This window comes from Acanthochromis polyacanthus, chromosome 15 (assembly GCF_021347895.1).
Source record: "Acanthochromis polyacanthus isolate Apoly-LR-REF ecotype Palm Island chromosome 15, KAUST_Apoly_ChrSc, whole genome shotgun sequence".
Taxonomy (NCBI): domain Eukaryota; kingdom Metazoa; phylum Chordata; class Actinopteri; family Pomacentridae; genus Acanthochromis; species Acanthochromis polyacanthus.
The window spans coordinates 14,696,007-14,806,927 of record NC_067127.1 but is presented as its reverse complement, the minus strand read 5'-3'; the positions used below and the strand labels follow the sequence as shown (position 1 = coordinate 14,806,927).

At 41.0% G+C, this 110,921-nt stretch overlaps 3 protein-coding genes and 1 pseudogene across 3 annotated transcripts; all 4 read right to left on the bottom strand.

The window, feature by feature from the left end:
* Positions 1-6,380: 6,380 nt before the first annotated feature.
* itga9 (integrin, alpha 9) lies at positions 6,381-62,128 on the bottom strand. Its single transcript, XM_022192334.2, has 28 exons — positions 61,675-62,128; positions 61,296-61,423; positions 59,048-59,154; positions 56,838-56,961; positions 55,138-55,205; positions 52,047-52,176; positions 51,873-51,958; positions 51,723-51,785; positions 51,133-51,270; positions 50,636-50,741; positions 47,977-48,071; positions 46,415-46,505; positions 46,037-46,082; positions 45,784-45,938; positions 43,113-43,273; positions 25,023-25,175; positions 23,606-23,682; positions 23,051-23,198; positions 19,140-19,226; positions 18,855-18,934; positions 18,646-18,729; positions 17,997-18,105; positions 17,776-17,883; positions 15,340-15,465; positions 15,059-15,178; positions 14,874-14,969; positions 11,224-11,343; positions 6,381-8,809 (listed from the first exon to the last, which is right to left on the bottom strand). Exons 1-28 carry the CDS (start codon positions 61,863-61,865, stop codon positions 8,711-8,713), a joined length of 3,096 nt encoding a protein of 1,031 aa, XP_022048026.1. The 5' UTR covers positions 61,866-62,128; the 3' UTR covers positions 6,381-8,710.
* Positions 62,129-63,987: 1,859 nt separating this feature from the next.
* Positions 63,988-73,578, bottom strand: LOC110949982 (golgin subfamily A member 4; the record flags this gene model as incomplete). Its single annotated transcript, XM_051960117.1, is given in 12 exon segments — positions 63,988-64,659; positions 64,778-64,864; positions 65,768-65,865; positions 67,850-67,925; positions 68,298-68,366; positions 68,504-68,530; positions 70,726-70,812; positions 71,949-72,079; positions 72,471-72,504; positions 72,506-72,552; positions 72,555-72,592; positions 73,403-73,578. Coding segments are annotated over 12 exon segments (894 nt in total), but the record flags the coding sequence as incomplete, so codon positions are not given.
* A 1,340-nt stretch (positions 73,579-74,918) lies between these two features.
* LOC127537541 (golgin subfamily A member 4-like) lies at positions 74,919-76,515 on the bottom strand (annotated as a pseudogene).
* LOC110961853 (golgin subfamily A member 4-like) lies at positions 76,471-90,745 on the bottom strand. Its single transcript, XM_051959816.1, has 16 exons — positions 90,512-90,745; positions 89,278-89,355; positions 87,589-87,690; positions 83,461-83,529; positions 83,037-83,363; positions 82,878-82,925; positions 82,688-82,744; positions 82,487-82,585; positions 81,581-81,731; positions 81,246-81,436; positions 79,091-79,174; positions 78,609-78,756; positions 78,341-78,519; positions 77,894-77,992; positions 77,627-77,782; positions 76,471-77,167 (listed from the first exon to the last, which is right to left on the bottom strand). Exons 1-16 carry the CDS (start codon positions 90,587-90,589, stop codon positions 76,640-76,642), a joined length of 2,394 nt encoding a protein of 797 aa, XP_051815776.1. The 5' UTR covers positions 90,590-90,745; the 3' UTR covers positions 76,471-76,639.
* Between the last annotated feature and the right edge of the window lie 20,176 nt (positions 90,746-110,921).

Genomic DNA, 110,921 nt, shown 5'->3' with positions numbered 1-110,921 from the left:
GTTTTGGTTTATAAAATGTCAAACCCAAATATATTCAGTTTACTGTCATAAAAAAAATCCCCAAAAAGATTTACATTCATGATGCAGGAATCAGGCAGTTTTTCACTTTTTATCTTAGTTTAGTCAGAAAGATAGTTGATAATGTGTGAATTATTGCAGCTTGTGAGGTGTAAAAGGTTTTAATCTTTGGGGCTGAGTGTCAGAAAACATTTAGAAACCAACATCAACAAAACACTCAAAGATTTGAACATCATTAAAGGGAAATCCAACTTTTGCATAACAATGTCTAATTAAAGGTAATTTATTTCCAACGTAAATGTGTGATATTCATCCTCTGGAGCTTCTCTTCACATCGTCTTCCACCTGGACGGGAGCATGTGCAACAAACATTTGAAAAACTGCACTTTAACATCAATAAATGACACTGAAGTTTAATCTCTACATAAATGAGACTGAGTCTGGATATGCTGCTCTGTCATTAACTCCTAAGTTTAGGGAAAGTTCAAACAAAAGAGGACAGTTCAGATAAGACTTGAGAATGAGCTTATGTTGAAGAAACATCTCAGACTTTCTGAGCTCCAGCACCTCTAGCAAGATATTTTAACAACAAGCAACTCAAGAGATCCAGAAGTAGGAGAGGGTTAAAGGGGACTTTCGTTTTTTTTCAACCTGGGGTCTGTTTTCATATGTCATTTCATACATGTGAGTCATGGAGAAATGAATTTTCGACATAGCTCCAGTATTTAGCCAGGCAGGCAGCTTAGCAGCTCAGCTAGCAGCTCAGCTAGCGAAAAGTATGGGGCAACTTGCCCCCCGCGTCAAAGTCCGCCCCAACTTGCTTTTTCCCCCACACTGACCGGCTTGGATAGTCTCAACGAGTGTCCCACAACATACTAGAGATGAGAAGTGAACGAAAACCTCCACATTACCTGGCAATCGCTATTTGTTGTGGTCTGTATCCAAAGCTCAGGACGCTAGAAATCAAATCTTGTTCCGAAATCGCACGAGAGCTCACGTCAAAACACCGGTTTTGGTGCATTCAGGTGCAGTCGGACAATGAAGTTGCTTTCAGGAGCGTCGGAAATTGGACTAGCAGTAATATAAATTTCAAACGAAAATTTTGGGGGGGCACACGGGGTGGCCAATCAATGTAGCCGCAAAGGGACACAAGCCACTGTCTTATTGTGCTGGTCCCAAGCCCGGATAAATACAGAGGGTTGTGTCAGGAAGGGCAAACGACGTAAAACTTTGGCCAAATCAAACATGCGAATCAAATGTATGACTTCTATACCGGATCGGTCGAGGCCCGGGTTAACAACAAACGTCATAGGTGCTGTCGACCTACAGGGTTCCTGTGGAAAATGGACGACTGTTGGTCAAAAAAGGAGCGGAGGAAGGTGTGTTCGTAGGAAGAGAGAGAGAAGAGGAACACCAAGAGTCTAGGACTGAGAGTAGGGACTTTGAATGTTGGAACTATGACAGGAAAAGGTAGAGAGCTGGTTGACATGATGCAGAGGAGGAAGGTGGACATACTGTGTGTCCAGGAGACCAGGTGGAAAGGTAGTAAAGCTAGAAGTTTAGGAGCAGGGTTCAAGTTGTTCTATCATGGTGTAGATAGGAAGAGCAATGGAGTAGGAGCTATCTTGAAGGAGGAGTTTGTTAGGAATGTCCTGGAGGTAAAAAGAGTGTCAGATTGAGTGATGAGCCTGAAGCTAGAAATCGAAGGTGTGATGTTTAATGTTGTTAGTGGGTATGCTCCTCAGGTAGGATGTGAGCTGGAGGAGAAGGAGAAATTCTGGTCGGACCTTGATGAAGTGATGCAGAGCATCCCTAGAAGTGAGAGAGTTGTCATTGATGCAGACTTCAATGGGAATGTTGGTGCAGGAAACAGAGATGATGAGGAGGTCATGGGCAGGTTTGGTATCCAGGAGAGGAATGCAGAAGGACAGATGGTGGTTGACTTTGCAAAAAGGCTGGAAATGGCTGTAGTGAATACTTTCTTCCAGAAGAGGCAGGAACATAGGGTGACCTATAAGAGTGGAGATAGGAGCACACAGGTAGACTACATCTTGTGTAGACGGTGTAATCTGAAGGAGATCAGTGACTGCAAAGTAGTGGTAGGTGAGAGTGTTGCTAGACAGCATAGGATGGTGGTGTGTAGAATGACCCTGGTGGTGAAGAAGATGAAGAGGGCAAAGGCAGAGCAGAGGACCAAATGGTGGAAGCTGAAAAAGGAAGAGTGTTGTATGACTTTCAGGAAAGAGTTGAGACAGGCTTTGGGTGGTCAGGAGGTGCTTCCAGATGACTGGACAACTACAGCAAATGTGATCAGGGAGACATGTCGGAGAGTACTTGGTGTGTCATCTGGAAGGAAAGGAGATAAGGAGACTTGGTGGTGGAATGAGGAGGTGCAGGAGTGGATCCAGAGAAAGAGGTTAGCTAAGAAGAAGTGGGACACTGAGAGGACTGAAGAGAGTAGACAGGAGTACAGGGAGATGCAGCGTAAGGTGAAAGTAGAGGTGGCAAAGGCCAAACAAGGGGCTTACGATGACTTGTATGCTAGGTTGGACAGTAAGGAGGGAGAGACTGACCTGTATAGGTTGGCAAGGCAGAGAGACAGAGATGGGAAAGACGTGCAGCAGGTTAGGGTGATAAAGGATAAGGATGGAAGTGTGTTGACAGGTGCCAATAGTGTGATGGGAAGATGGAAAGAGTACTTTGAAGAGTTGATGAATGAGGAAAATGAGAGAGAACAAAGAGTAGAAGAGGTGACTGTTGTGGACCAGGAAGTAGCAAAGATTAGAATGGATGAAGGGAGGAGGGCATTGAAGAGGATGAAGAGTGGAAAGACACTTGGTCCTGATGATATACCTGTGGAGGTATGGAAGTGTCTCGGAGAGGTAGCAGTAGAGTTTCTGACTGGGTTGTTCAACAGGATCTTAGATAGTGAGAAGATGCCCGAGGAATGGAGGAGAAGTGTGCTGGTGCCCATCTTTAAGAACAAGGGAGATGTGCAGAGTTGTGGCAACTACAGAGGAATAAAGCTGATGAGCCACACGATGAAGCTATGGGAAAGAGTAGTTGAAGCTAGACTAAGGGCAGAGGTGAACATCTGTGAGCAGCAGTATGGTTTTATGCCAAGAAAGAGTACAACAGATGCAATATTTGCTTTGAGGATGTTGATAGAGAAGTATAGAGAAGGTCAGAAGGAGCTACATTGTGTCTTTGTAGATCTGGAGAAAGCTTATGACAGGGTGCCCAGAGAGGAACTGTGGTTTTGTATGAGGAAGTCTGGAGTGGCAGAGAAGTATGTTAGAGTGGTGCAGGACATGTATGAGGACTATAAGACAGTGGTGAGGTGTGCTGTAGGAGTAACAGAGGAGTTCAAGGTGGAGGTGGGACTACATCAGGGATCAGCTCTGAGCCCCTTCTTTTTTGCTTTGGTGATGGACAGGAGGACAGTCGAGGTTAGACAGGAGTCTCCATGGACTATGATGTTTGCAGATGACATTGTGATATGTAGTGAGAGCAGGGAACAGGTGGAGGAGAAGCTGGGGGTGTGGAGGTTTGCCCTGGAAAGGAGAGGAATGAAGGTTAGCCGCAGCAAGACGGAGTATCTGTGTGTGAATGAGAGGGACCCAAGTGGAAGAGTGAGGTTACAGGGAGAAGAGATCAAGAAGGTGGAGGATTTTAAGTACTTAGGGTCAACAGTACAGAGCAATGGAGAGTGTGGAAAAGAGGTGAAGAAGCGTGCACAGGCAGGCTGGAATGGCTGGAGAAAAGTGTCAGGTGTGATGTGTGATAGAAGAGTTTCAGCTAAAATGAAAGGTTTACACAACTGTGGTGAGGCCAGCCATGTTGTTTGGTCTGGAGACAGTGTCCCTGAGGAAAAGACAGGAGGCAGAGCTGGAGGTAGCAGAACTGAAGATGCTGAGGTTCTCTTTGGGAGTGACCAGGATGGACAGGATCAGGAATGAGTACATCAGAGGGATAGCACATGTTAGAGGCTTTGGAGATAAAGTCAGAGAGGCCAGACTGAGATGGTTCGGACATGTCCAGAGGAGAGAGAGTGAATATATTGGTAGAAGGATGCTGAGTTTCCCACTGCCAGGCAGGAGGCCTACAGGAAGACCAAAGAGGAGGTTTATGGATGTGGTTAAAGAGGACATGAAGGTAGTTGGTGTGCGAGAAGAGGATGCAGAAGACAGGGTTAGATGGTGGCAATTGATTTGCTGTGGCGACCCCTGAAGGGAAAACCCGAAAGGAAAAGAAGACACGGGGTGGCCAATCAGATCACCCTCCGTGCCCCACGGAAGATCCCCACTGGCTTACAATGATATAACAATGAGATAAACAGTAACATATTCTCATGTTTGATAAACTGGAACTGAGGACTGTTTGAAATTTTTGCTTGATAAATGACAAACTACTCAATCATAAATGTCACACATTAATTTTCTGTGCATTGGTTAATGGTTTCAGCTCTAGGACTTACACACGTGGACAAAATTGTTGGTACCCCTCAGTTAAAGAAGGAAAAACCCACAATTCTCACTGAAATCACTTGAAACTCACTAAAGTAACAATAAATAAAAATTTATTGAAAATTAAATAATCAAAATCAGCCATCACTTTTGAATTGTTGATTAACATAATTATTTAAAAAAACAAACTAATGAAATAGGGCTGGACAAAAATGATGGTACCCATAACTTAATATTTTGTTGCACAACCTTTTGAGGCAATCACTGCAATTAAACGATTTCTGTATTTGTCAATGAGCGTTCTGCAGCTGTCAACAGGTATTTTGGCCCACTCCTCATGAGCAAACAGCTCCAGTTGTCTCAGGTTTGATGGGTGTCTTCTCCAAATGGCATGTTTCAGCTCCTTCCACATATGTTCAATGGGATTCAGATCTGGGCTCATAGAAGGCCACTTTAGAATAGTCCAACGCTTTTCTCTCAGCCATTCTTGGGTGTTTTTGGCTGTGTGTTTTGGATCGTTGTCCTGTTGGAAGACCCATGACCTGCGACTGAGACCAAGCTTTCTGACACTAGGCAGCACATTTCTCTCCAGAATGCCTTGATAGTCTTCAGATTTCATCGTACCTTGCACACTTTCAAGACACCCTGTGCCAGATGCAGCAAAGCAGCCCCAAAACATTACTGAGCCTCCTCCATGTTTCACCGTAGGGACAGTGTTCTTTTCTTCGTATGCTTGGTTTTTGAGTCTATGAACATAGAGTTGATGTGCCTTACCAAAAAGCTCCAGTTTGGTCTCATCTGTCCAAAGGACATTCTCCCAGAAGCTTTGTGGCTTGTCAACATGCATTTTTGCAAATTCCAGTCTCGCTTTTTTATGAGTTTTTTTCAGCAGTGGTGTCCTCCTTGGTCGTCTCCCATGAAGTCCACTTTGGCTCAAACAACGACGAATGGTGCGATCTGACACTGATGTACCTTGGCCTTGGAATTCACCTTTAATTTCTTTGGAGGTTGCTCTGGGCTCTTTGGATACAATTCGAACAATCCGTCTCTTCAATTTGTCATCAATTTTCCTCTTGCGGCCACGTTCAGGGAGGTTGGCTACTGTCCCGTGGGTCTTGAACTTCTGAATAATATGAGCCACTGTTGTCACAGGAACTTCAAGCTGTTTAGAGATGGTCTTATAGCCTTTACCTTTAAGATGTTTGTCTATAATTTTTTTTCGGATGTCCTGGGACAATTCTCTCCTTCGCTTTCTGTTGTCCATGTTCAGTGTGGTACACACCTTTTCACCAAACAGCAGGGTGACTACTTGTCTCCCTTTAAATAGGCAGACTGACTGATTATGAGTTTGGAAACACCTGTGATGTCAATTAAATGACACACCTGAGTTAATCATGTCACTCTGGTCAAATAGTTTTCAATCTTTTATAGAGGTACCATCATTTTTGTCCAGGCCTGTTTCATTAGTTTGTTTTTTTAAATAATTATGTTAATCAACAATTCAAAAGTAATGGCTGTTTTTGATTATTTAATTTTCAATAAATTTTTATTTATTGTTACTTTTGTGAGTTTCAAGTGATTTCAGTGAGAATTGTGGGTTTTTCCTTCTTTAACTGAGGGGTACCAACAATTTTGTCCACGTGTGTATATGCATACTTAGTGTTTATATATGTGTGGATAATATGTATTCTCAATAAAACTTGACATTTACTGAAATGTTACTACCAATACATCCTAGAGGATTTGTAAAGATCTTAAATGTGTAGTTTTCAGTTTTTTCCCCATTCTTGAGGATTTGTTGCTGCCAGCAGAGAGCACCACACACCATCAAATAGCAGCAAACCGACCAACAACCACACTGGACTGATGTAGACCAAAAAACAGCACACAGAACTCTGAAATTTCACTCTAAAATTTATCAACAGATAAATATACAGCTTGAACATGACTTTAAACATCAAACATACAGCACACTATAATGGAAATGATACTCAGTGACAGTAGTATACTCAGAACAAAACCCCACATAACGGTGTGATTAACGGTGACAACAAACAGAATCAAAATATAATCATCACAGTTAAACTTTACCAAAAAAAAAAAAAAAACGTCAAGTGTCGGTTTCTCTGCATACATGTATAGCATCAAATTAACAGATGCAGAGGGAAAACGTGGATGTGTACAGTATACGCTGTAATGCCAGTGGAATTAAATGGTATCAAAAGAATCATACAGCACAATAAAAAGCGAAGCAACCATAGTGATCCATAAAGTGACTTAGCACTGAAGTCTTTCTTACATATTAATATAAAGCTTTTGTTCTTTGGCATTGCACGTTTAAATCTGACTTGCTGAAAAATATTCCAAAGGATTTCATTCTAGCATATTATATTTTAATAAACTCAATGAACACCCAATAGTCATTGATAAATTTTTCAAAATTGACAAAAAAATTGGATCATATATTTTTTATGTTATTTTGCAACAAAGCTCTTCAAATGTATAAAATAGCAAATATCTTACTTCTTTCGGGGCCATTAATATAAAATGTAATTCACCGTTTTCATTCACAAACAAGCCCCGCATTTAAAAGACTCGTAAGAACATGCTGGAGGAAAACATTGAAGCACAGAGGAGATGTGGATTTGAATGGTGGCAGATTTTCAGGGCGCTGACATTCCTCCGCACTGACTTAAAATGAGCTTTTCCCGTGAGCCCCAAAGAGCTCGTTTCTGTGTAGTCATTGAGTGCAGCATATTCCCACCTATTTTTAGGGCATTACTCATACCATGGGCCCCTGTAAACGACTGTAGGTAGACTCCCAGTGCAGACTTTCATCTGGCCGTGGAGAGTAATGTGGCTCATATTTCACTCTAAAACCCAATGCCTAATAACATAATAGTAAAATCAAATATGGTCTGCTTAGGTGAAGTCTGGAAGGGTTTTGCAAATAAATCACCATCAGCTCTCAAGTCACGACAGACAGTGAAATACTGGTTACTGTGTGAGATCCGTTCACTTTCAGGGGTCTATCTGAAAAACCTGCTGCATACCTGAGCAATTAGTTCTTGCAAAAGCAGCACCAGATTATTTGCTCTACTACGCATTGCACTTTTAAAACATTTCAAGAATTAAGATTAAAATGTAATTCTATCAAAATATGTAAGGTATGTATATCATCACCTCGAAACAACTTGGTTAAAAGTCAGACCAGAACAATTGGAATGCTTATGGAAACTCACAAAGCTTAAAATGTGAACGTCGGCCTTTACGACATAATTTACAACCCTTTTCATTTTGCATTTTAGGCATGGACAATAAAGGAAACACGGCAAATAAAGTGTTAACAGAGAACTCCATAGTTGTGTTGATTACCACATCCTGAACACGATCCTAAAGACTTCAGAGTGCTCTTACACTGAGTCTTCAGAGCTTCTGAGTCAGCTTTAACAACACTGGTGGATGACACGGGGACAGTGCATTTTAGTCACTGTGTGTCTGAGCATTACAGCACAGAATTAGCTCTGGCTGATAATCTGCAGGAGAAGTCATATGTGTAAAGAAAAGATACTCATAAGGCAGAAATAGTACAGAAAAGATACAATCTTTGATTCCCAGCAACTGGGATGGACTGACTATACAAATGACTTCAATCATGTACTATTCGGGACATATCTTTGGCACAAAAAGTAAAGCTATAGAGCCAAGGCATTCATTCTTATCAAACATCAGTGCTTTTAAGAAAACATACTGTAGGTACAGTATGTTTATAATGGCCTTCAAAACCCCAACTCTTCTAGAAGCTCAGTTTTATACAATATGGCTTAAAGTGTATGTATAAAAATAAATTTGCTATGTAACACAGCCCTGAGGGTTTTGTTGTCCACCAGTATTCATGCCGTCTCCACATCCCCGTACGGATGTGGGTCTCCATCAACAGCTCCGCTCCGCTGGCTGGGAGTTACGTCCTTTGAGATTAGCTGAATTCCACAGCAAGTGTCCTCTGGCAAGCCACACTGTCACCTCAGAAGCCTGTTTCCTGGACCCCCCACCCACAAAAAAAAAAGTCTCCAAAAAATATGGAGAATATTCCTCTCTTCCACATATGGAAGACTTGAAGGGCCTGGTGCCACTGGGGCGGCTGGGCTGAGAGACCCCGTGCTATTGGATCCTTCTCGACCCAATCCCTAATCTCATTGGCTCCTCCGGGACCTCCACTGCAAGTCTCAGTGGTTCTTTTCCATCCAGTCCCAGCTTTCATCACTGTCCTTCCTGTTCTTCTCAGCCTCGATGATCTCTCTATAGCGCCGACGGAAGAATCCCATCTGTCAAAGGGTGAGAGGAACAACATTTTGTGCAGTTAATAAGGTGTATCTGTGGTCACATCTGACTGCAGGAGTGTAGTTTCCCAATCTCAGCTCATTAACTACAAATAAAATATACTTTACATCACTGCTGACCATTTTCCAAAGCATATCATTACTTTTTAGGTTAGACTTTCCCTCTGTGGAGTTGGTAATTTTTCAAGCAAAACCTATGATATAGGTAATGCATAGTTGTGACCTAGAGCTGATATTATCACCCCATATTAGCTTTTCAAAGATGTATTGGTATTGGCCAATATGTCTCCTGTTAAAGAAATAGTTTGACATTTTTGTAAATACCCTCATTTTCTCTTTGCAGAAAGTTAGATGGAAAGATAGACAAAGTTTTCATGTGTGCACTCTAAATATAAAGCTGGACAGCAGGTGGTTTGCTGGTTGTAGCACCTATGGGTGTTGTGTTCCAAGCTGCTTGGTGCAGTAAATTCCTGCCAAACAAATCTCCTGCACATAACTCCCTCTAAAACTGCAACGTGTTGTTTTTACACTTCAGTTTTGCACTTTAGACTATTTCTTTTGAATCTGCACATTTTATGAGATAGATACAGTGAAACCAGTGGTATTGGCTCAAACCATTCGACTGTCAGATTGTCCCATGCTAACCTAAGCTAACTGGCTGTAGCTTCACATTTTCTGCGCTGACATGAGAATAGCACCCATTTTCTAATTCTTGAAATAGCATATTTCCCAAGATGTTTATTTCTAACTTTTAAATATTGTCATTCTCAAAACTCCTGTATCCAATGGACTGTGGAATCACAATTTTTTCAGCTCTGACAAACGAGACGTGAAATTCAGCCACAGAACAGCAACATTTTTAATGCAATAAAAAGCTGGCCTTACAGAACAACATTGTCTTGCTTGTCTTGTGGATTTGATTTTACGTAGCTCGTAAACTGCATTGTTGTTCAGCAGATCGTCAAGAGGGCAATTAAATGCACCACCAAATAAAGAATTTATTTCTCAGTCCCTCCGTTCAATTGCAGTATTACAGAAATAACAAAAATACCGACTCAGAGCTTGAGTTCACTGTGATAGATTATATCTTAAAGTTAAATATCTGAAATTGGAACACTGCAGTGAAAGAGATGAAAAATGGGAATTTATGGGAACCTCATCAAGTTGCAGTTTACGTCCATATCTGGCCAGATTTGACAATAGAATGTAAAAATGTCGTCACTTTATTTTGTTCTATCAGACATTTGTGTGCATTTTTGTCACAGTTTACGATGAATTCTTGACTGATGGCCAAAAACTTGTTTATTGAGACCACTGTGACCTTTGACCACCAATTTTTTAATCAGTTCATCCTGAAGCCAAAGTGAACTTTTGTGACAAATTTAAGTAACTTCCCTCCATGTGATAGGAGATCCTTCATTCATGAGATGAAAAATGGAAAACATAATACCTCCAGCTCCAGCTGTCGCTGTCACAGAGGCATGACAATGGATGAACGGGAGGTATGAAATCAATTTAACACATCATAGCATGGAATCTTTTAAACATGGCCGTCAGTAACATAAATAGTTTGAAGTTAATAGGCTAAACCGCACACAGCCAGCGGCATGGATAGAAGCAAATCAAGCATTTCCCTTGCAGAATAAGTTGTTTTTGTAGGAATGTAATATTGTGAACCCATTTATAATTCACTGAGCTATAACCTGCATTTACAAAGTGTAATATAAAGAAAATATGACAGGACGGCGAGAGCTGTAGAATCTCGGTGTGTACTTAAACAAAGCAGCTGCACTGGGATGCTGCCTCTCTCACTATGACTCCGTTCATTTATCTGCGTTTGGCTACTAAAGTTTATTGATACAGACCTGTGCGCTCCTCAGGCATTTCCTGAAAAGAGCAATACAGGACATGTGCCGCTCTTGTAAGTGGAGTTTATTTTGGCAAGATCTGAAGCCTTGGGGTTCGGAGGGGGGGAAACGTATCCCCGGACCAACATTCCAAGGTTCAGTTGTGGTATTCCCGGCGGAAGGTGAAGCAGTGAAAAAGAAAAGGAGTTTTGTGCTAACGGGGCCTCTGGATATCAGTGTAATTGCCTTTTCCCTTTTGCGTTCGTCTTTCATGTGAGTGGGATGGTGTGAATTATTGTCCAATCTGTGATTTGTCCTTTTCATGCTTGTTGAAGGCCCAAAGCGAGCTGTCACCCCCACCTCTTTTCCTGAACTCCAGCTGTCTCTGCACAACTGGATACTGTGCTGACACTTAACCAGAGTTAAACGCTGTGCCTCTGGTCGTGACACACAAGCTCGTGACAACTCCCTCATACTTACAATTAAAACTTCAGAAAAACAAGCACTTTTGTGAGTTTCCGTGTGAGTATCTGTGTTCAAGTGTTGGTTTACCTTCCAGAGTAGCACAGCTAACAGCAAAAAGATGAGGATTCCCACCAGCAGACTGATGGCAATGATCCAGCCAACGATGTAACCCCTCGGCTCTTGACTGTGGAGCGCCTCGAACACCAGCTGAAACACAACAACGCCTCGGTGAGTCACACTCGAATGCAGCACACACACACACAGACACACAAAAATGAGCATTAAGTCATGTGCTGCTAATGATGCAATGCAGTGCAAAGTAACAACCGAGGCACATCTTATTTCGGTGTGCTTTAGCAGAGACAGAAAGCTACATGTAAACCAAAAACAGCAGGAAACTGGATACCAAAGGAATTTATTTTGGAACACTCTCGTCAGTCATACACCCAGGGAACAAAAAAGAGTCAAAATCAATGCAGGTTCAAAATTAAATGACACAGTAAAGGTGTCGTTTTTTCAACCAACATCCACTGAAACACAATTTTATATTTCAAAGTACATACTTGAGTTTTGAACGCCCCAAAGAACAGCATGGTGACCTTTGCTCCACGTGTAACTAATAGCAGAACAAACTGCTGTGAAACATATTTTCTTTCACATAATAAGTGAACGCACTTCTGGACGTATCAAGAATTATTTAAACAACTATAAGATGGAGTGCAATGAAATTTGTTGCAGACATTCATGGGTCTCCAGAGGATGAAGCCGAATGACTCTGATGTCTTTTCTCCTGCGTCTAACTTCAGTTTCTGACTAGAAACTTACAAAACTGATGACGTCCCATCTGTGTAAGCTTTGTGGGCTCCTTAGCAACATTAGCATAATAACAATCTAAATGAAGACGGTGAATATGGTAAATGTTTTAACAGCTAAAAGTGAATAACCAGTGTGTTAGCAGGGATGCTAACACTGAACTCAAAGCATTCAGTATAAAATCACAGAGCTGCTGCAGGAGCATGGCTGTACGTAGATTCTTGGTATTCATCACTGCCTCCAACTGACTTACAAGATACCGCCTTTAATGTTAGTGTTTTTTGTTAATCACTAGTCATCATAGAATTAGGATTAAGCATCACTATTTCATAATATGCTGTTTAAATTTCTGTTTAATTGAAACTATTCATCTTATTTGGTCAAAGAAGTTAAAAATCCACCACTTCCTTTCCAATCTGGAGTGCAGTACTTTAGAAATGCGTCCTTGAAGCCCAGAAGGAGGCTAATTTAGAGTTTTCTCCATTTTGGGAGGCTTAGCAACTGTTTCCACAATAAATTAAAGTTATCTGGGCTGTTTCCCATGACATGAGTGTACACTGACCTATTGGATAATCTGTCACTGACAGCAAATTTAGTTCAGTTCTCTGGGTAAAGACTTTACTACAATGGCAGAAGTTGGCACTAAAAACAAATTTTGTATTTATTGTAATTAAGTAAGCAAACATAACTATGTCAAATCACTTTAGAGCAGCAGCATTGCTTTAATGTTTACTATAATGTCAAACAATGGTAAAATTATCATATTAAAAGTTAAAAAATTTAAGTTAACTGAAAGTTATCGGAGTCTCACAATACGATTACTTTAATGCTTAAATTGTAAAGTCATTTATCACAGCCAAATCAACCGTATGAAGAAGGAAAGTAAGTCAGATATTATTTTCAGATAATTTCAGGCTGTTAGGAAATCTGCAGTTTAAAAAGTTTTAATTGAAGCAGTGTTTTGACTGGGGTGAAATATTCCATTCCTGGGCTCTACAGTTTGCTTCAAAGTCAGCATTCAGGCCTTAAATGGAAAACAACACATTCTCCAGGCTCATGAAGCTGATGTGTTTATTAACTAATGACCTGAAGTAAAGGCAAATACTGTGTGTTCTCTCAAATGTCAGATCACCCTGCACATGTTGCTTCAAACAATGGTGGGTCAATTTCAGAGCTGGCTGTGGAACTTCATTGCTTCATTGTGCAGAGCTGCACAGGCTTTGAACGTAAATGTGGCATGAGACGCCAACTGTAAGCACAGACCAAACCAAGTGGACAAGTGAAGCTTAATCTCTCTGTTGAATACTTTCCCACATTAACACCTCCCTCTTACTCCAAGCTCTGGAATCTAACTGTTGTTATGCATGCCAAGGCATTTGCGTCTACAATAAAGCTCTGAGGGTCGATGCTCCCTGACTCTGACTTTCCAAATTTAACCTTTGTAATCATCTTAATGTGAAGTATGTTCAATTATGGTCTGCATTTTAAAATGCATATCTTGCATGCTCACAGCAAAAACGTGGATTTATGTGGGTTTGTTTACATGTCAAGGGTGATAAAAATCCAAGCTTGTTGCTCTGCTGGAAACCAGTATTCTCGCTGTGAACAGTGCAACCAGGACCCACAAATTATATTTGCAGTGTGCACTCTAGCTAGCAGGGATTCTGAGGGAAGAGGTAACAGCGTTTAGAGAAGCCTAAGGGAGGGTAACCGTCGCTGGAATGAGCACACTCTCGAAGTGCTGAGAGAACGGCATGGCACAGACGTATTCATAGCAGGTCTGAATTTTCCCTGCACAAATGGAGCTCAGGGTCAGCAGAGCTGCAACCCAGCCACAACCCTAATCTCTAAGAGATCCCACTGCGAGCGTGCTGGGTGCACAATATAATCATCAAATCTGATCTGGGGGGCCATTCAATCACTCAGCGGAGGAGGGTGGGGAGGGTATGTCCTTGTGCTCAGCTGAGGACCCTGAAAGCAGCCAACAGAAGTGCCACCACACAATACACCAACAGCCCCCAGCTGTTCCCTGCTTTCACATCATTTATATGATCCACACTGGAGCACGAGTGGTTAAAGGAATGTCTCATCACGGCATGATGGACTATCCGTCTAAATATAAAACATAAACACTTGTGTATTGATATATTTGTGCCAGCAGAGGCATGCAATAAGTACCCTGTCCTTCACCCAGAACGGGTGGATCCAAGCCCCATGCATCTGCATCCTACCACGTTGCTTTTTAGCAAGACATAGCAACTACACTAACTGTAGCAGCTCTGCTCAGCAAATAAAACTCTGAATTTTGCCAAGATCAAATCTGTCAAGGTTTTTAATCCAAACGGAGCTAGCATAAACAAGGTTTCAATGGTAAGTTTGTAGAAATTCACTCCAAAATGGACCTAATTTCTAACTTATGTCACATGGTGGTAATTATGGCTTTATTCTAGGGATTGTTTTAGATTTGCATAATTGGAATGTCCACAGTTTAGGATTTAGGTTAAAATATATGAAATTCTATTCACTTACAGCAAGGCAGACATCTAAAAACCTCACCAATAAAGCTAAAAACTATATAAAAACTGGATATCATGACATTTTTTGGGGTTATTTGGGTGAAATGACTATAAAGCTGCACTAAATGCTTCTTTTAAACATGTCCTGTAAGCACAACATGGACATATTATCTATTTTTTTTTTAAACTGACACATTGAACAGTTTACTCTCCAAGTTGCTTATTTATACATCCAGCAGATAGGGAGCAGAATTTATACTCATTTGAAACTGTCTCTCTGAGGAGATGGTGATTTCAAAATTCAATGTCATTTTAGTTTTATTTTGGTCTCCACCAACTCCAGAGAAAAATATGTCTTCTTAGCAATTAATATACAGTAAGCGGATTGTAAATTCATGATTTACTCACAGAAATGTCCTCCGGCAGGCCATTTGGCACCTCTACTGCCCTGTCATTTACTTGCACGCTTCCCCTCGTCACAAACTGGATGACAGAGGAACTATCCTGTGGTCGGAGAGAAGGTGGGTTGCTTTTACTTTGAGAATCACAATATCCTGTAATTTTATTTATAGAACTTCTGGCAAATGTTTTACCCTCTTCAGGATTTCAGTGTTCAGCAGAAGTTTTACATCTATGCTCAAAGCTTCTTCCTTTAGCTGCGGTCCCAGACTGCAGGAGATCGTCATACATGCTCTTCCAGGCCGGTCGCAGTCCTGTTAAAATAAGACGGAGTGGTGTTTCAAAAAGGAGTGGGAAAGACCGAGAGGGACGTGTGATAAACAGACTAATGAAAAGAAAAACGAGAATCCCCACAGGGGGTGACTGTCAGTGACCTCCGAAATGTCAAAGTGTGCAATGAAGGCTGCATGTTTACCAAGACTTTGCGCCCTGATTTGGTGAAGAAGGCAAATATGGAGTGGAAGATGCTCTCTCTGTCCTGGGGGATGGTGCACGGTGTCGGGTTCTTGTGAGGGGTGCAGTTCCCTCGACCATCGGCCACCTGAAACAGGACAGTCACGCTGAAAAACTGAGCTGTTCTGACGAGGACTTGAGATAAAATCATACGACTTATGATGTGTGTTCTGAGGAAAGCAGGAGTTTTGTCATGTTTGTGCTGCAGAGGATCAGCTTGGGTTTGGGTCTGACTCCAAAAATGTCAACACAAGTACTTTTGCCACCTAAACTGGCCCAATCCCACTATTGTTAGGACTCTTCAGGGCTAACAGGATGTTCTCCCCAACAAGCTAGTACCCCTCCCATGCAGATTTCCCATATGGAGTGATTTAGAGGTGTCTGGTTTACTGCCCAGCCCCCAGGGAGCACTTCCCCTTTCCCCTCTCCTCGGTCCGACCTGAAGCTCTGGAGGTGGAAATCTCCTCTGGCCTTCCTCATTGTCTGCTCAGTTACCACCCAGCCTGTCTGAGCTTTTATTGCTGCCCTTTCTCATGTTTTCTGTTTCTGCTGCCACTGCTGGTGTGAAGATTCATAGGCTGCACTAACTGCTGCACTAACTTTTACCCGCTGAAATCCCCCATGAGAACAGAATTTCCACAGCAATTATTAAAGTTTGAGGGATTTTGGGCAGAAAAACTAGAACGCACGGAGCAAGAGTCAAGAACTTGTATATTACCTCTGAGCAAATCGAGTTCTGTATAAAATCTAAATGCCTGGCTATAAAATATAAGAGTGCAACTGTCCAGTGTGCCACCGGCTAGATACAGTGTTAACAGCGTTAATGATGTGTGGTTCCAGGCTGGGGATGGTACAGGGTAGTAGCCAGCTCTGCAGGTGTCCCATTTCCATTTCGTGCAAGCTGTCTGATCCCCTGAAAGTGATTCCAGATGGGCTCTAGGAGGGTGGGATACAGTCAACCCTGTCTGCCCATTCACAGTAAATACAATTAACAGCTTGAGCTCCCCCATGATCTCCCTATATGAAAGGAGCAATGCAAGGGTTAAGAAAATATTTAAACCCGGCGGGAGGATTGTGTTTCTTTATCTAAATGCAAAATGTTGTGAAACAAAATGGATGGCTAGCTTCAGTAGCAATGTCAACATTTTAGATTTTCACTAGTCAGGTGGTGCTTCACACCAAGTAAAATGCCTCTGTTCTGACAAAAAGCACCTTTCTATATGCAGAGCTCCTTACAACACCAGCTACTGCAGTTTCCCTGCGAACTGGCCAACTTTTCACTCCCGCAGACAATTACACTGGCTTCTGTAGAACTAGAAAACCCTCATTGGTAAAATACCATCATATCTGCATTCATTACTTCTCATTCATAACTCCACCCGTACTCATCGTTCCAACAGTTTCACTAACCTTCGCATTTCCAAAGTCCATACCACTCTCAGTCGATCCTCATTCCAGTCTTCTGCCAGTAATGACTGGAATTCTTTCCAACTATCCCTAAATCTCACCTTATATGTACCACTTTCAAAAATTCAGTTAGCGTGACACTTCAGGACCACTGAACCTGTTTTTAACCTTTCCATTGTACAAGCCAGTGTGTAATTTGTTTTGTAATATTGTGTGATTTGCTGTACATGTATTTTTATCTATTTTTAATCTTAATTGCACTGCTGCTAATTGTCGTGTTCTTCCACGCAAACTTCTGCAAAATGACAACAAAGTCCATCCATTCTCTATACACCGCTTTATCCTCACTAGGGTCACGGGAGGTGCTGGAGCCTATCCCAGCTGACTCGGGCGAAGGCAGGGGACACCCTGGACAGGTCGCCAGTCTGTCGCAGGGCTACATATATATAGACGAACAATCACACTCGCATTCACACCTACGGGCAATTTAGAGTAGTCAATTAACCTGAGCATGTTTTTGGACTGTGGGAGGAAGTCGGAGTGCCCGGAGGAAACCCATGCATGCACAGGGAGAACATGCAAACTCCATGCAGAAAGATCCCAGGCCCCAGGATTCGAACCGGGGATCTTCTTGCTGCAAGGCGAAAGTGCTAACCACTACGCCGCTGAGCAGCCCACAACAAAGTCTCTTTATCTTTATGCAATCTGTTTTATTGTTTATCTTGTTCATGTGCTGCCTCTTGGCTAGGCCGTTACTGAAAATGAGAATCAGTTCTCGACTAACTTACTTGGTTAAATAAAGGTTAAATAAATAAATTAAAAAACCTATGCTCTGCGATGGACGCCAGCAGCTGTGCCATGAGGACAAGGAAGACCGACAGGCCAAGGCCGGATAAATGAGCTAAAAATGTGGCTGCCTGCAGGTGAATAAACTCATAAATTACGATTTACGCTGGACAAATAATGTGGATAGACTGCTGTTGGCATCCACCTGTGTTTCAATGATGTGGAACATGTCAGCTCCGCTGCCAGCCAGCCGGTTAGGTATCCTGATGTCCACAGTGGAGCCAGGCAGCCTGCTGGGCCCCTTGTTTATGGCCTGGAACCACATCACACAGAGACAGAGAGAAAATGGAGACCAAAGAAAAGAGGAGTGAATATATAGGAAAATGTCCGAAAGTAAAAATCCTATACGATCTGTGCTTGTCCTACCTGGAAAGTGAGATTGAGAAGCTGAAAGTTGCACTCCATGTCTTCTAGCTGGATGAAGCGGGAGGCATCGATGGAGTTTCCGTAGACAAAAGAGCTCGGTGCTACCACACTGCGGATAACAAGCACATTGTTAGGGAGGGAGATGGAACTAAATTCATTAACATAACAAATACATATTTAAATGGAGCAGAAGCAACATTTAAAAAAGCTTCATCAAAATCTCTGGCTTCGATCATGTTCGGCTGAACAGCAGCGCTGTCTTTAGCAGCTAAGATATGTGTCCAGCTTTGCTCCGAAGCCTCCCCTCACATTAAAGACAGCAGCTTTATCAGATGTCAGACCTCTAGGCTGTTTTACATCTCCCTCCCTTCTCTGTGAAGCAGAGCTAAGATAAAGCGTTCAGAGATAAGGCTTTTCAAGTTGACATCCTCCATATTGAGAGAAAGAACTCCCTCTCTGCCTGAGAGCCAACAGATGGACCAGTTCAACTCTTTATTTGAGGCATATAAAATTGAACAGTTTTATTTTGTGCAGAATTTATTGATAAAGCACTTGAAAACCAAGGTATTAAAAAGGGCTATATAAACAAAACTTTACCTACTTAAAACGCCTACATAGCTATGAGTGTTAGTGTTTGTTGTGCTCTTACCCAGTAATAGTGGTGTCTGTCTCATGAATCAGAGGGATGGAAAGATCTAAACTGTTGTCGGAGAGTTTGTGCTCAGGATTGGCGCTGAAACAAAGGAACACCAAAGCATAAATTTGGGCACATTTTAAATAAGCATCTAAATTCACAGGAAATCGCTCATTCCAAAAAATAATTACTCTTAGTTATGCACTAAAATGTGAAACTTTTACCTTTTTGCTTGAACTAAGAACTGCAACGTATCATTTTCCCCAGAGAGCTGACTGGTGTCAAAAATCACTGCAAAATGATACTTGAGAGAAGAAAAAGAGAGAATAAATAAGATAACTGCAACCATGAGAACAGTTTTCCATGTGATAAAGCTCATTTGCTGTCAGACACTGCATTCTTTTCTCTTGTAAAAATGCAGTCAATACTCAATTTTCTGCACACCAATGCACTGTGATTTAAGTATTTTCTCAAAATGCTGCGTGTAGGTTTAAATAATTAGTTCTTACCTTAGTCTGCGCTCTCATGAAGGGAAATCCCACTCTGCATTTGAGGAAGTCCAAATCAACAAGTGCACAGGAAATACCCTTCTCTTCCTGCAAAAAGACAGATAGACGGAGAGTGAGGAGGCGGTGAGGACAGACTGACTGGAGACAGAGTGGGTGAGACATATGGAGACAGAAGATACAGTGAGGAAGAAGCGGCAGACAAGACGCAGACTGTGACAGAACAATCAGTGTTGATAAGTTAAGGAAAGAAGATCAGTAGTGGCTTCGGATGGTAAAATAAATACAAATTTCCGGCACAACGCTGTACATTCTTGGAGACATACCTGCAAACATACAGAGTATACTTTCAGATTATCATTATATATATTTCTGAATGTAAACAAATAGACTCTAGCGTCTCAATGAAGTTCTAAATTGGGTTAAACAAAGAATGTACAAAGTAGTGATGGCACACACATCTTAGCGGGCGGGTAATTGGACAGCCTCCAGGCTGTGTGTTTGGAAGCTTGTCTAAACAATATAGAGCTTCACCGGCTGCGCTGTATAAACACTCAGGCCTTGACCCTACGAGGAGTAAGAATTCTTTTCGAGAGAGTTCACTGAGGGGGCTGTCAGCTGAGCTCATGTGGAGGGAGCATGAAAGAGGACAGAGATAACTCAGGACTTTAATAATACAAAAAAAGGGAGAGTAGAGCTCCTGGAATATTCACAGAGGTGTTTGGGTCAGTCATACAAAACGTCTGCATGCACGGGCTGCTGCGAGTCTGTTTATGAGTCGTTTCCAAATTTGATAAAGGAAAGAGGTGTGATGGTGTCTGCGCTATGCTGACATATTTAAAGGTAGACACCCATCTACACTCCTGTTCTCCATTATTCAGCAGATTCTCGGTGTCGGCTCAGCGTGTGGCTTTGCCCTCCGTCTTCATTAAGTCAGCCTAAATAAGCAGCGTTGCCCTTTGCAGGGAGACTGCAGCGAGTCCTGCAGAGGGGGAGGTGGGACCCATCATAACTGGCAATGATGGAATTTCCTCTGCTTCCTGTATTCCTCTGTGCTGCTGTGCAAACACCGTCTGTCCCATGGGGCTGGGCAGGACTGGGGAAGTGAGCATGTTTACCCATCACCCACCTGGCAGCCCTTGAGACAGAGCAGAGCCCTCGGACATATGGCCCACTGCGTCTCCAGAGACAATGTCTGTTTGTCCAGCACTTCTTCACTTTCTTTCTCTTGCTTACTTTCTCTTGTCTTCTTGTATCTGGAACTAATACAAACTGGGATTTTCACAAATGGCAGGGCTATTAAACATCATCAGGACTGTTTACCCTGCTTCAGTGTCAGCTGAAGAATCTACTGGAGCGGTCAGTGTGGATGACAATACACAGGAGGCTTATTTTCTGCATGTTCTGCGTGTCTCTTTATGTCTCCCACCACTTTGTTATTTGGACATTTGGCTTTACTTTAGTCTGCCTTTTCCAAATCAGTGTCATCACCTACTTTATCCTCTCCACACAGGTATGAAGATGAAGATCATGCACAAAGTTTCACTTCACAGCCAAGAAAATCAGTGATTCATATATTCTTTGGTTTGAAAGCACACTGAAATTCGCACATTTCTCAGTTGCATTCCCAACTTCTGGGCTTTTTACCACAATGCTCATTTGGTCCAACTGTTAAATCACCAGAAAATCCATGGCGGAAGAAGTTTCCAGATCCTTTATTTGGTTTGAACCAGCAGGCCGACTGGGGCCTTTTGGTGTATTTGTGGTTTTTCTGGGTGTTCCGCCTACATCCTACAGTTCAAAGACATGCATGTTTACGATAATTCGTGATTCTAAATTAGCTGTAGGTGTGATTGTGACCATGCATGTTCTGTCTCTTTACATTAAAGCTGTGATGAACTAGCAATCCATCCACTCGCTCAGCACCGGTGACCCTCTACAGCATAAACAGAAGGTAAAACTGATAGATCAATCTAAATTAGAAAGTGTAGATATCGATTTACACTTGTGAAGAGTTTTGTCAAAACAGTAGAGCAGAGGGCATGACATGAAACATGAATTTGATTAATTAACTGTAATTTTGCCTCGATTTACTATATTATGACATACTGTATGTAATTTTTTTTGGACAAATACCAATAAATATAATCTAGTCCAACTGCTGTGTTAATGTTTAAGCAGTAAATAAATATTATAAGTAGTGAAGCTCCCTCTTTATATACTGCTTACTAGCTTAATCAAACAAATTATTATTTATATGAGGCCATTTTGTGTGTGTATGTGTTTATCCGTGTGTGTAATTTTCTTTTAGACCAATGTAGAAATACAATGACACAAAACATCTGCCACAGGTCTGGCTACTAAAAAGAGAAGAAGCTAAAACTGCCCAAACACTGCAGAGATAGCTAAAGAAAACACAGAAGCCAGTGTTGCAGTTTCTGAGTCCCACGGGTGTGAAGGCAGCGCTCCTGAAACCAATTCACCTCCGCAGCTTTCTGACAGCTTGCGTTGCAAGAACAACAGAGAGATAACACATCACCCTCTTAAAAATGCAGGGGTAGTACAAGTTCACGCTTTGCTCACTGGAGAAAAAGCCTCAGGGGAGGGTTAGGAGCTGACCTTAACTTTGCAAAAAAGGGTCAAATCATCACCTCAGACTTCTTCGGTAGTAATTAGAAATGTCTCACAGAGCATACGGTAGTAAATCTGCTCAGCAGCTTCTTTGCCATTAATTCCTGCTGTTCCTTTTGTTGGAGCAGGCCACCTTGACTTACCAGGTTCCTGAACAAAATGAGGCTCTAGGGCTGCTGGTAACCTGACACTTAATGTCAGCCCGGTTCATTAGATTAGCTATGAAACTGAAACGGACTCACTGTTTTTCTAATATTCGCCTGCAGCATGTATTCTATTTAAATTCAATTTCACCTTTGTTGGGAGTTTTAAATCACTAGTTGTGTGCTTTACAGAGATCACGGGGGTTAAAAAACCCAGCTGGAGGATAAACACGAGATCCATTATGAGTGGGGGGAAAAGCCTTCCTGATGGATGCTGTCAGAGCACACCATCTGACGTGGCGTCTCTTTCTCTCAGTCGTGAGCCGACTGTGGGTCTGTTTGCAACAAGTGAGCGAACAGACGTGAGCGGAGGCCGAGGTGTTTACTGTGAAATCCATCTGCACGCAGCGGGGAGAGTCTCAGGTCTAATGTAGGATGGCAGTGGGTAGATATTTCTTTAACAGTGATAGAATGCAGAAATCATTAGAGGTCGGACTATGTGAGGAGCGGGTCTGACCAGTATCTCCATGAAGGTCAGCCGTAATGCTCATTTTACATACCTGCATTTAAAAGATTAAATGGGACCTTATGTAGGGCTTTTCTGGACATGAATAATGGGATTTGAATGGAACATAAGTCAAACTTGTGGGAAAATGAAGTATGTGTGCCTTACTCTAATACATACTGCTCATTTGTGCTGACATGGTGCGTCTGTTTTGAATGAGTCACAGAAGCGTATGACAGCTCAGCCAGAGGAGCTGCCCTCTGAAACAGGGCAGCTGTTGCTGCTCTAGCTGGGGTTCTCCTGCCTTTTATCCTTTTATCTACCTACATGAGCTCAGGCTAAGCTAAAGTCATCATGCAGGTCTGCAAATTTTTCTATTTCTTCACCGTTTACACTACGCTGCAGACATATAATCATATCGTTTTTTAAAATAAACTCTCTTTGAGAAAATGTACATCGCAGCAAAAAATCTAAAGCCATCCATCTGATATGTATGTGTAAAATACGGTTTTGTGTATAATTTCAACTTCAGTTTCACTCACATGTAACTAAAGCAAAACGACACCCAGTCGGATTTCAGGAATAAACATGTGCACCCGAGTAAATAAACAGCAGATACTCCAAGAGCTACAGACCTTCTGCCAGTAGTTGATGTAGAAAACCTCTCTGGAGAAGTTGAAGTAGATGTTGGTGTCGTAGGCGTCATCTCCAGCGTTAGAGATGGTCAGGTTCAAGGAGACGTTCTTCACTCCTCCGAGGGCCAGATGGGGTTTACTATGTAATCTGGGGGTGGCATAAAGTAAACACTGTAGTTCAGGAATAAACTTTATAAAGCTTCACTAAAAGAGAAGCAATTACCAAGAAATCTACATTTCATTTTGAATGCAAGAATTCACAGAGAAGTGGGAGGATTCACTTGTTTTTGTGTAAAACAAACAATATGCATAGGACAAATACTTGTTAGAATGACACACGTAAAGCGTTACTAAATGTACAGACAGCAGGAGATACACAATAAAAAGAAAGGGAACTCCCTAACGATGGAAAAACATATGGATATCCTCCAAGCATGCGTCATGGTTCCACTCCCCACACCCACACGGCCTATGACGTCAGCTTGCTTCCTCAGGACTGGAAGAGAAGGCCAAGAACAGAGAATGAATGTGAACTGTAAAGCTGGATGTTTTTACCCAGAGAGCAGCAGTTTCCCATGAAGCCTGAGGTCTGCAGCACAGTCGTCTGACAGGCAGTTCTTCTCAAACCAAGTCTGAAGAGGAAACGGTAAAGTTCACATGAGCTCATGCAGTCCAAACACACTGACTCCACATTCAGACTAGGGGGCAGTGTTGTGTTGTTGTTGGAGCTACCAAGTAGATTTTTCTATCCAGCAAAGTCACAATCTGCTCTGATCTCTCCTTTAATTAGTCAGACTAGAGCCTTTGGTTTAAGGATAAATCATAAAAGGAAACTTAAGTCAAGCGGTAAAGTTTGATGTCACGTTAATGAGTTTCAGATAAATGGATTCTGTAAATGCTGAAAGACGCAAATCCCTCAGTTCTTCAGGCGGCGCAGACGGTAGGGGAAACACATGTGGGGCAGGTTAGAGGTGGTCGCAAAGAAAATAAATGAATCAGTCTTTTTGGATTCCACTCAAGAAAAGCTAACACTGAAAATAATAAGCTGGTAACTAATACCGAATCATCATAACCCCTATTTGAGCTATTTCCTTCATTCCTTCTGTGGTCCATGGGAAGACGTGATTTTCATTTTATATGAAGTGAGAGGAGAATTTCACTTTCAGGGCAGGCAGCCGAGGAAATGAACAATATCTGAATCATCCTCTTACTATGAGCGCAAGATTAACAGAATAAAAAGACTAGGACTTGCACTTTTGAAGAGTAAGAAAACCAACTACAATATGTATATGAGATACACTGCATTTTTCACAGGTTTTAAAAACCCTTTATGGACTAAATTATTAATTGAGAACATAACTACTAACAATCGTTTGTTGCAGTTCTAAATCCTTACAGCACTCCTGATCCAATGAACACTTTAAAAGTGTGAAGGAATTCATGACAACAGAATAAAAATGAGATTGAAAGAAGCTTCAGCTTGAGAACAACTATGGACAAGTGACACAGAATTTTATTTAAAGAGCGATAAATCCTCCAATGTCTTCCTTCTTCCTCAGAAAAAAAAGATCGATTTAATAATGGGGCTTGACAGTTTTCTTTTTCCCCCCAGAGGTAACAGCTTAAATTATCCTTTTTGTCCCAAGATCCAACTCCAGGAAGATAAATGCCCATTGGAGTGATTTCAATAGATACAATCAATTTGCAAAAAAAACATAATGAAAACATTTTTTTATATTCATGTGCCCCAGAGAGGGTTGCTTTAAATCCAACTGCTGATTATGTCTCTCCATATAATGAGTTTTCAGAGTAAATTTTAAACCCTACCTTCTTGCTACTCAACTTTTCATTATTCTTCATCTTTTTTCATTCCAGTAATGAAAATCTGAAGGTCATCGTCACCGAAATCAGGGAGGGTTTTACTTCAAAAACTCCATATGTGAATAGATACGAATATTACTCATTTTTGTACCTCATTCCTCACTGCAATCTTGTTCCCTTTCCTCCATCGTAGCACTGGAGTGAGCGCTGGCAGGTCTCGGTCCTGGTGTCCCGTCAGCATGTGCCTCCCCAGACTATAGGCCACCTCGAATGTGATGGCTGTGAACACGTCCTTCACATCTTTCTGCAGAGAACACAAACAGCGAGGCTATTGCAAAGAACTTGTCCGACCAAGACACACACAGCCATGAAAGCTAAATGTAGCCTCAAAGAAACAACTGTCATATAACTATCTGGGCAATTATAGTAATTTAACATCTTTCTATGATTATCGCCTGGCCCAGAGACTGATTACGCTGCAGATTATCAGAAGATCATACAGTCTGGATATGACATTATGACAGTAATCACTGTGCCAAAAAGTCACAGCGGAAACACAGATGCAAGTATATAGATAGAACACAAAACCAAGTAAGCTGGTTTTAATTAATGACACATCTCTCAAAACGATGGTCATCTCTTCTTAATTTACTCGATAAAAGTAATACAAGTAATAACCACTGCAAACTCTCAGCAAAGTGGATCTTTTTTTTAACCTGCTGGCACTGCCTCTGAGATATATTGTGGAGCTTCTGGCGGCTCCATCTAAGACCACAAAAGAAGTGTTTGACTTGGCATCGGACTTGGAAACAATGCAGACAGAATGAAAACAGAGCTAAATGTGATCAAATCCTGCATCGTCATTAGATGACAGCGCTGAAAGACATACATGGGAAAAGCAGATACTCATGTTGGTTTTTCATCTCCTTTTGTCTATAACAGCTACAGTCGGCTCTTTGAAAGCTACTTGGTGGGTCTGGCTCTGGTCTCCCTGTCGAAAAGCCGCAGCAAAAACACAGACAAGCTGCAACTTCAACCTGCGTCTCTACGTCCAACATGGAGCCAAGCCCGCAATCTGAAAACAAAGCGCTTCCCTGTGTCTTCCCCTGGTCATTTAGGTGACTCGTTCTTTTGAACTTTCTCATTTTTGTCCTTTTTATCACAGCATTTTCCAGTGTCCACCCACCCATCCTCTTTCCTCATGCAGGCGCAGAGCCAGTCTGGGCTTTGAGTACATTAGACATCATGGCCGAACCCACCCAGCTCATCAGCACTGAGAGAGCTACAGCAGGAAAGAGCAAATGCTGGTGCAGGACATGAATAGACAAAAACAGATGATTTGGGGCTCATTTGGGAAATGGTGCTGCACATAGATAAAGATTCGGCCTTGATGATAATATCGGACAGTTTTTGGTGAATTTCTGTTGGCTGGTTACTCAGCTGACGATCAGCAACGAGTCACATCTATTTTCATTATCTGTTAAATTACCAGCCATTTTTTCTTGATTAAACAATGAATCATTACTTCCGTAGAAATGCACCACCACCCCACCCTGACATATTGAACTTGAACATCGACTGTGACAACTCCCATCCTTTGATTTATCATCCAATAGATCTGAAACCCTGATCAGCCACTTGTACACTTATTTTTCCGTTTGCCTCATGACTTTTCCACTTTGACTCTGATGAAGACAGAGTAGTGTTGTAACATTAGTGGGTTTGCACAATAAAAAGACTGTGATTTAATCAGTATACTTCAGTCCTTCTTTTGTCCTCTTGACGTTTGCTGAGAAGCATCTGATTCGGATGCATTTTGTTGGAAGATATGTGACAAATCAGGTTGAAATTGCTTATTTTATTCCTTTTATTCACATATGAATGGTGGAACCAATGCATTTTGTGCAAGTCTACAAGTCCTCAAGATAACAACTCTGCTTTGTGCCAAACTTCAGCATGTCCACGGTTCCAGAACATTTAACTTTTCCTAATGGACCGACTGACCAGAGAGGCATTGCCTTCCCTAGCTGCCCTGCGACAGACTGGCGACCTGTCCAGGGTGTCCCCCGCCTTCGCCCGAGTCAGCTGGGATAGGTTTCAGCACCCCCCGCGACCCTAGTGACGATAAAGCGGTGTATAGAGAATGGATGGATGGATCAAAATATTTGCAGAATAAATCCTGTCGATCAACTCAGCTGTAATTGAACATGACAGCATTAAAAGCAGACATGAGGTCTTCACCTTACATTCATCACAAAACTGCAATTCACGGCTCATTGGACACATAGAGGCGACATTGTTCAGTTCAGCCATGGGGTTATATGACACAGTCAGCGTAGCACAAATAGTGGTACAGAGTGTGAAGCACTGGCAAAGCCTTCGGCCTCAGTAGCAATTAAAGTAGAACGCTTGAAATGGCCTCTCTCCGCTGGCCTCTGAGTGAACTGACCCCCTGGGAGCTGACTGCTTAGGTCTCCGGTCCCAAACTCCCACTGCTTATCTCACATTTTCACAAGCCACTGGGGAACAAGAGGACATCATTGGTTGAAGCAAAATGAAGTGCTTTTGCATGCTTACAAGAGACTTGTACGTACATAATCATATTATTGGACATGGGAACAGTGGAAGGATTTCTGCATCTTTTTTTAAACAAAGCATCTATTACGGTGCAGATGTAAGAGTACTTTCCCCATAAAACACACACATAAAGACTGCTAATTTACAGGAGAGCTCCCAAGAGTCACAGCATTCCCGCACTAAAAGCACTGGAGTCTGTTTGGAAACACTTGGCCTAAGCTTTTATTATCCCTTGATAAGTATTGCCAATTGCCCCGCCCGGATCTCCACCCTCAGTCAGGTCATTTACTCCCACCTGATCCTGCCTTTAATTCCCGTATTTATGGAACAGAGGAGTTTCTGAGCTCCAGCAGAAAAAGACAGCGGCTAGTGTTAACTACCTGCTACTGATGGTTTTATGGAAAAGAAACCCAACAACTGTTCCTCATATGTTGGTGAAGTTCAGAGGAGAAAGTCTGTGACGGGCAATTCTCTGCTCAACAGGCTCACACTGTGTTAATCCTCATTCAAACACAGAAGCAACAGGGTGCGTCACCCAGATCTCAGATCAGATAGAGGAATGGAATGGATGGAATTTCTGATATGTGAACAGCAGTAATTTTATACCTCTGAATGACTGTTAACATAAGAGATTCAAATAGATCTGGTGTTGTGCTTCTTGATGGCTGTTTCCACCACTTGGAGAAACGGTCGACCATTCTGAGCTTCGTATGCAGCTACGTAGATGGTTATCTTGCAGGATTTGTGAAGAAACAGCAAGAGAGAAATGGTCACAAAAGTGGTAATAAGTTTGACTGACATGCATGCAACTGCTTCTAGCTTCCATGCAGACTTAAACTGACATGGTCTAAAGATTTAATTATCTGGCAGTTTTTATTTCACAATTATAATAATAATTCTAACAATTTTTTTTGGCCATTTTTGTGACTCTATAAGCTCCATCCTGCAGGTTGTTTCCATCTGTCACACTGTCTGTTTTCATACTACCACTGAGAATGCCAGAGTCAAATTTTTAAATCATGCACATGGAGGTTTTTGTTGAAGTCGAAGGATTTTTTCTTGGACTGCATCCCATGAGAGGGAAAGTCTGCCAGTAAATATATCAAATATTCTGCATGGGCAATTAAAAATCTTCTGAAACCTCTCATCATCTCACGGACAACATTACTCATTAAAGGTTCCAGGCAATACGGTAGAGATACAGAGCCAGAAAACTCTGTGAGAACCAGCTGTTTTCCAGCGGTTTCCGCCATAATTGTCCATTTTCAGCCATAGGATGAAAAATCTGCACATTACAGCAGTTCGGTTTTTTAACGACACACTTGATACAAGTGCTTCATCCCTGATTATTCGTGTATTTAATTGACAGGAACCATGTCAGCTTGATATTCAGCATGCTTGGAAAGAAAACAGCTTGAAGTCAAACCTTAAGCTGCCACACTCGCTCGCTCTGGAACAAAGGTTCTGCCAGTATACGAGCTCAGTGTGTATGTTCACACTCAGGACCCATTCACGTGGTACAACAGAGCATAACTTACACATTACCATCCCTTCTCTCCGCTTGACTTCGTACTTTTGACTCTCTCCCACACATTCGTGAAGCAAGCATTCTTGTTTTGAGGAACACGATGCTGCTACTGTATGAATTAATCTGATTTAACTGAACATATTTTATAGATTTTAACGCCAGTTCAACTGTGCTCCAGTTACACTCTGGTGTTGCAAGCTCTGATTTCCACATGTTAATCTGATCAACAAGATGGCAACACACCAAGCTGCCCCCTTGAAGCTCACAGAGCAGCTCCACCGTGGTGGGTGAGGGGAGGATGACGTCAAGCTGAGAAAGGCTCTGATCCTCAGTTTCAAACGCCTCATGCTTTGCTGGAGCTCCTCTCTCGGCCAAACCATTCCCTCAAAAGCGTATAGCTTAAGCCTGGTCATGGGAAGTCTTTATTAACTTGTGAAGGAAACACATTCGCAGGAGTCCTTTTTAGGACAATGGCTTGCAGGTTGAAGCCATTTTATTTAAGGGCTGAACGCCAGGGAATCTTAGTTTAAATGGAAAAAGCTTTTCAGTGAAGTGATGAATGGAGGCTCCTTGTCAGAGGGCAGGGGTGTACACTGAGACACAATGAGACAACTTCAAATTGAAAGTATTTACTGTAATGTCTGCAGCACATGGCAGACGCACACTTAAACAGCTTATCTCAGCTTCCCCTCAAAAAAATCCAGAAGTGAGAGAATTGCTGAAACTTTCGAAGACTGCAGGTCAAACTGCAGCAGCTGCTCTGCTCAGAATAGGTTAGCAGATGTTGGGAAGCCTAGAATGACAAACTGTGCAGGAGGAGATAAGAGGGTTGTCTGACTGTTTTAGCTGGAAATTTTTTATTTTTTTGAAATATCAGCAGCTTCATTCTGTCTCTGAAAATGGTCTTTCTAGTCATGTGTCATGGCAGACAAATGAGAGTCTGTCATCATAGTTCCTTAAAAATGACAGATCTGCAATCTTTATTCTTAAACAAGAAAAGATCTGCTAAGAAATCACGATGCTCACACACGTACCTGACAGAATGCTTCACTCACATTTAACAGTCACTCTTTACATCCTGCTAAACTTTCCTGAGGAGCAGCTTTTCAGTTCAGCGTGCTCTTGCCAATGGCAGGATATTTCTTAAAAATCTCAATAACATCCTCCAAGGACGCTGTCAAGGACTTCTTAGGGAGAAGAAGTGCAGCTGCTTCTAAACCTGCCTGCTGGTTTCTCACTGTTCATCTCTTTATGTGGTTTTCCTCTTGCTGTTGTGGTACTTTAACAGTGCTTTGATTGTTCAGTTTCTGCATCCACCATTGTGCCGTCACTGGCTTGTAATTACAAATGAGGTGTTTTTTTTTAAGTTAAAGTTTTTTTGTTTCCTGTCATTTTAGTAATGACTGACTATTAGCGACAGTGTTGAAATTGTAAGTCCAACACTGGCACATTCTCACTTTGAAAAGCTGATATTATAAACATATTGCCTAATTACACATCCAACAGACACAAAGAAATATTGATTTGGAGGGTTTCTCTTCTATTCATTCTTGTTTTACCTTTATTTCGGTCTCCACCCAAACTGGTTGGTCCAAGCAAAAAACCCTGCAAGCAACATCTGGCTCTTTATCTTCTAAAGGCTCCACTTTGTCTACTAACAACTATCTAACTTTGCCTGTCCGCTGTTTGGTCCGTTGCATGTGGCATACAGTTGCTTTGTTAGAGTTTTTTTCCCCTGTAAACAGCTTTCTGTGGGGGCTGTAAACGACACCACTGAGAGCCGTGAGAAGTTGCCACTAAGCTGCGGGTGGTAAAATCGAAACAATGAGCGGAAAGATGCTAAAATAATAACAGAAATGCATAGAGGTGTGATAATTCTCTGTGGGATCATCGCTATGAGAAACTCCTTTTCGCACAATTTGCTCCTGTCATGGGTTTATACGCCAGTTTATTATGACCTACATACAACTTTATTTTAATTTCTAGATCAAAACTTACTGGTTTCATGAGACATCATTTGGGCATTAGCGTGGATATGGACACGGTCTTTGGTCTGTGACTATGCAACATCTTAAACAAAATAGTTAACTGATGTTGTAGGTTATTTCAAAAAATGATAATTTATTCAACTGTCAAGTATTTCTGGTGTTGACTTGCAAAGGTAGCATTCTACAACTGTTAGCCGACTAATTGTTGGCACAATCGGTGACGTAAATAAATGTTAAATATTTTTAACTGACACGTGTTTTTCTTTTTTAACTTTACTTCATTGCAACAAAAGTTTTTCTTCACCACTATTACATAACTTCTGTGTCATTACATCAGTGTCTTTACTCACTGTTCAGCTGCAGTCACTGCTACAGTTTCGGACAATGACTTGATTCAGTGCAAAAGTTTCTAGAAGACCCAAAGAATCAAACTAATGTAAGTACTTCAAATGAACACAAAGCAAAAAGGTGGACTGTAAAGTATTTGGAGTTCCAGTAGCCTACAAAAGCACCTGAAAACACCTATAGAGAAAACACAGAGGTCCTGTTGACCATTAAGTCACTTTGTATCTGTTTACTTCTCTCCTGCTCTCTGTGCTCACATGAACTGTATTTGAATATAACCAAATTCCCAATAAAGCTGGTCTCATTTACATATTTCTCTGTTTCTGTTGTCAGACGATGGAAGTAGTTTGAAACAGCTACTGAAATTTGAGACAACACGTTAACCGACAGTCATGTCCAAGCTGCTGCTCTGTACTGTGAATTTGGCTATTTTTTCATAGAAATCAAAGACACTCTGAAAGTCAGAGAAAAACTACACAATCAGGAGAATAAGAGTTGCTTTAGCTGATTTGTGCATGTAAAGCATCCAACTTTGTTTCATATAAAGACTGAACTTTTTCCACTTTGTTAAGGGTTTTATTGGAAATAAGGGTTGTTTTAGGAGGTGCACTGTTGACTTATATACTAAACCTTCTTTCTGATTTATTTTTTATCTTGTTGGAGTTACCATTTTAATCCTGCAACTTTTCATTTGTTGCACAGTTTTGTACTGTGCTGTGTTGTGTTGTAGAATGAGACACAGTTTGTCAAAACGAAATAAACTTAAATCAAATAGTCATTTAAATTTTTCTGGAGGAAATATGATCATTTAGACTAATGGACTTTTTGCTAAGCTAGTCGAAAGATCAGTCAAAAGAAAAATACTTGTTATTGGCAGGGCAAAATTGCACACATCTTACTTTTTAAAGCTTTTAAGGTGGAAGAACTTGTGGCCAAAACTGCGATGAGAGCAGTGAGATGGAACCGAAGAAGCAAAGTTGTTGGATGAAGAACTGATTATACAGCTCCATAAAGCTGAGGGAAACTGCATATTCAGGTGAAAATTGTTTTCACATTCTCCCTTGATACACTTTTTATTATAAAAAATATTGATCATAGGAGCATCGAGTAAGAAGTCTTGTCTGAAACAACATGAGTCAGTGGAAATGTTCTTCCAGGCCTGTCTGGTTAACAAACCTTAAGATTCATCCCAAAAAAAGGGATTTTTGGGCTGTAATACTTTTAGTCTGTCCAGAATCAAGTGATTCTGAGTAATCTGACAATGCCAGACGACCAGTCATACCAAATATATGCAGTACACCCTTGAAAAGTGTTCCCATTCAGCATGAGCCATGTTTACTCCGACCACTGGAAAATTGTTCAGTGTGTCTGATGTTCGTAGAAGCAGTGATTCTCAGATGTCTGTCCAGCTTCAAGCACCAACCTGATAAATCACACACTTGGCTGTGTACCACAACACACCGAAACAAATCAAACTGACAAAGTGTTCCAAACAAGAGCAGAGTTCAGAGATCAGAGTTCAGAGTTCTTTGTACGTTGTGTCTGCTGCAAAAAGTAAATATGTGCTGAGAACTAAATTACAGCCACAGCGATTGTTCTGCTTATTGGTTGGAAATGAAAGCAAATGTGTGAATTTACGGGGTTGTACATTCATGGTAATTAGGAGTAAATAGTGCAGTCAGTAAACAGCAGTGGGCCTGTAATGAGTTTTTGCACAAATAAATTGAAATTCCTTCTGGCTGACATTTGTAAACCATTTCACTGTCACTTCGACAACATGGAAAAAAGGGGACACAAGTGTATTTTCACATTTGACTTAAGAACTTAGGCTTCAGAATTAGGGCTACACCTAACGACGCGTCGACGAGTCGTCTGAACTCGATACGTCATCAAAAGCGGAAGTGAGCGCGCAATGCAACAGAAATTCCCTTCCGACCGGAGCGCGGAACACGGACGAACGTCGGCGCTGCATCGTGCATGTATTATGTATGCACGATACAGCACGGATGTCCGCGTTCTATCGTAAACATGGATGTCACCGTTTACTATATAGCTGTATCTAAACGCGGACATCCGCGCTGCAGCGTGCATATATAATACATGCACGATGCCGCGTCGACGTTCGTCCGTGTTCCGCGCTCCGGTCGGAAGGGAATTTCTGTTGCATTGCGCGCTCACTTCCGCTTTTGATGACGTATCATGCTCAGACGACTCGTCGACGCGTCGTTAGGTGTAGCCCTATTCAGAATATTTCACTACTTCCTCCATTTCAAACTTTCAACCTATCCTCTCTGTTCTTTATTTGTTCACTATTCTCCATTCTAAGTGTTTTATTATCAGGCTCACTCTAGACAGATCAGAATTTATCTTCAGCACCACAATAAACATAATAACAAGTGATCAGCTGTACGGCTGCACGTTTCTGAAGACTGAACACAGAATCCAATGAGTACAATTCTGGGCAGCTGTTTTGGAGAAAACATAAATCAACCGAATCCTAACCTTTAGAGAGTCTGAGTGCTGCTAGATATGGGGGTGTGTTGCAATGTCTCCCATGAGCAAACACATATTTCCTCCTGGCTGAAAGTACCATCACCGATGTGACAGGAAACGTATACCATCTGTACTTTCATGCTTCACAAATGCCAACAATAAGTACATTGTTGCTCTTGACACGCTATGCGCACAAAAACATTAATTTGCATACTACATGCTTCTAAAAATCCTCATCTTACAAACTGTCTCTCCTCTGAAGCACAAAAACACACAAATCTCTGCCTCAGTCTTTCACTAAACCCACTCTCCTCAATAAAGATCTCAGGGGTGCAGATAAGGAGATATACATCTCGCCTGGAAGAATCCAAGAGTATTGAATTTATTGCTTTTTAAAACAACGTTCACGTAAACACAAATTGCAGGAAACTTTTACGGTCTCGTACGCATCATGAAGAAGGCATTCAGCATTTGACCCTTAGACAGTTAAAGTCACAGCTGGGATTTATAAAGGAGGAGAGAAAGGTGCCTCACTTCCCCAGTGGAAATTGGCAGATGGAATTGGTTAACTGCTCAAACATACCAAATTCATCAGCGTGTTATTTTTACTACATTCTATCAACAACAACTTGATTTAACGCCAATGCTAACTATAACTGTATTAGTGTAATATCTGGATCTGAAATCCAGCCAGCCACCTAGAAATACACAGATGTGTTCCCTCATATCTCAGTTCCTCCTTGCTCAGCTCCCACATTGTGGTATTCTCAACACATTCTTTGTTTCGTTTCTATTTTCAGTATCACTACTACATCTCATTTGACTCTTGAAATGACCCCAAAGCTGTAAAGTGGAGCGCTGTGGAAATTCAGCAGCAACAGGAGCTAGAGTGAAAGTAAATTAGTCTTAAATGTCCTGTATTATGGCCGCTTCAAATCATTCCTTCAATTCTCCACTCAGAGCTCCCGTCACGACTGTGTCTATCTACCTTTCACCTCTGGCTGATCTTTATTGTGACCTGACAGACGAGTGTGGAGTCACCACAAGGACACGTCCTAAGAAGTAAAACAAACCAAGGGCAAAAAAAAGAAGAGACGAATGCAGAGGAGATCCTTTTAAGGAAGCAGCTTCGAAAACAGGGAATTAAACAGGAACAAGGTGGCTTTGGTCACCTTATAAGTCTGTATTACTTTTTAGGCAATAATGGGAAGAATAATGCTAAGAATAATAATAACAAAAAAGTGCTTGTATCCAGTTGAGACGCCTTTGTTCTGAACATAATAAAGATTGCATAGTTTAATTGTGCATCCTCGCGCAAAACATGTTTTTTTTGTTGGCAGAGGGTAAATATAGTTCACTTTGCAGCACATAGCAAATGATTTCCGACAGTCTATAGAGCTTAACTCATAAACCCATCAAACTAAAAGCGTCTGATTCTATTTCTGTAATTTGTTGCTGTTTAGAAAGAACAACAAGCCTCTGAAGCCTTCCTGTCTCTGAGAGATCGACTTCCTTCAAGATGCTGATAAATACTCTTTTTCCATAAACAGGAAGCTCGTTATCTGCATATTTACACAATTCATCGCATAGAAAAATGCCATTTTGAAAGTAACGAGCATCCCTTAATAAAGCTGCTGACTTCTGCGTCGTGTTCTCACAGTTTAAATGTCACTAAACTCTAAATACAGACATTTATTGAAAATGATTAGTTCAGTCCCAGGGGAAAACGTTCCTCTGATGGATGAGATACCAGCAGGGAGAAGCGGATCAAAATGTGCAGTTCATCGTGTGCTTGTCAGTGTGTTTGAGTCTATTCCATCCTGGTGATAGAGGAGGCCTCCAGATGCTTCCTGCAGCTGATTTCGTCACTGAGCACTAATCTGTGGCACTTTTACTTCACTGTTATTGTTGGAGCCATTGTTTTCAGACAAAGCCCTGATAAAACTGCAGCACACATTTCTCAAATGCACCTGACGAGTTCAGGTTGCAGCCTCCGCCGGACACAAACAAACGTCTCGGGTATATATTTGCTCCGCTTCCTTCATAGCCTCTTTATACAGGAAGCTGTATTTGATGTCGACGCCACCGCATGTACACATGTCAACAAGTCCTGCTGGTCATGTAGTGGGAAATGATAACAGCCAGGTTGTTAAGGAAGCCTCCTCTCACTGCATCACAGGCAGCATTTATGATCCAACTCACTCTGCACACCCGTATACTTACACCGTATGTTTCCTCAGCAGTGGAAGTGGGAAACATGGCAAGAGAAACTCCTTCATTGTGGTCAGACTTGGCCACCCATTATGTTGCCTTGCGGTGGCATCGTGTGGCAGCAGCACGGCCAAAAGACTGCAGAAACATTTTGCCCGGCATTCTTGGCTGCCAAAGTCAACAAATCATCAGATCTGCCCAACCTTTGCTCGCTCTTGATATGAGCAACAACCACGGCTTTACTATGGCAACAACACAGAGCGACTCTAACGAGCAGCCATACCAAAAATAATACCTCGCTTACATCTTGCATACACATGCATGAGAGGAACTGCAGGAGAAATTTGTTTTACTGTAACAAAGAGTGTGTTGGCTGAGCGCTCCCCAAACAGCCCTACAGAAGAAACTGTCTTAATGTTCATGCTGGCACGACCATGTAGGGAAATCCTGACGAAAATGTTACCCTGAGCTAAAATTAACTGGAGTAGCTCTTCTTTAGTATCCGGTAAACGCTATTAACACTAGCACTTGCACCCAAAGCGTCCAGCCGAGTTTATTTATGACAGCATCTATGACGTTTCCACTTGATTTACTATGTCACTGCATTGCTATAGAATTATTTTTAAATTCTATTTTTAATAAATAGCAGCTTGACTTGCTGCCATGTGGAGCAGCTGGAGTTGATTAACTTCCTGCTATATACTTTCATTGTATCAGCTCTCTTGGCTTGAGGTAAATGAACTCGGGGGGGGGGGGGGGGGGGGGGGGGGACACAGCATCGAGGGAACTGCACATTTCTGTAGAACTTTAAAAAGGGCAAACAAAGCCGGCAGTGTAGCTCTGGGTTTCCACGTGTCAGACAGGGCCAAGGCCCTGGGACTTTGTCTTTCTGGAGCCTGTTTGGGACGCAGCGACAGGAACTCCTGCTTTACTTTACTCTCCTGGGCTTCCTGTTTGTCTGTGGAGAGCAGACTTGGGTCAAACAGTAAGCGTAGATGATTTCCCACATTTGTTTTGACTTACTTTGAGGAGCAGGTTAGCTGATTTCAAAGCAGAAAACAGGTCAAATACAATCAGGTAACCTGTCAATCATGAAAAAGTTTAGCAAACCCTCTGTCAGCTACTTTACTTTGATTGTCCAGGTCCTCTGGGAGGCATAATCACATCCTGTGAGCCACACCTTAACATCCAGGATTAGATACAGTCCAGTGACGCATCTTTCTTTTAAGGAGGTGGTCACTGTCAGTAATGGATTTCTGGTGTGTTATCAAGTTTTCAATCTAATAAAACTCCTTATTGAAATCCCCGGTGACCTGAGCTGCACCTAACTATGCATATTTTGAAACTTTGATTGATTGATATTGATATCTGCATCATCACCGGATAGTCGACTGATAAAGGCTTTAAAATTAAACATCTGCACTGGGCTAAATTGAAATTTTCTAGGCAGATAACACCTGTCAGGCTAAATGCTGATAATCTGATTTGAAAGTGTTTCTTTAAAATTATTGTGGCAGGTTTGACATGTAAGTTGAATTGTTTTTTTTATTTTACCGTTGTATATTTTTTCTGCACCTGTCAGTAACCATCATAAGTGTTGGATGATAATATGTTTATTCCACTACAGGAGAGACCTAATCTTCTCCCCAATTAGTTGGAAAAATAATTGTATATATTGTATTGGCAAATGAGATACAGAATATCAGCATATCAGCTTAAAAATCCAATATAATGCATTTCTACAACTGACAATTATTTTCATTATGGATAACACAACAGCTTATTATCTCAATGAATCAATAAATTGTTTGGCCGAACAAGCTGAAAATCCACACATCCAACAGTATTCTGTTCACCATTTAAAACATAGTTTCTTTGTTTTTGAAATGTTCACATGTTAAAAGTCGCTCCTTGCGAATTTCTTTATTTAATTTTTTGGCATTTTTCATAGTAATGATTTAAGAAATTTGTAATTTTGTTATGGGTTAACAACATAACAACAAATTAACTACTCAAGCTCTTACTCTTGACAATTTTGCCAATGTCCAGCATCAGACTTCAGTCATTTGAGAATACAGGCAGCATGTTTGCTTTGTAACAACACATAGCATTTCAATTACTATATTTGTCCACTAAATTTGATTCCAACAAGCAGACCAGCTGGTTGGTTAAAACATTACCTCCTTTCGATTAGATTCACAGAGATAATGATTCGCATAACCTGGTTCTCTCTGTAGCTTCACAGACCATCATCAGTCCATCTACAAGGCCTGAGGAGCTCATGCATAGCATTGCTCAAATTTAATATATCAGTGTGGTCAAGATTTCCATTCAGTAATACGAGACCTGACAGACTGCAGCGCGTTTAGCTTTGGCAGATAGATAATCATCCTGAAGATGCCACAATAACAGCAGCAGCCATCAGAGTAAAGTTTAATGGGCCTGTAAATACTCCAGTGGTGCCATGCAAACGTTAGCAGGACATGAGATATAGGGCGCAGAGTAATATAGGCCAGGGGAAAGGAGAGCGGGTGGAGCGGGGGGGATACTTTACAAGCTAAATTAAACAGACAACTGTTACAGGCATGGCTTTAGCAGCCTATTTTAGCTCCTCCTTGGAGACTGTGATGCATCTCCAGCGCTACACAAAACCACTCATGACCACAAATGGAGCTGGCTTTTGGCACGCTTTCAAGGCTCACGTGCGCTCCGCGGGAATGGGGCTGCACAGGCCAAAACACATATGATGATGGATAAATTGCCAAAGATGTAAGCAGAGAAGAAGTACAGAACATCAAACAAAGGAAAACTTCAAATATATTGACTAAGGCAGCCAATAAATCAAAGCCAAGTGAGTGGAGTTACTCTCCAACCAAACAGTCGGTGACTAATGATTATAGACGTACATAGACATACTGTATATCACCATGTAATGTTGACATCTGTTGTTGCACTCAAATCTGTGGGCACTCATGACCTCCACTCAGCATAGAACATGCATACATGGATAAACAAAGAACAGAACAGGATGTGAATACTTCTCTGACTGAATTTTTATTTTTTTTGCTTGTTTTATTTTGTCTTACCATGCGTGTGTTGCTCTATTAATGGCGATATCAGTCAGTCTATCCACCACATTTGTCCAGATAGAGATTTCATAATGATTCATAAAAGCTATTATCTTTTCAAAGAATTTTACTTTGTTTAATACTGTGGTTTATGACAAAACACCTCACAAAATTAATGACGTTCACATCAACTTTGGATGCTTTCTGTGTGGTGCTAGTTGTTACATTTTAGCATGCCAACACTGCTAATTAAGATAGTAAATATCTGCTAAAAACCTGCATATTGGCATTGTTAGCATTCTCATGTTTACATTCAGCACAAAGAAAGTGAAGTAAAGTAAATTTACTCAAACACATCATGCATCAACTTTTTTGCTCTTTGATACAAAAATAAAACTCCAACAGATCTAATTTTCCAGAAGAAGAAGTCTCTCTGATGGATTTAAGGGTTCTTGGATGCAGTTTCTTAAAAGCTGTTTTTTGCAAGACGCAGAATTTGTTGACATGCAGGATCCACGTGTGCACAGGAAAATCAGTGAGGAACAGGAAAGAAGCACTAAAAATGAAGGTTTGGTTTCAAAAAGAAATGCAACGTCAGCTGTACGGACATATTTTGGCGACAGAAAGGATGACCAGAAACAGGTACTCTGTCGGCAGTGTCTTGCAATTTTTGCCACCACACCAGGCAGCAAGACTAATTTGTCTGATCATTTAAATCAGCACCACAAAGCTCTGCATGATGAGTATTAAACTAGTTCTGAATGTCAGCCAAAGCCATAAAACCATTTTGGATGCTTTTTCCAGTGCTACACCAAGTGAGAAAGCCCAAATTCCAGTATTTTTTAAAAATTTTTTGATGCAGATAGTCTATTACAAAATTACTCCAAACATTGTAAAATGATCCATTCTTTCCAAATAGAGTTTTTCAAGTTATCTAGTGAAAATTGCAGTTTTTTTTCACATCTCACAGCAACAAAATACTGCAAGGTCTGTACTTTACACAGACAATATGGTTGTAAAATCTTAGTCCATTGTGAATCTTTAACTTGTCAATCCCCCAACTGTTTGCTCCTTATCATATCCATCTAACATAAGACAAGTGGTGTGTAGAAATAAAGTATGTCTGCATATTAAAAGTCAGTTACCTGCCTGAAAAATATTTGCGTTGTTCCTTATTATAAAGGATGTTTGCTGAGGCGTCCATCTGCACGTGAATAGCACTACAAGCATTTAAGCTATTTTAATAAATGCATTCTGTTTGGCACGATAAGCAGAGAGTCTGTTCTATAAAACTATGAGATGCCAACTGTACAAAATCACTTACTAGAACACATCAAACTGAAGAATTCCTGCCTCAAGTTATTGGTTCTCTTGTTAAATGAGTCATTTCCATCTCAAGCACAGCATCGCCGGTCATCTGAACTTCCAATCATTCATCAGTCATCACGACTCCTTTCCCTCCCTAAATGTGAGGTACAGCTCGAGTGAAAGCCGGCGAGAAGTTTATTTAGCTAAAAATAACCAAACAAAGACCATCTGGAGGGCTGGTATGCTGTACGTCGGTGCCAAAGAAAACATGTATAAAATGATCAACATGAAAGACTTGCATAATTTCAGAAGGAATTACTCTCCAAAAAGTTGCACACTGAACTATTAGCTTCTGTACTGCGTGCTCTCTGAATAACTCCTGTTATGCTCTTGTGTTCCCAGCAGCTCCATGATTTACTGAGTGGCAGCTCCAGCTTTTTGCTCGACTTCAGATGGGGGAAAATTGAGCGTGTCTGCTGCCTGCGTAGAACGGTGACAACTCTGACAGAGTATCATTAAGTTTGGCTGTAAAATGAGGTCCTTTAAGAGAGTTTCATGTACAACGACAACAAATGGGGTCGACAGATGGTCAGAGGAGTTTCCAAACGTGAGAGAGGCTCAGAATAGCTCGTGGCCTGCTTCCACCGGCCCTCCTGCGTCAGGGCTCAAGCAATCAACCCTGACGTGAGGCTTTTCCATCAGCAGCGCCAACATGCAGCTTCAGTTGACACAACAGCAGCCAGGCACCCTGCTGTGACGCCGGTCTTGGTCTTACTGTATGTTTTAGCCAAGAGAGAGGAGGGTGGAGCGAGGGTGCACAATCCCCCCCACCCTCACCCTTGAGGATGCAGCCGGGCAAACCAGCTGGTTTCCATTAGCATACCTCTTCGGGGGAATGGCTCATGTGGGCAGACACATGAGGAAGATGAACGATGCGATTGGTCAAGCAGACTAGACCCTCTCGCCTAGCGGAGCCAGATCACCTCTGATTATGGTGATTCTTCAGCTCTTCTCGGAACTTTAGGACAAACACGCTCCATAATGACAATTACTTACGGCAGACAGTTTTCTGTATCTGAGGTCGCAATCTTGGGTCACTTTACTCCTCGTGCATATTTAAGGTCATTCAGCTTGTAAACAGTCTCGTAAGGCTGTAATTTGGGCACCACACCTTTATAGTCCTGTGTGGCTTTTTGGTTTTTGCTAACTCTCAGAATTTCCATTCTGGTTTTTGCTGTTGAACAGGTGGAATCTGGTACAGACACTGAAGAAGTCACGCAAAAAAAAAACATTTATCATCTCCAAACTTGAAGGGAATGGTTCGACATTCTCGGAGGATACCCTTATTTGCACTTTTTTCTCAACAGTTACGAGATCAATATCACTCTGTCTACAAGACCTAGAGCCAGAAACCTTTAACATAAACACTGAAGGGGATCAAACAGCAACAGTACCTTTGTCCTATCTGAAGGTCATAAAATCCACCTATCTGCACCCCTAAAGATCGTTACGGCGATTTTCAGACCAACATCAAAGTGTCATTTCATCCGGCAACTTTAGTGCCTGAACTAACCAATGGAGCAGCAATATAACGCTTATCCTGGCCTGATAGATGGCACTTAAAGTACAAGTGTGTTTATCTCCCGGCCAGAGAGATGCCACAGATTCATGGCAGCTACGACTGAATGATAATTCACTCGCCCACCCACAAACCTAAAGATGTTTGGTTGAAGTGCTGAAATGTCCCTGGGCGGTAACTACTTTACATGAGTTACCCTCCTCTTACTGGTACTTGTGTTTCAACTTGGATGGAGAGAAGTGAGCATTAAGTTTGAAATAGTAGATTCGTCCCACGTGCAAAACTGTCCGGGTTTATCAAGGAGCCTGGATAAACACACGGGTGACTTCCCTGAATAAACCTCGATAACTGAGACAGGCGTGTCGTGTTGAATGAAGCAGCTCGCAACTACAATTCTTCCTTGTGCTATGCGCTCATTATAGTCTGAATAGTTGAAGGAAGAGAGGCAGGCGCGGCAATGACAGCCCCCTCCTCGGCTGGCAGCTCTGCCTCCCACAGTGAAAGCGCCTGGAGAGCACCGTTAAGAATGCCAGTGAAATTTACAGGACTGCAGAGGGCCTCCGTATGAGAGGAGGTGAAACATGGATGGTGCCCTCAGGACGAAGACCCTCTCTGTGGCTAAATTCACAGAGGAGCACAATAGAGGGACTATGCGATGACAAAGGAGAGTCTGTTTCCTGTTTCTGTCAGTTTCTGCAGACACACTTGAGCAGTATGGTTTCAGGAACCATCAAGGCCCTGACTGTTACCTTTAACCTGAACCCAGCAGGGCAACACAAATAGCTTCCCAGCAGATGCCTGTTGATCTGCAGCCATTCAGCTACAACAGCCAATTCTTTTACCCCTACGAGTTACGAGATCATCCTTACTTTATCTTGACATTTTAATTATTGCACTTGTTTTTGATCTGTCTAAACATTTTAGCTGGAAATGTCTGGCCTTTAAAGCTTAAACCAAAAAAATAAAAGCTCTGTAAATAAATAAGAAGAAACCACATAAGCAAATAAGTCATATCACAAATCAACACTGCAGGGGGAGAGTGTCATGGGAAAGCAACAGAGGGATCAGCTGAGGACACGAGGAACACATGGACAACCCAACACAAACACAGCCAGCAGCGGTCAGCCGCACAGTTCAAACTTACCTTAACGTAGGCAGTGTAGCGCTGGCACTGCTCTCTGTTGATGTCCAGGCTGAGCTGCTGGCTCATCTGGCTGACCTGAGATCCGCCCTGGGCAAAGTAAATCCGGGAAGGCTGGCTCTTTTCTCGCTTATCCACATCAGCAGTCAAGTTGTACAGCAACTCTGAGAAGAGACACAAACACTGTTACACATAATATCAAGTGACAGTGGTGGCTCTCTGTTCTTGAGAAACACTTGGAGTATGCAGGTTTGGTTTTCTGGTAATTGCCATTAAAGCATGGAACAAATAAATTATCGCTCGTTACAGTCAAATTAACATGAGGGGAGATGGGAACATTTTTTTGGTCACATCATTGGATATTACTTCAACTTGACGAGGACTCTGTGTTCAATGCTGTGCGATAAAAACAAACATAAGTAGATCTTGTGCAATTTAGGTTTGCTGCTGTGATGGACACTGACCTATCAACAGTCATGACTTTCATTCAGACACTAGACAGAGAATTGAGAATTTAAGGAACTTTTTATCCAAAAGCCAGACAAAGATGTGAAGAAGGGATAAACAGTAAAAGATTTTTCATTAATTCTGATCACGCCGGATTGTCTACTGGCAAACTTTGCCTAAGCATAAAAACAGGCTTTTGTGTTGGAATTTCTGTTGCTTAAAGTGAACTGACAAAATGATTAACAAAAAAAACAGATGGATTTTCCAGTTGGAGGGGCAGTACAAGTATTACTATGAAAGAAAGCACTGTTATAACAACACTCGGCTTTAGTGACGTCGAGACAGAACAACATCAGATCTGTTTTGAATTCAGAAATCATAAGCATCAAGTCAAACATTACTAATGTTTCCGTTTCGTTTGGCCATTTCAGATCTATTCCTCTGAATGAATCAGCCTCATTCTGTAGTAATTTCTCCAAGAGGGTGTCATACTGGTAAAACAGTGGGAGGGGTGGTAAACACACCCTAGTCGGACCAAAGCCTACTGTTTCCGCCGTCCAACTGAGCGAACGCCATGAGCTCAATCCAGAGGAGGCACAGGAAGGCTTCATTATGGGAGTCACCAAACACATGGTGCCGCACTTTCCATGGTGTTCGCCAGACGGCTAAACAGAGAGGCTTTATTCCTGCGAGCCAGGGCATAGTCATTATGTAACAACAGGGCTCCTGCTTCCCTGGGGGGCTGCGAGTGACCACACCCAAACACTGGAGCAGCACGCCACCTCGGCCCTAACAACACCAAACAGCTGCACCCCTCAGTGAGAAGTTAGCAGAGGCTGAAGGGTAAACCATCGGCCAGACTGACAGTCAGCCATGGGCCAAAGGCTGCGGTAAGTCAGCTCGATCATGTTTACAAGTTTTCCATATTTAATTGACCACTAGAAGTTGAAGGAGTATGAATTTCACTTTCTCACAACACAACAAGACCAGAATGTATCTGCGGGGGTTTGACAGGGTTGGTGATCAACACCAACGACACATACCTACGAGATTTATAGCTTTTCAGATGCACTTTCGGTGACATCAAGAAATGCTAGTTTCCAAGAAATAGTAATCTCCTTTTAAGACCATAACTTGTTGTTAGCTGATTGTATGAAGCTCTCGTTGTAGACGTGCTGTATTTGTTCCACTTTGGAGAGCGCGAGGCCCCCAAGCCTTCATTCTTCATGCTAAGCTAAGCTTATCACCTCCTGGCTCTAGCGTCAAGCTTCATCCACAGACATGAGAATGCTATTTATCTTCTCTGAAATTCATGGCCAGAGAGAAAAGACGCATATTTATGTCAAACAATTATTATAAATGAATAAAACAATCAATTGTGTATTTTATATCAAGATATATTTCTTCATTCTCTCCTGTACTTAATGGTTGGTTTATTTTCCAGAAACCCAAAACCTACTGGAAGGTTTGAAAAACATGTTATCTTTACAAAATTCTCAAAATTACACAATTTTTCAGAGCAGGAAACTGGGAAAAAAAATGAAAAACAGTTGCTGGATATTTAACTTTCTGACAGTTCTAGGACTATCCAAGTGAAATTTCATGTCAATCAGTGCATTTTATGAGTTTTCTAAAAAGAATTTTGCCAAATATAAAGCCAATACAGACAAGCCCTTGGATATTGCAGAGAATTTTGTAAGAAACAAAGAATTCTGCACCCCACAGTGCAACTAAGACACCATGACTGACATAGCTGAGACCAAGTCTCACATGGCAAAAATTAAGAGATGTTTGCACAGACCAGACAGGCTAGAAGTACAAAATAAAAATGTAAATAGTAAAATATAGCATATTCTACCACATGGATATCTCTTTCTCCCAACATTCCCAACAGACCAAATCTGTGGGCACTTCGTAAAATTCTTGTACATGCTCATTCCAACTTTTCTCCAATCTATGAAATTTAAGTTTGTGTTTTCTTGTTAATCATTTATTGCATATTACTTTCTCTTGAGTTCTCTCTACTTCAAGCCACAGTTGTACTTTTTCCAAAGAGGTACATGATTTCCCTTTGCAGTGAAAAATGAGCTCACAGTGAGTAAAATTTTGACATAAGCAAAAAAAAAATGCCCCGGGACCACTTTAGTTTCAGAATGTTAAATCATGGAGACAGAGGGGTGAGAGTTGTGGAATCTGTATCATATCGGTCACAGGTTTCACTCATCACCTATTTGTCCAGGCAGCTGTCGACCTCGGAAACGCATGCAGACGGTGACGTTGAAGCAGTTCAGGTTCTGGTGGCCCTCATGGCACTGAGGCACGGAGATGTTGATGGAGACGGGAAGAAAGATGGAGATATCCACTGTAATAACAGGCCGGGACCTGAACAGGAACACAAGTGTGGGAGAGACTGAGCATTAAAACGACTCCAAAGTAGAAACACATGCTGCTTTGCAATGGAGAATCATCCCACTACTCACCTCAGCAGCACCACACTATCCGCCATAAAAGCTCCAATGGTGATATCTGCAACAAAAACACCATTGTTTTGGAAATCCATAAAGATAGGATATTAATGCAACATCTGCTGACGGCACTTTTTACACCTGCAAATCCAAGACAATGCACAGAGGTCTTAAAACTGTCATGCTGGCTCAGTCTGACTGTCAGCTGTGGAATGCAGTAAACAAGATGCCTCAATCACGAGGCTGAAACTCTGCTATTGCCTAAGAATAAGATCCAAAAAACCATGAGGGTGAAAAACCCAAATATTTATCAAGTGTTTTTACTTCCTTTTATTTTTATTTTCTTGGTTCGGAAAGTCTTCCCAGGCGTCAGCTAGTCACGTGTGATCATACCTGTGTATCCGTTGCCATCCATGTCCACCATGCCAGAGATGGACTGGCCAAACATCTGCAGACCAGGGTTTACACTGCGTCCAGACAGTTTCTGGAACAGATGATACCAGCCTTTGAATAACACGTGTGAGCCAACACGGAAAAAAAGTCAGTACAGTGTGTGATTTGTTTTTGCCCTGCGTTTGTCTTTAATAGACGGATGATCAAATTAAGGGGCAGTCGGGGTCAGTGCAGACATATCTGTGAGGACAACAGGACAGGGATGAGCAAGTACTTCAATATGTACATGAAGAAAGTTGGAAAAAATAAGAGCGACGGTAAGTTATGAACACTGACGTAAGCAGATGATGTCAATACTTTTACTGCCAAATTTGTAGTTTTGTTCCATGCGAGCTGCAGTTTACAGAACTGTTGTTCGAACAGTCACTCAAAATTTACTTGCATACCTGTCATAGAGCTTAGTGTAATTCAAAGTGCTTTACAAATGACTGACAAGGCAATATCTAGGAAATAAACTTGATAAAAGTAAAGACAAATAATAAAAACTGGACTCTAAACTTGACAAAATAAAATAAATATGGATTACAATGTAACAACATATGAATAAAATGAAGTAAGAAATGTCTGAAAACCATATCAAAAGCCAGAATGGAGAGGTAGGATTTAAGTTTACATTTAAGGATTTCAACACTTGCAGCTGCTCTCAGGCCCTCAGGCAAACTATACCAGCGACTTGGAGCCGAAACGCTAAAAGCTGCCTCTGTTTAACTTTGTTAGGTTTGAGTTTCTTAAGGCAAGTGCTGTAATGGATGGTTTTCTCAAAATACAGAAAGAAATCCCCGAGAACACGCTTTTTTTCCCACATAAGACTGATGACAGAAATGCTACATGAGATTGCATTGAGGCAGTGGAACAGGGGAGAGCCTGAACATGAGATCACTGCTTTGGCTCTGTGTTACAGTGATGGTACCATGAAGTCACCAGCTATGCCAGTAGTCTTCAAAAACCATTCAAATCTTTCTTCCTGAATTTCCTAAACTCTACAAGGAAAAAGCAGTTAGTTGCAGAATGTTTTCAGCCTTTTCAAAGTGGATATTTTACTGTGTGTTTATGTTTTCAGAGTTGTATTTATGGGCCTTGTGCTTTATGTGTGGTGAAGGTATCCATCTAACCAACTGCCCCGATGGGGACAACTAAAGTTGCTTGATTGATTGATTGATCCCAGTGGTAAACATGAACTACCGAGGCTAAAAGTGTGATTATTTTGCTTGAAAATGCTTTGTAGTCTTCTACATTTTTTGATAAAGAAGCCCCAACGAACTTCTTGTACTGTGTTCAAGGCTGCACAGATCTAAAATGTATTCGCAATTCCACTTTACCACCTGTGACTTTACAACACATTACTCAGCTACCTCAGCGGCAACATGCATCTGCACACACTCAAAAGCTGGCCTTCATCAAAATCTGTCACGCATTAATGATGCTATAAAGCAACTAATAAACGTAGAAATGAGAAACAAGCAGATCACATCGGAGTAGGAGACGTTCACATGAGTTCCTACCATGGAGTATTTTCTGGTGATTCCTGCGGCGTCTCCGTGGTAGATGTACACAGCTCCTGCATAGTCATCCTCTTTAGGCGCTCCTATAGCTACATCTGAAGAGAGGAATAAAGCACAAAAAGCACTTCTGTGAAAAGTCGGCACATGAATGAAGGAGTACGTAAGTGAATGAGTGTGTTTGTGAATGCACTGAAAAGCTTCTATTAACCCTCTGTTTACTTTCAGCTGGCCTGTGCCTGGGAAACAAGACTCGTAATAGACAATTAAGTGTTGTTAATGGCTATAAAACTCGTGTGACCTCTGAGAAAGTGGAAACAAGACTATAAAGTGCTGGCGAGAGCCCTGAAACACCCTTGCCTGAGTCCATTTCATCAGAAAGTCCACATATAACCTTCTTTCATAAACCAAAACACTTCCATGCCATGTGGTGCAGCATACCAAAGCAGAATTGGTAAAACAAATTAATTAAGAAGTGTTACACAATAATTATTTCATTATATGGAGATAGAGTTCAAGTCCTTTTGTCAGCGTAGCCACATGCGTATTTCTACAGTAGTACTTTCAAATTAAATGGTAGCAGCTAAGTTGTAAATAATCATGTGTCAGTCAGCGGGTACGTTTGGCTCTTTCCGCAATCCAAGAGTGACGAGTTACAAGATGAGTTATACTCCCCAGCTGCCATCTTTCTCTGCACTCACACATGCTGTGCCAGGCTGCAAGCCTCGAGGCGTATCTCACACGGAGATGAAACCAGGCAGAAGCTTCCAGCCTCGAGTGTGAGATGAACGCCAACTGGAGCCTTCAGAGTCAGGCCGAGCGTTTGCCATGGAAAACAGACAGCATAAATGTATGTCTCGCTGTGTATGTGGATAATTTGGTTTGTGTCTGGATGACTCTGTGCGCACAAGGATAAAAGAGGGCAATATTTTCTGCAGAACCCGTACACCACAGGGTAATCGCTTGCAACAGAATGTCTGTGAAGAGTTTTTTTTGCACCTACTGAGCATCTCAAAACATCGTTTGCTTGTGGGCTGAGGGATATAAAGTGTGTGACTTTATTATTCACCAGATGACAGAAGAAACGGCTTAGTTTCATGAATCCAGAAACAATGCCGCTCTAATTGCTCTGAATGCCGTCGCCGAGTGGTCGCCATTCTTTGGATTGCAGATTCATAGACCACTGGAGGGCCATTAAAAACATGCACACCAGCCCCAGTTCTGTTCTGACCTCTCTCTGGTGGTGAATGGGAGGTCACATACTAGTATAGCGGTGACAAGACCTTGTCCCATTTTAACCTCTCTGGTTGTATTTTTGGAATATTGTTTGAACTCCTTTTGTGGTCCCTGACTAAACCCCTGAAACTTAATTTAACTGTATCAGAGTTATATATTTAAAAGTTTCTTCCATGAAAAAAAATCCTTCCTGCCTTCAAATGTCTTATATTTACTGCTGTACTGTTGTTTTCAGTTATATAGTCTTCAAACTCTAGTCAAACACTGTAAAACTTCTCTACGCTATACAAAGGAAAGTTAGAATATTGTAGCAATTTCATGTTTTTGAGACTGTCATTGGTACACTACAGTTTCAAGGTAGAAACGCTCAAGACTGACTGCTTATTTTGCTCCTAATATACCTTCTACCTTTTATAAAACACCATATGGATATGTCAACAAGGTTAAAAAAATATTCATTTTCACAACAGGCTCTCTTTAAGTATCAAAAAGGTAAAACTATCCAAAATTTAACAAAACAAAGTCAGGAAAAAAGAAAAATATGTCTCATATTTTGATCATGGGCTGCACAGTGCAGTAGTGGTTAGCACTTTCGCCTTGCAGCAAGAAGATCCCTGGTTCGAGTCCCGGCCTGAGCCCAGGATCTTTCTGCATGGAGTTTGCATGTCCTCCTTGTGCATGCGTGGGTTTTCTCCGGGTACTCCGGCTTCCTCCCACAGTCCAAACATATGCTGAGGTTAATTGGTTACTCTAAATTGCCCATAGGTGTGAATGTGAGTGTGATTGTGTGTCTGTATATGTAGCCCTGCGAAAGACTGGCGACCTGTCCAGGGTGTCCCCTGCCTTCGCCCGAGTCAGCTGGGATAGGCTCCAGCACCCCCCGCGACCCTAATGAGGATAAAGCGGTGTATAGAGAATGGATGGATGGATGTTTTGATCATTCTGTTCTACCCCAGTAATCATGTCATGACTCTTGAAGAAATTGGAAACCACTACTTCAAACACTTCTATTTCACCGTCTAGTTATGTATAATGAAAACATAATGGCATAATGTGTGAAAATGCTTATGCCTGGATGATTCCTGTATCAGAACTTCTGAACTCTGTATTTTTCTTACAAATGAGCATACTTTACATGCCGATGAAGACCATGTGATACAGTTTCGACAACACTGTGCCTTCATCAGAGTCAAAGTATTCGACATAGCAGTGTCGAAACGTTCGTCTGTTTTGCACAATTAAAAGCTGTGAATAAATCACTGTACGCCAAGTGTTCTCAAAATATGCTGTCCTGGAGCTGAGAAACACCTGATTTAGCTGCATTTTGCTTGAAAACATGCAGAGAACCCTGCTTTTAATAGTTAAAAGTGTATTTATGATGTGAAGCTGATAGTTCATAATGATAATATAATGTTGCTTTTCTGACCTTGATAACCGTCGTCATCTATGTCTCCAATTGCAGCAATCGACTCCCCGAAGTGCGCATTGAAAGCATTATCACCAGTCAACACAGCGTCTTCTTCCATCACACCCTGAAAACAGAATCAGGCAAGAGAACAGTTTATATAAAGAGCTGGCATAAGAAAAGAGAAATGGCCTGCAGTAAACTGCTGCAGCGTTGGCCTCAGCTGTACATAGCTGCCTTTGATCCAAACGATTTAACAAACACACAGTCACCTTTGCGGCAATAGGTCTTCGATATAAAATGTCCAAACAGAAGCTCTACTTTTAAATAATCTCACTGCTAAATCACACAGCGCTCCATTGTTTTATTCTGGTAACATGATAATAAACATGGTCTGAAATAACTCACTCTAGATATGTACATCAGCGCAGATGAAAGGAGCGAATGGACATACTGTAGTAAAATAAGTCTGCAAGTTATGGTATCGTGTTCCCACTGAGCCCACAGCTCCCACTCACGTTGCCCTTGCTGAGGTACACAGTCACCTGGCCCTCATCCCGGAGCTGGCTGTGCATGGGTGCCCCCACCAGCAGATCCGACAGGCCGTCCTGGTTCAGATCAACTGCACACAATGAGGAGCCAAAGTAAGAGCCCATCTGGAACCAAGTCGAGCCACAGAGCAACGGGTCAGAACACAGACACATCTTCACTTCATACAATTAACACAGGTTTATTTGTGCTTTTTAATAGCTCTGCCAATATTAAGAATATTTACACAATTTATATCAAGTTACCCTGACTGTTCTGTATTTAGTCTGAATGAAAAGCATGAACTGTTTCCCTGGCTTTGGACTCTAGTGTTCTTTCTTTAAATCGCTGTTGCTTTCTTAACATCGAACACAGACATAAACAACGCAGTTCAGACAACAAAGCAATTAGAGCAGTGCGTCTGCAATGTTTCTCAAGAGTCGACTGCGTGATTCCAAAGGCAGATTAGGTTAAACAAATATTTTTGTATGGTTTCCTGATGAAAGAAATGCAAAAATCTGTGCCGTATATTAATGCAAAACAGGACTGCTGGAGACCAAAGCCACATCTGAGCTCTTACCATTTTCCCTGAGGCTTGAAAACTCTTCACCAAAGACGCACCATCAATTTTGAAAATGTAAACCTGCGCAGGAGAAAAATAAAGTCACTGTAGCAAGCAAATACAAATCAGTTCAACAGCTGGAAGCAAGACAAAAGATAAAGTCCCTACTTTTCCACTGCCGCTGTGCTGAGGCGCCCCTGCAGCTATGTCTATTACATTAGGAGAGGAGAAGTGTCCAGCAGTCACAGCGTAGCCTGGAGACACACAGTAATCAGTTTCAGCTCCTCCACACCGACACATTTCAAATTCAATACAACAGCATTCTCATTAACCGCCTCTCACCAAGGTAGCTGTATCTGTGGGAGTCGACATCGTCTTTGTTGGGGCTGTAGAAGGTGTCAGAGGTCAGGTTGTACACCTTGATCGTCCCCGTCCAGTAGTATGACCCCGGTGCACCCATCACCACCAGCTCCTGGAAAGAAAACATTCATTCTGTCACTCACCTACTGTCTGCACTGCAATAGGCTGCAGCAGAGGAAAAAAGGAAAAACGCTGGCGGGTGAACGTCTGGTTAACCAGCAGCCGCAGACTGGTTTGTGCTATCTGCTCTTAAACACACATCCAGATGGCACGCTCACTGAAGCAGCTGTCTTTGATGTGATGGCGAATTCAGAGCTCGAGCAAAACTGAGAGCTGTAAAATTGTTGAGTTGTTCATGGATCTTTGTGGCGCATACAAGAACGGGACAGTTAAAGCTGCACATACCCCTGAAATGGTGCTGTAACCTTGATCATCGGCAACACTGGAGGATGTCTGGGAGATCTCTTCCTCCATAGGAACAAACCAATCAGCACAGTAAGGACCTGACTCAGCAGCATGCATCCCCTGTGCTGTGGTGTCAAACATCTGGGCACCACCAGGCACATTGACCAAGGTTCAGACAAGGATAAAGGTTTAACAGTTGGACCTCGTTTCTTTAAATTCCTCACATTCTGTCAAGAGGGGCCGTCTAAATGCTTTAACAGATCCACTCTGACGTCCTCGATCGGTGGAAAGAAGTGGGTTTTTATGAAGCCTCTTCGCTTTCAAAACAGTGGGTTCATTGTGGAATCCAACACATTCAGAATCTTTTCTTTTCCGGGAGCCAAACGTCTCCTCGTCAGTGTTGTTTACAGCTTTCACATGATGTGGATGAGAACATCTCACAGCTCTTCACCTGAGGAGGTCGTTGCAGTTTATGTTGTGTGGTTTGGGGTTTAAAATAATGAAAAGATTGCTGATGTCAAACTCTGCTGTGTGAGCCTGAGTGATCATAGCAGCTCTTTGACACACATCAAGGCATACGTAGTAAAATACTCAGCAACATTGTGTGAATTTTAGTATCAGCAAAAAGGAAAACCACTACAAAAAGCCATGTGTGATACTTGTACGTGCTGTAAAAATGTGCTTTTTAGTCTGTTGAGCACGTGTCTTTGCAAATGTGGATGAGTGAATGTAGAGTGTGGTGCAGCAACTAACAGTTATTTCCTTCTTCAGTTCATCCACTGATTGTTTTCTCAATTCATCATTTGGTTTGTTACATGTGAGAAAATAGTGCATATTGTAAATCAGGGTTTCCCATAGTCCAAGTTGACATCTTTAAATGTCTGCTATTATATTTCAAACAGTCTGAACAACAACAGATTTTCAGTTTATAGAATGACATAAAACAGAGAAAACCTCAAATTCTTCCAACTGGTGAACCAAAGAATGAGTGGAGCTTAAAGGTGTAGTATGCAGTTCTAATCCAACACACTTTTTGTACATAAAAATCCTGTGTTTATGTACAAATGGGAAAAGCATGAAGTGGCTTGGTCTAATCCATGCAGCACAGTTCCAGGTTCCTGTGTCACATCGAGAAAAGTTTTGTTATCGGCCCGAGCAAGCATCTTGGTCATCAGCCAGAAACAGCTATATGACATACATGGGACCGAACTTGGTTGATCAGCATCATTTTGACTGAAAACTACATAAAACATAGAAATAAGTAGAAATCAGTCCAGAGGCTGTTTTGGTCAACCAAAAAAATGAGGAATTTCTAATATTTAAAATAATGTTTCAATCTGTTTAACATGGGCAATAAAAAAAGCAATGAATACATGTAAACTGCTTCACATTCACATAGTTTAGAACAGCTGCTGATGAAATTTACATTGACTAAACATCAATTAGCTGTCTGTAGTGTTTGTTGAGTTGCTTCAGATTAGCTCCAGAGTAACTAAAAAGGTCAAATAATAATGTCTTCAAAAGTAAAATAAAATAAAAATGAGAAAATGTCTCTACTCTTGTCCCCAGTGAGAATGGCTCCACCCTGACAGCACAGCTGTGCTCCCAGGACACATTTTAAGTCACCTACAGTCTGCTGAACATTACTGTATGCCATAAATTGAGTGTAGCTGTAATCTGAGAAAAGAAAAGAACCTCTGCAGGACACAGACCTCACTGCTAACACGAGGAAAGAATTACGTTACTAATGCGCTGAAAACAAAAATGTCTAAACTGTTCAAATTTACATTTTTCAAATGTGAACATATTTTTCAAATGTATTTTTTTTCCTGCCAAGTTTCATTTCTATCAAAATTCATTTACTAGTTAAATCTCTTTGACCTTCCTCTCACCACGTCAGCTCACTGCAGCGGCGTCACCGGCCTGCAGGCAAACATGTTTGTGAGATCAAATGGGTGTTTGTAAGATTCAAGAAGGTACCGTACATTCAAGGCTGATGTCATGTGTGAACATGAAAAAACAGTGGCACATCTAAGCTATAAAGTAAAGGAAACTCATATTTTCTTAAGCGTTTTATCTTGTGGAACCAGACCAGAGTTCAAGTGAGGCCTTTCCTGCAGTATGCCTATGGAAACATAAGCTAACACTTATCAGCAGTTAGTCAGCAGGGCACTGGTGACTTTAATACAAACACTCGCATATATCAGACTGTAGAATTCAGGTTTTCCACATCATTTGACATCATAAACAATCTGAGCGAAAAAAAATCCCTTTGAGCTCATCGTATATAACGTCTGCTAACTATCCTCAGAATACCAGAGTCAAAGTCAACAAAGAGTGAAGGAAAAGAGATTCTTTGAAGCATTAGGCATGTGGTAGTGTTAAAGGTAATCACACTTTCAAGTGAGGAAATGAGTCTTCTGAGAAGGAAAAACAGACAGTAAGGAAGATAATGATGTCTAATAGTTTCTACTATGTGTAAGGTGAGACTGCAGAGGGAGCAAAAGCTTGAAGATGTGATTAAACACTGGAGTTCAAAGAGTGAAACAAAGCTTCAGCAGCCTCCAGACAATAGAATATGGATGACAGCAAGCAGCTATCACTTCGTTAGATTAACAGAAACAGGGGATTACATGTGTTAGGGAGGTGAACAAGCACTGTTACTGACCTCTGTAAAAACTCCCGCAATCCCAGCTTGGCATGAGCCGTGCTCTTCCCCATACTTCTGCTTATAGTCTGCAAGAAAAAACAAACCACAAATTATTTCACTGTGTGCCTGAGCCAGCATTTACTGGAGTTTTTCCTGCATTCCATATGGAGCTAGTCAAAGTCCCAGTCCCATCCAAGAAGAATCTGGGGGCAGAACGCAGACTGAAAGAAGGGGTGCAACACCGCACTCAACAAAAAGACCTCTCACTCGAGGAGCGGGGGGGGCCACGGTGCTCTCAGGTTACAAAAATATTGAGATTGGATCGGCACAAAATGCGCTGTAAATACGGTCCCATGCAAAGTGTGTCTGGCTGCTCCACAACTGTTGGCAACAAGAGTTACCGAAGGAAGTGAAATCCTGACCTGGGGGCACAATTAATGTGTAAAACAGCCTTTGATAAATAGCTCTGAGTCACATATCAAAACACATGAACAGCACATTTGCCGGAGTCACCTTAAAATGTTATACAGCACATTATTTTTCAGACTGAACTCAGCTTTTATTGTTGTAGAGGGTGCACAAAGGAAAACAACCTACAGGACAAATGGATTCGATTTACTACAATCATAACAAAATCTGATTTCTCGACCTCACAAGCAAATCTTTCCCTAAAAGCACCTGATTTCCAGCAATTTGAGCCGAAATTAAGCCAATTTGCTATTATTACACATTCGTAAAAGTGTTTTTTCTTATATTAAATGGTGCAAACGCTCCACTGGACTCATATAGTTGGAGCTGGCTCTGATAAAGTACTTGTGTTGGACTTGAAGAGAAGGGATCACACTTCAAGGCTTAGCTCCTCAGTGCCAGAACCAAATTACAGACACAGCTCTTCACCCTGGTGGCAGAAGCTACACAGATAACGTGGCGTGATAAAATGCAAAATGGAAAAAGATAAACAGACCAAATCAGTGATTCACAACTTTGGGGGTTTGGACCCCTAAAGGGGGTTACCAGATAAACCAGTGGGGTTGTGAGATGATTAAAGAGATAAGACATAAACAAGACTATTAAGCAGCCCCACCGCTTTAAGCTAAATGCCATAATGTCCACACAAATATGTCTCCTACACTAAATTATGTCAGTTTTTTTTTTTACAGAGAAATTACATCATGATCACACTGAGGTCATAAACTGCATCCGTGTGATTTTAACATGTTACAACTTCAAAGGGTTGATTGAACCACTGCACTCAACCAACAAGACCTCTTTCAAAAGCACACTTCTTGATCTTTTCTAGAAGTCATCTGACATGTTTTCTCCTCAGAGCTGAAACTGACCATTATTAATGAAGAAGACCAATAAGTGACATCTGTAACTGATACAAGTTTGGAGCTAAAATGAAAGTCTTAGTGTCAAAAATTAGAATAACACAAATTGTAACAGAAAAAATTGAACTTTTCAGCATTTCTCCATCAGTGTTGGTCTCTTGCGACTACAGCTCTCTAAGTACTTTACTTTATCAGGAATCGATTTTAAACAATAAGGATCCCAATAATTGGGAAAAATGCTGGATGTTCAATCAGACAATCGACCAGGTCAATAGTCGATTAATAGTCTAAACTTTTCTAACATCTATCTCGGCTTAATTTGAGAAGTTAATACGAGATAAAACGAACTAGAATTACATTTATGCTCTGCTTGTGCCTCTACTGTACCTTCATAACAAGGGATGAGCGGCTTCGTCCTGCCCTGAAGCGTTGGAGGTATGATGGAGCAGTACCCATGTGGAAGGATGTGCTCTGAGTCGTAGTACACGTTTTTCCAGCGGTGAGCACAAGCCTGCGAGACGCAAAAACAAATTCAGACGCATGCTCATTCTGTAAACACCGACACTTCAGATGGCAGGAGTCCCCCCCACCCGCTGCCGATCATTTAAGCCCCTTTCCTCACAGGCCTGGAGTCAGTGCGTCTCTGCGGCTGTCAAATGATCGTCAATGAGAGGGGGAATTAAAGCCTGACCATAACAGCCATGGTCTGTGGTGTGAATTTCTCAGCGGCAGCGTGAGATCTGTGTTTCCCAAGCAGCATTTACTGCTCAGCAAGAAAATCTTCACATCAACATTTGTGTTTTAGAAGTTTTAATTTCAAAACAGCCTTTTCAGCTGGAGAAGCCAGACAAACAGCAGAAAAAAGGTGGATCAAAGGACAAAGAACAAACTCCTACTTTATTAACATGCTGCTGAAACAGGGAGTACATTTCTTAAACTGACAGTGAGTAATTCTCAAAACAATATTTTGCTGCCGTGTTTTTCAAAATCACACATTCCACTGCAAACAGGATAATATAGACTCGATTTTAAACTTGGTGCAAAGCCGTCCACATAAATGTGTAAATGTGGTAATAATTTAGGACGCTGGGGGATTGGCGGCGGGGCTCCTGTGGCTCTGGGGACAGTTCTGGATGCCTCAGTGCAGACAAAGTCCACTTCATTTCCCCCAAAACCCACTTTCACACAACACTCACACACACTCACGCACAGCCAGTCTAAATGAATATAAGCGCTTGGCAGCTTGGGAGCATACAAAGAGCATCAGATGACTGTCTGGGAGCAAGATGCTATGTTGAGAAACACTTGTGTTTCAGAGGACAGCTTGGCCATGAGAAGTAGCAATACCAGCATGAACTCTTCCTCTGGAGTAAGAGCAATTTCTTCGGAGAGAAAAAAAAGATCAATCAGCTGATATAAACATAGCAAAAGCAGCTGAGCAGCAAGTGGGGCTTTTACGGTCGGAGTACTGAGCCTGTGCTGTTGTTGCTGCTCGGTTTTAAGAGCTCCCTGGTCACAAACAAGGCCCTCACTGAAAGCGCAAGATGAAATCACCGCTGTACACATCTGCCAAGCAGCCGTTTCCTTCTGGTTGCACAGAAACATGAGTCCATTCAGATGAGATTTTTAAAAAAAAAAAAGGTACAGCACAGCAGCACGTGGCTCTGGAGAACCACCGCCTCTCTTTTCTTACAACCTTGTCTGAATGGTCAAACAGTGCGCAGCTAAAAGTTTGTTGTTACACAACTCCTCACTCACATTCCCAAATCTGACAACCCCAAGAAGCCTTCAAAATGTGACTGAAGCCAGGGGGACTGGTTTGAACATCATGCCAATGCATTCCATGGAGGTATAAAAAATGGAGCAAAGAAAAACATATTGAAAAGAACAAAAGCTGGACAGATGAGAAGTTATGTGGATGTTTTGGAAAAAGAGCAGGTCAGTCAGCAACAGGTATTCACACCTGTTGAGAGTGTTCATGGTCCACCAGAAGCCTTCAAACCGTCCTGCAGGTTCCCTCACTGCCCTCCACAGGAGACCAGGGTTAATATTTAATGAAAGGCTGCCCTTGAACAGGACCACCGCAGAGGAGCTGAAGCCTAAACAAACTCTACCAGCTGCCCTATGATCTCTGTGCAAACACTTAGCCGAGCACCTCCGGGATTAACACCATTCTGATTTCTCTAAACCACGCTCTCAGTGTTTTCAATAACTTCTTGACAAACCCTCCTTCCACTGACTCTTCCAGCTCCACACACGAGGTAAATGTTTCACAACATTATGTAACCACACAGCACTTTCCAGATCTGCCTGACGTTACTCCAGCTTTTCATACGCAAAAAGTCATTCAGAATCTTTATTTTAATGTCACTTTTTAAACATGTGCCAATCAGCACTTGTAAGAACGGAAGAGAGAATGGAAAGAACAGTCATTTAACTGAAGAAAAAGTTGTAATGTTGGGACCAGCTGTGGATTAACAGTGCGGTTCTTGGAAAGACATGCGTAACAATGATCTTGTTATAATCAGAACAGTTTTATGAGTGTACATGGTTCACATTAAGCTAAACTGACTGTAGCGTTGTGTCCCTAAACTCACCAGTATTTTGCCGTTGGCTCTGTCCTGGCGGGCCAAGCTGACCCCCATCCACTCATCGTCCCTGTCTCCTTGGCAAGTCTTCCCACACGACTCTCTCGGCTTGTTTCCTGAAAGACAATGAGAGCAGTTTGCAGACGTTGAGTCATCAAGATGTCTTGGAGAGAGCAACTTGTTCCTTCTCAGCTATTGTCAGCTTTTTGAGATCTGTGTTTTAGTCTTTATTTCTGCTGAATGTGCAAGAGCTTTTTACACAGTAAACAGTGTGAAGAGATCAAACATTGGGAAAGTTTTATAATAACTCTTTAATAGAGCTGTCACCATCAAAACTGTCAAATTTTAGAAAAAAAATATTGTGACAGTTACAGTAATATAGCGTGACAACACTAGATTTTGGAGATCAATATCAGTGTTAATATTTCAGAGTAAGCCAAGTTTTACTTATAATGTATTGGTGAGTACTGACATTTTACATTAAAAGAAATATTGCTTTTCCTAAAGATTTCCACTAATGACTGTTTGCATAGCTGAGTTAAATGTTGATCATTTTCTCAATCAATCATCCATCCATCAGTTATCTATACCCTGCTGAGTCCTCATTAGGGTCATGGGAGCTGGAGTCTATCCCAGCTGACTTAGGGTGAAGGTAGGGGACACCCTGGACAGGTCATCAGTCTATCACAGGGCTACACACAGAGACAAACAATCACACTCACATTCACACTTACAGACAATTTAGAATTACCGATTAACCTCAGCATGTTTTTGGACTGCGGCAGGAAGCTGGAGAATCTGGAGAAAACCCACGCATGCACAAGGAGAACATGCAAACCCCATGCAGAAAGATCCCAGGCCCAGGCCATGAACCGGGGATCTTCTAGCTGCACATCAACAGTGCAGCCCCATCAATCAATGAAAACATTTAAAAGCAATGAAAAATCTGCAAATAGCACAAAAACTAATTCCTTTAGCCCAAAGAATTTGGAGAAAATGCTATGTTCTGCACTGACAGTTCATAATATACCATTTAACAATAACTCCAAATCCACACATTAGTGATCAGAGCGGCTGATCTATCAAAACTCCTCCAGTATCATTTTCCTGCTCTCATTAAGTGTTGCGGCTCTAGATCCCTTCAATTAGCTGAAATACAGTCCTCTGTAAAGTCTTTCATGCACTTTACATTCTTATCCATCATTCGCTATCATCAGGGAGGCATCTGATTGGTCCCAGATTCATTCTACAGCACGACATCGACCCCAAGCACAACCAGAGCCATAAAGATCTGTCTTCAGCGGCAGAAGCGAACAAGGAGCCCTGCAACAGATGGTTCTCACTGAACTCTGATCTCAACATCGCGGAGTCAGTGTGGGATTATATGGATTTAGGCTGTCATGATGAGACAGAGCAAAGCCATAGAGGAACTGTGGCTGGGTTCTCAAAGACGCTTGGAAAAAAAAATACCTGCCTTAAAAGTATTTGACACAAGTGCACCTGGAAGAACTGATGCTTCACAACAGAAACAGTTTCAAAATCACCTCAAATGCATCTTATAAGAAAAAAAGCAGATGTTTCTTATAGTATGATGTTTCTGTGTTTTTTAATTATGTACCAGCTTTAAAAAAAAATGAGCACAAACCCAGTAGAAGTGACATTACCATTATCTAAAAGACACTATTTTCTAAATTTCATCCTCCGCGTCCATGAAGTCCCTTGATTCAGACTCACATAGTTGCTGAGTGTCTCTCTGTGTCAGTGTGCTGCTGGCATGCATACATAGTTCTTGGTTACACATTGACTGAGCCGGGGGTTAATATAGAAGCCATGCGTGCACCAGGGGGCTTTCTTGACCACAAGAACAGAGCAGGAGAGTGTGGGGGTGCGTTGGGTGGGCGACTTCTTTTTGGCTCACGTGCTCGGAAAATATTAGCAGAAGCATAAATCATATTTATCAAAATATTTATGGACCTCCGTGCACAGACCCCTTCTTGTGTTGTGCGTGTTCCAATAAAGTGGCGTCAGAACTAAAGGAACAACTGTGTACTGTTAAGTGCAGTATAAGGCTGCATTATTCTGATAAAACAAAACAGATGCTTGAGGGAGTTTGTGCAGAGAACGGTCAAGAAATAGCAGCAGGAAAACACAGCATGTGTGTGGAGTTTTTCTGTGACATGAGTGTTCATTTGTGAGCTGCTCAAGGTGTGTGTGTGTGTGTGTGTGGTATTGATGCTGCAGGGCTGTTGTGACTGACCTCTTCCCAGATCCATCTCTGTGCAGCGGCGCTCTGGGTTGCTGTGGACTCTACACTTATATACAGCTCCAGGAGAGTGCACAGAGCTACTGTAGGAAGAGTTTGCCCTCGGTGCCCCAACTATTACCCTGCAGACATGAGGAGAGAGGAGAGGATAGGGCAACATATCTAAACACATCTCTAAAACTCCACTGCAATTAGGGAATTTACATCACAAACAGAACTGGCTTTCCATGAAGAATATTACCAATACTTAAAGTTATTTGGGTGTGGATGCACTAGAGCTCTAGAGACGTTTAAAAGTTTCTAAAGTACAAAATCATTGCATCACTGACAGAAATTAACATCACTTCCAGGAACAGCTCAACATGAGACTCACCAGCGTGTGTTGTCATGATAATGCTCCAGCACAGAGTACCCAAAAAAACTAGAATTTGGTCCGCGGAACACTAAAGGATGTTCTAAGTCTACATTGTAAGAATAAGCCACTGAAATGGAGAGACAGACATAAAAAACACTTTGTACTCCCGTTTTGTGTTTCCGCAGAGAAGCCATCCCTTTGCGCATCATGCGTAATAACGCTGTGAAAGTGTCCAAAAAAAAAATTAGAGAAAAAACGATAAGAACCAACTGCCAGGCTCTTCAGTGGAGAAAGTTTTACAAAGTATCTTTCAGGTCTTTTTTCTTGCTTCAACACAGCATGGAGGCTGCGATGGCATGAGGAAAGGCTGGAGGAGAAGAGTTAACGGTCCGGTAAATAACGGTGCGTCAGCTTCTCTCCATTCTGTGTCAATCTGAGAAAGTTACTGCTCGCAGGCTGCCTTGTCGTGGAGATAAATGCGGTCAGCTGTCAAGGCAGCGAAAATTACATCCTGGAAATAAGAGAAGCTTCCCTTCAAAATAAAAGCACCCCGTTTGACTGAGCTGCTGTTCCAACTATGAAAGGAAGTTGAGGTTTTAGTGTGGAAGGAGAAACAGGAACGTGTGTTTTTCTTTGTGGTGCGCAGACAATGGTAACACGGTCATGGAGAGACGCGGATGGTTTTGAGGCGCAAAGCATCACATTTCACCCGTGGGCTTCAGGGGGCTCAATTCACCAAAACTAGAAGATGGGGGCGCACTGCTGCCACCTAACGTTTTCAAGAGTAACAGCCACATTTTCATACTTATTAAAAGCCTCAGTTTCATTGATATAAACTCATCAAGATCTGAGATTCTAAAGTTTGCACAGAGATGCTTTCTTTATATCAGACGATGATGTCAGTACTGTGCTGTGTGGGAATCAAAGGAGAAAGTAAAAAGAATGAGAGGGGCAAAGATTGAAGAACATTTAGGTAAAATATTCCACATGACGTATTTGCTGCTTTTGTGTTTTATGAATCACTAATCAGTCTCACTTCCTACTACACCACTGTATTTCAGTGCTAAGATCGTGTCATTAACTCTGAATCCTACAGTTCTTCCAGTGTTTTTTGCGCTATCTATCCATGTGACTGAGCTGTGTGCAGTTTGTTTTCCATCTCTTGTCTGTATATGACAGCTTAGCAGCATGTTTGGTGATGACTGGTAGTTTGTTTTCTACATTTTAAAGTCCCCCATCTACTCAATCACTCTGTTTTGCCAAATGATACGTAATTACCAATTCAATTGAAGAATCACTCTCTGGTCTGATATGCAACTTACATACATTCAGAGTTTCTGCTAAATTGATGCAAGTTTTCAGTTTTCTTTGGTGGAGAAACCACATCAGATCAAACTTTAGTTCAAAGCAGAGCATTTTCATACGATTTCCTATATTGCTGCGGGGGATTTCTGTCATGTTTATTTACACAGTTTTTGTTTAAAGCTCCTCTCTGGTCATTGACTAAACCCCTAAAGACTCATCTCTGTGGATCAGGGTTACATATTTAGATGAAAATACCTCTTTGTTGCCTTAAAGTGGCTCAGATGTAACTCGACACTGTTCTTCAGAATGTGCAAATCTATGAAGTTCTAAAAGTTCTTAACACTCATTCTCCATCACTCACTGCAGCTCGAGCACATCAGCTCATGTACAACTCTGTACTACAACACAATAGTAAATGGCAACATTAGAGTAATTCAACCATACATGCTCAGACCAGAAACCGTTGCTAAAGAAGAATAATCTCACAGAAAGCCCCACTCCATGAGCAGACAGGACTGGTTCCTTTGATTTGTTACACACCAAACCCTCAAAATCAGAGTTAATTGTACTTGTTTTGCCTGTTACAGGTTTCCAGCACATAAAAACACACCACATGGACATGTTAAGGTAAAAAACTACATTTTCACTGGAGGAATTGGGTCTTTAATTACACAGTATGCATTTGTATACACATTTAAGTATGCTGACAAGGAGAAAATCAGAATAAAATTTCTAGTATGTGTCCTCATACTGAAGAAATTCTGTTGATTCTCCTTTAATGAGGGGATCTTTGGTCTTGCATTTTGGGTGTGGAGGAAGGAAAAGGTTAAACTTGTCAAGTATGCGACCCTTATCAAACAGGATCTTTAGAACCCAGACATGTTGTGATGTCTGCTCACCATGTGTCTTATTCAACAGGATCTTATCACACCTTGCCCCCGTTAAACAGTCGAAACAGCGTAAAAGCAGCTAATGAGAAAAGCTACCGCATTTAACATCATAAGGATAAACAAGTGACAAAAGGTGTTCTGTAAATAAGATTTAATTTGTTAGTTGAAAACGTGTAGCAAGTCATATAGTGCCTTATAATACAGTTTTAATTACCATAATACAATGTACAGTTTTGTTTTTTGGGGTTTCTGTCAGTGTGAAAATATAAAGCATAGAAAAGCTTGTGATAAACAAACAAGGTCCAGAGGCCAGTAGATCTTAATGTGGTGATGGGTGCACAGTTAAAGGGTCGTCTACAGTTTTACAGAAGAACAGCACAACACAGAAACCTACAAATCAACTGACCGTCAGCGTCAATATGTGATAATGATATCATTTATTGCACAAGCCAACCTGTATAAACACATTCTAAAATAAAAGGAAAATGATTTTGTCTTCATCTAAAACATACATTTAACTTAAACTCAAAGTATAACTGGATTTATGGAAGATTTGTGTTTCTTTTAAATTCCCCTCATACCTTTAGATGGATCCACACATACCGCATCACGCACACAATTATGCCCGACATCGTGCGCACACACAAACACCCGCACGCATACATACACATAAAACGACAAGAAATGCAGAGAGAAGGGCTTGATAAAATCCATGGCAGTCTTCCCCTTCAGCAGCAGTAGCAGCAGCAGATTTTCATCCAGACGGAACTGAACCATTCAGACACTAATCAAGTGACACTAGCCAAGGCTGTGGAGGGATGGAGATGAAATTAATACAAATATTGATGGAGTTACAAATGCAGCGCTGAGAAGATTTAAATAAGTGAGCTTCTGAAAGTATCACCAGGAGGTAAACAGACGCTTACAATTGGTTTTGAGTTTTCTTTGTCCAAAACCTTTTGCGCTTGGTCTGGAGGAAACTTGAGCATGGAGGTAATCACTTTGGCCATCGTCTGCGGATGAAGAGAAAATGAGGCCTTTAAGTTCCACTTGCTGGTCAGTGTCATTAAACATTTCCTTTAAGAGCACGTTTACTAATTTTCAATATGCCTTTTACAAGCGCCGGATACACCGAGCCCAACCTTTGACACCATCATGCAATCAAATTAGGCTTGTTCTGAGATAATTTAAGCCCAACAAGAACAACAACAGCAAAAAAAAAATCATCTGCATAATTAACTCCAGCCCTTTCTGCCAGGGAGCATGAATTTGCCCATAAACACGGGGGATAATCAGAAACAGGGCTGCTGTTCAGGAAACCTAACCGCTCAACTAATGCTAAACAAGGCCAGCATGTCTTTAAATGGCAAATCGGCGTCATACAAGATGTATGTGCTCTCAGGCAGCCTGGGGGACATCCTCCACACAGGGGAGGTCTGCCATGCTGCCATAAAGGCTGGCTGTTTGCTGAGGAGCTGGCAAAGTCCCGCTGACTTTAGGACCATGTCAACAGCACCGTTAATTAGAGAGATCACCGTTAATTACAGCAAACGAGACTGGACACAACATGACGTTTAGATGGCGGCTTAAATGCTCTCGTATTTTGGGGTCGCAGACGGTGGTCAGCTCCTAAACAATGGAGAGGATGTCTCCAATATCATTAGCTACTTTTTCAATTTGGCGGTTTTGAATTGTTTGGCTTGAACTTATTGGCAATATTCTAACATATTCATAAAAAAAAAAAAAAAAACCAATCAGATGGTTATTTATCGACAATGCTGATGTTTCCACAGTCAACCAAACATTTATCAAGATGAATATTACTAGAAAACACAAAGTACACAACTCGCAAACACTCGATAGTTTTTGTGTATAGCTTGGTTAAAAAAAAAAAAAAAAAAGAAGAAGAAGCATACTTTCGTTTCTCGTCCCATCATGTACTCAAACAGCACCTTCCTCAGATACTCCATCTCAATGGGTTCAGAGACGGCATCAGAGGGACTGTATCCAGGATCTGCAACAACAAGCAAAAACACTTGTATTCAAATAATATTTAAAAAAGAATGTGGCTGTTTTTAATAGTCAAACTTTCCTCTCTTAATACCTTAAATCAAATACAGTTTTCCTATGTGGATACATTCTAACTGCTCTCTCTGGTAAAAGAAATATATCTCCAGAGACTTTCTGGTTAAATACAGCAAGCAAATAAAAACTACACCGTTATTGTGAGAGCTAAATAAGATTGAACTTCTCAAAACATTGCAAATTTGGTTTGTGCATGCAGGGTGTTGATTTTCTTTCATCTCTAGTTTTAAAGCAAATTGACAAATGCAGAAAAAAACCCCACAGCATCATGTTTGTGTTAAATACAGAAACAACTTCTGGACAGGTTCATATTAAAGACCAACTACAGTAAAAGTACAGGAAAGAACAGCCAGGCACAGCAGGAGCACTTTAATGCAGCGAGAGTCGAGAAATGAACGTTTTATTTCTCTGCCCAAAGCTATAACACCATTAGGCCTCTAAAATCTATGAATGAGAAAGACTTGTTCCAACTTGGACAAGGCTGGTAACACTTAGGTTACAGCTTCTACCATCTAAATATCTTTGTCTGGTCTATTAATATAAAACAGCACCCACTTGGTTTCTGCTCATCATGCAGATGTTGCCGAGAGCGACCGTGTTATTGGGGTAGCAGATATGTTAACAGAGAAGCACAAACAACTCTTTGATCTCTATCGGGGAGTGATGGGTTACTAATAAATCTCGTAGCCTTTGTCCTCCTGACCCCGTGTTGCCCCAGCTGAGCTTCTCATCCCAGCAGTCGCACAGAAACAGACATGAAACAGCGTTCTGATCAGCCTTCAACCAACACCACAGCTCGAGGCGTCTGAAAACAGCTCAACAGAGTCACTGTTGAGTGGGAAACAGCTTCACTAGAAAGTACTGTAGTCACAGGAAAATGCAGGACACTGTAGGTTGGATGTAGCGTGCGTACTGGATATGAAGGATTCAAGAAGTGTGTGTGCTGCAGGGTCCTGCGTAGGAAAGACCACAATCTGCAAAAGCCATTAAACCCAAGGACGGCTTCTCTGCCGCCCCCCTCCTGACAACAGATTCTCTTTATTACTCCAGCAGGGAAGGTCTAAGAGGACAGTAGAACTCACCCAGTCTCTCGAAATACCATCACAGAGACACACCACGCTAGGGTTATGATGCACTTCAGGATACTGCATTGACTTACATTCAGTCCCTAGAGGTTCACCTCAACCTGAACCACAACGGTTATGTTTGCCCCAAACCCCAAACCTTAACCGAACCATAATTATAACCGCTGCTCTTATCTTAACCAGCAAGCCTAAAATCATGCGTAGTTGGTCAAAATGTACACAAAAACACAGTGAAACCAGATGACACATACTACTTGGATCTGCAGATCAGTGGTGGTGTGTCAAAATACCAGCTATGAGACTGTACAGAGCAACTTTCGATCACATAATATATTCTTTGTATTAAAATTGATATTACAATTAAATAGCAGTCAGGTTATCCATCTTATACTAAAAGGTATGTAATAGGGCTGCAAGTAACAGTTGTTTCATTGTTGATTCATCTGTTTATTTCTCAGTTAATCAATTAGATGTTTGGTCTCAAAAAAGACAGAAAATGATTTTAAAAAATTAAATAAAATCACTATCCTCGAAGAAAATCCAAAGTTAGTCAGTCAGAAAACATTTTAACTGAAGAAGCTAGAATTGCAGGAATTTGACTTCTTTTCTCAAAAATTGCAGAAATTGATTATTCAATTTTCAAGTTAGTTGGTGATTAATTTAAGACTCGACAAAAATCGTTTAATTGTTGCAGCTCTAGTATGTAGTGTACGTTACACACTTTCCCATGATACTGTACTACGTTCCGGCATGTCATCTTTATTGTGCTTACATAAAAGGAAATTGGCTCAAGACGCAGAACTAAGTGGTTCACGGTGTTAACATTACCTCTGAATGTGCTCCCGAGGTGAGTTACGACAGTGTTTCGGTGGAAGCATTTAATCTTGTCCTCAAGCGAGTGAATCTAGCGTGGAGAAACACACAAGGAAGCAGAGATTACGGTATTAAAAAAAAACAACAAAAAAAACTCTTCGACCCTAGTGGGTTAATTCTATGTTTTAGCCTAATTGTTGATTGCCACATAAGCATTTTGTTGGTCATCCTTTAGGGGATGTTTGTGAGACTGACGATGTGTGTGAGAAAACTGTGGGAGGCGCTGCGCTGGTTGTTTATAGGGTTAAACCAAATGTAAACAGATGTGCTGTGTAATTAAGTTGATGTAGCAGGAGAGCAGTCGCCGCTCTTGCTGGGGGCCACAGAATCCTGGGAATACACAGCGATGGATTTGCTGTTCAGTTATTCTCCCTAAAGAGCACACACGGGGCCCGACACTCACTCTCTCGACAAACTCCTGCTCCTTCAGCCGAGCCTCGCTCAACAAAGTGGTCTTTTCAGCAAGTTGAGCCTGAGGTAGAGAGAAACACATGATAAAAGTGATAATATTCTGTGACGGTTTTTGTTTGAAATCAAATAATTGTTGTATGACGACGATTTCTTGACACAACAGTTAAACCAGTAATGGAACCAACAAGCATACAGTACCTGTAGATCTTCTGGGGTCACTGGTGTCTAAAAAGAGGAAAAAAGCAAAGTGGCAGACAGAAGATACTGTTTGTGAGAGCAAAACAGAAAAGATGTGTGTGCAATAAGAGTTAAACACATTTGACAAATAATTGAATGAGCTACTTAATTAATTTTAGGATCGATTATTGACTGATCTGATGAAAAGATCAAAACCAGAAACTGGAAAAACATGAAAAAAAAAAAAGACTTCAACTTTCCGACAGTTCTTGAACTAGTCGTGTGTGAGATGCACTTCTATCAGAAAAAATAACAAAATATACGCTTAGCATTGTAAGATTTAATCAAAGATTCATTCAAAATGTTTCATGTAAAGCTTTGTTGGTACAAACAAAATAATAATAATACACTAACCAGATTCGGTCTAAACAAAAAAAAGTTGCACTTGTGTGACTCGGCGACAACCAATGGTCATTGACAAAAACTTAGGAACTATTGGGTGAACTGGGATGAACTGCAGGCTGTGCTTAGACAGAGCAGACAGGAGGTATTAATGGAAACAAATCTATAATGTAAGAAATGTAACTTTAGTATTTTCTTGTATATGCTTTATGGCATTATAACTTTGTTAAACTGCACAAAAGATGTTGAGTTCTCTCTACTTTTAGCCATGGTTGTGCTGTTTCCATACAAGTGTGGGACTTTTTTATTGTAGTGAAAAACGAGTCCCACAATGAATGAAAATGTAACGGGAGCAAAAAAACCACCCAGAAACTGTGAAGAGTTCAGAGATTTAGTAATAAATTTAGTGTTGCCTGATGTAGCTTGTTCCACTGTGCCAAAAAAGCTCCATTGTCTTCTAAAAACTGTTAAAAATACACCGGTGCACTGGCTGACATCACTGCGGGACCAAAGATCTTTCAGTCTCCTGCTAAAAATAGCTCCAAACCAATAGGAAACTTAGTCCTGTTCAACTCACATTTTTCTAAATCTGCAGTTTCCAGCTGCTACAGGAAATTATCTAGCACTTTACAATCATGAAAGCCTATGTTCAACCCATTTAAACACTTATTTGTTCACTCGGAATGAATGGGCTGAAGACCACAGAGGAGTCAGAAAGTACTGAGAGATGAACCAACACATAGTTGGCTTTTATACGGGACTTTTTTGACAATAGCAAAACATAGAATATCATTTGTCTTATCCCCTAATCGCATGGTACAATTAAAGGACTGTTTAAGCCCACTTTCACTGGAAAACAGTGTTGGTCTGTCTCTGCGGAGAGACGCACTGACACACTGTCTGTCTGAAGAATGGTTTGAGGCCCGCAGTAAGGAAAAGCCTCCCCGAGCATACAGCTATACAGTCCAACCATAAAGTTATTACCTCACCTGGGAAAAATGTAGTACAGAGAGCAGCATAATTCTTGGTGTCCATACAGAAAAGTGTGTAAATGTAGAAGAACCACCGCAGGGGTCTCATGGCACCTCAACACCTGGGTAAAACGTCTCCCTGGAGTACTTTTGAGCTATCTGGCCTCGTTTTAGTTCGCACTTCTTGCCTGCGAGTATTGCTGAAGTATAAATCTTAGACCAAGAGTCACCTCGAATGATGATAATTGAGAACAGGGACTGAGGCCTCGAAATCTCTGCTTTCTGAGGGGAACATTCCTGAGTGATTCAAATGAGCTTCACAGCATCCGGCAAGCTTTGGAAAGCCGCCACACGACTGGAAGGAGAGACTGATCAGAGCAAAGTATGTAAGCAAATTGTCCCTGAGCTCTCAAACGGAATCTTTCAATTACGAAGCAACGCAAAGACAAAGATGAGCGATAGCTGCTAAGTCTGTTAACCTGGACGTGAACTCTCAGATGGGGGCATCTGAAAAGGTTAGTACGGACGAAAAAAAAAAAAACCTGATCTGGATTAGGCTGTCATTCAAAACTAGTAATGCTTCCATCAGACTCCAGCCTTTTCCCAGAAGGGAGCTGAAACAGAGTGATTTCATACTGCCATTGTTATTTCTTTCAGCCAGCGTGAAGTGACTTATGACTTCCAACAGAATCACTATATAAATTTAATCTAAACCCCCATCTCATAAAATGGACTGCAATAGCGACAAGCACGAATTTATACATCTGCGTAACTGTAAAAACCTCCAAAATATATTGTCTGGACTAGACGGCAATCACAGACGTCTGATGACCTGGTTAATAAGCGACAGTGGGTCAGAAGTGTTTGTACCTCTGAAGCACTTTGGCTCCTTGCTTGTAACTCCTCCAGTTGTTTCTGAACCTGCCACACTCTGTCTCCCATCTCCTCCTCTCGACTCTGAAATGAAAAAAGTACGCATAAAACAAAGACAATGAGTCATTTCCTATGCATCACCTCAGCATCACAACTCAAGTATGTCGGTCAAATCATTCAGTGACTGTTTTATTTCAGGCCCCTGTCCTGCATTTTTGATTTAATTATGTCTGGAGACAATTTTAAGTGATGTATTTATATTTCTCAAGAGAAAGAACAGTTGGAATCGATCAAAAGTTTAGTGTTACTGTTCTCCAAATCCAATACTGACCCTCTAAATCATAAAATCCCCCATTTCCTTGCAAGTTTTAAAGGCATACCATCTTTAAAAGAAAAAAAAAATACCAAAATTGAACCATTTATCAGCTAGGCACTGTGGAAACACTGAAAATTGAGCAATGACGATTCTCAAATTTCCTATCTGTGAGGCTTAAATCAATCTGAAATCATGATATTTTATCGAAACAATTTTATTTTACGTGCCAGTTAAATTGTGCCTAAAATAGGAAATTCGTATCTCTCAGACGCTGTAGGAATAAAAAAAAAGAAATTCTGCCCTTCTTCATGCAATCGTGAGGCCTTGAGTGACTTCGCTGCAACCAACAGATGCAAAACAAAAAAATCAGGAACCTTTAGGCTGATCTGCAGGTAGTAAAATGTTTTTAATTTATGTAGAGTCACCATTTTGTTTTCTAGTATTAATAACGTGAGGGCAGATGAGCAAATGTACATTTTGATTCCACGTTTTCACAATTGTCATAAAATAATCAAAGAAAATAATCTTTTATTTTCATTCAACTATGAACTGCAGACAATGCACATCTGAGCCGTGGTTGTGCTGTTCCCTTAGAGGTGCAGGATGTTATGCTGCAGTGAGTAAAGGTTTGAAAATACCAGGAAACGTCCAGAAACTGCTTGGGGTTTAGAGAGTTCAGCTGTATGAACAGATTACATTGAACATCCGCTTCTGTAGCTGCCTTTACATCACTAATAGTCGTCTATGAAGGGGTACTTGAGTTCATCTGCTTTAGAGTAAGCTGCCAACTAGTGAGTAAGTGTTATGCTGGGTGGGGTTTATCTCATTTCCACAGAAAACCCATAAAATGCGGCTTCATTAACAAAAAAAAAATGCATTTAAAGATCAGGCTTTTTAACAGCACCTGAATAACCTGTTCATATTTCTGAACAGTTCTGTGCAAATCATCCTCCTTCTGCGAAATCTCCTTCCTCAGCTGACCGGCCTCCTCCCGATGGCTGCTGATGAGCTCTGCTTCAACGCTCTGGGCCTTCGCTGTGTCGACGAAAAGGGGAGAAGCCAGAGTTGGTGCTTGAAAGAAGACAAACCAAATTCAAATTCCAAACCACTCAGCCCATCTTAATGGATTCAAACAGAGAGGAAGTAAGAAACATGACAATTCAGACACCACTGTTTCCAACAGCAGTAATCCCTTAATTTTGGTCCACCCACTTGCAGGATTAAAAAAAAAAATGTTTCCATGTTGTCATTTTAACCTACTTTTGTGCAAGAATGTCAATCATTCGGTTTGATTTTCTGAAGACGGATATTTTAATGCCTAAAACTTCAGCAGGGTGTGGTGTACTGATTTGACCTCATTAAGATAACTAATTACAAGTGCTTTAATCCTGTCAGTTTCACTTCATGAATTTTTCTTTCGTCTCACCAATGGTCTCCTTCACTGCTGTATCAAGCTCCTTTCTCTTTCAAAGCCATCTGTGTGTTGACCTCCCTCATTAACTGCTTATCGTAGAGTTGTGCTTCATGTTTATGTCTTCTAACTCGAGTCTGAGAAAGACAGCAAAGAAAATATATTAAATTAGTATTAATATCTATATACAGTCAACAATGGGGATGGCTAGTAAACTATGTCATCGTGTCCAAAAACGCCACTTCCATGTCCTACCAAACCAACGATATAATGGTGCTGTGTTGTGCCCCGTGTTGCAACAATAGAAATGATGTAAATAAACAATATCTTTCTACCGCTTTCCTCTGGACGAAAAGGAGAAGAGAAGATCGCTGACACTAAGTCGGATTTCTTATCTTAGAAAATATATTTAGCGCCGTGAGCTAACGTGCGCTAGCTAGCATTAGCCGCTTGAATCATGTTATCTTTTTGTGTTACGAGGAGTGTTTGGGCCACATTACAAAAGAAACTAAAAGTGGTCGAGATTAAAGTCTCTGATAATAAGTTTATACTTTTAATTTATAAGAATAAAGTCTGCCGAGGGAGACTTTTGTCCCAGTTTTGGGGACTTGGACTTGCTTGACCAATCTGCCCAAAATACTCGACTTGACTCGGATATGGGTCTATGTGACTTGGACTGCCAGCACACTAACATTTACAACTCTGTTTGAGTTGTAAGAGTTAAGACCTCGCTTTACCAACTTTGGAAAATCCGCAAAATAAGATGTCACAGTGAAAAGGTGACCGGTTCTTTCGCTACTGCCATTGTGTTTCACTCGGTGCGCCGCGGCGTAGGACACGGAAGTGGTCCGTGACGTCACACTAGGCATTCCCATTACAGCTTCATATCTACAAATTTACAATTTAAATGTTTTATTACAATTTGTTCTGCATCATCGTGAACTTACTTCAGCTTTTTCTCACTCTCCTCTAACAGCTCTTTCTTCATGTATTCTAGGTCATGTTCATGCTCCTTCCTCAGTTGTCGCATGTCTTTCTGTAGCCTGGTGAAGTCCTTTTGGATTTTCCTCCTTCTCCACTTTTCATCTGACTCAGTTTGTTCTTGAGAGACTGCAAAGAATCCTCATCTCCCTTCTTGCATTCGGGCGTGGTTTTCCATCTCGTTTTCCATGACGTTCATGGTTTGCTGCATGCGGCTACTTTCCACCTTCATCTCAGTCTCAGGTTCTGATGGATTCTTGACCTTCTGGGCGTCCCTCTCGCGTATCTCTTCTTTCAGACGATTTATTTCTGCAACAAGGCTTCCATTCTGCTCCTCTGCTTCTTTTAGTTTGGCCTCGATTTCATGTAGTGCTGATTCAGTTTCTTTGTTCTCCCCTTGTTGCACGATCTCTGTCTGAAGCGCGACCAGCTTGTCCTCATACACGGTTTCAATTCCTCTAAACTCTTTTCTTTCTCAAGCCTCTCTTTACTGAGAATCTGTTCAAGTTGTTTCTCCTGCTCTTCCTTTAGCTTGACAAGAGCTTCCTCGAGCATTTTTATTTTCTGTTCTAATGTTTCTGTGTGTTTCTGGCCAGAAGTTTCATTGCTCTTGGTTTCCTCCAGGCTAGTCTCAAGAGTCTTAATCGTTTGCTCTTTTTCCTCGAGCTGTGAGGTTAGCTGTTTTTTAATCTGACTGATTTTCTGCTCAGCTTTCTTCTTCAGTTCTGATACTTTCCGAGCGCTCTCTGCAGACAACCTCTCTTCAGTTGCCTTCAGACTCTCCTCCTTGCTCTTGATAATCTCGTCCTTCAGTCTTTCAAATTCCTCCCTTTGACTTTCAAGATTTTGTCTACACTTCTGGTTGTCTTCCTCGAGAGAGTGTAGTTTTTGTACCATCTCCTGCTCCACATTACCACTCTGCATCTGGGTCTGCTGCAGCTGCTCTACCAACTCCCTCTTCTCAGTCTCCCTGATGCTGTGTTGCTGTTTGAGGTCAGATGTGAGCTGTTCACACTCCTTTGTCCTTTAAGGCTAACTGCTCTTGAAGCTCACCAAGTCGACTGATGCAGCTCTCAAGCTCCAAAGTAAGTCCACTGACTTTCTGCTCTTTCTCACTCAATACCTGGTCCATCTCAGACTTGCTGATGGACTGATTGTCAATACTTGCTGTCAGCCTTTGCAGGGCTTCGTTTTTCTCAGAGATTTCTCGCTCCAGCTCTTCAAGCCTGCTCTGCAGAGACGTAATAGTGTTGTCGTTCTGTTTGAACCTCGTCTCTGCCTTGTTCTCGTACTCAGACAGGCTGCTCCTGAGTGCATCTGCCTGCTCTAAAGCAGATTTCCTCTCCTGCTCTAATCTCTCAACGTTCTCTTCCACTTGAGCAGCAGCCCGTTGTCTCTCCTCTTCATACTGCTGGTTCAGCTGATTTATGGCTTCCTCCTTCTCTTTTATGCTACTTGCTAGCTGATTTTTCAAGTCACTGACGATGCTTTCCAAGTTGGCGATATGCAGCTCGTTTGTTTGCATACTTTCTGATATGATTCTGTTTGCTTCGTTAAGTTCTTCAATTTTCTGCACTTGTTCACTGGTAGACTGAGAATGATTCTCCTTCTCATGTGTTAGGCATTGATCTGCTCCATATGAGCATTTACCTGAGCGGTCATCTGTTCTAATGAAATGCATAGATTCTTATTCTCCTCCGTCTGCTGGTGGAGATTCTCCTCTAAAGTGCAATTCTACCTACTTTAGTAAGGATAAAGGTTTTTAGATGCTCTATCTTTTTCTGACTACAGAGCAGTCTCTCGTTCAGCTCTTTCACCCTGCATTCCACTCTTTGTTGGAGTTCATTAGATCAAACTCCACTTTAGACTGAACCTCCTTACAGCAATGGTCCATTTGGTTGCTGATCAGAATTAATTCCTGCTGGAACTCTGCTTCCTTGGCTTGCAGCTGATTGGAGTTTCCTTAAATTTACTCAGCAAATCCTCACTTTCCTTACATCTGGAACCTTCCAGTGCTTCAAGCTGTTTTCTCCGTTTCATTTAACTTATCCGACAAAGTCTTTAGCGTCTCTCTGCTCTCTTCCTGGTTTGTGTTAAGCGTGTCTTGGAGTGCATTTCTCTCATTCAGAGCCTGGTTAAGGTTCCTCTCCACTGACTCCATTTGTTCTTTTAACAATGCTTCACCCTGAGACGAATTTTTCCAGCTTCACTGCTGCCTCATTAAGCTCTTCTTGCAGCTTCTGCACAGTGGTTTCTCGAAATGGCCAGGTCCTCCTTTAAATTCTTCATTTCACACAACACAATTGCTCGTTCTCTGTTCTGCTCTTTTAAGCTGCTGAGATATTTCCTCCAGTTCCTGACCCCTTCCTGTAGTAGGAGTGAATGTTTCTCCATTAATTCTTCCTCCTGCTGTCCCAAACTTCTCTGCCAGCGATTGCTCCAGCTGCTCAACCTCCTGTTTATGGGTGCATAGAGTTTCTCCAGTTCTTCCTTATGGTTTGTCCTGCAGCTCTGACACTGTGCTGCTGAGGCCTTGGGAACTTTTCTGGGCCATCTCCACAATTTCTCTGAACTTGCTGTTCTTTCTGTTGCAGCTCAGTGTCCTTTTTGCAAGCTCCTTCTTCATGTTTTCTCATTCTGCTGAAGCTTTTTCTTAAAATTATCTTGCATTCTTTGGCTTTTTGTTTGAAACTTTTCCATTTTGTTTCCTGTGTTTCAGCTTTGCTTCCATCTCAGTAACAGTGTTTTTCAATTTCTTCTCATGGGCAGCTTTTTCATCATCCATCTGTTTTTTGAGGTGCATTTCTTCTTCCAGCTTAGTGTTTAGTTTCTGCCGTTGAATGACTTCTCCTTCTCTGAAAGCTCCTTTTTGGTCTTCTTGTAATTGTTGCTCCATTTCTTGAAGCGACTTTTCTTTTTGTTGACAATCATTCTTTGTCGTTTCCAACTGATGCTCCACATCTGTCAGATTCTTCTTACACTGATCAAGATCGTCTGAAATCTTACTTAACTGTGCGTTAGTTTCTTTCAGGCTCCAATTTCAAGCTGGGATTGTGATAAACTCTGCTGGAGCTGCTCCAGTTCCTTAACCTTGACTTTTAGGTCCTGTGGTGGGTGGAATGTGATTCCCCTTGTAGTGTTTTTTCTTTCTGGACGTGTTGGTCAATTTCCTTTTGCTTTTCCTTCAGAACAATTTCACGGCATTAAGCTCCTCCTTCAGTGTTTTTTCTATACTCCCAAGGGACTGCGCATGCTCTTGTTTTAGATTGCAAGCTCTGCATTGTGCTTTGACACCTGATCTTGAAACCTTTTTTTACTTTGCTGTTTGAGCATCTTTCGCTGCCACCAGCTTTCCTCCAGAAGCTGTTACTTTTCAACATCTCTGAAAGTTCAGCAGAAAGTGCCTCGAACTCTGCCTGCTTGGCATCCAGTTTCTCCAAGGTTTTCTGGTTCATGTCTTCAACATGTGCTTGAAACTGCAGCTCTTTCTCTTTCAGAAGAGTTTCCATTTCACCTCTGTGTTTTTCCTTGAGTTCCTCAAGAGCAGCATTATGCTGCTGGATTAGGGTGCCCTTGTGCTTTTCCAGCTGCTCCTGGTGCTTTTCCTCTAATGCAGAGATTTGCTCTTTGTGTTTATTCTTCAGCTCTTCCAGCTGACTGGAAAGTTCATGGGAGAGACTTGATTCATCTTGTGAGATTTTGCCCACAGAGCTCTCCAGCTCCAATATCCTCTGTAATCACACAACATGTAAGTGGTTAGATCATGCAATGAAGTTGCTACTAATACAGAACTCTGACACAGCTACAAAAGCACATTGTTAATTAAGAGATTTTCCTAACAATAGGATTGTGCAAGAACAATGCAGTTATCACCAAATACTGAAAGCTTCATTGGAAAGGAAGATTGGGTGTGTGGGAACAAAAAATCTGACGTCGCAAAATATATTTTATGTATATTTGTAAAAGGTGAAATTACTTAAAAACGCAATTTGACAATTTATTAACCCTTCTTTATTTCTGTAGAGCCTAAGCACCTGCAAAACAAATAAATTCACAAATCATTTAACATGCTATTTTGGTTCATCACTTAATATGGAAATAAACTTTCAAACTAAAAGCATTCAGTCTGTAATTAACATGCCCAATATGATCAAGTAGCTACATTGTTGGAAAATTATTTGTAAACTCACAGTTCTTGTAGTTTCCAGCTCCAGTTGAATCTCTTTAACCTTGTTATCAGCTTCTGCCCTTACAGCTGTCTTCTGTAACTCTGCGTCCTCCAGAGCCAGAGAGGCCTGTTGTTCTCGCTCCTTAGCTAACAGTGCAAACTCCTCTTTGCACTGCTCCTGAGCAGCACAACAATGAAAACATTTAAGAAACAGAAAAATTCTGAGGTCATTTTTTGAAAATTTTGATCATGCTGCAAAATTAAATGAAGAAAAATATTTTGCACCTACCACAGCTTTGTTGACTCTTTCACTTATCTCCTCTTCTTTAGCAGCCAAAGCTTCACTATGGCGCTTTTCCATTTGGGCCACCGTTTCCTCAGATGATTTCTAATGGCATCAAACACGTAACATACATAGGAAATATTAATACAGTACATCAAAAGTACACAAAATAATTTTTCCTTGTACTGTATTTCAATTCAGTAGTGGAATAGATTACACATCAATACTGTTAACAGTTTGCTGTTTCCTGTTTTTCTCCGAATTCACACACTTTGCCAGTGTTGCTACTTAACTTCTGCTAAGTTACTGTAAAATGTTATGATCAAAGAAACAAACCCTAAATCACTCTAGACCATAGATTACTCACAGGGTAAGGTCAGTAACACTAAATCACTAAAGACTCCTTTACAGCAGCACTAAATGTATGAGTGTTTGCAGAAGTCTCATGCTGACCTTCATAATGGTGACAACCTCCTGTTTGACTCGTGTGAGCTCCTGCTGCAGACTCTTCCTCTCTTCCTCACTGGCCCTTTCAACTTCTTTAACTTGCTCCTCCAGCTGAACCTGCAGCTGTTTTTTGGCCTCCTCCGCCCTCTGAGCTACACCCAGAGCCCGTTCAAGTTCCTCAAAAGCTTTGGGACCAAAGAAATGAGACACATCATTAAACCCATCCAGAGAAGACTTTTTATTCTGAACACTTTCAGACATGGATCGCACTCACCTGATTTCTCAGCCTTCTCTTTCTGTTCCTGCAATTCTTCTTTCTGGGCAGTAGCCTGCTGAAACCTGGAGCGCAGCTGTGCAATCTCCTCTTCTTTCATTTCCAGTGTCTCGTGCATCTGGCGCTTGGTCTCAGCAATGACCATTCCCTGAAAAACAGTAACCCATAAAAGAAAATCAGCCTGTCCAATCTGACACTGAAGCTGACATTGGTTCGACAGCTAGCATCTCCGTGTTTTACATCCCATCTCAAGCCCTGTGCCAACAATTGTTTTTGACTTTAAGTGCTCTCAGCATTGCTCACAGACATCTCCTGAGCTGCTGTCCATCCTGCAGAGTTGGGGTCAAAGATTAAGAGAAACAATATGGGACTTCAAGGTGTCTGACTTCTTAGCTCAACAGCAGAGTGAAAAAAACAACTAAATCGGCAGAACCTTCAATCAAGATGTAACTAAAGTCTTAAAAAAAAAAAAAAACCCTCACCTTGTCCTGCTCCAGCTGTTCAATGAGGTTCTTGGCATCACCCAGTTGAGTGATTAACTTAGTTTTTTCTGTTGTGTGCAGTTCCTTTAAACAAACAAACAAAAAAAACATATGACAAATGAAGACATTACGTATGTATAACTGAGATAAATCCCACTTCACACTGGACCACATCTGATTTTCTGACTCATATCCTGTATATATCTATGCTTTGGTCAGATAACATCAAAATGAGATGTTTTCTGCACCACCCAGGATGCCTCACCCGCAAGCCTTGCAACTGAGGAGTGTACACAAGGCCAGCTAAACCAACAAGTCAACCCAAATTACAGTCCAGTTTCACAGCAGCAGCATGTAGGAGCAACATCTCTGTACCACCACAGTTTACCCAGAGGTTACCAAACAGAAATGCTGAGCTTTCTATGTTTCTCAGTTGTTTTATCTGTGTGTACCAAAGGTAAAGAAGCAGCATTGATGGCGTTCATCTCAAGATTCAAAAAGTCATGAAACAAATTTGAAAAAACGTATAATTTAACTATAAATATTTGAAAGAGCAAAAACAGCACATGATACTCTTTCAACCGAACTGTAAACAAAAAATTTTAAAAAAATCCTTGAAGAGAAGGTCTGGAATCGTATACAGATGGTCTGTTTTATGGGATATTTGTCAGAGGCAGGGCAGGGGATGAACACAGCCAGCAGTTCCAGGATGCCGTCATGCTGCTTAAGAGGGCTAAACGCCTGTTAACCCCTGCTTTTCCTGACACAGCCCTATTTCCAAACAGAGCGCAGATTCAACCTAAAAACTGTGTCAACAAATGAAAGCAAGTCAATCAACATACAGTCACAGACAAGCTGTCTATTATTACAGTGTCTTCGTAACAAACATTTGCTATCACACGCTGCAAAACATCACAGCGGCTGTGGACAAGCTGCACAAGCCGATCATACCACTGAAGCAAAATGTTTTGAAATCAGTGAAAACGATGGTTCAGTCGTGTCACCCTGACATGACATGAACCCTCAGTCTGGAGCTCAGCCAGAGAATTTGGATGTTCGGACTGTGAGAACCACAGCAACGCGCTGTGTCACAGAGATAATGGAGGCACATAATCAGTGGACCATAAAGACTCTGGCAGACATTTAGCATCACACATTAATTACCCTAAACACACTGCAGAGTAATTTGCAGCATCTCAGCCCAGTCCCGTTCTAATCAAACCGCTTCATAATTACAGCTTACTGCCACATCAATTTATAGAAAAGTGTCTGCCTCCGGGACATATCTTTCTACTTTTGAAAACACATTGTTAAAGTGATAAACTATCTACAATTTATAGACAAGCTGACTGAATAGTGGATGGATTCACTCTAGGGTCATTCAAAAAATAAAAGACATCATGTGAAATTACGGGAATTTCCCTAAATGTTGACACCAAGCACAACTTGCTTCTATGTTTAATATTGACCTTCTCGGATTCAAAGGTGTCAAAATTTATGTAAATTCCCGTAATTTCACATGTCTTATTTTTGGATACCACCTATCCCACATGTTGATATTGACCTTTGAATCCGAAGGTCGGACAGATATTTTTGATTTTTAGCTGTTCATATTTCATGCATTACATACCATAGCACTTTCATTTTATACATATCCAATCCTTAGATAGCCAAATTATACCACATAAAATTTCTAATGGATATGATGATTAGTTTTTGTGTCATGGGTGGCCAAATGTAGCAGTTTAGAAGTTTGTGATGGATAAAATCGCAACTTTGTCATTCTCTGTAACATGCGATTATAAATATAAGGTAAATATTTTCACATTTCTGAGGACTATAGGTCACTGTGAAATGATTCTGAAAATTTCAGATCTTTATCTTTTGTTGTTCAGAAGTTATAGAAGTCTGAAAATGGTCAAAAATTTCAAGTCTTAATTTTGGCCGCAATTTTAGGGTACCCCCTACCTACTTCAAATGGCCATAACTTTGAAACTAGTGACAATAAAGCATTCAAAATTTGGATTTTCCCATCATATATAATGTACTAAATGTATGCAAAACTTAGCAAAAACTGAGAGGGTCAGGTGGGGACCACTAGTTGAAATGATACAGAATGACCCTCTAGTGTTGCTGTTAAATACATGTTAGCCACCTTCATCTTCTCCAGCTCCTGAAGTCGCTCCTGCAGCTGCTCCTGCAGAGTTTCATTCTCACTGCTCAGCTGTGCGCTCCGCTCTTTGTGCGTACGCATCACTTCTTTGCACTTCTGCAGCAGGTTTTCTTGCCTCTTCACTCTCTTCTGCAGGGCTTCCAGAAGTTTGGTTGGATCAGTGTTGCCCTCTCCTGTCCAGAAAACAAAATTAACCATTTAAAAATTAACGGTACAGCTCCTAACCAGCAATGACATATATTGTACACCTGGTATGTTCATGTTGAATGTTGGAGCTTGCTTCTTCTCACACAGGTGTATATAAAAAGTATGCTTACCCTCAGCGACTTCAGGCTCTAGTTCTTGCTCCTTAGAAGGACTTTGTGTAGCAGAAGTAGAGTCTTCAGCAACTTCAGGCTGAGGGACCTCACCACCAGGTGGCAGCGACCCATCAGACACCGCCTTGACTCGTTTCTTCAACAGAGCAACCTTAGAGAAAAAAAAGTTGGATAAACAAATATCCTTTACTGCTTTGGCTCATGACATTTTTTTTTTTTTTAACACATTTGGCATTATTCCTTGCAAGTTTAACTTTGTACATTCATAGTACGGCTTCATTTTTTGCTCTTACGTATCCATATTATTGCAGTCAAATTGTAATACAGGGTTCATAAGTGGAATCTTAGCAGGTACACTGCTTCAAAAAACTATTGTATACAAATATACTGTACATATTAGCTTTATCAGATAACTAACTGTAAATAAAAGTTGCTTTGTTTTCGCTGTTTTTATCATCTGGACTACCACCTTTTTACTAATGTGTTTTGGGAAAATACAGAGATTGTTGTAAATCCAAACAGAGGACTGGAGTGAATTTCACAGCAACAGAAACATATCTGCTTTGTCTCACAATACGGGGTATAAAAACCACTGGACTTTCTTATCTGGTCCATCTATGTGTTTGATTACTACCAATTTCAACTACACGATCAATGTCTGAGTGCATTACCACAGCAAGGAATATGCTTAAATTAAAAAATATATTAATTCAGGATTATGAATTAGTGCAGGGTTAAAAGTCTAATGCCAATGTTTGCCAAGGACAGTGCAGGTATACGCTACATTTCTGCACAACACGAAGTCTTACTCAAATCTTACTGTAAATCCTAAAAGCTATTGCTGCAGTTTTTACCCCACCCTCTTCACAAATTTCTATGCCATCACTCACATACCAGCACACTCACCTGTGTTTGGAGGACAGTAATCATCTGGTCTTTCTCCTCCAGCGCAGCATCAAACTCATCTTGTAGGTGTTTTTTGGCCTGCTGGTCCATTTGAAGCTCCTAGAGATCATTTAATATGTTCACTCATATGTGCAATTTTAATTTTAAAAAAAAAGACAGATATTGACTTAGAGAGACAATATTTATAAAATATAATCGCACCTCCCGCAGCTCCCCTATCCTGCGAAGAGCTTTATCCTGACTCTGACTGAGGATGGCCTGAAGGGAACAAAAATGAACAAACATCGGATCAGTTGTTTTTCAAAAAAAAATGTCTGATGAGAAAACAACAATGAAAACCATCAAATCAATGACAAAATATTTGCCATCACTGTTGTTTGGTAGAAATTACCTGCGTCTTTTCTTTATCTCGTTGCACTGTTCTGTATGCAGTAACCAGCTGCAGTTAAAGAAATGGGAGAAACAGTTACATGCTTGTATGACCATGTGCTATAAACTAAAACAGGATGCCAAACTTAAAGCTTTAATCTTCTAGAAGCCATTTCCTCACCTCAGAGTACTTCCCTCTATACTTCCCCAGACTCCTCTCCACTCTGAGCAGTCGGTGCACCAACTGCTCTTTGGAAAGAGACTCGGCGCTTCCTGGCGGCTCCTCAGCCTCACTCTCGATATCTGAGGGCGGATCATATGTGGGGCCTCCCGGGGAATCATTCTCTCCCAAAGGTGTCAGGGAGTCACGTGACGAGCTTCGGACCAGGTTTTCTTTTGATGGCGAGCGGAACAGATTTTCTGCCCGACTGGCACCACCACGAATCAGCGACTCCATTGAGGGAACTTTTAGCTGTAGTTTCTGGGCAAATGACTGCGACTCCTCTCTCTGCGGGGAGCATAAAGAGACTGCGTAAAAAGGGAATCTTAAACATGCAAATGAATGTGCAGGTAAGAGATAGGACAAGATTTTGTAATAAACATACAAGAGGAGAAGCACTTCCATCCCCATTGATGCTACCTCTGGGAGACCTCGAAGGTCCTTTAGAGGCACTCTGCAGAAAAAAAAACATGATGAGAGAAAGAAAATCTGTGCAAGTGAACTTGTCCTGGGCCAGTTAGTCATCCACACCCAGCGTGGCTCTCCCTGATTACTCTGGAGGGAGCAATATTAGTATTGCTTGGAGCAATGCAGGGGCAATGGGTACCCTCATGCAACTTGGAAAAAACAGAGGGGTTAAATACATAAAAGAAGGCATCTCTACAGTACAATCAACGAAAAAGGGGTTAAGACGATAATCTACAGAACAGCCATGAGGTCGGAACGAACAGACAATTCAAGTCAAGTAGGAGAGTTGCTATTTGAATTAAAGATGCTTGGCGATGCTGTGTGCAGCTGTATTACAAGAGCACAAACGCACAGTAGAAGTAAGTTGACACTGAGCGGCTTAGTCGGTTTAGTTGACTTGTTAAAAGCAGGATCAGAGTGAGCAAATCTTCTCCTCCCTTGTCCAGCTCCATGCTACTCCTTCCTCTGGATTACTGTGCAAAACAGCCAACATTTATTTCTGGTTCCCTGCTCATTTGGCATTTCTTCTTCATGGAATCCTGGATGTGGGTTTTAGGAGAGCTATAATGGTGTTGTAGACACACTAACTGTACATTTTAAGAATCCCTGTCTTGAGGGCTAATTATTGATGAGGCAAGAGGTTTGCTCTGCAACTACAAAGTAGTGTGGATACAGGTGTATGTAACAGGAATTAAAGGCACCATGTGGAGTTTTTGACCAGGAGAAGTACTCATGAATCAATGCTTTTCTAAGCGGGCTGCCTTTTGTTTGCTCTTGTCCACCTTTATGAGAAACCATGAGATTTTGGTTGCTTAATTAGACTTGCAGATTTAGTTTGTAGTCGGCAAGCTGACATTCCTAGCACACATTTTAGAACAAGGATATGCAATGCACCAGGAAAAGTAAAGAAGAAGAAGACTGTCACAACAAGAAAACAGACGTAACAAATTCAAGTCTTTGTAATAAAACTCCACTGAGTACCTTTAAGGGCCAAATTTTAAAAACCCCAGTAGCTTACTTCACTTATGCTTGCCTAACTATACATTTCACAGACTTTCACTACTTTACCCAGTGTGTTATCACACTTTGATGCTAGCAACTTTTGCCTGGCTATTTTTGTTCATGTTAAAAAGTGGACAATGACTCACGGATAACAAGTGTGGAACAGTATACCAACAGTGAACCAAGACTTAAGTGCCTCTATTTCTGTACTGTGAGCTCAAACACTACATATCAAAATTCTCACAGGGACAAATGAGAAACCAAATCTCAATGTTGCCTACCACTTGCTCTGCAGCAGCAAGCACACAGTTTATAGAGGCATAAAGATTCCTTTAAAGAAGTCAGAGATATCGAGCAAAACAAGCTTGTATAACCAAAATAAAATGTGAAAAAAAAGATAAAATTGTTTGATGAGATTTTGCTATCATGGTTTCAGAAATTAACATTAAATGAGGACAAGATGTTGGTGGAAAATGACAAACACACTGCGATGGATTGCATTTAGGATATATCTGGTTAATCCCAAGAGATGACAAAGACACCTTTAATATCTGTAACTGCAGCACATCAAAACTCTCCAGACTGTAGACTTTATGTAACCTCTGCTGTTCTGAGCACCAAGTACAATAGAAGTTGGATAAATGGAGGAGGTGTAAGGCTAACCTGGAAAGCATAGTGCACCTCTATCAATTATATTTAACCTACATGTATTTAGAGGCAGCAGAGACCAGTGCTTCTTCAACCTAGTCTCAAACTGCAAGCTACTCACTACAGTCAATATCTGTTAGACAGATCAGCTAACCAAATCATTGTTTCATTATCGGAACATTGTACCATAAAGTCAGTATAATTCAGATTAATGCTGTGCAGCATCATCTGGTATATCCATATATAAATGTGACTAATGGAGTTGAAGATGACATAAATCATCCTAACATGACTAATACTTCCCCAGCTTCTACTCCACACATCGCCGTTACTCTGCTGACTCACATCTGTTACACCTCTGTTCAGTCTCCAGCTATTTGGATTTTAACTCTGCGACAAAATGTCAGATAACCGTCACATCAACATGACATTCTGACTAGATGTCGTTCTGGAGGCGCTGTCTTGCAGCGATAAGATTCTTATTTTAAAAATCATACTGTCATCTGATTAAGCCAACATAACGGTAACAGCTCTTAAGTTTTTTGTCCTTCAGCCTGTCAGATCATCAGTGTTGTGTTTTAATAGACCAAACATCATTTTCTTGTGCCTTGCTAAGCCCAGGAGGCAGTGATGATGCCCCTGCAAAACACTGTCAGGAAGAACGTGTTCTGGTGGAATCTTTGCACACAGTACAGTGTGCAGTGTCATTAAAATGGATAATTTACTTTATGAACCAAGTAGGCCTGCACTTAATACACGATCCAAATCTTTGTCAATCTCGCCCCCTCCTACCTTACCGATTTGCTCCTCTCCTACACCCCTCCCAGGAATCTCCACTCATCCCATGCAAACCTCCTTTCCATCCCACACAGGACCAACCGGCGACATTGGGGGGGACAGAGCCTTCGCCGCCTCCACACTCTGGAACTCACTCCCCTGCGCCCTCCGTGACTGCACCACCCTCACCACATTCAAATCCCTTCTAAAGACTCACTTTTTTAGATCTGCTTTCCTTGAGTGATACTGCATTTTATCTTTAACTTGAATGATTTTAAATTACTGTTTATTGACTTTTAAATTAGCTGTTTTTATTTATAACTTGTTTTATTTTATTGTATTTTATGTACAGCGTCATTGAGTTCCTTGTAAAGTACTTCAAAAATAACATTATTATTTGTCAAAACTTGCCATTTTCAGCATGTAGGGTTTTGGCTCAGAGGATGTTGTGTCCTGTAGCGAAGTGGATTTTGGAAATAGTAAAATGCAGATAGCGGAAGGTGAGAAGAATGCTGCATGACACAAATGGCTCGTAACTAAAGTCTACATCCGGTGGGTCAGACTGATTTCCACAAAGCCATTGATGCTCACCGAGTTGGCACCGAACTTTATGCAAAATCCCAGTTTACACATTGAAACACAAAGCCAGTGTTGTCAGATTTACATAGTCTGGAGGCTGTTTTGAAAAGCTGTGCTTGCAAATTTAACCGTCTAAATGTGGACACACTCTCGAACCTTGATGGACCAACTCTACAAGCATGTCGTCACTGGCATTAGTAAACACTGACAACGTTAATCGCATGTTACCCAAAGAAGTAGTTCACATTTCTTAGAATGAAGGTTAATTAAAAAGCAATTCGCTGTTTAACAACATATGATGCCCACATTTGCTCATGAAATGTTACATCAAATAGATCGTAGACACATGAACAGCTACATGATGTGTTCACAAAATATGTATGCATTAGTATTTTTACTTGAATAATGAAGAAACCGTTTGATTTCCCTTTTTAAAGTTCTTTCTCCTAGTCTTTTGCTGTTTACATGTATAAGCACACATGGTCTATTTTTTGAGCTCCACAGGGGCTTCTACAAAGCTGCTTTGGTCTGTTTGTTTACTTGGAAGAGTACACGTGATTCAACGTTTCATCTACTTAAAAAGTGAACCCATACAGGAAAACGTCAACTCTCCAAATAAACAGACTTGTGGGGAGAAGGGACAAAGACCATCAGGCAACATAACAGGGTGTAAAGGGTCTATAAGGCAAGCAACTAAGGTCACCTAAAGACAAAGAGGCAATACTCAATTCTTTGACAGATCTTAAAAACTGAAAGGTGGGGCAATAAACCAACACAGGTCAGAAAGCACAGAAGCTTCTATCCCACAATGTAAACCACAACTCCCATTAGATGCAGGGTTAACCTACATATGAGATGCCTTCTTGTTGCTAAATCCAAAGCAAACAGGAGACAGATAGCAGGGAACAAGCTGTCCCTACTTGGGCCACAGTCCTCTACAGATTCCCCAAAGGCGCAGGAGACGGGAGGGAGGAACGAGGCAAGAGGAGGAGGAGGAGAAAGATGAGGAGGAAGAGGCAGGACGTGAGGACAAACTCACCACACTGGCTACCTGGGCCGTTTTGGGTCGTTTTGAATGGTCCAGAGCAAAGATAGTATACTCAGAGAGAAAAGCGGGCTCTGCTATCATCCCGGCCAGCATCTGACCCCGTCAGAGCAGTATCGGGACGAAAGTTGGGGAAAGGAGAGGAACACAGAGAGCAATGAGAAAAACAACACCATGAGAGTGAAATAGCGCTGAGGGGAGTGTCTAGCCAGCCTTTAAAGAGGAGGCTGGCCGAGAGAGACGGAGATGGATGGAGAGAAAAAGCAGAGAGAGGGAGACAGAGGGAGAGACACTACATGAATTGGAAGAAAAATAAGAAAAGCGTAGAAGTGAAACACTTAATCAACATTAATGTCATGAATAACAGTTTGGCATCTCCACATAATCTTTAGTTATGATGTTATTGAACACAGGCTAAATCTGCCTTCAGTAATCAAATAAAATCTTTAAGAGATGCCAAAGTGTTTTTGAGATTTGTGAGGTGAAAAAAAGATGCTGCAATGGCACAAGAAGCTTCTAAGCTGAGGGCTCGTGATCCTACGTTACAACAACACATCTGCACTTCCAAAGGATAGGGGAGAATATAAAGTGCAGAAACCTGACCAAAACAGACCGTGTCATTATTCCAGTTTGGGGTTTGCATCGTTGAAATGTCCAAAACTTGTCAGGAATGTGTGATTAAGATCATATTTTTATCTGAAGATCAAACAGCTAAGACTGCAAACATTCATATTTAAACTCTCAAACAGATGTGTTAGCAGTATCTTGCATCATCTTACAGCCATTGTCAGTACCTCACTGTCTGTCTACCTTTTTTTAATGAATCAAAGGAGTCGTAAACAGACCTGCTCGTATACACTGTGGCAACATTCGGTAACTAGTCACCAGAGACAGAAAAACACAAAGGAGGAGGCATCAATTATTCATACACATGCTGAAATATGGTTTGCCATCCACAATGAAAATGCTCATCCTATAGCCTCAAATTGAGACTCTCTAGGATAAACAGTTTCAGAATTGTAATGAAAAGTAACTTCTCCTGTGTCCGTGATTGAGCCATCATAAAAAAAAAAACAGTGATTAAATGTTCTGATATTTAATTTGTGTTGCATGAGTTCTTTACAAATGTCAACTTTATCAGGTAAATGCTCTTTAATATGATCATCAAGCACCTTGGACTGAAGTGTTTTATTTTAGTTTACCGTCTTTAAACACCATATCTATACGATGTCATCAATGGGGATTGCTGAAATCGCTGCAACATTGAAACTCACAATGTTGGCCTGGCCCATATGTTCTCATGAATTATAAAGACCATGTTGCGATAGCTCCAATGTGCAATGCAATTAGCTACGGAGTCTGGGGAATTACATGTCTCTTACTTCATTCATCTTATTTTAAGAGGAGAGGACAAGTAGTTGAAGTTAATTCTTCCAAAAGTGACAGCATTATTGGTTACCTTCACTTGGCACAGCTATCAAAAAAATCACTTGTATGCTATTGAGGGAACATTAAGCGTAACAAAACACATGACATATTTGAACACTGACAGAAGCACAGCTCTGGATTGAAAATTAGAATATACGCTGGAGAGAGAATATGAAATTTTGAGCACAAGTACACATAAATACATGCACATAAATATAAATATTTGTGTCTATCACAGACTGACACTATGCTCACCTCTCTGTCACTGGGAGAGGGCGTGCCATCATGATGATATGGAGGGGTCTGGCTGCTGCGCCGGTCTCCGCTGCCCATCTGTTAAAATAAACTGAATCATAACTATGCTCGTCTTTCTTGTTTGACAAAAGGTCAAGTCTTTTTGGCTGCCTGCCATACAAATATTTGACTGACAACTGCAATACTGCTGTTAGTGCAAGGTAATTTGTCCTGTCCTTGCCATTCCAGACAAGGGAATTGATGAAAAGCAAGCAAATTTTAGGTAAATAGTTCAACAAAGGATTAGACTGCATGAAGAGCTACTTAAAAGTTGGCAAAAAAAAATTGTGAATATGAAAATATTTTTAATTTTAAAACTCTGACTACCTGAAACAAGATGTCCTTTTTGTCACTAACTTCACTGAGTTATTTTTTTACATCATTTTTAAATAATCGGAAATCATCTAATAAACTAGGATTGGTTTCCAAACCAGCAGTTGTGTCACAATCCTCCACGACAGGTAGCAGTTTGTATTTTAGATTTTAAAGCCAAACCACAGAGCTAAGAACAATCATCTGTATTCAAGCTGCAGATGTTCTAAATGAAGCAAACACATGTAAATATGTGCAATGAAAAATGAGGACAGGATGGAGCTGAGCAGCTGGATAATGATGAACACATGCAGTGTATTCCAAACTACCCTGAAGCTGGACTTGAAGCATTTTGCAGGACCATTTCAAACTTTTATATGCTTTAAGTGAGGTACTTTCTCTAATATTTTTAGCTGATGTATTACAGTGGCAGGCGTTTGGTACCAGCAGGGTTTGCAAGTGTCAAATAGTTTATATAAAAGGTCAGTAATAGCTGTCAGCTGACATCCACTTGAAGCCATTCACAAGCAACAGAACAAACACGCCCATATTGTCAAAATGTCGATTATACGATTCCTGTCTGTTATTTTTTTGGTTGGTAGGTTTTGTTTTCTCTCCACCCACGACGACGAGATTTACCAGTTACAGGATTTCTTGAACGCACCTCACTAACTAGCAGCAGCTACTGACAGCTAAGTTAGGAAGCTAATTAAATAACTTAGCATGGAGCTAACGTTTACAATAGCAGAGGGACTAAGTGACGATTCAACTTTAAAAAACTAAATGAATGGATATTTTCAGCTATGACCATACTTCTGCTACACGGTAACTTTATGTGGAGCACCACAGCTGCTTGTTAGCTTCGGGCACCACAACAACCAACCTGGGCCTGCTGTGGTGACTGCGCATTCCTCTGCGGCGACTGCTCCTCGTTTATTTTCTGCTTGAGTTTCTTAAACATCTTGCCACGCCGATGTAGCTAACAACCTGCGAGCAGATGTCTACTATGCGGCGGAGATGTAGTTTGTCTCCTTTTAGCTTGACAGCCAGTTCTCCAGGCCAGACTTCCTTGTTCGCCTCTGATTTTCAGCAGGTGGCAGAGCGGTCTGCGCATGTGCGGCCAACGTGGAGGACAAATAAAACGTCAGAGTTAAAGGGACAGTGAGGCGTCTTTTAGCTACAGCGCCCTCATTGGACGAAGTGATATTTTTTTTAACACACTCACTGGCCAATTTATAGGCCTGTTCAATTGCTTGTGAACACAAATAACTAATAACTAATCAACTAATCATATGGCTGCAGCTCAATGCATTTAGGCATGTAGATATCAAGACAACTTGCTGAAGTACAAACCGAGCATCGGAATGGGCAACAAATTGGATTTAAGTTACTTTGAACGTGGCATGGTTGTTGGGCTAGACGGGCTGGTCTATTTCAGAAACTGCTCATCTACTGGGATTATCAGGCACAATGATCTCTGGGGTTTACAGAGAATGGTAAAAAGAGAGAGAGAGAGAGAAGATCCAGTTGTATGGACAAAAAAGGCTTGTTGATGTGAGAGATCAGAAAAGAATGGGCAGACTAGTTGGAGATGACAGAAAGGCGACGGTAACTCAAAATAACCACTCGTTACAACCAACAAATGCAGAATACCATCTCTGAATGCACAACACGTTCAACCTTGAAGAAGATGAGCTACAGCAGGGGACCACACTGGTTGCCACTCCTGTCAGCTAAGAACAGTAAACTGAGGCTACAATTCACATAGGCTGACTAAAATTGGACAATAGAAGATTGGAACCACATTGCCTGAGTCTGATGAGTCCTGAGTTCAGCTGCGACATTCAGATCGTCAGAATTTGGTGTGAACAACATGAAAGCATCCATCCTGCCTTGTATCAATGGTTCAGGCCGGTTGTGGTGTAGCGGTGTGGGGGATATTTTCTTGCACACTTTGGGCCCCTTAGTACCAATTGAGCATCGTTTAAAAGCCACAGCCTACCTGAGTATTGTTACTAACCATGTCCATTCCTTTATGACCACATTTTACCCATCTTCTGATGGCTACTTCCAGCAGGATAACACACCATGTCACAAAGCTTGCATCATCTCAAACTGTTTTTTTGAACATGAGAATGAGTTCACTGTTCTCCAGTGAGCTTCACAGTCACCGAATCTCAATCCAACAGAACCTCTGGGATGTGATGGAACGGGGATTGTCATCATGGATGTGAACTGTGTGATGTTATCATGGAAATATAGACCAAAATCTCTGAAGAATTTAAGGATGGATGGATGGATGGATGGATGGATGGATGGATGGATGGATGAATGGATGGGTTTCAGCACATAAAGGAGGAAACAGACACACAAAGACAAACACAGTTATAGGTCAAAAACTGAAAGAAAAAAAAATTGAAGAATGTGAAGTAGGCTGACAGTACCCGAATTTACTCCACTGATGTACACAATACACTTTCTTGGTACTTTCATTTTTAAGGCATTTAAATACAGAAATCTAATGCATACAAATAATTGACATCCAAAACATCCAGGAAGACTAACTACTGTGAAATGATAACAAAATAAAAGAACAAAGACACGATAGAAACTCTGTGCTTTGCTTTTGTCTGACTTTGTTCTGGGTTTAGTGGTTTCAAGGAAAAAGATTCTAAAACCTCCATTGTGCGTCGAGGATAACAGGCTATGCAGTACAATATCAGAAGTGCTGTTTTCAGGTGAGGTGTGGTGCTTAAGCTTCTGATTTTAATGCACGTCAGAGCTGAAAATGGTTGATATCTTAAGCTGCCATAAAAATATTTTTACACACCAGTAGTGTATAAGCATGCCTTTATAATATCCCTCTTAAATGTGGACACTTGACTTTAATGGTCACAAGAACATTAGATAGTTGAAACAAAGAGTTTTTTTCTGGCTGAGGGAAATTTTAGCATTTCAAAAGGGCTTTTGCTAGGATATATTATTAGCCACATATTTCTACAATGCCACTTGTCATTGAAGATAATGCTTTTGTTGCACAACCAAAATTCTTTTTTCTTTTTATCCAAGGTTATGGCCTCACCGTGGACATTAGCTGTTGAAATTTCAATCGGAAAGGGATTGTTCCTTTTCACATGGTTTCATTTAAATATTTTTTACAACCCTTCAAAGTAAAAGTATATGATTCTTTGCAAGAAAACACAAAAATTAGGGAGTAGTATATACTTTGGCCATTTAATTTCAATATATTCAGTCTCTCTCACTCTCTCTTTAATCTTTTAATTATAGACATCAAATTTCTATTAGTACTAAGGCCCAGGTTGGAAGCTATTGCTATAACAAACATTCATATAAAACTTACAGCCGATGTACACAGCAGCAATGTGTGGTCAGAAGAGGGCACTGTTTAAACATGCTTTACTGTTATTGTCAGTCAAAAGCACAACAACCAAGACTTACATAATGTTTCATCTTGCGTGCGCTACCAAGTTTTCACGGCTGGTACTATTTTCCGCTGCTAGAAGAAAGTTAATTACTCTCCCTGTATTCTTTGGCTGCATCCCTAAAAGTGAATCTCACAGGGGAAGGCTGCAGTGCTACACAGTGTTGCCAACTTAGCAGCTTCTTGTGTGGTAATTAATGCCTTTGTGCTGCTACATCTGAACCTGTGCCAGTTCCTGCAGAGCAATGCTGCTCAAGTGAGCAGAGAGGTTTGTACCATCACAAACAGATGACCTTTAGTACAACGGCTCTTTTGCCAGTGTGGCATTGAGCAGAATGGAGATTTTCTACTGTAGCAGAGTGGATGTTTTGTTCAAAAATTCAGTCACGGTGCTGAAATGGTATTTTAGATTCAGAAAAATGACATCCGCAAAATATTAGCAGGATTATTACAAATGTTCTAGCTCTCCTACATGCACATTAGCGCCACCTATTTCATCATTTTCAACCTATAAACCTACCATCTACAGTGCACCCACCTTCACAGAGTGTCTGTGAAACATGTAATAACATTTAATGTGATTTATTCTCAGCTGCAGATTCCTTTTTGTAGAACTTGGAGCATTTGTTTCACATGAGCTCACACTAAGGCCCCCATGATTTATAGCCAATGCAGGTTGGAATTTGTCATCTCAGTAGTGCTATGACACACAAGACACACATATCACACACAGATCAGAGTGTTTGTTATTTATAAGATGGTCTGTGGAGTCCATGCACTACATGATGTTTTATATTTATCGTATATGTATGCATATCTAAAAATAGAACGTCTGTATGTTTGCTCTTCTTCTGAGTCATGATGTCCTTTTCGTAATGCAATAAAACCGCAACAGACAGAGAAGTTGAGAGGAAAGATCACACAGTAGGTGTGAGTCATGGTTTAAATATGTGCGATTTCCCTCCTTTGGGATCTGGCCATGTGCAAATATCTGAAATAAACATTTCTGAGTCAGATTTTTCTGTCTGGTGGAGAGAGAAAAAAAAATCTTGTCATTTTAGGCCCTAAAGTCATTCAAATGAAAATGAAGATGCGATTTGCATTTTTCCTGCATTGTGACTCGAATGCTTACCACTCAGCAGGGCTTTTGATTTACGACGGGAGGCTGGTACAGTGAGTATGAACGATGGGTGGTTAACGGCAGAGTGATGCAGCTCCTCTATACCATGAGGCAGTTAATGCTGCACTCTGAGGCACACAGCAGAGAGGACATGAGCTTAAAACAGGGAAATCGGCTTCTGTGTGTCTGCTAGAGGTTTTGTTTTGGACTATTACCCAATCAAGGTAGTTTCAATATACAATACATTTATTACCTCCAAACTAGTTTATAACTTAACTGTTCTATAAAGTTGGGACACGAAGTCTGAATGTGACTCTGTTTAAACAGCAATACTATAATAGAACCACTGTTGACAAGTGCAGAATAACAGTAGAACAACTGAGTGAAAAATGTGTTAGTGTGAATAGTAAAATGAATGATGACTGAATTCAATTTGGCTGCTTCAGTTTCACAGCCCTGGTGGTGTGATGTCCTGGCTCACAGTCACACTGTCTAAATAAGTCATAATGCTTGCTGTGAAAATTGCAGATTGCGATGAGAATTGTTACTAATCCTGTTCAACATTTAATATCTTCCTTCACTCAAGTGAAAGTACAAATGCCAGACCTTCAAACTCCTCCTTTCCTGCATTTAAAATCCCACTTAGGTAGAGAAACATGATCAGCTGAATGTACATCATGTATAAAAAGTCAAATGAATCCTTTGACTATTTTTGTATTATGCATGACATAATACACTGCTACCAGTGTATCATTTTATAGGTTGATTGTTTCTGCTGTAGCTGCTTGAGGTGAAGCTAGTTTACTTTATTTACAGTCAGGACATTTAGTCCAGCAGCTCCCAGTCAAGGGATCAGGCATCTCCACAGGGCACCAAGATAACCTCATGGTGTTATGAGATGCTGAATGGGATTTGAAGTTGTGCTGCACAAATAGCGATTTGATTATTTTACCTCCCTGACTCTTGCACAGTTATTTACAGTTCCTCTCTGGTCACTGATTAAATGCATAAAAACAGATCTATGTGTATTGAAGTTACATTTTCAAAAGTTTAATTTTCATTTTTTTAATTTTAATTTAATAATCCTTCTTACCCTCAAATGGTTTAGATGTTACTCTACAAGACACCCTGCCTTTCTCCTTACCCACCCCTCCACCACTTACTGTAGCTCAAGCACACCAGCTCACCTAAGAGTACGCTCAAAAAACTACTCTGCTACACAATAGAAAGCTGTGATACAACAGTAATCCTGCCAAACATGTCTGAAATGGAAACAGATTCTGAAGAAGAAAAATAATACAGAAAGCCCCTTTGTCTGATTCCATATTTTTGTCAGGCGATCATCTTCAAGAAATGCTCAACTCTGACTCTCTGACCTGTTAGCAGTCTCTATAAACTGCAAATAAATCACAGATATCTCACGTATCCAAACAGTCAGTGCTTGTTCTGTAAGGAGACACAAGAAAAATTTATAATTAAAGATGGAAAAATGTTTTAATCTTTACCAGTGCATTGCAGATCATATGCTTATCATATCTTTCAAGGGAAAATCATGATCTGAAAAGTAAAAAAAAGCGTCCAAATAAATCACAGTGGAATAAAAATTTCATTCACTGCTCAAATGCAGAACCTCGGTATGAACTCCGACAGATTGATGCACGCGGCAGATTCACTGCCGTTGACTCAGTGAATTTCAGACGACAGATCAATGCTGAAGAAGACAGTTACAAATCTCTAGCAGCTCTGTGACGTCCAATTATAAATACATATCCGGAGCAGGACCTGGAAACCAAGCAAATGCTGCAAGTGCTTTTGCTTTTCCACCAGTACCAGCAGCCAGTAATGGTGCAAGATGACAATCGCTGTGACATGCTGTGAAATGCTGACCGACCATAGTTAGCACTGCTGCAAGAATTCCATTATGAGCTTTAGAACTGGCCGAGATGGGCAGAGCTGCAAAGTTGCCACACGAGAATACATTTTCATACAGCATAAATTTAACAGGACTTTCAATGAGTAACCATAAGATATAACAATACAGTCTGTGAATAATAATGAGTTACATATTTAATGTGTGCAGGTGTGAGGTCTAAACAATGCAGGCGGCTCTGGGAAGCCGATATGTCCTTAAGTGTAGCAGTAAAAGGGCCCAAATTCCTCCTCATGAAGTGTTTCCTGAAATTTCAGCTGTACACATAATTGTGTCTCTGGAGGGATACACGCTGATTAAAAATTGCTACACTTCATCACTAATTTGGTGTTTCTCATCACAGCTCTTTCTCACCTCCTTCCTCTCCAAAAACCTCTTCACAATGCAGAGCAGATCCTGGCTACACTTTAAAAAAAAAAAAAATTCTATTTTTTTTTCCCAGCCGGAGGGATGGCCATCTGAGGAAGCCTCTGTGTTGCCATGATTAATGTCTCTTCTTCCTCCTCTCTTTTTCAAATTTCCATGAAGTAGACAGATACAGTAAACTACTGCATTCTTGTACAAGGGTTGAAATATTCAATTAAGGGCAATAAGAGATAAAATCCAAATCGCAATCTGACTTATTTCCACTGGTATCAAGAGGTTAAGTGACTCTCATAGAGTCTCATGAATGTAAGAAATTCCAAATCTGTTTCCAGTGCACTTCTAATGATTTCCATGTTCAGATTCACACATCAGTGAGTGGTGGTAATAATCTTCCTCCCTGCCCAGAGTTTGCATGCTGTGTGCGCAAAGGCTTAAAATGCTAAGAACTAAATATAACAACTGTAAGCCAAATTTTCAAAGTTGGATTCATTTATTTTCCCTTTGTAAGTCCAAAAAATGTCCATCATGTACCGAGGTGGATGTTTTGGACACTGATTGATGATTAAGGCCTGGTACACTGACCAACTCTTGCCCCTTTTCCATCTCCCATGGTGTCATCATCTGGTTGTTCAGTGCCCGTGCATCCTGCCACAGAGAGGGTGTGCCAGCTTTGGAAGCCTGTTTCAAAAAGCCTTTTCTGGGCATGTGTTTGTCACTGGCATAAGAATAAGCGTTTCACAGCTAAGAGTGCAGCCATCAATTTTCATGCCCAGTTGAAAACAGTGATACATGATAATTTGCAAATCTTTTCATGGGCATTCCATTAACATGACAAGGGTGTGCTTAGGTCAAGTGCCAAAATCAGTAATAAAAATGTCCAAAAATACGTCTTTATAAAAAAAAAAAATCATCCATTTTTTGATCCATTTTGTGTGTGGTAAAATGTCCACTATGTAAAGTATTTTTATTGTCTTTACTGTGACTTTTTTTATCGCATAATATAGACGTGAACAGGTATGCACATGTCCACTGATTACCTTATAGTGTATATCCCCAAATATACACATTACCTCTGATTTTTGACTGTTGCTGCATTTTGTTGTCCTGATTTGACAAAGGGTGGATCCACTAGATGGAGCTGCCCCTGCATCCCAACACACCCACCTTACTGAGCACAGGATAGGGGTTTGCATCATGTTATAAAGGAAGAAACAGAGAGAGAGAGAGAGAGAGAGAGAGAGAGAGAGAGAGAGAGAGAGATACTGCAGCTCTGTTGGTCTTATTGGACAGCCTGTGATAATTAGTTGTAGTCTTGAGAGATGGCATTAACATTCACTGACTGTATGAGGTGGCCAGTATCAGTCTCGGCTAAAAAAGACACATTACCCCACTTTCACAAAGCTGACAGCTCACAAGACAACCACAGAATATTTATCATAGCTTGTTAACTTGCCGGCTGAGCTCATGAACTGCCACCCATTTCACTGAGTGGCCGCTCATTGCATAGAGGCTCATAATAGAAAGCCCACTAAACCTTCATATGGGAAATACACAGAGGCTTCTACGTGGAATTCTGTTCAGGAGGTGTGGAGATCAGTTTTATGTATGACACTGGGGATAAATGGTAGTAAGGGACGGAATCATATCAGAGGTTAAAGCAAAATTATTGTGGTACTTGACTATGCTTCTGAAAAGAAAAACACATGTGCACTTCAATAATGAAGCCAACAGCCAGTGAGGGTCAAAGTGCAACAAGAAGCTAGTTCATTACAATCAAGGTCACTAACATCAATTCTATAAAAATTTAATGCACTTTGCTGCAGGGGTGTGGAAAAAAAAATAGCAGGCCAGTGCACTGGGGCTATGCTATCAGTGGATAACTAAACCCACATACAAGATAAACGCCTTTTCCCAACTAATAAAAACACTCAAGGTCTGACACTCGTCTAATACCGAGACATTCAGAGATGGAGGAAGCTTTAAGATCTTCTTCAAACCAAAAAACAAACAAAGTGCGTGGATGTTTTCATATCACCTGCCAGATTTTAATGCAACTCATGTTTATATCCGACTTCTCTCCTGCTCTCTGTGCTCACATATACTGCATTTTAATACAGCTGATCTCATTTACATATTTTTCCAATTCTGTTGTCAGACAACTGAACAACTATGAAATAGTGAGTAAAATGTGACCCACTAACACTACATTAAGCAGAAATTTCCAAGCTGCCATTCTGCACCACTAAACTACAAGTACTACAACCACAATATGCTGTTAATTTGGCGATACTAGAACTAAGAGAAAGTTCTGGTTCTGGACTCATTCACTTGGGTTGGCTGCTGTGTGGTCAACTGTTTGTTGTGCACTGTCAATCACAGACATAGAGAGAGTCTTCTTCCTGAAGGGGCGTGGACAGCAGCAGCCCAGCTGTATTTAAAGCTACAGACGCTGAAACAACCCATTCAGAACAGGATTAAAACCACAGATTATACAGTCACGGTGAAAGGAACAATTTGCCATATTTTGAGCAGAAAAATTTTAAGATACATTCTGGGAAAGTGTGAGACTCCCATTAATTTTCTGAAAAAGGATCAACGTGGGACTTTTAATGATCACAAATCAATAAATGAACTTGCACTGCAGCAGCCTCTTCAGGAAACCAGGCACGGCAGGTGAAGCACAAAAAAGGAAGTTCTATACTCTATCGAACAGAAGGAATGAAGTATAAAAAACAAAGTGAAGAGCAACCAGCACCCCTCACCCCCATGAGTTTAACACAATACATTTATCTCAGTCCAATCACAGCTAAATATAGCCTAATATTTAAGAGACTTTTTCTTACCTCGTCACTTCCACTGCCCCTGGACTGCTATGACCCTTTACAGAAAGAAAGAATATATTTTTGGCAGACACACATTTTATAATTCAATCATCAATGTGTCGTGAAAAATTTTAGACACTTTTGAAAGAAAGAAAAAACAACAGTAGAAAAGTTAAAATCTTAAGCTATGAAATCACTTTCCTCAGTCTGATACGGATACATCAATACAGCTGCTACAGCCTTACTTGGTCTGGCATGATCAGAATCTAATGGTAACTGTCAGGTTTTGGTTTTGGTTTGGTACCGATGCAGAACACGAAGAGGAGCATGGTTTTGAAAAAAAAAGGAAAAGGAAAAAAGAGTGATTAATCCGAAAGGGCAGTGGAGGCTAAGAGCTGTCCACAAAAGAAAGCACAAGTCATCAGGAAAGTAGGAATATCACAGCCACTAGAATGAAAATATCCAGTTGAATTACTGGAGAAGCCAGACAGCCACTGTTGTCATACCAAAGGCAATAAATGATCTGGTACCATAGAGGGGAAAGCCCTGGGTTGTGTGGAGCCGTTGATGATTTCGAATGAGCTGCAGGTTTTCCTCATCAGACTGCAGCAGGGAGCCAATTCACTTCCTCAGCAATGCACTGGAAGGTAAAGGGGCAAGAGGAGCAAGGAGGAAAGCAAACCAACATAAAACACAGAGCATAGCAGTTAATGTGACCAAACTTTAGAGATCTGCTTGTTTTAAACTGACACCACTTACTCAGTTTGTTGACTTTATGATTCTTCTCTACGTGAAACACCAGTAACATAAGTTCAGCATCCATCATTGTCTTGTAATTGACACTTTTGGCTGCACTGACTGCTGTACAGCAGATGTGGATTAATCTCATTTTAATAGCTGGCAGACTGACAACTGTGGAAACAGTGATTAGCTTTTGTGATGCACTGTTAAATATTTAATATATCATTATAATGAATAAATAGTGCTTAATGTTGTGGCAGCTGGGGCACCAAAATAGTGGAAAATAACAGAAAATAATCATCTTTACATTTAATTAACTTCACATGACCTTGTGTGCATTTGTTTGACTTTAGATAGATAGATAGATGGATGGATGGATGGATGGATGGATGGATGGATGGATGGATGGATGGATGGATGGATGGATGGATAGATAGATAGATAGATAGATAGATAGATAGATAGATAGATAGATAGATAGATAGATAGATAGATAGATAGATAGATAGATAGATAGATAGATAGATAGATAGATAGATAGAACTTTGTTTTCAGTGTATTTCCGTATGTGTGATTGTATAAAGAGACTTCACCACCTTAAATGCGAATTTTTAAATTTTCTGGCACTGTCATTAATAAATCTTGCAAAGCCGATGAGTGGGATAATCTAATTATGTGATAAGCAGGAGCTTTGAATGTTTCGCTCTGTATATAAGCCCCTTGTAGCTGTGCATACCAGCTACAAACATGTAATGTTAAGCAGTTTTCCATTACGAGGCATTCCTTATAGCCTGGGATTCACACAGAGCCACACAGTCCCCCAAGGACTTCATTGCTTTTTCACTTGCTGGCTTTTGTTACATCCATCAGCTTATCTTAGCTTCTTCTGTAATTGCTGTGGGAAGAACGAAAAGATGAATCTTGCCGTTTGGAGGCACCAGTACAGGGTGTGAGGAAGCGGGGGAGTTATGCTACATGTGTTCTGGTAATTGTTTCAGCTTCTGGGTGATTCCACCTGGGGATTGGTTGTACTTGCATTTGCCTCATGAGAATGATGACATTCATTACAAGGAACCTCCCCTCTGTTCAAAGACTCTACATCTTGAGAGGAGGATGGTACACCTGCATGAGCATGTTTACGTAACAAGAATAACATTTCCAGACGGCTGCACCGGTATCAGCATTACCATCTTTTCAGCAATTGGATTTCCATCCCTCTCTGTGGTCGGAGCCGCTGGCATCTCCAGGTTATATGATTACCTTGGTGCATAAAACATCAGATTCAGCCCAGCTTTATCTCATCTGCAAAGCTCATTAGTGCTTTCGTCTACTAATTTGGCATGAAATTGCAAAAATACTGAAAGGAAAATCACTGTATGACATTGATTTTGTGTTTATGAATTGTTTTCAGGACTCCAGCAATCACTGAGGACTGAGATCATGTCCTCAGTACGTTGCTTTTCATTTGTATTAAGTTTTATATTAACGTTTAAGCAACTTAGGTGGAGTTTTTGTTGTGCACATTTAAAATAAATTAAGTTATAGCCTGATTTCTGTATCTTCTAGTTGAGAATCGTCATACTAATAAGCCCAAAAAATGAAAAAGAAAGTTTTAAATATTTTCACCTGCATGCCCGAGATCTTAATGAATAAACTTAACATTTTCATGAACTCTGGTTTTAATTTTTATACTATTTCTTGCTAGCTTTATCTTTTCAACAAGAGCCATTTAATGCAGTGCACACTTTATTATGCACTCTAAGGTCAGGATGTTGTTGTGTTTGACTGAACTGCATGATATCCTGCAGCCCTCATGAATGTCTAGTAAATATATATAATGCTCTCTGTCTACTGTCACCTTTAAATGACCTCAAGAGTAAACATATAATTAAGTTTATATGTTTCTGACAGTGTCACCTATGAGAGTTTCATAAAGATAGATGGTTGTATTGAACTCCATCACATTGTACAGCTGTATCTAATAAAGCAGTATATTTACATTCTGTAATAGCCCCATATATTAAACCTTTCTATGTGTTGAGGCCACGTCTGCATTTTGTCCCGATGGATTGAACTTGTTTTAATTAAATCTTAATTGTGTTGCCTTCAGTCCCCAGACATGCCCTGCTAGTGTTATCTGAAATGAAAAACATTCAAACATGAAAGTATTTGAAACAGAAGTTAGCAGAGCTTGCAGCTACTCAGCCTCAGTGTGTCTAGAAAACAGAAACACAGTCATATGTGCATATTTTTTTTCTCATTTTTAGCAGCAGATGGTTTTTGAATCTTGCAAGAGAGCAGCCAAATGGCACAAGACAGGAGCAGCCATGGGGATTAAGACGGTCGTAATGCTGTTGTAATCATTCTTGACTGGCTTCTTTCTAAAAACAACATTAGTTGCACTGGAAACCCGCAACAGTCACAAATTTGCAGGATTTTTGACAAAGCTCAACAAGTGTCTACTGAAGTGTCATACGGAGAGTTTGTTACCAAGGTGACCACAGCTGTTTAGTAAATCTCTAAGATTACACCTTTAATCCACACAAAATGTAACTGAACAGTTTACTGAAGAAAAAAACAGTACTTTAGTGATTTTATCTTTGGCATCTTTTCAGAACTTTCTGACTGAGGGCTTTTTATGCATTTTGGAGACCAGGAGGCATGACTTCATTATTTCTGAAATCTGGACACAGTCTTGACTGTTTCACAGCTTTATTATGCAGAAATAATGGGGAGCTGCTGTGTATGAATATCAGACAATAGCAAGCAGCGTTGCATAATAACTGGTGAGCTGAGAATTGTCACTTATCTCCATGAGTCCCATCAAGTGAGCTCCAATTAGCCTCTACACTGATATGAATATGCGTCTAATTAGACACACTTTTGTGTTTTTGGAACTCGACAAGGCATCTGCCACCACAAACGGAGGCTCATCTGTTGCTGACTGTGTGATCAGACATTATTCTCGCCTGCTAAAATGTCTCCAGTGTGTTCTCGCTGTGGACACTGTGCAACCTTGACTAGGGTCTGACAAAGCCAAGCTGAGAGAGCAGCTGCAGGTCCAGACTCACAATCCACAGGCCAGGGCTAGTTTCTGTATAAGCAGAGAGGGTTATCTATCTGTCCCCTGATTGCCACACTAATGCTAATAAAATGCTGCTTTGTGGCAGAGGATAAAAGCAACCCTGCTGGTGACTGTGATTCCTCCCCCTCGGAGCTCCTGAAGGCGGGGCGCAGAGAGCGAAGCCATTAGAGAAGAAAGAAACAGTAATCTGATCATGTCCAATAGAGACAAATGAGGCATCAGTCAGCTGTGCCATAATCTCAACCCTCAGCCTCGGAGCAAATATAAATTTTTCATCTGCTCTGTATTTACATCTGATGACATCTTGGTGGATTTGGTCATATCCCTGAGTCTGTATCATTGTGGTAACCTTTTCACTCACTTGACAAAAACACACGGTTTGGCTTCATGAGTGCAGCCCCATCAAATAAATTGTATCCTGGAAGAGTGCCAAGGAAGATGCAGTTACTCATAATGATTGAAAAGGCTTTAGTCTGTTTAGGTTTAAAACTGCCCACTAAAGCGTCCATATTTGACATCATCATTTAGATTTCAGAGGCGAAAACTACAGTAATGAATCAAAAACGGCTTCACAAATCCTCACTACTTATAGCTCAGTTTTAACTGTGACATATTTTAAAAGAACAAAGCCAATAAGTTTTGTCTAATTAAATGAAAAATGAGGTGACTATTGCATTAGCCTTCTTCTCCACTTCAGCTTAGTGTACGACTGATGTGCTGGTGGTTTTAGTAAAATGTTCTATTGCTTTGTAAATAAGAACAACACCAACAAATCCAGGCTCTTAAACAGACGCATCAGGCTTGTGTAGTTGAAGCTTTTCTAGTTCAGAAGTTGTACTTTCAGGTGCGATTTTTTTCACATCGGCCAAAGCAGCATTTTAAAAATATTACAGGCTACTATTATGTAATGCTATTTTCTGTACCCCCTGTTCACTGCCTACCTGAGGCGTTGGTACACTAAAGGTAGCTTGCAGAGACAGAGACTCAGTAGCTTATAGTGACAGTATGAGGCTAAAGCTCCTAGAAACTGCACAACAAGGTCGATGTTTACAGGTGGAATCTCCTGCTTTATTATAAAACTGTATGTAAGGATAAAGCTGTATGTTATTTAAATCTGCAAAAGACATTATCTTGGCCCTAATCTGTTCTAAACGGAGCTCAGTTAGATTCAAGTCCATAATGTGGAGCTACAGGTGTTCTGTCTTTACTTACTTTTCCTTATTTTTGTATTTCATTATTTCCTTTATCATTTTATGGACTCTATAAAAGTTTTTACTGAATTCTACAATGTAGAAACCAGCGCAGCATTTCCGCTCGTCCCATTACATTATATTATAGCACCATAATGCTGGCATTTATTTTTCCGTCTCGCAGGTACGTAACTGTGGGGGAAACGTTTATTTTGATACGAGTGGGCATGAGATATTCACACATCACGGGGCCCTGACCTATAGGAGCAGAACGTACAGTTTAATAAAATCATCCCACCGTCTGACAGGGAGGTTTCGCAACCGTTTCTATAAAAAGCTTTGCGAGGCTGCGCCGAGTTTTCACAATCTGCTGACTAAGACGCCTGTAAGAAAGCAGTGCACCTTATCAAATCACTTTTAATGCACTGCAACCGGACTTTTTCTTCTGCGGTCCACAAGCAAGAGCTGTAGAATTCCCTCGACACTCTGACACTTCTGCTGAACATCCAGTTTGTGATGAGAGAGATGCTGCAGTCACTCCCTTTGAGTCGCTTTCTGATTAAAGCCAAGCAAACCTGTTGTGTTATTCCAGTATGTATTGTATGTTTTCACAAGCAGGTTTGTGACACAGGTTATCTCCTGTGGGTCATGCAGATGTAGAATCATGTAGATTCTTGCAAGAAATGAGCGTCCACAGTGATTAAGATGATCATAATGCTGTTGTAGTCATTTCTGATTTCTAAAAACTTGTTTCTGGTTTGTAAGAATTTGGTCTCAGAGGTTTGTTCCAGTACGTATTGTGTGTTTTCACAAGCAGGTATGTCGCCCAATTTATCTTCTGTGGATCATGCTTCAATGCTATCATCTCCATACATCGAAATTAAAAATGTGAAACAGAGAGACGGCATCTATAGAGAGAGGAAACCTATACAACTGTCACCATGATGAATGAGTCGTGGCCACAGTCAGATTTCCTTCACTGTTCCGCTCACAGTCTCAATGGGTCTACAGTGATTTCAGTCTAAAAGATCTCTACCTCTGCATCATTACCAGGAATCTATACTATTCTAAGTGCTTTTTTCTTCTGTGAGGATTCTCCATCACCTTGTAATAAGTAGAATTAGCCTTCAGTGTTACAGCTCTATCCTTAACTCATTTGTACCGAGTAAATAAACAAACCACAAAATGATGTACTTTTCTAAGTTAATGGATTTATCCCAGAGCTCTGGGTTTACAACAAATGTACTGGCCCATGATGCTGTCTGCTTCGAGGGATTTACAGCTACAAACTATGCAGCTCATGGAAGTGAAAGCTGTCCAATCAGCCTTTTCCCAGTAATTAACAGACTCTTGCTGCATCTCATCCCACTGTCGATTTGGCTTCTGTGTCTTCCCATCTTTAATGAATAAAGACAATTTAAAAAGGACAACACCGTGATGGCTCATGGTGCTCTCTCTGGCATTTACTTATCGTAATTAATTGTGCTTTATTCACAAATGCAAAGTTAAACATTGTCTGCATGTGTTGAATAGAAAAAATCAACAGTGCTGCAGCACCAGAGTGTGACTGACACTGGGTGCTAACATGAGCATGTTTGTGGCAGATAAGCATCCAAAGCGGGCTTATCCACTGTGAAGCACTCTTCATGGATGTTATCTTTCTATTCTGAAGCGGTGTTTGATTAATAAAAAAGATTAGGATCGTAAAGAACTGGCAGTATGCTGGATGAAATACGCCTGAGATGCTTAAAAGTCTGCATCCCTCCTCCTGTGCCATTTAGCTTGTCGGAAAGTTATGATACGTTCGTTTGTAATTCCATTCTGCTGGCTGCCCTTGAGATCTGGGAGCTGTTGGGAAGGTGAGTGGATTTGAAAGGTATAATAACACAGGAGAGATGCAGCAACCTACAACAGCCCGGAGCTCTTACCTGGACCGCCTCCAGGTTTTGACTGGACTGTTGTCATGAGTGTCTCACCAAGAGAAATGTGCTCTACAGGATCCTCTTGAAAGGCTGTGATTTAGAGGACATGTGAAAAGCTTGTCTCACCCTGTAGAGGGAGTAAAAAGAGCATGTTGCATAAAGGCATTAAGTAGGTTGAAAGGTGATACAGTGTATAAATGGGCCAGGTTATGGATGTGGAGTGAAGGTAGAAAAAAGGTGAAGCAGTCAGTTAAAGGATAAACGTGAAAACTGGATTCGAAGCAGAACTTTTCTTTGTTGTATTTTTTAAATTTTTCTCTGAGGTATTGCAACCAAAACGGCTTTCAAAAGGACGCGTGGGCAGCAGGGGGCCTGTAAGGGTGGAAAATCATATATTGTTGGATAGGATTCACCTCAGTCCACAGCTGAGAAGCCGGCAAGTTGCCAAACGGATGCATTTCTTTAGCAAAATGAAATGCAGGCTCCACACCTGAATGAGCCACCTTAAACCTGCCTCACCTTCTCCTCATATAATTTACCTTTCAGGATTTCTTGGGAGAGCTATTGTTGTTGGACTGTAAATCTAATTGGATTCTTGATGGCAAATCCTTCTCAACGGCAAGAGCAGGAAAAGGCTTTTCATTTAGAGCAAATGCACGCAGACACAAAATCACAGAAGCAGAAAAGACGGGGATTTAAGTTGTAGGACAGAAGCGCTGATTGACTGACACTCCCGTCAGTTCTTGTGCCACAGATTAAAGCGGTAGTTTTTTTAGGGAGAGAACGTCAGAAAGGAAAGACAACATGAAGTTTGCACTTTACATGGAGGTCTGAACCCTGTATGTCGACACTGTGAGGATTTAGATGGATTTTTCAACCTTCCTGGCTTCTCGAACTCGCTTCGTTTTCCTCCTTTTTGTGAATTACGCCTGCAAAGCAAAACGATTCGACACAAATGTTCCGGTCTGAGATGTGCAGGTGACTACGTTAAATCAATCTCCCTCAGTCCCTCGAGATAAATGAGGTTTCTGAGGGGTTTCTCTCAAATCTCAGCGGACTGTGCTGGGCAAATTGTACTTGTCAAGCCAGATCTGAATCAATATACACTCACTCCTTTCTGCACGGTGCATGCTTTGTATCTCTCTCTGGTAAAATCACGTTAGAACCTGTTGACTATATTCATTTATTAACTCTTAGATGAATAAGTGGGTCAAAAATGACCTGGTGAGGTGGTTTTCTTGTAAAATGTTTGTAATAAAAAGGCTTTTATTATTTTATATCCCAGCTATTCCTCAAAAACATGTTTTTTTTATGTCATTCTGCTTACACTTTTAAGTTGTCTTTAATGCTTTTAAATAAATTGTAATATTTATATTACTACCCCAAGCTCTTTTTCACTGAAAATATCATACAAAAGATGATGAAAAACACAAACTTGGAGGGACGAAGAGCAGCAACGGCTGGAGGAAGAGTGGTAAAATGTCAACAAAATGGATGTTGACATTCTTATATCGCTGTTCTGTGTAATATTCTTTTTTTTTCCATTCATCAAAATGTTCAAAATCTGTTATAAAATGAAAAATCAACATATTTCAAACATTAAATCATTCTCGTGTGGACAAAAATCTAAAAAAAAAATATATATATAGCACGAATAAAGATTTTCTTAACCAAAATGACAAAAATGGCCTAAAAACAAATTGATTCTGATATGAATCAATCTAAGTGATAGTGAATATAATGACATAATAACCAACTAAACAACAGAAATGCAGATATACCAGTCACAAAGGCCGCAATACCAAGACCTTGTGTATTTTTAGTGGGCATCAGATACACACAAACACACATATATACTGTAAATACATCAAAAAGTTTAATACAGTATACACTTTATGAATAAATAAACAGTTTAGAGGGTTCTCAAAATGACTGATTTCGCCATATGTTCTCAATCATTGGGAGCAACTCCGGCGCAGCAGGGTGAGAGGAAATCCCTCACTCGCGTCCCTCCCCCGTTTCATCTCTCACTGTAAATGGATGTGTGTCCTCCCCTGTCACCTCATCTTTATTCACTGCAGGAGCCCTCGTTGCTGCACTCTGAAGGATTGTCTCTCCTCTGTCTTCCCCACATGCCCTCTGTAATTTCCGTAATAGGCCAGTTAAGGTGTGTGTGCCGAGTTACAGCTGGACCGCATTTACCATTTCACACTTACAATACACCAGTATAGTTTGGCTTTGAGGATAAACTGTGTAATGTTTGGAAGAAGAAATGAACCATTCTTCATCTTCAAAATAAAAATAAAAGGTTTCTAGGCAGTAGTACATGCCCTTGGTTGGTATAATACACTCAGGAGTTTTCCCACTGCAGTCTCACTTGGTCAGGTTTGACCAGCAGCTTATGATGACTAATGTTTGCAGGCATTATTGAGTCAGTTAACTGACCTGATGACTCCTCTCTAGTTGTGCAAGGTTGCTTCAAATGAACCGCATGAACCACATTAACCGCATGAACCGCATGAACCGCATGAACCGCATGAACCAATATGGTTGTAATTGTCACTCTTAGCCACAGTGGCTGTTGTACAGGAGACACGTTTAAAAAACATGACAATTTTAACCTCAAATCTTATGTTACTAGGATAAATATGATTCATTTAGATATAGTTAGAATTAAACATTTTTTTAACATCTTGGCCTTATTGAATGGCTAATTGTAGACTTAGTGAATAATTCGACTTTGGTGCACAATTTTACCCCCAATATTTAGCATTAAAAAGCTATATATAAGCAAAAACAGAATTTTTCCCCATTATTTAACCTGAAAAATCCCATTTACATTAGCAAGCTCTTTTACAAGAGAGATCTGCTCAATATGGCAACCTTACAGTTTCGCATAAGGTGCACAAAATACAAAAAATTATAATATTCTACACATTATCCAGTCCCATATAGTAGCTCTGTACAGGCATAAAAATGCATTAAACATTTATCGTTGTATTTCTGAATGACTGTAAATCTTCCACCCTTTAAAACCCATATAACATGACATAACATAGTTGAACATGTGATGAATCATCCGTCCATGTTCAGTAATATGGCATCACATATGATAATACCTATGCTGGTGTGCTATCAGTCATTCTTTAACTCTTCATACAGCACGTTGTGAATGATTGGTGATCAATACGAGTGGGTTATGGATGCTTCATAATGTAGGAGGATTTTAAATAGTTGAAAAACTGACAGAAAGGTATTCTTCTATGTGCTTACAACAGCACTGCCCAAAGTGCATATTAAAGTTAAATGAAATATCATCACCTAAATGCTTTACATTGTGTCTCAGGGGTTAATCGTGCTACTGTCAGACAACACATGGACTCAGGATTAATTTCTGCTTCGGCTCTGCTGGTTTCCTCCCACAGTCAGGTGGACGAGAGACTAAATGTCCTGGAGGTATGAATGAGCGTCTGTACTGTATTGCTGATTGCCTGCAATGACTTCCCTGCCTTCCAGCAAGTGCATGCTGGGATAGTCTGCAGCCCCCCACGACCCTGAAAGAAATTAGTGGGTGGAGAAGAGAAATAACAGGAAAAGAGAACATACTGTATTTGTTCACTTGATCAGTATGTTTTTCATCTTATCTCTCGTCATGGCCACCACTGATGTTGCATGTTGTGCTTTGCTGCTTTTCCCGAACCTTCGAGCAGTCAGGCGTGTACTCCGCTACAAAGAACATAGGCTATAATTAAATAAAGAGATAGGCCTCCTGTCAGTGCCCTAGACACAACTTTTCATTGATGTCTTTTCCTATTACTGGGCTTTCTTACATTTTGAGGTAAAGATTAGATTTGACAGGGACAGTCTGTGGGTAGCTGCGATAACTGTGCTGAGGATGCCCTTGTTCTGCAGTCAGCCTTGATATTTGTAAGCCAATTAACTACATTAGAGAGTGTAATCAATAAAGTGGGTTATGCAAACCCTCTACTGTCTTCCTATTGGAAAATTAGCCACTGCCTGTCATAAAAAATATGGATTAAACACACATTTTCATGCTCTGCCTCTCACAGTCTGATTCTCTTAATGTTGACTCTTCTTTATTTTTGTGAGTTCCAAAGTCAAAGTTTATTTGTGACAGAAAGTCACTGCTTCCGCCTCAGCTGGATAACTTGCCTTTTTTAAAGCATCAGTCGATGTTTTCACGGGTATTTTCATGGATCAGCAGCTCCAGGTCGTCATTGATTTTGTTAGAATTTCCACTATGTGACCAACCAAACCGATAGAAAAATCCCTGATTTTTTTCTTCCTGAACTGTAATTTGAACCTCACAGGGCAGGTAGAGGTTCACTCAACCATGTCCTTTTGTTGTATTGGAAATCTGGACTTGCTGTAATTCGACCCAGTCTCTCCCTGGGTTTTTAAGAGCATCCTGACCAGATCGTTATTCATTTGGGATCAAGTGAAAGGATGACAGCAGGGTGAGATCATGTCCGTCTGTCTTCAACCATTGTCTTAATGTCACATGTGCAGCAGGCCAGACACAGAAAGATATGGTATTTTATAGTTAATTGTACAATTTGACCTTAAATTTTAGGCTCCTTCAGAACAATAGTTGACTGTTTTTTCCCTTAATTCACACTCCACTAAATTAGTCACTTTACTTACATTTATTTGG

Coding starts and splice junctions, on each gene's coding strand:
- LOC110961853 (XM_051959816.1), bottom strand. CDS start 90,589: ATGTTTAAGAAACTCAAGCAGAAAATAAACGAGGAGCAGTCGCCGCAG. Junction 89,356..90,511: donor AGTCACCACAGCAGGCCCAG/GTTGGTTGTTGT, acceptor TTATTTTAACAG/ATGGGCAGCGGAGACCGGCG. Junction 82,926..83,036: donor ATAGAGGGAAGTACTCTGAG/GTGAGGAAATGG, acceptor CTTTAACTGCAG/CTGGTTACTGCATACAGAAC.
- itga9 (XM_022192334.2), bottom strand. CDS start 61,865: ATGATGCGCAAAGGGATGGCTTCTCTGCGGAAACACAAAACGGGAGTA. Junction 51,271..51,722: donor TTCAAGCCTCAGGGAAAATG/GTAAGAGCTCAG, acceptor ACTTGGTTCCAG/ATGGGCTCTTACTTTGGCTC. Junction 18,730..18,854: donor TTCTTAGTTCAAGCAAAAAG/GTAAAAGTTTCA, acceptor CCTTTGTTTCAG/CGCCAATCCTGAGCACAAAC.